The 144,179-nt window shown below is 40.8% G+C and overlaps 3 protein-coding genes across 3 annotated transcripts; 2 read left to right on the top strand and 1 right to left on the bottom strand.

Annotated features, from left to right (window-relative positions):
* Nucleotides 1–19,588: 19,588 nt before the first annotated feature.
* On the bottom strand, nucleotides 19,589–36,002 carry LOC104577438 (activated RNA polymerase II transcriptional coactivator p15). The gene is made up of 5 exons (XM_088522834.1): nucleotides 35,954–36,002; nucleotides 34,102–34,174; nucleotides 32,325–32,444; nucleotides 27,128–27,236; nucleotides 19,589–19,841 (listed from the first exon to the last, which is right to left on the bottom strand). The coding sequence occupies exons 2-5, from the start codon at nucleotides 34,171–34,173 to the stop codon at nucleotides 19,762–19,764; spliced, it is 381 nt and encodes a 126-aa protein (XP_088378960.1). The 5' UTR covers nucleotide 34,174; nucleotides 35,954–36,002; the 3' UTR covers nucleotides 19,589–19,761.
* Nucleotides 36,003–44,435: 8,433 nt separating this feature from the next.
* On the top strand, nucleotides 44,436–82,894 carry LOC104577439 (zinc finger RNA-binding protein-like). The gene is made up of 20 exons (XM_088522837.1): nucleotides 44,436–44,485; nucleotides 44,747–44,831; nucleotides 57,716–57,998; nucleotides 58,948–59,092; nucleotides 59,771–59,989; nucleotides 61,220–61,464; nucleotides 62,468–62,659; nucleotides 64,330–64,630; nucleotides 65,544–65,728; nucleotides 66,201–66,320; nucleotides 67,286–67,431; nucleotides 67,810–67,972; nucleotides 69,432–69,637; nucleotides 69,894–70,044; nucleotides 71,470–71,611; nucleotides 76,517–76,614; nucleotides 77,434–77,529; nucleotides 81,121–81,232; nucleotides 81,344–81,441; nucleotides 82,037–82,894. The coding sequence occupies exons 1-20, from the start codon at nucleotides 44,449–44,451 to the stop codon at nucleotides 82,214–82,216; spliced, it is 3,204 nt and encodes a 1,067-aa protein (XP_088378963.1). The 5' UTR covers nucleotides 44,436–44,448; the 3' UTR covers nucleotides 82,217–82,894.
* A 15,715-nt stretch (nucleotides 82,895–98,609) lies between these two features.
* Nucleotides 98,610–136,407, top strand: LOC104577440 (myotubularin-related protein 12-like). Its single transcript, XM_088522831.1, has 16 exons — nucleotides 98,610–98,681; nucleotides 104,870–104,924; nucleotides 106,136–106,275; nucleotides 108,016–108,088; nucleotides 109,660–109,790; nucleotides 111,039–111,132; nucleotides 113,586–113,709; nucleotides 114,386–114,461; nucleotides 120,797–120,903; nucleotides 123,045–123,169; nucleotides 129,668–129,746; nucleotides 131,417–131,487; nucleotides 132,561–132,733; nucleotides 133,509–133,676; nucleotides 134,535–134,696; nucleotides 135,707–136,407. Exons 1-16 carry the CDS (start codon nucleotides 98,610–98,612, stop codon nucleotides 136,283–136,285), a joined length of 2,229 nt encoding a protein of 742 aa, XP_088378957.1. The 3' UTR covers nucleotides 136,286–136,407.
* Nucleotides 136,408–144,179: the final 7,772 nt, after the last annotated feature.

Raw genomic sequence — 144,179 nt, 5'->3', positions numbered from 1 at the left:
GCTATCATTTCCCCCCCCCCCCCATCAAAAATTTAGTTTGCTCCCAAGCAGGATCAGCCTCAGCTCCTTACAACTTTCAATCACAAAGAAAGCCGAATCACAGCTGTCATTTCCATGAACTACAACAGAGCCATGATACCCAAGGTCCAGAAGAGGATCTGACTCTTCAGGGACATGTTTATGGTCAAATTATGTACTAGAATAAGCTTCCTTCTAGAGAATTGCTTTTAAACTTAAAACCAAAAACAACCAAAAATCTTGTAAAATATATTTCTCAAGAAAAACTAGTTGCAGTGTAATCAGCAAGACTGTTAGTATGTCGCATGCCTGTTAGGCCTGGCTTATCTGACTACTTCTGTTTCAAGGCCAAACTTGCAAAACATAACCAGCTGTGTCACCCTTGAAAATCCTCGATTCTTCAAGGTGTCCAAGGCAGGGTTTCACTTCCTTGTGAAACAGTGAGATTCAAGCTGGTTTATTGCTTTGATTCACAGAAGAGTGGTTGGAAACAATAAAGCTTTAGTAGAAATCTAGATTTGTTAAAATCTTTCATAAATGGCATGTCTGGCCCCAGCCATTGGATATATCTTCCAAGTCTATTTTGCAGAACCACAAAAAAGCGAATGAGGTTGAATGCTGACCTGTGGTCATTACCTCGTCCAACCCCCTGCTCAAAGGTGAGTCAACTAGAGTAGGTCACCCAGGGTTGTGTTCAGCTGTGAATATCTGAGGATGCATATCAACGTAAAAATATTGATAACATCCCCCTAAGCCTTCTCCAGTCCCAGCTTTCGCAGTTTCTAGTTGGTGCTAAAGAACTCAACTCTTCAATCATTTTTGTGGCCCTTCACTGGACTTGTTCCACTCAGTCCATGTCTCTTATATTGGGTAGCTCAGAACTGGACCCAGCACCTTAGATGCAGCCCTCACTAGGAGGGGGGAAGGATCACATCCACCATTTAATTAAACCATCTTGTCATTAATTAAACCATCTTGTCAATAGGAACAGAGCTACATAACTGACCGAACTTCCCTTGAAATATAAGTCTCTTATCCTCTTCTCATTAAGACCTTGAAAACTCAGGGTCTTCTGGACAAGGCTATTCTTTGGTGTATTATTGAATTGGAGGCGCACATCAACTATTTGCCATTTATCAGTCTAGTTTCAGATCTTGTTTTAATCCAAAGAAACTATGTTGGAATAGCAAATTACAGAACTCTGCAAAAATCCAGCACTCCAATGTGGAAGGCAGGTATGTTCACACAGTTTCCCCCAGCTCTACTCACTCTTAATTTGCAATCTTGGGCATGCAGCTCAGTCCACTTTTCCTTTGAATAAGTCTTGGTTTCATTTTCTTGATGGGATATTTTTCAGTTTGGCAATTTTAATTTTTGTACTTATGCTTTTGAAAAGTAGAATAAAAAAATAATATTGTTTGTATGTCACAATGTATGCAAGGTAATCTTCTCTCTCCAAATTGTATAAAAGCTGGAAAACATGAGACACTATGAAATCACATGGTTGAAATGGGGGGAAAAAAACTGCTTTACTACTTTCTATTTCACTGCAAAAAGATAGTTGCTTTTTTTCAGCTTAAAATTTGTTGGTGAGTAAAGGTACTTGCCCAGGTATCTTCAGCAATTACCACTAGAACATCTCACTACTTGAAACATGTGCTTGTTGATATTCAATATGTATTAAATACACATAATCCTGATTAATTTAATGGATTGCCAGTTATTCTTAAATTCCTCTCTCAGTTTAAAGAAAGGAATTATACACTTCCTCCAGAGTAGATTGTTGAAAAACAAAAAATACATCTTTTCCCGCTTCTGTTCACCTGACTTCTCTATAGTATTTTATAGAGAATCGGCTTCCTGATGCTTTATAAAACTTAACACAGTGAGAGATATTCAGCTTCCATATCAACATAATTTTACTTTCCTCAGACTCTGCCAGGGCTTTTTATAAAAAAAAAAAAAAGAAAAGAAAGGAGCAAGAAAACACTGCTTTTGTTCCTTTGTAGCTTGCATCCATCCTACAAAGCCCAAGAAAAATTGAAACTTCAGTAAACCAGTTAGCACTACCGGAATAGATTTTCTTTCAAGCCCTAGAAACAGGATCTCCCAACTACAGGTCTCCAGAAAGATGCTGGAACTAAGTCCACAGAGCTCAGAAAGAGCAGCCATAAAAAAGGGCAGCCCACCAGGGCATCCCCCTCCCTTTTGTCAATCCACATAAACCTGCCACAAAAAAAAATATATATATAGCAGGGTTTAGTTACACTAAACTTTAATTCTCCATCTACAAAATAGCATCTTCCCACACCCTGACGCAGAAAAGGTATATGCATAAGCTGAGACGTATTAAGAGGTTGCATCACAGAATGGTTGAGGTTGTAAGGGACCTCCAGAGAACATCTAGTCCAAACGCCCTGCTCAGGCAGGGACAACTAGAGTACAGTGCACAGGATTGCATCCAGACAGGGTTTTAAATATCTCTAAAGAAGGAGCCTACACAACCTCTCTGGGCAGCCTGTTCCAGGGCTCCTTCATTCTCACAGTAAAGCAGTTCTTCCTCACATGGAGATTAAACTTCGTGTGTTTTAATTTGTACCCATCATCCCTTATTCTGTTGCTGGCCACCACCAAGAAGAGTTTGGCCCCATCCTCCCTACACTCTCCCCTCAGGTACTTAGACATATTGATCAGATCCCCTCTCAATCTTCTCTTCTCCAGACTAAATAGGCCCAGCTCGCTTAGTCTTTCCTCATATGACATATGCTCCAGTCCCTTAATCATCTTTGTGGCTCTCCGCTGGACCCTCTCTAGAAGCTCAATGTCCTTCTTGTACTGGGGAGCCCAGAACTGCACCCAATACTCCAGGTGTGGCCTCACCAGAGCTGAGTAGAGGGGCAGGATCCCCTCCCTCACCCTGCTGGCAACCTCCTCCTGATGCAGGCCAGGATCCCATTGGCCTTCTTGGCCACGAGGGCACATTGCTGACTCATGGTTAGCCTGTTGTCAACCAGGACTCCCAAATCGCTCTCTGCGGAGCCACTTTCCAGCAGGTCAACCCCTAATCTGTCCTGGTGCCTGGGGTTACTCCTCCCCAGGTGCAGGACCCTGTTGCACCTTGCGAAAGAACGGACTCAGTCTGGGATGCAGAGTGAGACAACTTCATTCTCAAACCATCTCCTTTTATACTCTTTTAACACAAGTGTTGCTAAAATTAAAATCAATCAGCATCTTGCCAGCCGTGCAGTTGTGGTTATCATCTTCTCCTTGCTTTGTTCCTTATCTGCTAACAAGACATTCCACATGCGGTTGTAGTCCTCCTCCTTTTCCTGCTTTGCTCCTTGCTGATAAGACATTAGTCCTTGCGGGTCAGCCCATCAACCGTGCACTACTAAGGCATTCTTGTGATTAACTATCTACTAACAAGGCATCTATTATCTACTGACAAGGTACTATGCCTCCACAGGACCCTGCACTTGTCCTTGTTGAACCTCATGAGGTTCCTCTCTGCCCAGCTCTCCATCCTGTCTAGGTCTCTCTGAATGGCAGCACAGCCCTCGGGAGTGTCGGCCACTCTACCCAGTTTGGTGTCATCTGCAAACTTGCTGAGGGTGCACTCTGTGCCCTCGTCCAAGTCATTGATGAACAAGTTGAAGAGCACCGGGCCCAGTACTGACCCCTGCAGACACCACTGGCCACAGGCCTCCAACCAGACTCGGCCCCATTTACCACCACCCTCTGGGCTCTGCCATCCAGCCAGTCCTCAATCCACCTCACTGTCCACTCATCCAATCCACACTTCCTAAGCTTTCCTATGAGGATGTTATAGAAGACTGGGTCAAAAGCCTTGATGAAGTCAAGGTAGACGACATGAACTGCTATCCCCTCATCCATCCAGCCTGTCAATCCCATCGTAGAAGGCTATCAGGTTGGTCAAACACAACTTCCCCTTGGTGAATCCATGCTGACTACATGGTGAGGCACTTCTTTTGAATTGATGGGATTCAAAGTTCAAAGGAAGGGTTCAAAGAGGAATTTGGATGTTCAGCCCTCTCAACTTTTGAAAAATAGTTTCATTACACTATCTGTAGTGCTAAATGATTACACTTGCAGACCCTCAGGAGCAGGAGCTACATGCATCATCTGCCTTAAATAATGAGATCAATTTATCTCCATCTTTCCATCCTTCTACCTAATAGACCTATGTGCCAAATAGGTTTCAATATTAGACTGCAATTGAAAAAGATTGAAAGGTTCCAAGTTTTCCATCATTTATTTTGTCAAAGTATAACATAGTATAAATGTGTTCTTTTCGTTTGTTCAGAGCAAAGGGATATTTTTTTTTTTTGCCTTGACCTCCCAAGATAAACTTTATGGAAAATTCTGTATTTATTTTTTTAATTCTGGACTGAGACCAAGTTTCCAAGTGGCATTTCTATGTCCAAGTTATAGCCTCTGAAAAATAGCTTATAATGAGTATGCTGACACAATTTTAAGTGGATGACACGAATGGTGCCAATATAATGTAGTCAAAACATGTGGGAAATAAGTTACTTGGTTCCAGAAGGATATGAAATTCCCTGCTCAGAATAAAGTATATGTCTGGTATTTACTGGATTCTACCAAACATAACTATTTTGCAAAACATAGAATGGCTTCAGGGAATATAGAATTCAATCACAAATCAAAATCTCTTCATTTCAGATACACTTCAGATGGATTCACAAGCCACAGGGGCCAATTAATTTTCCTTCCTCCAGGAAAGGATAGAGGATCCATTCTGAGTGAATGATGGTAATAAGTAAGAGAGTTCAGCAAAACATCTCCCTAGCAAAAGTGTTTGAAAATAAATGTAAAATGTAAAATACAAAATAAAACATTTGAAATGGAATGTGTATCACGGGAACCGTAACAACCTACCAAAAAGGAAGAGGATTTAAATATCCTTTGCAAGTCAGCAGAGGTAACTTCAACATTAACATGAAGTAAAATCGTAGATCTTTATTAGTTGTTAAGCACTGATGTTAGTCAGAGAGCCTCTGTCCTGATGGATTTATGGTTGAAGACCCTGCCATTTGTTCCAGCCAATTCTTAAGTCCTCTTAAAGTTCCAACACCAAGATGGATACAGAGATCTGCCAACACAAACGCAATGACTACACTGAAGAGGCAACAAGAAAATTGCATGAGGCAGTAAGAAATGCAGAGTTAATTGCACTCTTACAGAAGTCACTTACCACAGGAAGCAAGTTGCTGTGGGAAGCAGAGAAAACGTCTTTAAGAGCAATTTGATCAGGAAGAGATGACTAGTGACCAGGATGAGAAGGGTTCTGTGCAGGAGGATGAGACAGGGGTCAACAACCTGGTGCACAGCGGAGTTGCAAAAGCCTCACAGAGCTCTGACATCTTTGGCAAGGCAGAAACAGGAAGGAATAGCCATGAAAAGCAAAAGCTGCCAACTCTGGTATTTGTCTGATCAGAAACTAAAGTTTTCTTCTCTGTAGAAACAAGCTATTCACTTATTTCTGATGATCAGTTGAAGAGCAGTGGAGAGAAGAATGAGTACACCACCTCTGCTTCAGAGCGCCCTTAAATGGAATTAGCCACTTCTCCCTTTAGAGGCAGCCCTAATTTGAACATAAAAATTATTCAGCTTTGCTCATAGGCTAAAGTGATGCAAAAGCATTTTGCCACCAGGGAGCCACTAATGAGGTGGCTATAGCCCCCTTCAACTCTGATGAATCCACACTTGAATCATAGAATGCTTAGGGTTGGAAGGGACCTCTAGAGATCATCTAGTCCAACCCCCCTGCACACGCAGGGACACCTAGAGCACGTGGCACAGGACTGCATCCAAGCGGGTTTTGGAGATCTCCAGAGAAGGAGACTCCACAACCTCTCTGGGCAGCCTGTTCCAGCGCTCTGGCGCCCACACTGTTAAGAAATTTTTCCTTAAGTTCTTGTGGAACGTTTGGTGTTTCAGTTTCCAGCCATTTCCTCTAGTTCTGTCAGTGGCCACCACTGAAAAGAGACCAGCACCGTCCTCTGCACTCCCTCCCTTGAGGTACTTATAGACACTGATTAGATCCCCTCTCAGCCTTCTCTTCACCAGGCTGAACAGGCCCAGCTCCCTCAGCCTCTCCCCATAGGGCAGATGTTCCAGGCCCCTGATCATCCTTGTAGCCCTGCGCTGGACTCTCTCCAGCAGCTCCACATCCCTCTTGTACTGTGGGGCCCAGAACTGGACACAATACTCCAGATGCGGCCTCACTAGGGCTGAGTAGAGGGGCAGGATCACCTCCCTTGACCTGCTGGAGACACTCTTCTTGACGCACCCCAGGATCCTATTGACCTTCTTGGCCACGAGGGCACACTGCTGCCTCATGGTCAACTTATCATCCACCATGACACCCAGGTCCTTCTCTGCAGAGCTGCTCTCCAGAAGGTCGGTCCCCAGCCTGTACTGGTGTCTGGGGTTATTCCTCCCCAGGTGCAGAACCTTGCACTTGGCCTTGTTGAATTGCATGAGGTTTTTCACCGCCCAGTTGTCCAGTCTGTCCAGGTCCCTCTGGATGGCAGCGCAGCCCTCTGGGGTATCGGCTACTCCTCCCAGTTTCGTGTCATCAGCGAACTTGCTGAGGGAGCACTCTGTGCCTTCATCCAGGTCATTGATGAATAAATTGAACAGGACTGGACCAAGGACTGACCCCTGGGGGACACCACTAGCTACAGGCCTCCAACTAGACTCTGCACCGCTGATCACCACCCTCTGAGCTCTGCCATCCAGACAGTTCCTAATCCACCTCACTGTCCACTCATCTATCCCACACTTCCAGAGCTTGCCCAGGAGGATGTTGTGAGGGACGGTGTCAAAAGCCTTGGTGAAGTCGAGATAGACGACATCCACTGCTCTCCCCTCGTCTATCCAGCCGGTCATTTCATCATAGAAGGCTATCACGTTAGTCAGGCAAGATTTCCCCTTGGTGAATCCATGCTGACTACTCTTGAGCACCTTCTTGTCCTCCATGTGCCTGGAGACAACGGCCAGTATGAGCCGTTCCATCACTTTTCTGGGGACGGAGGTGAGGCTGACTGGCCTGTAGTTTCCTGGGTCCTCCTTCTTGCCTTTTTTGAAGACTGGCGTGACATTGGCCTTCTTCCAGTCTTCCGGCACCTCCCCCATTCTCCAGGATCTTTCAAAGATGATGGAGAGTGGCTTAGCTATGGCATCTGCCAGCTCCCGCAGCACTCTGGGGTGCATCCCATCAGGGCCCATGGATTTGTGGGTATCGAGTTTCCTTAGGTGCTCTCTGACCCAATCTTCCTCTACCCAGGGCAAGTCTTCCTCTCCACCAGCTTCTTCTCTTGTCCCTAGGGCCTGGGGCTCTAAAGGGCTGCCCTTGGTAAACACCAAAGCAAAGAAGGCATTGAGCAACTCTGCTTTTTCTGTGTTATTTGTAACCAGGGTGCCCATCCCGTCCGCCAGCGGACCCACGTTTTCCCTGATTTTCCTTTTGCTGTTAATGTATTTGAAGAATTTTTTTTTGTTATTTTTAACGTCCCTTGCCAGATTGCCTTCCAGCCGTGCCTTAGCTTTCCTTGTCGTATCATGCACAGAGCATTTTCAAAGGTTATTAAATCTTACTTCATTTTGAGCTGTTTTAGCAGGTAACAATGCCTACCTTAGGAATGCTAAGATATGAGGAGTTATTAGGACAAATCGCCATGGCTTGCTGCTAGCAAGATGGGTTTCACCAAGAATTTCACAAACATAAGAGTCTGTATATTGTGGTAGGAGTTCCCAAGGCTTATATTAAACACAGTATTGTAAATCACGCTTTACCTATTGTTTTAGCACAATAGATCCCCACAAAACCAGCTATCAGTTTCTTACTTTTAGCCTAACCATACAATGAACCTCCCACTACTTAGTCAGAACTCAATTTCACACAAGCACATTTTAAGCAGTAATGGCCAAGGGCTCTTTCAATTGATATTTAAAATAATGCTGACATCTAGTGGGTGAGCCCAGTCACAGACATGATCATAGTTCTTGTTATTTTAAGCTATTGCAGCACATATCTATCAACATTTATTAACATTTAACAGCTACGGGCTCCAACTTGGAGTGACTCCCCATCATGCATGATTCAAACAGCAAAAATGGATGTTAGTTCTATGGAGATTACAAATTAAATAGGCTGGACAAAACCAGAGGAAAATATTGCTTTTCCCTATTGTATACATGGAAATTACCAGGTGGTAAAAGAAATTAGGAAGTAAGATGATTAAAAGCTGATGGGGTCAAGACTGCAGCCAACAGGAGCTTAAAAGAGCAAATGAAGAGTCCAGTGCTTTCCAGAAGTACCAGCAAGTACAGAATTATCAGATCTGATGAACTACAGTGAAAGCCCATCAGTCACTAAACCCAACCCAATTACTAGAGTCTCAGCCAACAGGCCTCACCTCAGGGCACAGCTGGGGGCTAGCTCTCCACTATAGCATCTCTGCTTTGTGAGGGCAGGAGGCTTCCTGTGTTGGATAAGTGATCCATACTCTAAGAGAACACATCCAGAAGAAGCAGAGGGGACTTTGGGAGACCCCAAAGATGAAGAGCCCGAAACCCAGCCAAGGCAAGAGATCTCCTTACCTGGACAAGGAGTCTTCTGTTGAGAGCCCTATAAGCTTCAAATAAACACAGCTATATATTCTAAAGACTCATCCTGGGCCCTACCTGGTGCAGAAGGACAGATGTCAGCCTTCCTCATCCTCAAAATAGGGTTATGTCATTTCCTAGCGACAAGGGACACAAGCAAGTTTTTGGGCTAGACACATTTGGTACAAATGTTCTTACGTGCTTTTTCCCCATCAAGACAGGGGCCCAAAGAGACTATTACAGCACCTTGCTGTTACCTTTCAGATTTGACTTCTGTAGAGGAAGGCTCTTCTTGATACCAAGGAGTACTGGTGATATCAGCGGGCAAGATTTCATAGCCACTGTTGATGCTGGTATCAATATCCCAAGCACACTGAAGTAATAATTACTGGCAATCAAAGAAGCTAAGTAGGTGAAATATATTTTTAAGATTAAATCACTTGCAGGGATCCAACCTGCAAAAGGTAGAATCACAGCAAGAATACCGATCATTTATGAAAAAATATTTAGCATAGAGATGGATTCACACTTCATGTAACAAACACCACCACGTATTAGTACCAGAAGAACAATTTTGATGAAAGGAACCCATCTCGTCACAGGACGAGCCACAAAAGTCCACATACAGCAACCTACTTTCACAAATTTTGCAAAGGATTTCTCATTTTATCATCTACATGCAGTAAATGCTTAAAGGTATCTGAAATAGTCAAGTGCCTAGTTAATAGAAACACTATATGGCCTGTGTAATCTGTGCTGCTTTTTGTTTCATTGCTCTGGCAGCTTTCTTGCAGGTTGCAACAAAAACAAAAATTAAGCAACTGCAAACATTGATCTATTTTAAATATCTCAAACAATTAACATTATATTGCTCAAAATCGTCAAAATGCATCAGCACTGACCAATTCATTTATCAAATGGAATTGATATGGGAACATTTTTGCTGAAGGCAATTGCTTTCCAATAACCCCATCCCATCAGTAACACAGTAAGAGGGTGTTTTCTAAGACTGTGCTTTAGCAGCTGTTTCAACTCCTGTTATTTTAAAAATAATGGCTAAAATCCCTGTCCCAAAGTGGAAGCATTGATCAAAGCTCTATGTGTCAAGTAGTAAAACTATGTAACAGATGTTTCATTTCTGAACACTGCGACTGCCTCAAAGGCTCTGTACTCTTGGCACCCAGCAGTACAGAACATACCATGTTTTCAAGCAAGCATTCAAAACTGCATTTGCCATGATAACCTAATACTCTCTCTGAAGTAACTTCAAAATGTATCCTTCTCCTAACAGTCCTTTAAAAAACATGACGGAGGTTGACCCTCTCCTCCCCAAAAAAGGACAGAAAGTATCTAAAGTTCAGAAATACCTTCAGAAAAGGGGAACTGTAGCAAACATCTAGCATTCTAACCCCATGACAGTTATCACAGGCAACACATGGAGATTCAGTTCTTCTAAGGACTTGTAGTAATCTTTCTACTTTAGAACATCCAAGAAATCCAAGTACAAAGATCGAGACAACATTTACAAATTTACAGTTGCAACATACTGCACCAATGGGCTGATTTTTTTACTTAGGTGTTATTCTCAAAAACAACCTTGCAGTCAAGAGCCACTTATTTCATAGAGAGATGTATATGGATATTTATTACTTTTTAATCATTGTTATATTTTATGTAACTATTGAAGCTTATCCAGAAAAGAAACACTCACGTATCTGAAATATCAGATACACAGTAGAAGATTTACTAACAGGTTGCCAAAGAGTTTTGAGAACAAGATTTTCAATTTTAATCTTACACATTTTCCACACAAAAGTCCACTTGAATTCTTTTGTTGTATTTCATTACACAATCCTTCTATACACCTTGCACTCAGAAGTTGCACAACAGAGATCTGTTTGGCAGACGAACAGCATTACCTAACCTTGCACCATAATCCCCATCCTACATGCTGAACAAATGGTGCTTACGGAAGCACACACAGGAAAAACATAACCCACTGAAAAATGGAATTGATAAGTTATCTAAATTACTAAAACTATAAATCTATTGAGCATGCACCACAATCTTCAAGAAGACTAAAATATACAAAATAGAGTATTTTATTTAAAAGAGAAGCTAAATAACCATTCAAGCTGGGTTTCAATGAAAGAGATGCACACACACAAAAAAAGAAGTCAGTTGTGCCTCTTCCTTCAACTAGGGACATAATCTTTACCTCCCCAAGACTCTAAAGTTACCACACAGTTTTATAGAACTCAGTTAAGGTAAAAGCTTCAAAGTGCCAAGTGTACAAGAAAAAGCTCTTTAAAAAATCATAAACTGTTATAGAAGCAATTAACCTAGCCTGTGGTTCTAAGCAATGTACACCCGCAAAATGTTTAATTTCCTTGTTTTAACTTTTTCAGAAATACGGCACAACAAAAAGGCACATCTCAAACCATGTTTGAACAAGAACCATTTAAGATTTCAACTTAGTTTGAAGCAGTTTTCACTTTTCCCTTCAAAATTAGAAAAATATTTTTCTGGAATGCATCCTGAAAAAGCTCAGCAAATACCTTAAATCATTAGCTGCACATTTCCCTCTCCTCTTCACCTTTTAACAAGATATATCAAGCTTACAATTTCAGAGTCTTGACTAACCTTTATTTAAAGTATATAAAGTATCAAGGCATAAACATTTATAGCAGGAGTGGTGAAAGAGCTGTATCATTTATCTACAAAAATTAAGTATCCCCAAACATTTTAACCACCCACATTTTCTACAGGTTACTCCAACTTGTTATGATAGAAAAATAGGCATGCTACATGCTGTGCCAGAAAAGATGCTAACTTTCTCCACAGCTATCTGAAGAGTGACTCACACAGACTAAGGACTAGCTCTCCCAGTATTCAGACAGGGCTGCAGAACATATGGTGACAAATCTCTTTTTTAAAGAGTCAGAAATCATGCAACATAGGATATATGCAAGAACAAGCACACAGTAAATGAATATTGCTTAAAGGTTTCTTTGGACACAGAAGAGGGTGAAGATGTCTTTATTTGCATTGTAATTGCAAGAGTAATCCAACCAGTTTGCATATATTTTGTCACAACACTTAAAAAATTAACATATGACTATAACTAGCCTGTGTTAAGAATTGTAATTATATATTACTACTACACTGATTCCACTTCAGGTATGTACAGGCGGTTAAGACATCCCTTATTTTGCGATAACATGACAGTAAGCAAAAATGCTTACCTGATTAAGGGACAGAAAGCAGCTTTCCATCAGAACAAATATGGGAACTGTAAAACAAAATGTTCAGTGAGGTCTCAGCTAAATAATGGCAAATAAGCCAGAGGACAGTCTGTAAAGGCATTTCACACTGAGATAGCAGTACAAGGCTTCAAGAACTATATAGAATCACCACCATGAAACTTTTGCAAAGTTCAGTTGCTGCAGAGAAGCTTTAATTTCATGACGTTACTTGTTATGGCCACTTCATTCTCAAGTTTTCTCGTAGTAGCTAAGACTATTTATATCTCCCTCAAATAATTTGCGAGATATTTTAGTGAGAACACTTAGGTCTTTTCTTAAAATTAAATCAGTTTTATTTTTTCAATAGCATGAAATTTTTCACATATTAGTCTAAAAATTTAAATTTGTAATCCATGAGACAGTGCTATTTAGATAGCTATTCTTAATACAACACAATTAGCAACAATGTACAACCTTATAATTTCTTTACATCAGCAGCTTTATCCTCATTACTTCTGCTCAAGGGAACTGATAGCCAACAGTCATCTATCAGGCATGCTTGCCAAAGAAGCATAAAATTGTTCTTATTTGTCAAGTACACGTTAAGATTGCCAAGAATATAATCTGTTAATTCTGTCTTTTTTTTCCATTTTTACAGCAAGCTATTCACTTCTAGGATTATGGTGAGACCTATTCAAAGGACAAAAATGCTTTTAAAATTTTCACTCTTCAGCCTCAGTTCTCATTCTCCATCCCATCGATGATGAAATGGATACACATTCAATTCAAAGCTAAAAGGAAGTAAAAACATATAGAATCACAGAATCGTAGAATCATAGAATCATAGAATGCTTAGGGTTGGAAGGGACGTCTAGAGATCATCTAGTCCAACCCCCCTGCACACGCAGGGACACCTAGAGCACGTGGCACAGGACTGCGCCCAAGCAGGTTTTGAAGATCTCCAGAGAAGGAGACTCCACAACCTCTCTGGGCAGCCTGTTCCGGTGCTCTGTCACCCTCACTGTTAAGAAATTTTTCCTTAAGTTCTTGTGGAACGTTTGGTGCTTCAGTTTCCGGCCATTTCCTCTAGTCCTATCAGTGGCCACCACTGAAAAGAGACCAGCACCATCCTCTGCACTCCCTCCCTTGAGGTACTTATAGACACCGATCAGGTCCCCTCTCAGCCTTCTCTTCACCAGGCTGAACAGGCCCAGCTCCCTCAGCCTCTCCCCATAGGGCAGATGTTCCAGGCCCCTGATCATCCTTGTAGCCCTGCGCTGGACTCTCTCCAGCAGCTCCACATCCCTCTCATACTGTGGAGCCCAGAACTGGACACAGTACTCCAGATGCGGCCTCACTAGGGCTGAGTAGAGGGGCAGGATCACCTCCCTCGACCTGCTGGAGACGCTCTTCTTAACGCACCCCAGGATCCCATTGGCCTTCTTGGCCACGAGGGCACACTGCTGCCTCATGGTCAACTTATCATCCACCATGACACCCAGGTCCTTCTCTGCAGAGCTGCTCTCCAGAAGGTCAGTCCCCAGCCTGTACTGGTGTCTGGGGTTATTCCTCCCCAGGTGCAGGACCTTGCACTTGGCCTTGTTGAAATGCATGAGGTTTTTCACCACCCAGTTGTCCAGTCTGTCCAGGTCCCTCTGGATGGCAGCGCAGCCCTCTGAGGTATCGACTACTCCTCCCAGTTTCGCGTCATCAGCAAACTTGCTGAGGGAGCACTCTGTGCCTTCATCCAGGTCATTGATGAATAAATTGAACAGGACTGGACCAAGGACTGACCCCTGGGGGACACCACTAGCTACAGGCCTCCAACTAGACTCTGCACCGCTGATCACCACTCTCTGGGCCCTGCCATCCAGCCAGTTCCTAATCCACCTCACTGTCCACTCATCTATCCCACACTTCCGGAGCTTGCCCAGGAGGATGTTGTGAGGGACGGTGTCAAAAGCCTTGGTGAAGTCGAGATAGACGACATCCACCGCTCTCCCCTCGTCTATCCAGCCGGTCATTTCATCATAGAAGGCTATCACGTTAGTCAGGCAAGATTTCCCCTTGGTGAATCCATGCTGACTACTCTTAAGCACCTTCTTGTCCTCCATGTGCCTGGAAACAACGGCCAGTATGAGTCATTCCATCACTTTTCTGGGGACGGAGGTGAGGCTCACTGGCCTGTAGCTGTCTGGGTCCTCCTCCTTGCCTTTTTTGAAGACTGGCGTGACATTGGCCTTCTTCCAGTCCTCCGGCACCTCCCTCGTTCTCCAGGATCTTTCAAAGATGGTGGAGAGCGGCTTAGCTATGACCTCTGCCAGCTCGCGCAGCACTCTGGGGTGCATCCCATCAGGGCCCATGGATTTGTGGGTATCGAGTTTCCTTAGGTGCTCTCTGACCCAATCTTCCTCTAACCAGGGCAGGTCTTCCTCTCCACCAGCTTCTTCTCTTGTCCCTAGGGCCTGGGGCTCTAATGGGCTGCCCTTGGTAAACACCGAAGCAAAGAAGGGATTGAGAAACTCTGCTTTTTCTGTGTTATTTGTAACCAGGGTGCCCATCCCATCCGCCAGCGGACCCACGTTTTCCCTGATCTTCCTTTTGCTGTTAATGTATTTGAAGAATTTTTTTTTGTTATTTTTAATGTCCCTTGCCAGTTTGTGTTCCAACCGTGCCTTAGCTTTCCTTGTTGCATCTTTGCATTCCCTGACTACGTTCCTGTATTTCTCCCAGGGGACCTGTCCTTTTTTCCACATTCTGTATACCACCGCCTTCTGCTTGAGCATCGCCACAAGCTCCCTGCTCATCCACGCAGGTCTCCTGCCCCCTCTGCCTGACTTCTTACACACAGGGATGCACTGTTGCTGGGCGTGGAGGAAGTGCTGCTTGAAAACTAACCAGCTCTCTTGGGCCCCCCTGCCTTCTAGAGCTCTAGCCCATGGGATTCTACCGAGGAGGTCTCTGAAGAGGCTAAAGTTGGCCCTCCTGAAGTCCATGGTTGCAAGGCTACTTACAGCTCTGCCACCTCCTCGTTGGATCCTGAACTCCACCAACTCATGGTCACTGCAGCCGAGGCTACCCCCCACCTTCACATCTCCTACAAGTCCCTCTCTATTTGTTAGCACGAGGTCCAGTAGCCCACCTCTCCTCATTGGCTCCCCCACAACCTGTGTCAAAAAGTTATCATTGACGCTCTGCAGGAACCTCCAGGACTGCTTGCGCCTGGCTGTGTTGTCCTTCCAGTTGATGTCGGGGTAGTTGAAGTCCCCCATGAGAACCAGGGCCTGTGACTGTGAGGCAATATCCAGCTGCCTATAGAAGGCCTCATCAACCTCCTCGTCTTGGTCAGGTGGCCTGTAGCAGACACCCACCACAGTGTCTCCCACATTAGCCTGCCCTCTAATCCTTACCCACAACCTCTCAACTCCCTCATCCTCCACCCCCAAGTTGAGCTCCATGCATTCCAGTTGCTCTCTCACATAAAGAGCAACTCCACCACCTCGCCTTCCCAGCCTGTCCTTCCTAAAGAGCACATAGCCTTCCATGGCAGCGCTCCAGTCGTGCGAGCTATCCCACCATGTCTCTGTGATACCAATGAGATCATGACGCTGGGACCGCACATAGATCTCTAGTTCATCCTGCTTATTCCCCATGCTTCGCGCATTGGTGTACAGGCATTTCAGGGAAGCAACAGAGGCCACAGGTTTCCCAGGAGGGGTGAAAGAGGACCCTCTGTGATCATTTCCTATCCTCACTTCCCCACTAGCATACTCCCGCTGGACGCCATCTGACCTAGGCTGTGCGGTACTGCTTGCCGTGTCTGTGTGACACTCCCCTTCCCCCTTCTTGCCTAGTTTAAAGCCCTCCTAACCAGGTTGGCCAGCCTTTTGGCAAAGAGACATGTGCCCCTCTTGCTGAGATGGGTCCCATCATTCCCCACTCAGCAAGAGGGGCACACGTCTCTTTGCCATATGGTTTACTCTGAACTGGGCAAATCTTATACTTCAGTTTAACAGTTCTGTTCGATGAGCTGTCATACAAGCCCACCAAGTTCTCACCTGCTAGTTCTGCCCAACTCATACATCTCTCCTACATCCCTCTGCTCACAATTCAGCACCATTTAAGCCTCTCGAACAATCATGAGGCCAAGGTCTTCCATTTTCTCAATAGCAGTGACTTTTCATGCTTTTTAGTGTTTGAAGTAGTGTCCTATCTGCCATTTCTGCATGTACACAATACTGGCACTCTACTATAAAGAAAAGCTTCTAGCTCTCTGGGCTACACAATCAGCCGCCCCACATCCCACCCCCAAACTTGGGAATTTGAACACAATCTTATTTAAATTACAACAATTTCAAAAAATAAACATCAACTTTTCAAGAAATAAACAACTTAAGAACAACTAAGTTTCAAAGCACAGACATTTCTATTAAAAATAACACTACGCCAACAGAAGTTTTAATTTATTTCCACGTGTTCAAAACCAGTATTACACATACATCCTTTTTATTTGAACATTAAGATAATTACAGTTGGAGGTTTCATATTTCCAGCAGCCTCTCTGCAGAAGATGCCACCAGAACAAAACATTCAACAGCCCACATGGTTAAAAACATGACGTTTGAGTTACCAAAATTACAATATTACAATTACCCTTTTTTTTTTTTTTTTTGGGGGGGGGGGGGGTAACAGATCACATTAAAAGTATGTAAATGGGGCATTTCCTTTAACAGAAATATCCGAGTACTGCATTTGTTTAATTTCAATATGGATATCTATACAGAAGAACAACATTTTGGGTGACATTTTGATTTAGCACACATATGGGACTTTGGCAGATGCCTTTTTTTTTTTTTTTTTTTTTAAATCTAAGCTCCACAGTAAGTTTAACTTATAAAGCATATTGCTAATATGCCCTGCATAAATATCAATAATCAAATTCATCTATCTTTAGCCACTTCAGTAGAAAAAGGGAAAAGTGTTTATTTTTCCTCATCTGACAGTTTTTTTTTGTTTTTTTGTTTGTTTTTTTGTTGTTTTGTTTTTAATATATGCAGTTTTCTTCTATGGATACTTCTTTACACATTCTAACCACTATTTGGTCTGCAAGAAAATCTTCATTCAGAAAATCTGAATTTTCTTTTCGAATTAGAAAACTTCAGCCATAGAAAGTACTTGTATGACAAATCACAATCAATTATTTACATCAAAACAACACTGAACGTGTTAAATTCAGTGCAAGTTGGCAGTCACTTGATGTTCAGTGAATTCCCTCATAATTCAGCATTTTAAGTTCCATTTTTAAGGCCCATTTTATGTACAATTGGGAAATTGCTTTATTTGATGACCTTTTTTTGTTGGACATTCATACAGATGTTAAGACTGGCTCAAATATCTGACATTTTATCAACATTACAGGCAGGAACGTAGCTGGCAGATGAAAAACCATCTCTAAACACACAAGCTAAGTAAAACCAAATTGCCCAAATGTTATCCAGTATCAAGAAAAACAAACGGGATGAACAGCTCCAGTAATCACCACCACTAAAACTCAGCAAGGCATTTGTCTATAAGAGGAAAAAGTAGTTAACAAATACTTATTTCTTTGCACATCTCGACCATCAGTTTTTCCACAACAGATCACTATACAAAAACTTTCACTTACTCTCCCCAAAACAATGGATTTAACTCTCCACCTTCCTGAACATAATTATATTGTACTCCGATTCACAATTGCCATCCAATGACCTACTACCACAGTAACCTAAATGAGGACAAGGTTCCCTCCATGCACTTTTTAGTAGTCATGTGAAAGTTGAGGTAAAATAAGTGAAAATTGGTGGCCAAATTACAGATTTAAATGAGCAATTTTTCATATGCACAGACAGCAAGTAAAAGGACTAAAAACTAGTCAATAGTGACCTGAAGGAACACTTGTATTCACTCATCTAAGAGGTTTTAGACTACGTATTTATTCTATTTGGTCCAGATATCCCTACAAGTCAGTCATTCCAAAACAGGTGCCCAAAATGCAACTGCCACCACAAAACATCTCCTCACCATTTTAATCACTCTCAAACAATTCCTAGGAACCTCAGATTCCCAAGTCATACAAAATTAAATTTTAACTTTATTTGAAATTTCTCAATGGGCAAGTTAAAGCAGGTAGAGATATCCAAATATAATTAAACTGTTAATTTGATCAAGTCTCCTTTCCTCACCACATAACATTTGTATTAAATGATAAACGCTGCATCACAGGAACAGTCTGTGTATGGCACTGAATAGGACTTCCATGCATGACTGCAATATATAAACAATTGTATTAAGCTATTCCAAAATGAAACAAATAGCAAATCCAGTTACTTATACAAATTTTAAAAAATACAGTAAATTTAACATCAAATGGAAAAATTACAGTAAAACCAATAGATTGTACATTCACTATATGGTCTTAAAATGTCATTTTTCATGAAGCACTTTTCTTCCTTTGATTAACTGAATTAAGTCAGAAAATGAACTCTTCTCCACATCTACTAACAAGTTACTTCACTGTAGTTATTGTCAGCTAACATTTATCTTTCACCTTTAATTTCCGCACTGGAGTCCCCTTCTCTCTCTCCAAGGAAGACTCAAACATTGTGTTTTTCCCTTCTTGATTTGTCTGACAACACCTACCAAAATTCCCTTGATTTGGGAGAGCATTTCACCTAATGCAGCTTCCACCAAAGAGAAGCTTCTCTTACCAGAGCAGTAAACTGACAGACAAGTTTGCTAGAACCATGATCCGCTACACACCAGCACTGCACCGTGAGCGCTAAATGTTCTGTACAAAAGAGAAAAAAGTTATGCACATAGAAGCCACACAGAGCAAGGAAAGATAAATGGCTTGAGCAGGGAGTAATGATAGGGCAGAAGCGTGGTAGCCAACTATTTTGGCTACAGCAATTGTTTAACCTGTGTTGTAGCTTGTTTTGAACATCTTTGTTTATGAAAACCTTAAAAAGGCAGGTTAAGTATTCTTGCCTATAGAATAGCTAACATGTTCAAGAATGAACTGAATGCAAAGCTTGGAAACGTTACCCAAATAATAGCCAAATTGGGAGCTTTTAAATTCTATTTTACTCTGAGGTATATATCTATTACTGTAAAAGTTTATCCATCACCTTCTAAGATTGCATTTTCTAAGTCAAGCAAGCTATAAAAAAAACCCTGACAGGAATGGTGTGTGGCTTGTGTTCAAGTGTTATTGTTTACCATAATACTTCATGCAAGTAATGCAAAAAAGTCTATATACTCATGAGTGTTTATATCTGAATAAATAGGGTAAATTAGCAAAGAGTATTTAAAATTATCTACAAAAATGTTTTACTGAGCATTCACTGTTTGCATTAATCCTTAAAGAAAACAGCTTCTAGAGAAATACCAAAGAGTATGAAATAAGAAAAAAAAGGAAATTGAGACATTTTAAGAATCTCCTCAGAAAAACTATTCATATCAGCAGTTAACTAAATCAAACCAAAACAAACAAATATTATAATTATCAGGTGGCCTTCTGAAGCATCTTCAAACAAAAGGCCATAAACAGCTATGCTTTACATACTATTGTTTTGTTTATTTTATACCATGAGGTGGAAGCAACATTTTCCTTTTAGTAAAATATACACAAATAGCCTCACTCAGAATACACTTTTAATGCACATAAAAAAGTATTCATCTTACAAATTGTTTTGCAATCCAAATATACAATAGCTTGGAAAACAATATTTTAGAAAACAAAAGCCAAAGTAAAAAGACTGCTTAAAACAACTAAAATAATAAATGCTTCTTTATGGCTCTATCTTTACAGTTTTCTTACTGCATCATCAATATCAGAAATCTGTTCCTTCAGTTGGTTCCATTGTTCTGGATTTAAAGAAATACCTGAAACGCATCAAAAAAAAAATACTTAGTGCAAAAAGAAAACTGAAGTTCAGGATCTTGCACACTTAATAGTAAGACTGATTTAATGTTCAAAGACCATCACAAAAATGTCACAACTATTAACCTTTCAGCTGCTTCAAGTGCAATAGCTATCTCATTAAATTACATAGCAACATAACTACCAACTTTGAACACTTCAGTTTAGCTTTGATGCTTATTTTGTGACTAAGCTTTTATGTATTTGCAAATTAGCATAATTCCAGGGAGTATCGTTTCTTTTTCTTAAATTACTGTTTTAAATAATACATGCTATAAGTAGCATCTTGGAGATAATCTATTCCACTCCCTAGAACTCACAAATCAACAAGGAAGTTCATTTTGCTTTGGTCGGTTTGTTGTTTTGTCCTGTTTTACTACAGGTCCACTCTAAGTTCTAGTGACACTCAATGTATAGGCCTGGAAGTTTAGTCAAATAGCCATCTAGAACGCTGAGAAAGGATTACAGCTACAGTGGTGTTTTAACATATTATGCTAATCTTCCTAAATAATTGCTGTTGTGCTAATCATGTAGTTAAAAGTCTTCTCCTGCCTTTTTCTTTCATAGTCTTGATGTTAAAGTATCCTGTTGTATACTGCCTTCCATTTAAAGAATGGAATCCTTAATTTATTAAAACATACCATGAGAACATACCAGCTATAACAAAGAGCACTAAGCCTTTGCAGTAAGCTTCCTTACTTAAGTCACACATGTTTTAGGATAAGTTATGTATTTTTTAGATTTAGGTGGCTAACTTCCTTTAGCTCTTTTAAATCTTACTCTAGAACTACAGAAATACATTAAAAGTATTAATTATTCCTTGACCTTGCCTTCATATTTTCTTCATATTTTTAAAGTGCATTTAAAGGTGCTAACAAATTTTTCGATGCTTATTTATTAGTTCTCCCTGAGGAAAACTCAGGTAGACAAGCAATGTTTTTCCTTCCTCTTTACACTTACATCTTATTCAAGACAGCAAATGCAATATAAATTGCATAAATGTTACTTAGAAACAGAGAGCTTTTTTTCCCCTGATACTGTTACCATTTCCAAGAAGAGTTATTGCCTTGACTGTCCAGTCATTTTAGTCACATCATAGATTCATTTCAGCTAATTTCAGCAGCAAACACCTTGCTTGTTTTCCCAGATGTACCACTTCCACAGAAGTCATGGCAGGTGAGTTTTCATGGCACAGCACCATTTACTTTATTTGTATGCTTCAAACTTAGTGGGTCTTTTAGATTGACATAAAAAATAGGTCAAGTGGTTGAAATGCCCAGTTTCCCTTTCTTCCCAAGGCACATCTGTTTTCCTCTAAAATTTAACAACAGTAAATGCTATTTCTAATTTTGTCAAAGACAACAGACGTCATCTAACTCCTAATAACTCCTTTAACTCCTAATAACACCTTCATCTATCATGCTACTGGAGCAGAGGCCTCCTTAATATATGGAAATCCCTACCAATTTCTGGGGAGGAAACCAAAGTGAAGATGTGCAAACATAAATAGAAATGAAAATAGAGAACCCCCCCCCCCCCAAATGATTGTATTCAGTTATGATTATTCCTGTCCCTGAATATATAATTGGAAGTGATATTTTAAAGGGACTGACTTTGAACCTTTCTGACGATTTGTACTGATTTGGAACAAAGAACTGTAATTAGTATCCAGACAATTTCAGTCAGAAAAGTCAAAATGCCCCCCGTGCAGATTCATGCTGCAATTAAATTGATGACCATGATGCAGTACAAGATTCTGGGGAGCATGAAGTCATTTCACAGACAATTAAAGACCTAGCAGATGCAGGAGTTTTAAACCTACTACCACAGCTTGGAATAACCCTGTCTGGCCCCTCAAAAAGAGTGATGAGTCATGGAGAATGACTGTGTATTTCAGAGAATGATGTCTACTCCCTATCCCCCAGTACCCATTCCTAAATGTACCCGTGTCGCTCAACTTGTGCCTTTTTTGAGTTGTGTTCCTCACACAGAACTTGGGGAATGACGAGAAGGAGGCTTTGGCTCTACGGATCCACCTCAAGTTTTCTGGTCGCAACCTGTATCAGCACAGAGGCCACAAATGCTGTGTACTGTCTCCAACAAAGGCTATTCACCATCAACATTGAAGACTACGGGTTTGTTGGACACTGGGGCTGATGTGACTATTACCTCTCAACATTCCTGGCCATCATCTTGGCCCATTGTGAACACTGGGATGGGTGTAGTAGGGCTGGGGGGATCCGCTCAGGAGGGCGTGTCTCTTGTACCTGTGCTGATCACCAATCCTGAAGGGCAAGCAGCAACGATCAAACCATACATAACCTCTGCACCCCTGAACTTGGGGGGAAGAGATTGTTTAGGACAATGGGGGGGGGTCAGGATTATGACGGATTTTTGACAGGGGCCACTGTGTTGCAGGGTGTTCATCAACCCACACTTGCTTTAACCTGGTTAACTGACAGGCCTGTGTGGGTGGATCAGTGGCCCCTAGCAGAGGAAAAGTTGCAAGCCCTGCAAGAATTGGTGTCAGAACAGCTTGTGACTGGGCACATTGAACCCTCTCACAGTCCTTGGAATACCCCTGTATTTGTGATTAAGAAATCTGGCAAATGGTGACTTTTACATGACCTACGACAGGTAAATGCTGCCATGGCCACCCTGGGAGCTTTACAGCCCGGCCTTCCTGCACCCTCAATGATCCCTATGGACTGGGATATTGCGGTAATAGACCTGAAGGACTGTTTCTTTACCATTCCATTAGCACCCCAGGATAGGGAAAAAATTGCTTTTACTGTATTTTACCTAGAAACCATTCTGAACCAGCCAAAAGATATCAACAATTTGCCAATGGTTTGTTGCTCAAGCTTTATCTCCTGTTCGGGAATAACTTCCAGACTGTTATTGTTACCATTACATGGATGACATTTTGCTTGCACCCAGAAAAGGGAGCAGCTGAACGATCTAGAAAAAGTAACTAGACAATCCTTACAGCATTTTGGCTTGGTTATAGCACCAAAGAAGGTGCAAAAGACTGAGCCCTGGAAATATTTAGGGCTTACAGTCACTGCCTGATGAGTGACGCCCCAACCCATCAAACTTAGTGTTAACGTTCAAATGCTTACTGATGTCCAAAAATTGATGGGGTCGCTGAATTGGATTAGACCCTCTCTTGGTCTCACAAATTCCCAGCTGCAGCCCTTATTGGAACTGCTCCAGCGTTCTGTTAATCCTTCTGAACCTAGGACTTTGAGTCCTGCAGCGGTTCAAACAATCCAGCAGGTGGAGTCGTTATTACAAACTAAATTTGTATCCCGCATTGACCCATTACAGATACTTCAGTTGTTTGTCCTCATTGATCGGACAACTCCTTTCGGTGCCTTGGTGCAATGGAACCCTGAATGGACAGATCCTTTACATATTCTGGAATGGCTGTTTTTACCTTTTCGAACTCGAAAGACTGCACCAGGATTGTTTGAACTTCTAGTAGACCTTATTATGAAGGCTCGTAAAAGACGTGTGGAACTGACAGGAAGGGATCCGTATCGCATTGTTGTCCCAATACAAACGTGGTATTTTGAATGGTGCTTAGCCAACAAGTATGAAGTTCAAGCAGCTATGGCTGATTTTCATGGGCAGATCTCTCATCATTTGCCCTCACATCCACTTATTAAGCTTTTTCAGGAAATTACGGTGGGTCAAAAGCACTTGAGCCAAATGGGGCCAGTTGATGGACTCACTGCCTTTACAGATGGATCTGGAAAGACCGGTAAAGCTGCTGTGGTATGGTACGACAACCAAGAATAGCATGACAAGGTAATCTTACAAGAAGGATCACCTCAAATAGTGGAGCTGCGAGCTATGGCCGTAGTTTTTCAAATGTTTCTCTAACCTGTGAATATTGTTACGGACTCTGCTTATGTTGCCAATCTAGTTTGCACGGCTAGACAAGACGGTTCTGTCTTTTATTGATCAACATCCATTGTTTTCGGTACTCTTAGACCTATGGTCTGCAATACAACAGAGAACCGAACCCTATTTTATACTACATATTCGCAGTCATACTGCATTACCTGGCTTCTTTACTGAGGGTAATGCTAGGGCTGATGCCCTTGTGTCTGCTGTGGCCTTGGGTCTGCTCCCTAACAAACACCAGCAGGCTTTATTACCTCATCGCTTTTTTCACCAGGGCAGCTCAGCACTGAGTCGACAATTTGGCTTGACGCAATCCACAGCACGATCTATAGTTGCTGCCTGCCCTGATTGTCAAGGACAGCAGACGCCTGTTTTCTATGGAGTTAACCCGAGAGGCCTACAAGCGTTACAATTGTGGCAAACGGATGTCACCCATATCTCTGAATTTGGATGGCTTCGGTTTGTCCATGTTTCTGTTGATACATTTTCACACACTACTTGTGCTACAGCCCAAGCAGGGGAGAAATCTTTACATGTAATTCACCATTTTCAACGTGCCTTTGCAACTCTCGGCATTCCTCAAACAGTAAAAACTGACAATGGTCCTGCCTAGGTTTCCAAAAAGGTGCAGAGTTTTCTAAATCAATGGGGTGTTCACCACATAACCAGGATTCCCCATTCCCCTACAGGCCAAGCCATTGTTGAACGTTTACATGGCACCCTGAAGCGCCTCGTGCAAAAACAAAAAGGGGGAATGCAGGGGGAGTCCCCACAGGCAAGACTAGATAAAGCTGTATATGTGCTTAACTTTCTTTCCTTCCCTAACAACTCTATCACCCATTTTTTTCGCATTTTTCCTCTTTGACTACAACAGAAAAGGTACCACAGCGGGTACCGGTGCAAGTTCGTGATCTGGTTACTGGCCAATGGTCTGGGCCACAGGAGCTCATAACTTGGGGAAGGGGATATGCTTGTGTCTCCACAGAGAGTGGACCATGATAGGTTCCAGCACGGCACGTACGACCTGCATTTCAGTCGCTGCCCTCCTCATCCTCAGAAGTTATGGAGGAGGAGATTGGCCTCCAGCCCCTCCCTGAAGAACTGGCAACAACATCTGGATAACCCTAGCCAACGTCATAAATCAAAGCACCATATGCCTGGCTACCAGTGATCCTCAAAATCCCTTTTCTACGTGTCTGGTGGGAGTTCCAGCAGAGAAACCGATTGGTGGCAGATATCCACGCGAGCCGAATACAAGGGCTTCAACTGCTGCATAATATGCTGGCAATGGATCAATGAGACCAGAGATCCAGACTCAGCGGGGGGTAAAGACTACAGTTGCTCTAACAGACGAAGTACGCAAGCTGCAAGTGGATGATGGATGGGAGTGGTTTAATACGTTGTTTGGCAACTGGGGTCTGTCTGGGTGGTTACCATCTCTAGTGAAAACAGTTTTGCTGATTTTGGTAATTATTGTAATTGTGTTATTAATGGTACCTTGCTTGATCAGTCTGCTGCAAAGTGCCCTGCAGTAAACTTAGTGCCATTTTTGTAGCACAAATACAAAAAGGGGGAATCATCAGGGATTACAGCAGGTCTGTGAAATCCCTGGCTCCCTTAGCAGAGAACGCTAACCTTGAAAAGATTAGAGTGTATCTATGAGATAGGGAGTTTACACGGAGACAGCAGAAAGTTATTAACAAGTTTAAGGAGGTTTGGCCACGGAGCAGAAACTGGCCAAACTAAGAATCATCCAATCATAACTCTGTCACTAGCTACTGTCCTTTGTAGCCCTCACCAATAAGCAGCAGCCACGACGAGGAGAGCTCGGTTTAAATAATGTACTTGGAGAACAATAAGCGCAGTTTGCATTGCATCTACCCCAGTTGCTTGTTTTTGGCTGCCACGACTGCAACACTCCTCCTTAGTTCCAAATTCTTAATTCCTCAATCTCCAATCCAAACTGATATTTTCTTTCCAAGATAAGCAGCTCACATATGTACCAACAGAACATTTAATTCACATGCTGTAACAGATTTTCATTTTATCATAAAATTCAAACCCTTCTGCCAGATAAATACCTTCATCTACATCATGTAGCTTTTGATGAGATCCTACTACTGATCTGTAGATTAGTTAGGGACAAGACATTCTTGTCAGTCAGCAAAAACTTCAAATGATCTTTAGTCACATCTACACATCACCATCACTTCACCTACCCACCAACTCTTAAGGTTGTTTCCCAGTCAAGAAACAGCATGTACTTTCGATTACCACCTCCAAACACAGCAATTTGAAGTCCTTCAAAGAGTAATTTTTTTGGGGAAACAGAATCAGAATGCTTGAGGTTGGAGGAGAGCAAATAGCAGCAACACATGCAGGACAAGAAGTTTTCCTATACAGGATCTGTAGATGCTATATATGTGATTAATTTTGAAAATACTTCAAGTTTTCTAAGCATCTACTACCTATGTTGTTCTTATTAACCTTGTTGCTGCTGAATACATCAGGCAATGTAACAACAAACCTTATACTGATTCAATATTAAATGTCTCCAAACTCCAGAACAAAGCATTCCACACTTACCTTTTTTCTGTCATGGTATATATTAAAAAAAAAAAAAATCTAAACACTAAGCTTTTCTAACATCACATTGCTTTTGTTAATATTTGCGCTACTGCAACAGTTATCATCTTCACCTTGCAAGTGACAAAAAAAATCATGAAGGCATGCCATTAAAAGTATGCAATAAAACTGTCAACTGTACAACTGCTTAAGCTGTTTTACAGACTGGTTTTACAGTACTAACCCTCAAATATGTACGCTATTTCCATCTCAACTAAAGTCTTAAAACATTTTTTTTGAAAGTTAGTCAATTAAATGTTTTAATTATTTTAATATGAAGTTGGACAGAAATTGATGAATGTCGGCATTTTAAAGAAATCATCATTTTTTTTTTACACCTTAATCTTAAGAAATTAAAGTTTAAACTTGAAGTAGGTAAGTGCTAAGTTCATTATGGGAGAGGAATGGCTATGTTTGTCTTATCCATAATCAATTTGTTTGTATCTGATGCTTCATTTTCAACAAACCATGAATTTCCCTAAACCAACATTTATTTAGAAAACAATCAGTAAGGCAGCCAACTGGAAAACAGCCTCAGGCTAATGAAACTGTTTTGCTTTTGATAAGCTGTAGGCAAGATTCATTAAAGAAAATAAAGATAGCACTCTAAAAACATACATTCAGTTATGAAGTGTAAAAAATCTGATACACTGGATTCTCCAGTTAACTGCACACAATTCTTTACTATAAAATATTACAAAGCAAAGAATACCTTTTCTGCCAGGCTTCATTTCACCTTCTTGATCCATCCAATATTCTCTAATATCAATTAAGACTTTCCCTTTAAAGTCACGAACACTGACATACCTCATTTTGCCAATCTGTTAAAACATATGTAAAGATCTATTAGGTATTTTACATAGTACAGTATTCACTTTTCCAAACAGTACTATTCTTGGACATGTGACATCGCAGGCCACAGCTTATTTTAGACACCAGAGAAACAACTAGTTCAAGAGCCTAATCCAGAGTAGTTTGCAGGCTAATAAGAAATGACAACATAAATGGATGAAGCATTTAAAAACCTGTTCAGAATTTAATATTCTTTTCTGGAAAAAATGGTTGGCATAGAACAAAAGGCATTATGTGCCTAACAAGCTAGTTTCTTATAAATAGGCACTAATTTACTGTTTTCTGGAATAAAATTTAGCCTCTATTTTTTTTTTGCCATTGGCAAGGGTAAACAGAGGGAAAGCAGTAACAGCTCTATTTCCAAATCAAAGCTTAGGCTCACTCCATATCTACAGAAATCAAATTAGATACTCACATATGAGAAGTACAATCTCTGGAGCTCCCCGATAAACACTTGTGAAAGCGAGTAATATTTGTGAAATGTTCACACACACCCCATATCCCCGTAAATACTTGTGGAAGTGAAAGAAAGACATCAACTGTCCCATGCTTGCCCATGAGTCTTCATGATATTTGTTGAGGCAGTGGATGCAAGAATATCTTGCTGCACCAGAAGTTCAAAAATATCTGGTCCTTTAAGTTTACCAGCATGTAGCATACAATGATATTGTCTTGGTTAAAACACACTTTTGAACTTCATAATTTCTGTAGCATAAGAGTTTGCCTGGACTATGGACTTTGCAAGCTCTCCCCCCACTTTTTTTTGTGCAGAGGTGGGGGGGGGGGGGAATAACTATGCAATCCATATTTAGGCTTACTAAAGCTGTTCTTAAAGTTGATATCAAATGAGTTCACACTAACTCAGTCTAATGTGAATTAAAACATGAAAATAGACATTTAAGAAAAGCTATACATTCTGTATACAGCCTCTGAAAAAAGGAATATATTCTGAAGTAACCAATTTTAATGTAGAATAGTTCTTCTGGTTTTTTTTTTTTAGGTTTCAAATGCTTTAATGTACACATATCCTCTACTTTCATACAATTTAACAGAAGGACAAACATCTTACTAGTATGAGGTCTGCCCCGAAATCATGAAAAATTCTCCAACTAAAGTCATGCAGATGTTTTAGTAGTAAACTATTATCTCACAGAATGAACAAGCATACTTTGTTTGCTTAAAGTAATATTTTTTAGATGGATCATGCTGCATTAATGCATTTTTGCTTGCTTCCAAGCATATTTTTAAATAGAAAAGGTTACCACCTCTAAGACAATATTTTGATTTATTATTTTCACAGTTCTTCAAACATAATATCCCAAAATAAGATATGTCACAGAAGCTGAGTTCTTTCAGATTTAACTACCATACCCAAATCTGTCAGCATTACTGGCAAAGAATATCCTAAGTGATCTGTATAAACAACGGTTGTAGTTTTGTAGCGTAATACTTCAGTAATTTTTGTTTCCTCCCAAAAAATGCTTCCAGTGATACACTCCTCCAGAACATTTGCTCCACAGGTCTAGAAAAGAATTCCAAATTTGTTTTGAGAAATACAACTTACATTAGCCATGCAAATATCGTCACAAACAGTTTAGGACTTGAACGTTAAGGATGAAACTACCTACCTTAACTACAGCAAGATGAGGGTTAAGAATATAAAATGTACATTTACTTAATCGGTATATTTACTAACTATAACTATTTCCATATGAAAATTCTGAAATAAAGATAAGCTTTATACCTGCTTATGTCTCACAGCTGAATGCTCACATAAATTTAGCATGTTCAGTTGCACTCTAAGCCAAACAGTTGTCATTTTAAGGCTTCAAGTTAGTTTTAATTAACATCTATGGCTAGAAGATACAACCAAAAATCTAGATTAACTATGTTGATGTTTCTTAAAGTTCAGTTGCCTCAATCTGGCACTGAATCTTTCTGAACCATTCTCTCACACAGCAGCTGACGTTCCTAGAATAACTTCACTGATGTAAGACACTTTTGCAACACCATAACAGTAGTGTTCCAAGGGTTATATTGCTTTATTTAAAACAGTGTAGCTACTGTTGTACAGTCTTCATAGCCAAGTTAACACATTCTTTATTAAATATCACAGCCCTTCAGTTTGAAGGCACACTATTCTATTGAATTAGTAGAGGATATGGCAAACATTATTTCCAGGTTTCCACTTCTTAGAATAAAACTCACTAAACTGCCTAGGTTCCTTTCACAGCTATGCAATTGACTTCCTGTGCGAGTTTAAGCAAGCATCCTCTTCACAATTCTCCCTCCTATTTCTAGTTTGCCTTGATTAAATTCTATACACTCTGTGAAAGTAGAAACAAAAAAGCATCTTATTCTTAGTTGATAAGTGTTCCTTCAAACTATGTGTTAAGTTAGTATAAACTCCTAAAATAGAAAGGCCTGTGAACAGTTGAAACAAGCATTACATCAATTTGGTTTAGCACATTAATTCTGAAACTTACGTGGTCACCAGTTCAACACTATTCATCATTTCACAGTCACTTTTCAAGTGTCACAGACCCATATGCTCATCTACTTTCAGCAACCATGACAGATATTTAGGGACATTATGTTGCAAGACTTAACTAGTTTCTCACAAGTCAAACAGCAAATGAAACCTTTTTTTTTTTTTAAAAAAAAAAAAAAAAAAAAAAAAAAAAAACATAAGGGCATCATTTTCTTCTATAAAAAAGGCAGAAAATTCAAAGGTTCAATCGTATCACCTAGCTCCTCTCTGAACAGTCATTAATGCTGTGCCCGGGCATCATTAATAAATCTTGTTCAAATCAGGCATAAATAGATGACAGGATTTGTCAAACTAACCAAAGCACATGATGCAGAGCTCAAGTTGGCTTGAAGCCATACATAGGAATCTAACACACTAATACTAAATCCTTCCACATTAGCATGAGTTATATTTGTCCAGGACCTCAAGTAATACCTAACAAATGGGAGCACGGTATATTTTCTACCCTCTTCCCCAGTTACATCTGAATCCTACTATCAAATTCCAAACTGTACTAGGCTACCTATAGCTTAAAACAAAGCCAAGATGTATGTGTGTGTGGTATCCTACACTGAATTATTTACACTTTATTCCTTTTATTTAGTTCCAGAAATAGCAATACACCATTAGTTTCAGACAAAAATAATCCTGAACACTAGATCATGAAAGGTTCTACATTAAAGGAATCTACACATTTTGAGAACAAAACCTGAAAATACAGAATATTAAGCCACTAATATTTTCTCATAATTTGCTACCTCTGTTGCACAAAGTCAGAACTGCTGACCAGCTATGAATGCTTTATATAAAGCCTAATTTCTACCAATTCACATGACATTTGTACAGTAGAGTCACTTGCATATCAGAGATCATTTTACTACCTGGAAAGGCAGAAAAAAGGAAGTTTCTAGTATTACTTAACCATAATACAAGGCTGCTGTAAATTTTTCCAGAAAAACAAATCATAACTGGAAAAATTAACACACACTGGAGCTTTCAGCATGCTCTGCTGAAGGGAAGGAGAGCATCTTCATGTCTGAATGCTACTGATCAGTTAGATATTAGCTAATACAGTATGAAAAATTGCTTAGTGCTTCACATAAGAGAATAATCAAATTAAAATACATCTGCTGTTGAGTAACTGAAGGGAAGACTAGGGAGCATCAATGGTTAAAGTCAAGATGATACTCAAAACTTTCTGTATTCATCAGTGAAAGAATTTGCCTATCAGGCTAAACAGTAGTCTATTAACTGTTCTTATCAACTTATCTTATGTCAAAGTTTGAAAGAAAATATTACAAGTGGGGGGGGGACAATCTTAACTGTTTTTAATCAATGCTGGAATTTTGAAACGTATTAGTAACATAGCACAAAGTTACATGTAATTTTTCAGAACTGTAACTGCAGTTGATTTCTTAAGTAGCCCTTTTTTCCTACAAAGTTCAAAGCATGCCCCAGCTAAATCAAAATTATTTCATCCTTCCTTTGAAAATGAATTCCAGACATTAATGCCCATTAGTGCCAAACTCTCCCTCCCAAGGAGGCACCAAGAGGGAAGTGAATACTGATAGACCAGAATCAACTTGCCTGTATTACAAAATCGGTAAAGCAGGCCATTTTCAAAGAACTTTTGCCACATTCATCTCTACAACTACAGTCCTGAACATTTATTTTGCACTACCAGTGTTACACCCATCTTATTAGGCATCTTTCACATACCCTTCCATTAACTAAAGATACTAAGAATTTAAGCTCCTTTCCTATCTCCTGCCCCTTTTGAGGCAGCAAGATGCAAACATCTATACTCAACCCACTCTCAAACATTGCCCTTAAAGTAATTGATAATTGTGTGGCATATTCTCAGTTCTCAGCACACACTGCTGCAGCCTCAGCTAGTCCCAAGAACTACAATAACCTGAATTCACAAATTTTATCATGCTACTGAAATATGCACATCCATTCCTTGTCTTTAAAAAAGGATGGCTTAAAAATTACAAGCTTCCCAGACATTCAGTGAGAGAAAAGCCTGCTTCATGGAAAAGGGAACAAGCAAAACTTAATCCAAAATACTGTCTTATAAAACAAGAGCAGAGTTGCCCTTGACCTAGTTAAACAGGAATTGAGAAGTCCATACTTCGATTTCCCGCAAGCATTTCTTGCGAGAGGCTTAATGAAAAATAGATTTGCATGCAGAGATTGTTCTGATTTAATACTTAATACATCAGTGGTAAAATGCTTAATACTTTAATACATCAGTGCTAGAGACAAAATGACTAACCAAGAAGTTACCATGAGCAAAGACGAGGCTAGATCAATTGCCACAACTCAAGATTCTTTTACTTTACTGAAACTTGACATTGCTTTTTCTCAGCATTTCATCTATGTGAGCACTGTAATCCTCTCTGGCCAAGGCTTCAAGAGACTAAACACCATGCTATCAAGCTATACCAACTGCCTCCAAAAGATTTATAAAGAATAGGATGTAACATGCTACCTCAACAAGCTCTAAAAGAACAGTCAGATTTACCTGAAACATATTCTCATCTCTGTTATTGCTTTGCTTAGAAGAAGCTGCACCTTTTGAACTTTCACCAGTCTTTTGTTTCTTTACAGGCTTTTCTGGAGCTGCTTGCTTTTTCCGCTTTGCCTTGCAGCAAGAATAAAAAACAAAACAAACACAATTCATTCTGTTAGCTGCAAATAAGTTTAAGTTAGAGGCTTACTATCATGCAATACACAGTCACCTTCTTCCACAAAGGCAGGACTCTAATACTGTACACTTATACTAGAATTTGGGGGGGGGGGGGGGGGGGGGGGGAACGACACACCACACAAATTGGCCTAATTCTGTTCCCAGTGAAGTTTGCCTGCCATATATTTTTGACTCAACTCAGGTCTTCTTAGAGTCAAAGTATTATTTTGAAAACTTTACCCATTTGCATGATATTGTCAGTTTACTTTTTTTAAAAACTAAAAAATGAGTCTGATGAAAATTTCAGTCACCTTTCAAGTACAATAAACATTACAGGACAGCTAACAACTCTTCTAGAAAAGAAAAATAGATCCTTTCTTCATTATCTCATCTATCAGAGGAGGTTCTTTGTATTACAGTCCAATCTCTGACCATAGCATGAAAAACAAAAGTGTTCTTAATGGCATAGATGGTAAATGGGGAAACCTCGAAATCTGATTATTAACAGATGTCACAAAGTTACTGTTTCTATTGCTGGTTTTCTAGTAATCATGCTGGGTTTCCTCAGAAACTAATGATAAACAGATATGAAAAATTAGTTGCCATTGCCAGAGATATATGTGGAACAGCTGCAACAAATACAGAAGGCTACCATTAAAAAAAAAAAACAAAAAAAAAACAAAAAAAAAACACAACACACACACACAGCCCATTGAAGAAGACTGTTTCACTGTGACTTTTGGGAATACATTTGCCAGAAAACCTTCACTTGATCGCTTTCTTAAATATTATGATTTGACATAAGGCATAATTTGATAGGTGCGACTAAGTCACATTTCAGCCAGTTGAGTAAAGGTACAGACTGAGCCTCTTCACGTGCCATATAAAAGACCTGATGACTGCATTACCATAGAGTTATTTCTGATAAACAGTAGGAGGTTCCTTTTTTGTATATAATGCAAAATGGCTTTTTTTGTTGTTCATGATTGGTACATCTATAAAAACACAAAGTAAATAACTATTAAAAATAATTAGGAACACTCAGTTTATTTCAAAATAGTTATCAGCAAATGCTAAAATTAATCAACTTAAAGACATTCTGGTTGGCTTGGCTTGTAAGTGAGAAACTAGCAGATGGTATTACAGTAAGCAAAAGAAATTGAAACAGAGAAAAAGAACATGTAAATAAGATAAGCAAGCAGTCTATGACAGGGCAGGTTGAGGGGGTTTTTTTGTTTGACATAGGCAAGTTATCCAGAAACCAAAAGGAGGCAACCTCAAAATTAGTCTGAATTCTTGCCACCAGGGGCAGCTTATACAGAATCCTTCTATCTCTTGCCACAAAGCAAGAATTCCAAGAAATTTAGGGGTAGATGTCACCACATGGAAAAACCTACAGTCAAAACACAAACTTAAGGGAGAGAAAAAAAAAATCACTGCACAGCAAAAAGTATCTTATCTACCATCTCCTTAATCTTAGGTCTGATAAATCATTCAGTGATAAGCACTTTGTGACATAATGTACACCTACTTCCTTTCCTCAAGCCTTTTTTTTTTGGGGGGGGGAAGGGGGCAGCTAATAGTGTAACAATGAACTGTTTATGATGTTCACCTTTTTGTCAACTTCACTATCTGAGTCACTACCAGATGAGCTTGAAGACACAAGTTCCTTTGACTTAGGCATTCTAGAGGGAAAAAAAAGTTAATATTAGAATACTATAGAATACATCCTATAATTGCTGGAAAACACTCTCGCTCAAGTCTCTTGAAAAGACTCAACTCTGCATTTTCATACAAGCATTAATACATGTTATGGATGTGATGAAAATATCCTTGTTTTAATATCTTTGCTGTTGTTCTTACAACTGCCTTAAACACCGAACTTTATTCTCTAGACTGTTTAGAAAGACTTTAAGGGCCCTAAAATAGTAGAAACCATGGGGGAAAAAGTACAGGTCAGCCCAGTACTGCTCAACTTTATTTCTCAATAAATTTGTAAGTTTATTCACTAAGTTATTGAATTCAAATTATTGAGGGCCACACTACTACCTACATCTTCTTGGATATTTTGCTTATTTGGATTTACAAGTAGCAGCTGTGTAATCATCCTACATGAAGCTAAAAGTTACTACCAATAACACAGAATTCTGAAAAAAAGCCTTACATTACAATGAACTACAGTATCGCAATTATTTTTTTCTAATGCAGCTTTAAACATTAGATACTAGAACCTATTCATTTGCTAAACAAGCAGACATTTAACTTTCCTTGAATGCATGCTGCCAGGTGCGTTTCCACATTGCTCTACTATGCAAACATGTGGTTAGACAGAGCAATTGAACATCTTGCCTACTATTGTGATAAACAAATAGCTCATTTGTTCTAAAAATAACCATCGCAGAGAAGAACAGTGCGTTGTAAAACACACTCCAGTTAGGAAAGGCTATGAAAGGAGTAAAGAGGAGCATGTTAGGAGATGAAAGTGAAAAGAAAAGGGAGTACCATGCAAAAAAAGAGCAGGTTGGCATAACAGTGCGGTACTAAAAAGGGACAGAACCTGGCATAAAAGCTTCGAGCACAATGAGAGAAGTCACAGCATAAAAAACGAAACGGGGCAGCACACACAGGCCACGCTGCAGGATAGAGACAGAGGAGAACCGGAATAGAACACAAAAATTAGCCCAGCAATGCCAAGAGATGAAGATGCGGGGCAGGAAAGAGAGTGGTACGTGGAGCATGAGCAGAGGGCAGCCCCAGGGCCCGCCTCGGGGTAGAAGAGGCAATATGGAAGACAGCGGGGGTGGAAAAGGGAAGAAGGAGAAACGGGAAGAGGCGAGAACACCTCGAGAGCAGCCGGCAAAGAAGCGGGGAAAGCGAGGGCGGAAAAAAGACAGGCAGAGGCCGAAAGAAAGGAGGAAGGCAGGCTCAGATGGGCTAGGAACACGACGTAGGCGGATCCCCGCCGCCATTTTCCTCCTTTTTCCTCTCTTCTTCTTGGTTTGCTTTGCCCCCCGGGGTGAAAGGGGCGAGATCTTAAGAGAAGAATGAGGGCCCAGACAAGGACGCCCCGGTCCTCCCGATGCAGGGCGGCGCGGGAGGGTAGCGGATCGCCGGTATGGAGGACAGAAGGCGACAAAGACTGGGCCAGGGGTCGCCTCCAGGCCGGGGGAAGACCCCGGCGCGAGGGGAACAGCGGCGGGTAAGTCCCCGCCGCCATTTTCTCCCTCCTTCGAACCCTCTTTCTTCGCGCCCCCCTCCCAACATGGCAGCTTCGCCTCGGCCGCGGCTCCTCCTCCCGCCCCGGGCCCCTCGCACGGCGGGGCAGCGCTCCCACCCGCGGCGGGCACTCGAAGGAAGAGGAGGGCAGCGGGGGCTCTGCGCCGGCGCAGGGAACAGCCCCGGGACAGGAGAGATAAGATAGCCGAGTCTGGGGTGGGGGATGCACGGAGGACTCCGGCACTCACGTCCTGCTCAGCTCGTGGCTCCTCTGCAGCACGAACAGGGCGGAAATGACGCGCCGCAGCATCACGGTCCTTGCCCTGCACCATGTGGGAGGGGCGGTGGCGGGGGAGGCGCTTAGAGGAGGCGCGGCTCTTTATTACTTGGGTACTTACTTTGGTGGGGCTATTGCTATCTCCGCCCCGTGGGGTGTAAGGGATCCCCGCGCGGGCTGATCTCGTGGGCAGAGGTTTGTTCGGGCTTGTGAGGGGGAGTGCTTAGGGGAGCCCTGGTGCCTCCCAGGAATCGTTTAAAAATAACAACAGTCACTTCCTTCACCCGACCCAAGCCGCAGCGGTTCCTCGATGTAATCGCGGCAGCAGCGCGGCGAGGGAAGTGCCGCCCGACACCTCGCCGCGCCACTCTGCAGGGGCGGCCGCAGCCGTCCGTGCCGCTCTTGAGGAAGGCACCGCTTCCCATTTTGTCAAGCGCTCCCTTCCTCTGGGCCCGCTGCAGCTCTGTGGCCCTGAGGTGGTGTCAAACTATCCAAAACCACCATATTTGAGAGAAATATATTTGTGTATGTACATAAATAATATAACCTGCGTACCGTTAACCCTGCTCTCTGAGGGTCCCGCCCTTCTCTGTAGTATGTAGGCACCAAAATATACTGTGTTTAAAGCACCCTGCCCAGGGTGTCTCCCCTGTTGCAGGTAGGAGGACATCAGTAGGCTCGTTTGGACAAGGATGTGATGGCTTTTGGCATAAAAAGGTAGTGTTAGTCCATAATCTCAATAATCACCTGCACGCTCAACCTGGTGGGTTGAAAAGCAAGCTTTTATTAGCCGGCCTGCGGCGGACCTCTTACAGTTTGCCTGAGATCCGCGTCATCTTAGGAAAAAGTTTGTGTTTTTATAGACAGCTGCAACTCCTGCATATGTTATTTGCAGTTACCAGTTCTTCACGGCTGATATCTTATCTCATGGTTGCAGCAAGAGCAGGGGAGGTTCAGCATGAGTGGCAAGCTATGTTCACAGAAGCAGATAGCGAAAAGCAAGAGCAGGGTGACTCAGCATAATTAGCAAGCTATGTTCACAGAAGCAAATAGTGAAATTAGGTACCTAGTCACCTCAACCTTATTAACTTCTTATATGGCCCCTCTTTGCACAGGGTCCTACAGCAGCTGCCTTTACAGACCCAGAGGTCAACTACGGGGTTGGAGTACCTGTGGTTTCATGCAGTGCCTTCCTGTGTTGCCTAGCTGGAGCTTGTTTCCGCAGGCGATGAGATTTAAGCATGTTAAAATATCATTCTAGCGGATGGATCTTAATGCAGAAATAACAGCGGGGCCCTTGTGTGCACCAGTGAGTCACCTAGTTGTGCTGTAAGCAAGGCAGGATGGACTGAGGGTGCTCCAGGAGCCCTTTCTGGTTTGCTTGAGTGTTCTTGTCATTGTTATGGCCGCTACAACTGCGCTTTTGCTACCAACAATGGGAGCTTTTAATAAACAAAGCCATTACAAACACAGTCATTGGAAATACTAACTGGATCAGGTCCAGTCTTGGCTTCCAGGTAAATCTGTTGCTGATAGAGATTGGCAGTGGGGTGGTGAGTGATCAGCTTCTGTAGTTCCAGGAACAGACACCTCTTAATAGCATAATTAAAATCAAAAGTTTTGGCCTTCCTAAATTCTGAAGATCGCTGCTCATCAGCCTGGGCCAGCAGGATATATATCCTCATGTTTTAAGTGGAGATGATCTCTGAAACTGAGCCTTAATGGCTGTAAGTCCTAAGCAGCATTTATGACAAGGTATTTTCTACAACCATAAAGGGAAGCAGAAGAGGTCTCTGGAAAGAGACCCCTGAGGCCCCTGTTGTCTTCACTATGAGTTCAGGCAATCTGTCCATCTTCCCACCCCCCCCCCTTTTTTTTTAATTTAGCAGCAGAAAAGCAGGAATACCAAAAATACTAACATACACAGCTGCTACCATACTCTCAATCTTTGTAAAAGATTATGTTTGTTTAAACAGAATTAGAGCATGATGAATCACATGCATGTAAATATCACTACTAAACAATTATCTAATGTGAAAACATGTAGTTGTGGAAAATGAGTGGGTGATCTTATAATATCACATACTAACACCAACAATAAAGAAAAAAAAAACAGCAAAAGATGGTCTCCATATATGAGCTATTAGGGAAAAAAAATCTCAGGCCCTGATATAGCTATTTTAAGGCCTTTACTAACTTTTATACTAAAAAAGAAATGTCTGTTGGCTCTTCATAATCCCCTTCTGCTTTGCTTTCTTATAGGTAAACACATGGTAAACAAAAAATGCTAAATTGTTAAAGGCATTACATACAATTCAACAGTTATTTTTGTATTTTTAATCACAGAATCACAGAATGCTTAAGATTGGAAGGGACCTCTAGAGATCATCTAGTCCAACCCCCTGCTCCAGCGGGGACACCTAGAGCACGTGGCACAGGGTGGCATCCAGGCGAGTTTGAAGATCTCCAGAGAAGGAGCCTCCACAGCCTCTCTGGGCAGCCTGTTCCAGGGCTCTGTCACCCTCACAGTAAAGAAGTTCTTCCTCATACAGAGGTGGAACTTCCTGTGTTTCAACTTACACCCATTACCCCTCGTCCTGTCACCGGCCACCACGGAGAAGAGCCTGGCCCCATCCTCCCTACGATCACCCCTCAGGTACTTGAACATGTTAATCAAATCTCCTCTCAGCCTTCTTTTCTCCAGACTAAGTAGGCCCAGCTCGCTTAGTCTTCCCTCATTCGACAAATGCTCCAGTCCCTTAATCATCTTTGTGGCTCTCCGCTGGACCCTCTCTAGAAGCTCAATGTCCTTCTTGTACTGGGGAGCCCAGAACTGCACCCAATACTCCAGGTGTGGCCTCACCAGAGCTGAGGAGAGGGGCAGGATCCTCTCCCTCACCCTTCTGGTAACGCTCTTCCTGATGCAGGCCAGGATCCCATTGGCCTTCTTGGCCACGAGGGCACATTGCTGACTCATGGTTAGCCTGTTGTCAACCAGGACTCCCAAATCGCTCTCTGCGGAGCCGCTTTCCAGCAGGTCAACCCCTAATCTGTCCTGGTGCCTGGGGTTATTCCTCCCCAGGTGCAGGACCCTGCACTTGTCCTTGTTGAACCTCATGAGGTTCCTCTCTGCCCAGCTCTCCATCCTGTCTAGGTCTCTCTGAATGGCAGCACAGCCCTCGGGAGTGTCGGCCACTCTACCCAGTTTGGTGTCATCTGCAAACTTGCTGAGGGTGCACTCGTCCAAGTCATTGATGAACAAGTTGAAGAGCACCGGGCCCAGTACTGACCCCTGCAGACACCACTGGCCACAGGCCTCCAACCAGACTCGGCCCCATTTACCACCACCCTCTGGGCTCTGCCATCCAGCCAGTCCTCAATCCACCTCACTGTCCACTCATCCAGTCCACACTTCCTAAGCTTTCCTATGAGGATGTTATGGGAGACTGTGTCGAAAGCTTTGCTGAAGTCAAGGTAGACAACACGGCTCTCCCATCGTCCATCCAGCCAGTCACCTCATTGTAGAAGGCTATCGGGTTCATCAGACACGACTTCCCCTTGGTGAATCCATGCCGACTACTCCTGATCACCTTCTTTTCCTTCACGTACCTAGAGATGGTCTCTAGGATGAGCTGCTCCATCACCTTTCCAGGGACGGAGGTGAGGCTGACCAGCCTGTAGTTTCCTGGCTCCTCCCTCTTGCCTTTTTTGAAGACTGGAGTGATGTTGGTTTCTTCCAGTCCTCTGGTACTCCCCTGCTCTCCATGACCTCTCGAAGATGATGGAGAGCGGCTCAGCAATGACCCCTGCCAGTTCCCTCAGCACTCTTGGGTGCATCCTATCTGGGCCCATAGATTTATGGGTGTCCAGTTTGCCTAAATAATCCCTAACCCAGTCCTCCTCGACCAGCAGAAAGTCCTCCTCTCTCTTGGTTCTCTCTCTTGTCTCCGGGCTCAGTACATGGGGACTGGCCTTAGCAGTAAAGACTGAGGCAAAGAAGGCATTTAGTAACTCTGCCTTCTCTGCATCCTCTGTCACCAAGGAACCCTCCCCAATCAGCAGCGGACTAACATTTTCCCTAGCCTTCCTCTTGACCTAAAGCCATCCATGGCCACATTCCAGTCAATTATTCAGCCTAGAAATAAGTAAAAATGACTAAAAGCAAATTTTTCTGCTAGACCTTAATGGGTTAACTTCTCCCACTTGCAGCATTTCCTCCAAAGCAAGCATCAAGTTTATTTTTACAGTCAAATTCCCAAATATCAGGTCAGCTGGAGGAAGGGAGGATTTGCTGTGACCAAGGACTTAATAGTATTATTTTTTTTTTAATTTAAAGATGAGTTTCTTTGAGAATTATTTTGGTAGTTAAGTTTAATGGCTATTTGAGCTTTTCTGTAAATTACCCTTACTATAGGTTATTTTATTTAAAAAGATGAAAAATATACTAGGAAAAGATGCTGGCTTTAGAAAAATTTGGTCTTTATTTTTTTTCCAAGGTAAATTTCTCCTGTTACCTTCTGAGTGACTAATCTATGTACCCAAGGGGTATAGTTCACTTTCTGTGCTCTTAAAATAGATTTTTGTAATGGGTTTATTCTCTGCTCAGACACTTTCCTTCAGTAGCTGCCTTAAAATGACTTAAATTCTTCTAGTTACTGCCTAATTAGCTAATTTCATATCACAAATGTCTTTGGCTAAGAAAGATGTTGATGTTTTTTCTTCAGAGAGAAATTTTAGCATGTGGATTTGAGCAGGAAGGCTGAAAAAATGGCAGCTTGTGCTTCTGATCATATAGCAATAATTAACCCTGTATTTTTTTACTCCTCTAGTAACCCTGTATTTTTTTACTCCTCTACTCCTCCTCGTGTAGCTGATGTGAAACATTTGGGGAGAGGGAGAAGGGGCAGCTCTTTTAAATACTTTCAGCATTCAGAACGACATGCTGAAAATGTAGGGGCTGGGGGAGTGGATGATGAAGGGGAAGTTGGCCTGTAATAAAGATACTAATTTTACTACAGTGTCAGGAAATAAAGTGTAAAAGATATTACTAGGATATACTTTTGTTTATGTACTGTGCCCAGTTTGTTTCCTGTGTGTGTGCGACATATTTGGAGTTTGCATTATCAGTTATATAATTTTGTGTTATACTTCAATATGGGGATGTTGTTTATTTTTATGTTGCACTTTGGTATTATAAACACTGCTAATTTCATATATGATTTAATAAATAATTTATTTTATTAAAATATATGTTGATACAATCACCATTCAACTTCCAAAACTTGTTGTTAAAAGATAACTTTTGTTTTGTTTTGATCACTTATACCGGTTAAAGAGTAATTTAAAGTATTGTTGATAGGGTAGTGAATTCCTTAGATCTGTATAGCTATCTGAAATAAGTTCCAAGTAGGAAGATGGCACTGGAGTCCTTATGCTGATATAAAAAACTCCTTGAATCTAGTGTATTTACAGAGATAATACTAAGTAGTGAATGACACTCTGAGGAAAAGATGTGCAGATTTTGTTAGCATGCTCTGTCCTTACTGCGTAGGAAAGATTTAATCTTCTGCTATATCTGCCCTGCCCTCTGGTGGTCAAAGTCCGGCTGAGAATCTAGTGCTCAAATAATCTGCAAGGTTGCCCCTAAACAATCTTACCTGCATGTGCTACAAAAAAAAACAGTCCCCTTTTGCAGTCCTGTGGTTAACAGCAGGAGACACTTATATCTTGGATGTTAAAGTAAAATAGTAAGTTTGATGGCACTGCATGTTATATGTTGATTTCTTTTAACCATACGTTGGAGATGTCCTTTCTTATGGATGAAATGAAGTTCAAAGATTTGTTTTTCTGAATGTTAGCTTGCCCTTTTTTTTTTTTTTTGTCCATAATATTTTTAGACTTATCAAACTTCAGAGAAATTGAGTAGTTTCACTATTTAATCACAAACTGGAGTTTTATCTTCTGGTGTATGTTTTCATTTTGGAAATTCTTAGCTATTCTTCTATAATTTTAACAGGGACAGAAATTGAGAGGTTTATTTTTCCTATATGATAAAAAATCTTTTGAATATTTTAGTAAATCTTTTCTTGCCTAACTCCTCCCTTCACATGCTTTGCAGTTTATCACTCCATTCGTTTTCATTCCAGGTAAGGATACAAAAAAGGTAAAGTTCAAAATGCCCTAAAGGATCCAACCTGAACTTATTACTGTTTTATTTTGTGGCAAATCTGATACACGTCATACAGAGATGCAATCTTGTTTTATAATCCGATTAGGTTTTTTAAGTATAGACTATGAACCTGATTCTGCAAGCTAGTAGTAACATTAATAGATGTTCAATAATGGTTCACCAAGAAACATCACGTTCTTACTAGGGATCTGCTGAGGGAAAACACTCCATTTACAATAATGTTTTGCCTTTTTTTTTTCCCCTCTCTCAAGAAAAAGGGAAATCTTGAATGTTTTGTCCTATCCTTCTTGATAAATGTGACTTCTTCTAAAGTGTTATGTTATAATCTCTTTAAAGTGATATATGCACTGAAGATTCAATATACAAAATTCATTGGGAACAGTAATCTATTTTTTTTTCCCTGAAATTGCAGCTGTATCAGCCTGCAAAATATATGCAGGGCTGAGATCACAAAATATAGAATGGAATATTTGAACTAGGACTCCTAGAAATGACTTGTGCTGAGAAATTACAAAATCTAAGACAGAAATCTGTATTGAGAATAAGAAAACTTTTTTTCCCCTCCCTCTTAGCTTTTAGAGCTAAAGATTGAAAGAGTACATGTTCCAAATTCACATAATCAGTTCTGAAAAAATATGCAACTGCAAGTCTACTCGCTTCCAAAGTAAAACTTTAGTGTTACAGGTTTAAAAGGTATGTAAATAGCCATGTGTGTATATATACATATAGACTTATATTTTTAATGAAATGTGCATTGAATGCTGCACATTTATCAGTATATAAGAATGTTTATAACTGAAAAAAATGAAAGTCTTCATATCAAACCAAACCTCAATTTCATCTTTTTTTTTTTTGTCCACATACATGATCCAGAGATGCAATTATAAACATTTTTAATCAAAACGATGAGGGATAAATGTCTCGCCTAGGTATCCTGAGAGCCATTGAGGATGTAGTGATACAGGTCACACACCTGTATAATGTTCTGCAAAGGATGTGTCCGCAGCCCTCCATGGAAGTGCTCTTGGGTTTAGCTTGAGGATTAGGGCTCTATTTTATCTTTCAAAGCCATATAACTGAAATGTCTTGACACAGCAATTTTTTTTTTTAATAAAAAAAGTATTTTGACCAGAAATGTGAAGCTCTTAAGGCATATTCAGTGAGTTGTCAGGGGCGTTTGGCATGTCGAGAACTTTACATTATCCGTATAGGCGAACGTGTATGTTCAAGTGAGAAATGGCTTCCCTTTTTTGCTTGCACTATAAACACAAGTTTCTGTTGACGTCTTACAGCCTGAGAAGACTGCTGGTGCTTTGGGATCTTTCATCAGACTTGTAAACAATCCCAAGTAGGGATGTTTTTGAGTAGTTGCAACTTATTCACAAAAAGTCCTTGCTGAAAAACAGAGACTTCTGAAATCACTTTTGAATTAATCCCTTTGGAATGAATCTGGAAGTGACTGTTTTATGAGTCTTGATTAGTTTAAGCGTGCACTGTAGTGCCGGTGGCATACATAAGTGAGGTGAACATATTTAAGGTCGTTACTGGGTGGAAAATCTCGCTGTCAAGAACTGAATGTCCAAAAAGGAGACAGAGGAGTCCTAAAACTTTATTCGAATAAAGGGAGAGTCCACCGGGCATATCCCTGTGGGGTCTCTCAAATTGCTGGGGGACGCAGCCCCCCTTTTATCCTAATTTCCCGACCGAGGGACGCCCTCTCCTTTTCCCCATTGGCCAAGGTACTCAGAAGTTACAGCCTTCCCGGCCCGCCTACACCGAACTCCGGCCTCCCGCCATCTGTTCTCACCTGAGCTCACCTGACTCCTGTGTCCCCCTTGCTGAAGAATGTGGGGGAATTGCCCTATTTCCCTCCTTTGTAAAGGCCCCATCTCCTTGCAGATGGCTCTTTTTGTCCCACTCGGCTCATGGCTCCACTCAGTCTCCCCTCCCTTTGTCCTGCTCTTCAGCCAAACTGTGGGGAAATCCCCTTATTGATGAATACAGAAATGGGGAAATCCCCTTATTGATGAATACAGAAACTTGAGCATTCCACTCATTACCTAAGCGCCCCCATATACATGTTTGTAAGGGTGAGAAACGTGCCGGAGCGCGGCGCATGGCGACCTGCGCCAAGCCCAGGCCCCGCCCGGGCAAACTACCCCTCCCGAGAACCTTTGCACATCCCGCGCATGCGGGGGAGAGGGGGGGGGGGGGAGGGAGGGAGAGGGAGAGGGAGTTGAGAGTTAAACCGTCGCCATCGCTCCCAGTTCGGACCCATGATTCCTATATGCCCGGTAGTTTCGTTCACCTATGGTGAGTAACGGCGCCTCGCGTCTCTGTGTGTGTGCGCGGGGGGGGGGCGCGCGGAATGGATGCGGCCCGCGGGCGGGGCGGGGGGAGCGTGTAGGGGCGGGGGTCCTGCGCGCTGTGTCTGATCTGGCGCTCGCGCTCTCTGTCTGTCCCCTTCTTCCCCTCCTTCCCTCTCCTCCGCCCCCTCCCCCCCGCCCCGCTCCTTCTGCTGGGCCTCCTGTCATGGCCCCGACCGCTGCCGCTTCTCGTTTCCCGCTGCCACAGTGCCCAGCCGGCTGGGAGAAGATGCCAAAATGGCCACCGGCAACTATTTCGGATTCACCCATAGCGGGGCTGCTGCCCAGTACAGGTAACAGCCGCGACCCTCCCCCGCCCTGTCCCACCCCGCCCCGCTGCTCCCGTGGCCCTGGCCGGGATGTGGCCTCGGGCGACGGGAGCCGCTGCCCGCGGCGTGGGGGCCCCTCTGCTTCCCGCTGCCCCAGGGAGCCTCCCCCCGCGCCTGTCCACGCCGCCCCTGGGGGGCCCTGTCCTCCCGGTACCGCCCTCCCCGGGGGGTGAGTGTGGGGATCAGCAGCAGGTCCCAAGGCCCTTAAATTAAAATGGCCACTTGCAGTCAACATCACCCTCGAGTTGCTGTCTCCTGTCCCCAGGCCCTTCTCCAGGGAGGATGGGGATCGTGCCCCAGAGCCTTCACTCCCCCCTCCAGTCAGTGCGGGAGGAAGGAGTCCTTGTTAACATAACCTAAAATGACATCTACACAAACTCTGGGAGATTGGGTGGATAGGGGGAAGCAAATTCAGGGGACTTTGTCATTCCCCTGAAATGATGTTAGAACTAGCATAGTCCTATCTAGGAAGCTAGATCACATACTGCTGAGGCACAGCGCTGCTCAAAAAGGTTCTTTACCCAGATATCTAAGACCAGGAGCAGGTCTTATGGTGGAGTTCAGGGACCCGTTACTGTGCATCTTGTAATGACGTACTGCCTTAGTCCTTGTGTGTCATAGATTGTACATCAAGGTTTAAAAATAATAAGTGCTGTAAGTAATAATAAGCGCCATACTTTCTGTGAAGGCAAATTGTTTATTTGGCAAATAATAGATATCACCAGGAAAAATTTTACAGATTTGACTTCTTTTGGAGTAGCATCTTGAAGCTCACATTTGAATGTATAGTATTGAATTCGTAATAAAGACCATCCTTAACTCCTAACTCTTGGTTTATATTAAAAACAAATAAAAAACCCCAACAGAATAAAGCAAACATGAGAGCTTATTAACAAACTAATGCCAATATATGCTGTTGTTAACTGCATAATCCAACTCGCCCAACTTAGATAATTTAAGAGAGAGAGAGTTTTATAGAGGTCTTGACTCCTGAGATTGCACTTGCATTTTTTTTTCTGGGAAATGGACTTGAAGTATATTATTTTCAGTTGCTAGCAATATGTAATAATTAAAATGGAAAATCAAACTTAGCTCAATCTTCTAGTTCTTTTTTGATGAGGTGCTGACAGGATGTTTGTTCTACTTGAGAAATACAATGAAATTTGGGATCGGATCATCCCTAGGGATAGAAGAGATTAAAACTAGCAAAGATAGTTTTCTTTATTTCTGTGAGGGCAGGTTTTGTAAGAAAAAATCTTTAGTTACAGGGATTCATATATCTGCAGCTGAGATATGGAGACTAATTTTTAAGAATTATTATTCCTTTTCACTTGCAGATGGGAAGTCTATAGACTTAAGAACCTGAGCAATTCATCTAAAGCAACAACTCATGCAAAATTCCCTTTTGAGTTGTTATATAAAAACTTTAATAGCTGTCATGCTTAAGTGGAAACCTGTTTTCATAGTTAATCTGAAATATGATCTTGAGCTATGGAAACTGTGGAAGAACTGATCAAAAGAAGTTTTTTCCTTTCCTGTCAAAAGTGCAAGATACTCTTCTGTATATAGATTAGTCAAATGATTTGTATATTCACTGGATCTCAAGTGAAGACGCATGGCAATCGTTTAAACACTCCCTTCATACGGAAGACGTCAATATTTTGAGCCAAAAATACAGGAATCGCTTGGAGCATCTCGTGCTCATGATAAAAATTTTAAGGATTGCAGTGAAAATGAATAGTGGAAAAGGGAACTTACCTTCTTAAGGCAGATTTGGGTCATCCATGTTAGCTTATTTACTATGTGCCACAGTGTATATTCTACCCCAGTGTATTTTAGAAAGAGATGGTGGAGGCAGAGGAAGATAATAAAATATTTAATAAGCCCTGTAAGATTGTTTACAGCATTCGAAGTATCACAGATTGTAGAAGAATAAAATTCTTGTTTTGTTAGAGATCAGGAACACAGGATGATCTGTCCACATCCATCCATCAGTGGATAATAGGTGGGCCTCAAATTTACAAAATTTTATTGTTTTCATGTATGTTGGCTAGAAGTCCCAATGACCTAGTTTTTATACCAAGTAGAAAAATTGGTAGATCTTTAGGTTGCAAATTTAAAGGAATTTTAGTCAGTGTTCCATTTTATATATATATATATATGTGTGTGTGTGTGTGTGTGTGGAATTCTTTTTAGGATATGGGCCTTTCTTGGACTATCTTAAAGTATGAAACTTAAATATTCAATTGACGACTTGCAGAAGAAAATAACTTCTTATCAGAAGGAAAAGAGTCTAAATAGTTTATGAGAAATTATTTCAAAGACGAGAGTCTGCCGTACCAATTAAATGAGGTTTGTGTTTTTTCCCTATTTAGTTCTGGGCTCATAGGAAACCCTGTGAGAATTTCAGTTTCTCAAACTGACAGTATTCTAGTCTGTGTTAAAAGCAGTGAAGACATCACATATTAGAAATACTGGATACATGGAAATAACATCTTAAAAATAACAGTTAAAACAACAAAAAATAACAAAGTTGTTGTTGGAATAAAAATCGCTTTACATCTTGCTGTGAATCTAGTTTAGCTGTGTCCGTTGTGGACCATTGAAATAGTCACATTTTCTTCATATGAAGAGTAAATGAAAATTTCTCCAAGGAGTATAGTCTTAACATTAAATAACAAGAAAGGGAGTAAGTATGCATAGAGAGTAAGTATGCATATTTGTTCATAAATACTATTTTTCATATAGTATGTTTGAAATCTTACTTCCATTCATATTTAATCAAAGGCAGCAAAAGAGCTAAGTGGCCTTTAAATCTATAAATAATGGATTAGAAGCATTCTTGTTCCTTTTGGTATTGCCACAGCATAGCATTTCCTGCTGCCCATTCATACAAAATTCTTTGTGGGAACTATGAAGTAATATCATGACTTTATGAGAGCAGCAGTAGATTATGCAAAATACTTATAAAGGAAACTTCCATGAGTATTTTGTTGCTTTTACAATTTGTGCTTTTTTGCTAGTGGTGGTATTAGGATGTAACGTCTTGCTTGCAACGTTAAACTCATCTGTTACTTATTGAAATAAATGTTAATCGATTTGTTTAGGATTTCCAAATAAATGTGAAATTTGGTGATGCCAGCCCACTTTAGGTAGGTAGGTACACACATACTGTAAATCACCTGAGCCACTGTGAGTCTGTATTTGATTTGAAATGAACAGCCTGATTTTGGAATATCTTTCATGTGTCAAAACAGTAGTATTCTTAATTCCATGCTGGGGAGGGCCATAGTTATCCTTTTGTTTTAATGTTGGCTGATTGGATGATGGGGGTGCTGGTGGAGAGATGAGTGCATCGAGAAAGGTTCTGGCAAGGAAGTGAGTTTCTGTTTGCCTACAAATGTGGTCACATTTAATCATCCTTGTGCTAAGGTTTTGGTTTCTTTTAAGAAGATAGTAGCTTTGAGTTTCTTCTTAGTGAGTCACTTCTAATAAGACAGATCATAGACTGGAGATTCTTGAGTAGTTAGAACAGCTTTGGTAACTTTGAATTGCAGTATGCGTGCCCTAAAATAGCATGATTGTTAACACAGCATCATGAGCCTTTGGAGCCTTTCCAGAGGAAAACTATTGTAGCTGTTCAGGTCCATAGAATGATGCCTGTGAGTTTAGTATAAGATGCAATCTTTCTCAGTCATATGAAAGTTAACTCCTGCTATTATAGCTAGTTTGGCAGCCAAGCACAGTGCAAGGTGTTACCAGATATTCAAGGCTATGGTACAAATGGGCAAAGGGAGATGTGTAGATGGATATGTTTGCCAGTGTGAAAAGGTTGGGCTTTTGTTTGTTTTGTTTTCCTGCATGTTAGTATTTCTAACTAGCTTTGCTATAGTCTTATCAAGGTCTGCCCCAATTATCTGTTCTTCACCCAAATCATGATTCCAAAAGCTTTCAACCTTTGAGATGTTAGGGGTGAAATCCACACAGGCCTAGTTGCTCAGGTTTAAAGTGTCGCTAAATATAATTCAAATTTACGCTGGTGGACAAGTGTAAGTACAAGGACAGTACTGAGAAGGAGTCAAGTCTTTTTCTGAAGTGAAGCTGTACTACTAGATTTGAACTTGTGTTAGGAAAAACAGATATTTATTCTTCTTATGATGGTGTAAAACCCCACTCTGAAATGCCTGAGGAATTAATTTATTCAGGATATTACCATTAGGATAAACCTACCCATATTATAATGTAAAAACTCCAAATGCTTTCTTTCCATGAATTTTTATGCCACTGCTATCTTGAGTTGCATTCTGTTTAAAGGGTATGTATTTTTATCAGAAGGGAATTCAGTTAATATGGGAGAGGTGCATCATACTGCTGCTCCTTTGTTCCATCTATGTCGCCTTTAATTGCCATTGTAAACATGCTGGTCTAGCTTACTTGATATACAGAAGAAGGTGCCAATAAGCTAGTGCTGTTTACACAGAGATTTTGATAGACTTATTTTCAAACCAGTGAGGCGCCAGTCTCAAATGAGATCTCAAATTAGAGAGAAGGTGAAGAGCTCTGGGTTTGTTAACATGGGCTCTGTGCCAGCATTGCAGTGAGCTAATGATAGGGAGCCAGAGAGAGATGGTGACTGGGGAGAAAAGGTACCTCTAAAATCTGTTGCTTTTGGGAGGAAATTCTGCAACCTGCTTTAAGTTTCCAACAGGCTCACATCTTTAAAGACTGAGCATTGGGGAGAAACTTTCCTGCTTGAAGTATTGAAGTCCTCTATAGTTTTATGTTTGAATGGATACTTACAGTCTTTGATACTCTGATATGTGTGAAGCTTTGTTACTTAAATGGAGCAATGTCAGGGAAAAGAGTAGCTGTGTTATTGGTACCTGGAAAAGCTAAGTTGTGGCTTACGGCAGGAAATAGAGACTGCTTTAGGAATTGAATACAATTTTCTGTGCTAGGGAAGTTTCTTCCCACTTATACAGACCTTGCCAATTTTTGCAATTTTTCTAAACAGGGAAAATTTTACATCTGCCTGAAAAACTTCTAATTGTTAGCATCTCATTTGTCTTGAGCCATTATTGTGAACATGGCTATTAACTACGTTACTAAATAAATAAAAGCTATGTTTTGGTACAGATAAGGGACAGCAATATAGACAGTGAGGTAACCAAGTAGAGAGAAGTTGATACAAAGCGTGTGTAGCACCATGTGCTTTAAACCACTCTGTTGTGATGGACAGCAAGTGTCATGGGAGGGAAATGTTGCGTAGTTTGATTGGATTTAAATCGGATAGTGAGAATAAATGTACAGATTAAAAAGCAGTAAGGATGTATTGAAAGCATAAGATTATTGATCTTTGAGATGAGTAATTGCTAGTATATATTGCCAGTATATCCAATTGCAATAAGTATTTTTTTGTTTGTAATGGAATGATACAAGGAAGCTTTGAGAAACAGGAAAGGGAAGCTTAAAATTGCTACAAGGGGCTTCCTTTTTCAGGCCAAGTGTAACTAGGCATTATCATATGTTAAATATGTGATTTATGTTATAAATATGAACTACTAAAATTTAGCAGGTTGCAAGAGATGATTGCATGTGCATGTACCTTCAGATCTCCCTTGGGTATCCCAGTGAATTGCATTATGAAAAGTATTCTATTCACAAAATTATAAAAATATAAATTGATAATTTTCAGTATAATTCTAAAAAGATATATTGTCAGTACTTACAGATTTTGGAGTTAGGTCATACTTGTTTAAATCTTCACATCCTAGCAAAAAATACTGCAAAATTATATTTCTAAATAGAGCTTTGCTATTTTGTTACTGATAGAATAGCCTATGAAACTTGAGAAATGCAGTCATCTCTAAACAAATTTATTTTCTGTAATACTAAAATGATCAAATATTCTTAGAAGTTTGATTCCAATCGGTAAGACTTGATTAGTCTTCCCCCCTAGTTAAAGATACTTGTGCATGTTACAAATTTGTGTGTGTGTTTAGCCTAAATGCCTTGCTAAGCTATCCTAAAATTCACTTTTTTTGCATCATAGAACCTGGAAGCAACATATTTTTGGAGTTGTGATTTTTGAGGAAGCTTGCAGTTTGGATAGAGACAAAATTGATTTTAATCCTGATCTTAGCTACAGATCAAAATAGTACTTTTTAAAAATATTTGCACTTTTGGCACTCTAAATGCAGCTTGAACACAAGCAGTGTTGAAGTCTTTGTGTTGGTTTTAAATAGACGTATGCTTGAGATCTTTTTTTTTTTTTTTTTTGTATGCCTTGGGTTTATGTGCGTATGAATTGCACTTTTTAAATTATATTAGTTGCTGTGGTGAAAAGCAAGGCTTATAAGGAACATTTAGATGTTGTGTTGGATGCTGTATAAATACCTCTCACATGCTATGTATCCTCATGGAATTTTGCTCATGCTGCATTTTTCTGGAAATGTATTCCTGTGGTAGTGATTGTTACATGTGCTTTATTAGGTTTTTTTAATGCATTTCCTACTCCACAAATATGCTAACTGTAAGAAATAATGTATTTTAGAGTCTCAAGTCTTCTGAAGCAATTACCTAGCTACATAGCATTATGTCAATTTTGCATTTTCTTGCTATTGTTAACTTTGAGAATTAACCTTCTTAGTGTTTTTTTTTTGTTTGTTTGCTTGTTTTTACAAAGACAGTCTCAATACTTTGTTAATAGAAAACGCCAACAGCTGGAAATGAAGGAGGAAAACAGGAGACATCTAAAATAAGTGCTCTTTATTCTCTGTAATTCTTGGGCTGATAAGTTGTTGGAAATTCGATTCTTTTTTTGGTGTTAGAATTTAAAAGTAATATACTGGATCTAATAATTATAATACAAATTTGCTTCTAAGCCCTATTTTGTGGAAAAAATGTTGCTCGTCCACAAACATTTTACATAGCTATTTGAATTGGACAAACCTGTGTATTTTAGGAAATAGGGAACAAAGACTTGCTAAGTGGACACCAATACTTCAGTAATGCTGGTGATCAGCAGCTTCTGCATTCTAGCCAACTTCTGACTTAACATTTTTTCACTTTTTGGAGTCCATCAAAAGTATTTCAAAATATAGTCATATATGTCAAAGTATATCAAAAAAACACGGTTACAGTTTCCTTGGCAAAGATCTCTGTACAGGAGAGGTTTACTTTTTAATTGCTTCTTGATTTTATTTTATTTTTTATTTTATTTTTGAAAAGGGAAGCAAAAATTTCCGTCAGAAATGTGAAATTAATTTAGTTCTTCTAATAACTAAATGGTGGACATGGGGTAATAGTGCTCACTTCCAGGCAAGGTTACCTAACACTACCTATTTTGAGAGCTTATTCTTAAGATATATTTTTTGTTGCTGTTGCTTTTTAAATGAATCTTAGCCAAATGTAAGTGTTCAGACTGGAATTCACCAGGATAAATATCTGCCTAGAATTATACTTTTTTATTTTATAGTTGTTGTTTACACTATTCTAAAACACTGCTGCTGTTCTTGCAGTGTAGAATTGGGTAGATCTTCATAGCTTCTTCATGAAAATCATGATTGTGAATGTACACAACAATATTAAATGTTGACACAGTGAAAGTAGCTGCAGTCTTCGTCCTACGTTCAGATTATAAAGTATCGGAGCAAAACACTCACATGTCCTGGGAAAGCTTTCTTTTATGTGCTCCAAGGAGTTGACTGCAGTCAGTCTTATCTAGGAGGCTTAATAGTATAGTGATATTTAATAATATGCGGCACTGCAGTACAGCAATTATGAGTAAAGAATTTATTTTCTTGCTCCTGAGCTTCCTTAGGTAGGATGTGAAAGACAAGAGCAAGCTAGGTATACACCAGGATATAAAATGATTAAACAGAGACAGTGTTACTTGAGAGGAAGAAGCAAAGATTTTGGAGAAATGGGGTTGTGCATGTTAGCAGTTTCAGAGAGGTAGGGAGAGACTGAGGAAATCAGCTAAGAGGCCAGGCTAAGGTATGCGACTAAAACACATCTTTCTAACCTGGAGCCAAACACTTGAGGGCAACATGTAGAACTGGCTGTGGCTGGCATGAAAGCACATCGAAATAGGAGTGCAAACCGGAAGATGATTATTGGAGATTGTGCTGTTCCTAGAAAATAGAAAGAAAAGTAAGTGTGATGAGGAAGCACTCTTACTGGTAAGCTTTTTAAAAAAAAGTGTAATGAAAAAAATGCATTTCAATCAAAATAACTGGCAGAGGAGTTACTACTAGAGCAATACAGCAGGAGTATAATTTGAAGCTGCAAAGTCCTTCAGCATTAATACCTCAAAAAGAGGGATGCTTTAATTTTGTTATGACAATCAAGGATTGTCAAAACTAACAAGAATTGTCATATGAAGTTGTCATGAATTGAGTGTTCAAAAACTGAGTTGACTATAAGGAAATAAATGCTGATCTAGAATTAATTTGAAATTGTAGCTTTAATGAGATAAGGAAAAAGTCTTCACAGTGAGAGTGGTCAAACACTGAAATAGAGTGTGTAGAGAGGTAAAGGAATCTCCATTCTTGGAGATGCTGAGAACCTGACTAGCCAAAACCCTGAGAAGCCTAATCTGATTTCGAAGTTGACTGTTCCTTGCGCATGGGATTAGGCGAGTTAGGCCTGTTTCAACCTAACTTACTCTTTGGTTTTAAACTGTGCCTAGTTAGTGAGGCTAGTTGGAGTGAGCAACCTTTCACATGAAGAGAACTGGAATTCCTTAAACTCTGAGGTGCTAATAAGCACATTAAAATTGTTTTCGGGGGGGAAAAAAAATGACCTGCAAAGTAAACTGATCAATTTGTCAGGTCAGTGAGTTCTTGCGTGCCTGCCGTGCTGCAGTAATTGCTCCTTGTGTGTTGTTAGTCCCTAGAATGTGCAGAGTAATTTCAACTCTTTTGCCTGCTGTGTTGAGAGATTAAGCTAAACTGAATTACTTTCTTCGCTGTGATGAAGAACATGCACATAGACTGTTAGCATAGCTGAGCTAGCATATGATTGTAAATCATTGTTACTTGATCATGTCCCAAAATCTTTTGTAGAAGAGTATTTATCAGATGTGAAAAATTGCCAGTGGAGTTCCCTAGGGCAGGGGTCCTCAAACTTTTTAAACAGGGGGCCGGTTCTCTGTCCCTCAGACACTGTTTGGGGCCAGACTATAGTTTGGAAAAAAATGAACGAATTCCTATGCACACTGCACATATTTTATTTGTAGTAGTGCACAAAAAAAAAACAGGAAAAAGAATGCAATATTTAAAATGAAGAACAATTGTAATCAACAAAAATAATATTTCAATGTGAACTATGGGCCTGCTTTTGGCTAATGAGATGGCCAATGTTAGGTTCCATATTTGTCACTGCTATTCGTAGCAAGTGATGCCAGTGTTCATCAGTTAGTCTGGATCTGATTGGAGATTTCAGATGTTTCATTCGGGAAAAAGTCTGCTTACAGACATAGGTGCTGCCAAAGATGGTTGCAATTTGGAGTGCATGGTTCCTGAGATTATGGTATGTCTCTGAGGGGAGAGATGCATAGAAATTAGTAAGGCTGCTTGATTTGAATGCATCTTTCAGCGAGTCACGAGTCTGTAGTTCGGCCAATTCCATTTGGTAAATCGGATCAACAGTTTCAATGTCAACAGAAAATGGGTTCCGGAAAACCTCTATGTCCTGCTCATGGAGACGAAGCTCTTTAAATCTAATTTGAAACTCCTTTTGCAGCATTTCTAGTACATCCATACATGTTTTGTTTGGGAATGCAACTGCTGGTTTTTCTGCAGACAGGTTTTGAGTTCTGGGGAGATGGCAGAAGTTTTCCTCCTTTACTTGGTTAATGAGCAGGTCTAATTTGACTTGAAATGCTTTCACATGTGAATACATATCACAGATGAGCTTCCCCTTTCCTTGAAGTTGGACATTGAAATTGTTGAGTAGCTCTGTTACAGCTGTCAGAAACGCAAGGTGCCATTTCCATTCTGCATCTTTGAGCTCTGGTACTTTGTTTTTAGAAAGCATAAAATCATAAACCTCTGGAAGTAAGTCATAAAATCGTTTCAAAACTCTCCCTCGACTCAGCCAACGGACTTCTGTGTGGTACAGAATATCTTCATAGGCAACATTTAGCTCAGACAGAAATTCCTGAAACTGTCTGTGGTTTAGTGCATGAGCTCTAATGAAGTTAACACAAGAAACTACAATTTTCATGACAGAGTCCAGCTTCAGTGATTTACAACACAGTGCTTGTTGGTGGATGATGCAGTGTATAGCTATCGGATGTGAATGGTTGCGTTTGTCCATCTCTTTGTTAATGCGTGCAACCGCTCCTTTCATGGACCCCACCATGCTAGGAGCACCATCAGTTGTCACACTGAATAGTTTACCCCAGTCCAGCTCCAAATCATTCACAGTTTGGCAAACTTTCTCATAGATATCCTCTCCTGTAGTTGTTCCTTTGATGCTTTTCAGTGCAGCAAGCTCCTCTGTGACTTCGAAAGAATCATTTGTCTCACGAATGAAAATTAGAAGTTGTGCAGAATCACGAACATCATTGCTTTCGTCGAGCGCCAATGAGAAATAGCAAAGTTTTTTTGAGGAGTTTTGCAACTGCAGATTCAAATTTTCCCCCATTTCTTCAATCCTTCGTGTCATTGTAGGTCCTGAAAAACTCACGGCACTAAAGAAATCCGCCTTCTCTGGACACATCTCTTTGGCAACAGAAAGAAGGCATTCTTTAACAAATTCTCCCTCTAGGAATGCTCTGCAAGGGGGCGCTATGAGCTTGGCAACTCGATAGCTTGCTCGAAGTGATGATATATTGAGCTGCTTTTGCTTCACAGAAGTATTTTGCTGAGTTGTCAATCCATGTTTCAGTCTTACTATTTTATCTTTTCTCACTTGTCCGACCAAAGCATCATATTTATCTTTATGTTGAGTTTCGTAGTGTCGACGCAAATTGTATTCCTTGAACACAGACACTGAATTCTGGCATATCAGACAAACGGCTCTTTCTTTGTACTCCGTGAAAAAATAATCAGAAATCCACTTTTCTTGGAATACCCTGCACTCGGAGTCAGTGTTTCTTTGTTTTGACATGATGGTGCGCACGCTTCCCACTGGTGCTGGCTTGCTTGTCCTGCCTGGGAGCTGGAGGGAGGGAGGGAGAGACGGGGGAGCCGCCCACCTCGCTGATGCCGCCGCCCCCCTCCTCAGCCCGGCCGCGCAGCCCGGAAAGGGTGGCCAGAAGGGACCGGGGAGGGGGAGGGGGCGGCGGCGCGGTTTGTAGCCGAGAGGCGCCCCCTGAGGGGGCAGGTCGAGGACGAGGCGCTGGTTTCAGCCCAGTCCCGGCGGGTGCTTGGGGGCTGCGGAGGCCGGCGCGCGGATTAAGTGGCAGGAAGTCATCTGCGGCTGCTTGGTTTCCCCCCCCCCCCCAACCCCCGGCGGGGGAGGGGCGGTTCTGTAAATACCGGCGGGCCGGATTGAGGACCCTGGGGGGGGGCGTATCCGGCCCGCGGGCCGTAGTTTGAGGACCCCTGCCCTAGGGATTGGTCTTGAGTCTGCCCTTAATATTTTCCTTAGTACATCATGTCATTATATTTATTGCAAAGGAAGTATTGTCAATACAGAGGTAGCTTTACAATAAGACTGCTCTGAGGAAGCTAGACTGGACAGAAAATAGTGTGTGTAGGAGGAGCAGATGCCACTTCTAATACTTCATCTTGCATGTAGTTCTTCTTGTACATGTTCAAGAAAGAAGAGTAGACAGTAGTAGAGTGGGTAGAAAGATGGTGAAAGAGCAGATAGTACTGACTGGGCAAGAAAGACAGAAGGTAGGGAGTCTGACAAAGTACTCTGGATAGAGATAAGTTGATATAGGCAAAGGTGATGAGGCACTAAGCACCAAACAAGGATAAAAACTTGTAAGTTAAATAATAAAGCTAGTGCAAAAATGTATTTAAAATAATTACATGAACATGTCCAGTTTTCACAATGACAAATTCAGATAAAAATATGAGACATACAAGTAGAAGAGTCACGAAAACATCTTTCATGAGCATCATATCTGCAGTAAAATGTTACTGTTTCTGGTGGTCATGTTGGAAAGCATATTGCACTCTTCAGGGAAGATTGCCAGGGCGGTGGTAGCAGTCGTCTTCCTTGAGTTGACTGGCTGTTTTTCTGATGCTTTGTGTTGTGGGGCAGTGAGCTCCTGCATGAATGAGGCCAATTTATGCTAGTGCAGACTTTTGTGGGGAAAACCTCTTATCAGGTTTTTTTTTTTTTTTTTTTTTTTAAGTATCTCTGCCAGAAGTTGTAAGCTAATTTTCATGGGAGTCTTTAGAATCTCATTACCTTAATAGTTTATTCAGAAACATCATGCAAGTGCATCAGGTCAGTCATGAGCTTTCACAGAAAAGTAGTGCTTTTTTTTATTATTTTTTTTTATTTGACGAGTTATGTCAGTTTTATCAAAGAACTACTGAAGCGCTTAGACTTGCTCATCATGAAAAGCCCAACGCATTAAGACTGTTGTTATTTTAAATAAAATGCTTTTGTTCCATTGCTTTAAAATAAAGATCTCACTTAAAAGAAAGCCCTTCTCCCTCTCTTAGTATATCTTTATGCACAGAAACTTCAAAACAACAGAGCCTTTTTAAATGGGGCTGGTAATAAAAGCCCTTAAAGTATATAGGTAAATAGATAGCTGTTCCAGGTACATTGTAGAACTGAGAGTGTTAATCAGATTGTGCGGTTTATATGTTTAGGCATTATCTTAGTATGTTGGATCAATCTAATTATTTGCTTGCTGTTCTTTCCCAATATAGCCAGCAGCCAGCTTCAGGGGTAGCCTATTCCCATCCAACTACAGTTGCCAGCTACACTGTCCACCAGGCCCCAGTCGCTGCGCACACTGTTACCGCGGCCTATGCGCCTGCGGCAGCTACAGTTGCCGTAGCCCGGCCTGCGCCAGTAGCTGTTGCAGCTGCTGCAACAGCTGCTGCCTATGGAGGTTACCCTACAGCACACACAGCTACAGATTATGGTTATACACAGAGGCAACAAGAAGCTCCCCCACCACCACCACCTGTCACTACACAGAATTACCAGGTGAGTGTTTAAAAAAATGATTTGTGTCATAGGAATTTTAAAGTATATCTTGTTAAAAGGGGGAGTCTTGTTAAGTAGGATGGTGTGATATTTATATTATCTTTTTTTCATGAATCACAGTTTGAGACAAATTCAGGCTACTCAGTACCTGAAACTGATAGAAAGTGTGAAGTGACGGCAACATCGTATGGCCCATATAGAGGATTATCTCCAGCAGTACTGCAGGATCTAAGGTTTAGACGTTATTACACTATGTGGTGAACTAAGACTTACCTCTGAGTGATTCTGTGAATTGCTGCTGAAAAGGGTAGAACTGTCTCCTGTATGCTAGCCCAGATGTTCAAGTGGCATGCAGAGAGCTGAGTCATGGAACTGATTCAACTGAAAACCCTATTTTAATTAAAAAATGTTCATGGGAGATGGAGCTAGTTCCTTCATCAGAGCACCGGCTGCCACAGGAATTCTAGTATCAAATAAAAGAGGGTAGAAGCTTTGTACTAGGAGAGGAAATACCCTGTCTTCCGTGGCTGAACACACTTGTGAGCTCACTACCTAAAACCTTGTATGACTATGGCCGCTACAGAAGGGAACTGTTTGTCTCTCTTATTCTCACCTGGAGCTCTGCTGACACTTTGCTTTTGTTGTGAATCTAGCATTCAGTGTTCACTGTCAGCCTTTGGATGGGTCAATTCTGAATAATGATGTAATGGAAAATTAACCACCTAAGAAAGTAGCTATCACTGGCTTGATAGGCTAAGCCAAGTTTCTTTCCTCTGCCCAGTGGTGGAGCCCGTAGAAGAGATGGAGGTGGAATCATGCAAGGCTGTGAAAAGAGAGGCAGTGGCACCTTGGGTGTCTTCCTAAATTCACTGGCTTAAGTGTAGTGTGAAATATGTTTTTTGTTGATTTTATGTATTTATTTATTATTATTATTATTATTTATTTCTAGGATTCGTATTCTTATGTTCGATCTACTGCCCCAGCTGTAGCTTATGACAGCAAACAGTACTATCAACAGCCAACAGCAACTGCTGCGGCCGTGGCCGCTGCCGCCCAGCCGCAGCCTTCAGTAGCTGAATCGTACTACCAGACAGGTGGGTGGTGAGCCTCAAACTCCTTTCATGCTGCAATCAGTATATTGCTTTTGTACCTTTAAAACTTTGTCTTTTTATATTTCATGTTATCCTGTTTTTTTTTCTCAGTTTTATCATGTAATCCCTAACTGCATATATATATATATATATATATATATATATATATATATATATATATATATATAAAACCCTAGAACTTGAACATTAGAGAGACATTTGCATGACATTTGCAATCTGTTGAGTTTTGGTGTATTATACAGTACACTCAGAACATATTTCCAGGCAAACTTGACGTTGTTCATTTGCCTGAAAAATTCTGAACTAGGTTGAAAATAGGTCTGTGGAAGGTTCAGGTGATGCTTTGGTTAGAGTTTTTAGCAAAGTTTAAATATGCAGTGTATTTTAGTAAAATGATTGATCAGGTTGTCTGATAAAATGACTGGATAGTTTAAAAAAGGGCTGGGGACCACTCTGAGGCTTACTAGTGCCAACTGTGATGTGATTAAAAAGTTAGTATGATATATAGCTGTGGGAAACAACCATAACTATAAAAAGAAAAGTCCTTGTTTGTTATGTGTTTATTTCCCAGCATGTCATTAAGTACCACTTAATATGGTTCACGCTTCCTCAGCTAAAACATACTTGTTCTTGTACATTTTTATTTTATATCTCAATTAGCTCCAAAAGCAGGATATAGCCAAGGGGCAACTCAGTATACTCAAGCCCAGCAAACACGGCAAGTGACAGCTATAAAACCTGTGACTCCAAGTCCAGCTACAACTACATTTTCTATATATCCAGTATCCTCTACTGTGCAGCCAGTAGCAGCTGCAGCTACTGTTGTTCCATCCTATACTCAAAGTGCAACATACAGTACAACAGCGGTTACTTACTCTGGTAAGATTTTTGCATATTATGTTGCTGGCATATTTGCAGTTGTTGGGGAGAGAACCTAAATGCTCAACATTGTACTGGTTTGTGCTCAATTACATCATAGTCTACTGAGAAGTACTCAGCCATTCAAATCATTACCTTAGCAGACTATTTTGGTACATCTGTGAAAGACTCTTGTGTGCGTTTTTATGTGCCTATTTTGTCACATGTGTGTGACAAAGTATCAGCATTGTGACATGCACAGTGTTTCATGACTTCTAATAAGGAACTGGAGAAGAGATGGTGGATAGAAAAGAGGACACACAAATCTAGCCTAGTGAAATTGGAAGGGATCATGCTGTCATCAAACAGCAGTTGCAAGGATGGGAAGGAGCAATCCACCTCCTCCAATAAATCTTACAAGTTTGGTTGCTTTGACCCAAAATGGGAGGAGAATGGGTTCTAAGAAAGAACTTTCCTTCAAACATCAGAAACTGAAAACCTGATTAGGGAAAGAAAAAAAAAAAAAAAGTTTAGCTTTATAGCCAGATGGTTATAAACTGGCATATTATAGCTACCTTGAACTTTTTGTTTTGTTTTCTGTTTAAAAAGGGATTTTAAGACTTCCTTGAAACAGAACCTGATCAGAGGATTAAAATAGTTGAACTGGTAGATGTAGAAAGTTTATGGGAAAAGTGGCTCAAAGGTATGACAGCCCAGTTTCCTTGATTTATTCAACTTTGATAATCGGAGGAGTGCATAGTCAAGGTGTGCTGCTGAGGTTGTAGTGAGCAAGCAGCTGCTTTGCACTAAAACAATTTAAGTCGGAGGAGTACGATATAATAGCACTATCAAGTTTTGTCTTTAATAAAAGGTTGTCTTCCCTTTTCCTAGATGAGTTTTTCATGAGTCTTCAGGACTTTTGGAACCAGATTTGGTGTGCAACTAACATCATACTTGGTCTTACCAGATGTCTTAGGAAATTTCATATATTCTATAGGGAAGCTTTGATATATCTAAATGCATAACTATATGTCCACAAAGATATGTCTAAGATCAAGTATATTCCTGATAGCATTCCTGGTATGCTCTATTATTTGTACTGTGAAACATATAGAAAAATTAAGGCTACATAAAAAGATCATGATAAATTGCTTCTATCCTGCCCCTCCCCCAACTCTATTATGCAGCATGCTTGACATTAGTGTATTATGTAATTGATACAGCGATATAACATTTATTTTGATCTTTGAGGTACCTCTTATTCTGGCTATGAAGCTGCAGTCTATTCAGCTGCATCGTCCTATTACCAGCAGCAGCAGCAGCAACAGAAACAGGCAGCAGCAGCTGCTGCTGCTGCTGCAACAGCTGCTTGGACAGGGGCCACCTTTACTAAAAAGGCACCATTCCAAAATAAGCAACTGAAACCAAAACAACCTCCCAAACCGCCCCAGATCCACTACTGTGATGTTTGTAAGATCAGCTGTGCTGGACCGCAGGTACCTGTGTTATGTAATATTCTGCTATAAATGTTAATCTCTATTTCTTGTGCTTAAAAAAAATACCTTAAGACTATTTGTTAATTTTTAAAGATATGATTTTGTCCTTTTACTAAAGAAATAGTTAAAGGAAAAGGTGTGCTGTTATAGGAACACTTACTACTACAAGACAAAAAGATGCATTCCCTTAACTCAAACAAGGAAGCTTCAGCTCTGGACTCAGTGCTTTGGACTCCAGAAATATTCTAAAGCTGGCATGTGATCTGCTCTTGATCATAATAACCTTCCTTACTATCAAGAGAATGCTTTGTTCAGAGCTATAGAGATATACACTGAGTGGGAACCCTGCAAATTTATTTGCTTTATTATTGCTTGTATTCCAGCATCTCAGTTTAATTTTGCAGTGAATACAAATGTGTAAAAAGTGGGTATCAGTTCATGCAAAGTGTTCTTAAGATTCTTTGGCCAAAACTGTTCTTTTTCTTTACCTAAAGCTGTTGTTACTTCCCACTCTTTCTGCTCTCCATGTAGCTATTCATGGTATAGGGACAAATCTCAACTTCTACATTTCCATTTCAACATAGCTTTATTTATGTGATACCTTGTTTTGAATTTATTTTTTTTTATTTTTTTTAATCTCTTTGTGATACACTTAATCACTATGGCCTTGCAGTCTAGAGAAAATTCAAAATCAGGAATAGTTCGGCACAATGCAGGAAACTATAGCTGAGATGCGGGATTGAAGAAATGATAAAACAGGAGAAACACCCACACTGTATTACATATAAGTGGAATTTTGATATAGGAGAAGAAAATTTCTTGGTCTTGCAAGTGGTCTGCATATGCCTTAGAGCATGGTATATAGAATAGATGTTCACTGTGCGAAATACTTATACAAAGCATGTGTTTTAACCTATGTTCTACATTACATGTATTCATATGATGAGAGACAGACAGCACAAAGGCAGCTTACTGTGTATGTGTTTTGTCATGTTTGAAACAGACTTATAAAGAACACTTGGAAGGCCAGAAACACAAAAAGAAAGAAGCAGCATTAAAAGCTTCCCAGAACACCAATAACAGCAGCACTTCTGCTCGTGGAACTCAGAATCAGTTGCGCTGTGAACTTTGTGATGTGTCTTGTACAGGAGCAGATGCTTATGCTGCCCATATCCGTGGAGCCAAGCATCAGAAAGTAAGTGCTTTATATATATATATATATATATATATATATGTATATATATATATTAATGCAGAGCGGAGAAAATTCACAGAAACAACATATTTGATATTATTTTGTTTGGGAATGTTCTACTTTTTGTTTTAAGCTCACATCTAAGCTCACTATTAGGAGGGCTTTCCTGGGGAAAGGGGAAAAATTTCTTGGGCACTGTAGAAGATGTATTGAGACAAGTATGAAAATTGTAGCAGGTAAACATTCTATGCTTACCTGCTACAAGTATTGGTAAGTAGCATGCAAGTAGTGTGCTTGTTCTCCCTTGAGTGAGTGCCAAGGGACACAAGAATTGCCTGATGTGCTCTGCAGTTGCGCTACCAACAAACTCTGGCCACATCTTGCTTTTGTGTTGGATGAGACTAAATTATACACCATGCCCAGTGCTCGTTCTTTTGCAAATAAGTTCAGCCATTAATTTTTGGGGTAGTGCCTAGTAATTCCATATGTGTACTATTAAACTTCTGTTTGTAAATTTGAATAGTACTTTATTATCCCAATATACATGAATATAGCTTTCTCTTCCCTTAAGGTAGTTGCTAACACCTGGTAATTTAGGTTGTCATCTCATAGAAATGAAATCACAAAGGACTCCATTATTACTGTTGTACACTTGGAAAAATCTTGTGATTTTAATTTAAAAGTTCTCTTGAAGATTTGCTTAAACTTAAATTCAGGGTGTTGCTTGAATAATAAGTCAGTATCCTAGTAGGAAACACAGAAAAGTCTAAGACTATGTATACATTTGTGTACTTATTATGACTGTGTACGTGTGTGTTACATTGAGGGCATGTTTTAGCAGATTTGTATTTTTATTTATCTCTGCTTTCGTACCTATCACAATCTATAATTTTCATTTTACATACTTCATTCTTATGGACTCTAAGTATTTCAGATTATGATTATCTGTCAGCAAAACAAAATCTTTTCTAACGAGCACATTCTGAAAAGGCTTCTGCTTATTGTTTTTAAGAATAAGCATGTATATTTTTTTCTGCTTTTTTGCTTTCTATGGAGTGGAGTATTAAAGAGCTCCTGAAACACTTGATGCCTTCACATGCCTGGGGGGGGAGAGGAGAGAGGGGAAAAAAAAAAAAAACAGAAAACATTGAGGAATCTCTTCAGTTTTGCTAGTTAACCTAAATATTCTTTCAGTATGAAAGTACTGGTACTAAAATGGAGTTCTCAAATTGAGACAGTGTTGTTGAATCTTGTGTTGTATCACTCTTGTAAACAATATAGGAACCCGAGTAGTTTAACACACTGCTTTTTGGAGTGAGAGAAAAAGACAACCAGGCAACAAAACCCTCGTACTGTAATGATTTGAGCAGAATCCTTCTTTGGGTTTTGCTGGTTTATAAGTTCACTGGTTTTCTGTTCTCATCTGCACAGCTTCTGGCATAAATATCTGAATTTCTAAAGGGAATAAGCTATCTGAAATATATGTCAAAGATTATATAAACTCTTCACATGTAACAGACAAAGTATTACATATCCACTTTTTTCTGCCTGATCTCTCTTTATAAAGAAACAATAACTGATTTGTGTGTTCCATGTCCATAGTGTTTAACAAGTAATTTTTGTAGTTGTCTTGGGGAGATGTTATTATGAATTTCTCTTTATTCTTACAGGTAGTAAAATTGCACACAAAACTTGGCAAACCCATTCCTTCAACAGAACCAAATGTAGTTACCCAGGCTACTTCCTCAACATCTACATCTGCTTCCAAACCAACTGCCTCTGCTTCAAATATAGCAACTAGCAGCACTACTGTGAACTCCTCTGTTGCATCCTCTGCAGTGAAAATTCTTACTCCCACAACAAACACACCACTTAACACGGCGTCCAACAACAAAACAACTTCAACTGCTGCTAATACACCTGTAAAGAAAATATCTACACCGAAGATAAGCTTTGTTGGCAAGTACAGAAGTCAGTCTTTATTTTGAAACCTACCTATTCTATAACCTTTTAAGATCTTAGTGCCGCAGACAAAAGATGTGTTTAGCTAACTTTATGCATGAGTGTAATTCATATGTTTAAGAGGAGCACTGATAGCTTTTGAAAATAAGAATGTGCATAGAAGCTTTGCTTCACAACTGGTATTTTCTGCCCTGTTTTTTTTTTTCCCCTGTCTGGCTTCTCTGGCAGGCTTCTCCCTGCTTCGTGAGAGTATTTCAGTTTCTTACACAGTAGCTTCTGCAGTACAACAGATTATAGTCCAGTTGGTTGCAATTTCATTTTACAGTCTGGCCTGTTAAAGCAGTCTGCTGGCAGTTGGTGACTGAGCAGGTGAATCATCCTTACAACAGTGAACTTTTAAAGTGAACATAACAGACCTCTAGGGATGGGAAGCATCCATTTCAAAACAAGCTGTTATGCTCTTGAAGGAAAACCTGTGCATTTGCAACACTGGAGATATAGGACCTTTGTCAATGCAAACATATGTCTCTGAAGTACTTTTTTGGATCCCCTTTCAAACAACAACAAAAAAATCAGTTATTCAAAAAGGAAATTATTTAAATATATTTTCTGAGTTTCCTTTCATTTCTGTCTCTCCTGAAAAAGCACAAATTGATAAAAATCACAATTGCATAAAGCAGTGATTTTCTTTCTTGCTAAAATCAAGTAGTATTAAGTGTTTAATTAAATTTGAATGTAGTCGAATGTAGTAAAATTTAAACTGTTTAAATGTGTGTTTAAATTGTACCTAGTTTTAGAAGAAAAGTAATGTTTTATCCAGAACATTAATGTTTGTACATACATAAAGTTTCCAGAGTGCATGTTATGTACAATCATATTGTCATTTAATTAAAATTAACAATTTAAAATCTTTGATTTGTAGGTGGTAATAAGCTTCAGACAACAGGAAGTAAACTGGAAGAAATGAAATCAGCTGAAACTGTTAAAGCAGCTCCTGTGCAAACGCAGGAAGCAAAGCCAGAGACAGCATCTGAACCAGTGACTCCCACAGCTCTTGCTGCCTTGCAAAGTGATGTCCAGCCAGTAGGCCATGACTATGTGGAGGAGGTATTGATATGAAAATGCATATTTATAACTAGTTTAGTGAAAAATTGTTCAGGATTATGAAATAAGGTGATGACCCTTCAAAGACACGCACATATGTGTGCTTTTTTTATATTCTGTGTGTTTCTTCTGAGTTCAGTGAGGCACATTCCTTTGGGTGGTTTGATATATGTGGATAAAGTCTGGAGTATCAGAATCTGATGTAAATTTTTCAGCATTTCTAGTTTTCTAAGCATTAGCAGTAATTTGGTATGTTCATATTATGATTTAAAGCTGTGTACTCATTGGGATGGAAGTTACCTGTTACTACGGGGGCTCTGGCAGCATTGGAAGTTCTAATTTGAAACTGTTGTCCCTTAATTATTGCATTAAGTCTTTAGGATGTTTTTTAGATGAGTAGATCAGTGTAATTTATTTGTTTGCTTTGGCTTGAAGGAAAGTAAAAGCCAAATGTGTTATAACTTTATTTTTGTAGGTACGAAATGATGAAGGAAAGGTGATCCGCTTTCACTGCAAACTTTGTGAATGCAGTTTTAATGATCCTAATGCCAAGGAGATGCATTTAAAAGGGAGGCGGCACAGACTGCAGTATAAAGTTAGTAGAAATGCTAATGCTTGTATCTGAAAAACTGCCAGATGTCAGCTGAATGTACTTTTGCATTGCATTTAAAGATTAGTCAAAAACAGTATGTTGACTAAAGAGTATGTTTAAAAAAAAATACCTACTGGCTGATTTTATTTTATTAGGAGTATAATTTTTAAATAAGTAATATTGATCTTGAAGCTAGTTTATTTTTTTTAATTAAACATTTTGAACATTGCTCTTTGCAACATTAAAACATGGTAGAGCATATGCAAGTGACAGTATGTTCTTCAATGTCTTTACCATGAATGGCAAGTAGTATGAAGTAGTGGTGCCCATTGTTTTGGGGAGAGACCACCTAGGCCCTCTGTGGGGATGTTTTCCATGTGTTGGAGGTTTTATCAGTCATGATTGGAGAGACAGCTGTACCACCATACAGTGCACATGTTGATTATTGTAAGATTGCATAGGAAGAATCTTCTGGGGTCACAGAAGATGTAGGAGCCCTGCCCAATGACAAAAAGAATAAAAGAGAGAAAATTGACAGAGAAATGCATTTGGTAACTCTTATTTCTGCCCACCTACAAGGGATCCTTGAGGAAAAGGGCATCAGGAAGTACCTTGCAATTAAAATAACAAGTTTGTTCAGGCTATGGAGTAGGTTTTCTGCTACAGAATTAACAGCTAACTGCTTAATGTTTTACGTAACATTTTATTTTAAGTTATTTTGTTCTGATATAGGTGAAGATGACTTTTATGCTATTTGTAAATATTTGTATTTGTTATTTCTTAATTCTGAAATATTTGATGCTGACTTTTTCTTTAGCTATTCCTTCAATGCAGTTTTAAAACTGTGTTTTACTCCTCTCAATTTTATTGTAAGCTAGTTGTGTTCGTTAAGCATGTCAAAAAAACATCTGTAACCTTTAGATGACATGAAGAAAACCAACATTTCATTCATTATATTTCTGAACTAGAAAAAAGTAAACCCAGACTTACAAGTAGAAGTAAAGCCCAGTATTCGAGCAAGAAAAATTCAAGAAGAGAAAATGAGGAAACAGATGCAGAAGGAAGAATACTGGCGAAGGCGAGAAGAGGAAGAACGCTGGCGGATGGAAATGAGGTAATGCTTGGTGTTTTATCACTGAGACAAAGCTGCAACCAGGTTACCTAAATCGGCTCCACTTCTGTGCATGGTTCTTTGGGATGTCTATTGCAGGAACTCTGTCTTGTTTTAAATCAAATTGTTATAATGCCTCTGATTTGGGTTGGTTGTTTGCTAGTATTCAATCCCTCTGAGGAACGTAGACTTACTAGAATTATTTTGCTATAAACACAGGCTTGCTTTTAAAATAACCATTCATTTTACTTTATGGAGTTTGCTGGTATTTGATTGTGACTAATAGAAATGAGTTAGTGAAGAACATGAAAAAAATTATCTAGAGTAGTTGGAAATACTTAACTGCCTTGTAAAGGGAACTCTTTGGTTCACGCTCTGCAGACGGTATGAAGAGGACATGTACTGGAGGAGAATGGAGGAAGAGCAGCATCACTGGGATGACCGTCGCAGAATGCCAGATGGAGGATATCCTCATGGTCCTCCAGGACCTCTAGGCCTGCTGGGTGTTAGACCAGGAATGTCTCTTCAGCCCCAAGGAGCAGCCGTGAGTTTCTTAACTTAAAATCTTTAAAAGAAGGGAGGGGGAAGCTTACTTATCAGGAGGCACAGTTAAGGAGTGTAACTTAAGGAGCATTGAATAAGTTATCTTCAGGATTTTTTAATAAAGGATTTGGAAAGATGAAAATGTGTTATGTACTAATGAAACTGTATAGATGGACTGGTCTTCCATTTTAAGTCCACCCCTATGATGGGGAATAAAGGATGAGTTGATGACAAATATTGATTCTCCTGAAATACAAGTCATTCTGTGTAATCATCTACTAGACCCTTTTAATCAATTACATATGTGTTATTTTCCTCAAGTGCAGATAACTGGATTGGAGAAGAAAAAAAAAAAAAAAAAAGGTTGCATGATTACTCTCAGAGGATGGTGGGTAGTGGCCCATGCTCTGCCTGGAGGACAGTAACAAGTGGACTGCCCCAGGAGCGAGTCTGTCCTAGGAGCTGTCCTGTTGAACATATTCTCAGTGAGCTGAGAGAGGCAGTGGAGTTTGCAGTCAACACTGAACTGGAGGGACTAGCCAATATGCTTGAGGGCAGGAAGAATATTGTTTATCCAGAGGGACCTTAGGTAAGGCCAGGGAAGGGCCAACAGGAGCCCTATGGAATTCAGCAAGGACAAATGCAGATGGCTGTGCGTGGAATGGAATAACCCCCTGCATCAGTACAGCCCAAGGCCTGGCAGACCAGGGAGCAGCTCTGCTGACAAGGACATGAGGATCTTGCTGGACAATAAGCTGATTGCTGAGCCAGCAGTGTGCCATGGCAGCAAAGGAGGCAAACAGCATCTTGAACTGTATTAACAGTAGTTGTAGGCACATGATAGTATTTAGACCTCCTCTAAAATACTGCATCCAGTTTTGGGCTCCCCAGTACAAGAAAGGCATTGCTTAAGCTGGAGTGGGTTCAGCATAGGCCACCAGGATGTCAGGAGCAGATGCCCTGTAAGGCGAGGCTGAGGGATCTGGGCTTGTTCAGCCTGCAGAAGAGATGTCTTTGAGGGAACCTGGTAGCCTTCCAAATACCATTGGGATACAAAGATGGAGTTATACTTTGTAGTGCTAGAAGGTGAGAGGGTGAGATACAGCTGGCCTAAAATGAAACAAGAACGGTTCAGACAAGATACAAGACATAATGTTTTCACTGTGATGATGAAAGCATTAGACATTGGTTGCACCAGAGAGATATTGCAGTCTGTCTTTGAAGGTTTTCAAGACTTGACTGGATATCAAGTCCTGAGCAACAGGATCTGGTTTCATAGGTGACCCTGCTTTACACAGAAGGTTGGAAAAGAGACGCTTCAGTTTGCATCAATGAATAATTATGCAGCTATTTCCCAATGAACAGAAGGATAATAGATATTTATACTGAGGGCAGGGGCATCTGAACTGTGAACTTCCAAGGACACACAGATTTCAGAATTACACTTTTTCTCCATTTAGCCTCTACGCCGGCCAGACTCCTCTGATGACCGCTATGTGATGACCAAACATGCAGCAATATATCCAACAGAGGAGGAGCTTCAAGCAGTGCAAAAAATTGTTTCTATTACTGAGCGTGCTTTGAAACTTGTTTCTGACAACATGACTGACCATGAAAAAAGCAAGAACAAAGAGGGAGATGATAAGAAAGATGGCAGTAAAGACAGGTGTGTATATACATTATTATTATTATTATTATTATTTAAGAATTTCCATCTTTTATTTCTGAACTCCTTATGTTTTTCCTTGCATCATCCTCAGTGCTTTCAGATTCTGTTCCGTTAACATTTTGATAAGGCATATGCCGCTGTGGCCTCAAGAGTAGGTGGAATACTCTGTTTTATTTCACTTTTCTATTTTCAGAATTATTATTTTTTAAATATTATTTTAAATGCAACTTTTAACTGTAAATTCATTTTGCAGAGCTTTGAAAGGAGTTTTACGGGTAGGCGTTTTGGCTAAAGGTTTGCTGCTCCGTGGAGACCGAAACGTCAACCTTGTTTTGCTGTGTGCTGAGAAGCCTTCAAAGACATTACTCAGTCGTATTGCGGAAAGTCTTCCCAAGCAACTTGCAGTAAGTAGAGTTTAGGTTTGGATTTTAGATTTTTATAAAGGTATTGTAAAAATCTGTCCAAAAGTCAAACCCATCTGCAGGATTGACTACTATGTTTCATAGTTCAGGTTCAGTAACTTGTTTTCATTTCCTGGGTGCTTCCATCAGCGTTCAGTGACCATGCTGTGTTTTGCTCTCTGTATGTTCTATGAAAAGGGATTCAGTTCCCAAGTGTATAGGTGTTTACGTTAGTGGTTTAGTATCAGTTGCCATTGAATAGAATTTATTTAATCAGGAAATAGAAATTAGCACATTGTTGTTCAGACAGTAAAGATGAGAAACCGAAGTAGCTTGTGTATTGTTGCAGCAGTATCAGGAGACTTGCTGCCTGAAGGTCACTCCTCTGTTAATGCTAGTGTCCACCCCCCCCAATTTATACATCAGCACGTTGATATTCACAATTAAGTTAACAAAGCAAGACTTGTAATATTTTTTTAATTTGGCATCTTAAAAAAAATATCTTAGACTCATTAGATTAGATTCTGTTGAATTCTGATAAACCATTTGTTATATTTCCACAAGAAATGAGAGTACAGAAGAAAGTTGTTTTCTCCATTATTTGCTGCTATACAAAGCCAAACCTTCACTGTCTTGTTACAGCATGGCAAAATGCTTGACAAAAACAGTGGTATGGTAAAAACATTAGCAGGCACAGATTAACTAGACAATAGTGTTAATTTTCCTCTTTTTCAAAGTATAAAAGCAAAATAAAATTTAAAAACTGCTTTTTGGAGAAACCACTTGTCCCTCTAGTTTGTGGAGGGGGGTGACAGAGGTGCCTACAACTTTCTCTTAAGGGTATTTGGAACTATTACATCTGCTTGTAAGAAGCAGCCCAGCATAACTACTCTGTTACACTTTCACTGTCCCCTGGTATTTACCTTGCCCTCTGCTCTCATTGGAGCTTGTCTGGCAGTCAAGGTTGGATTGCATCTAGCAATACTCTGGAATTGGAAAGAGAAGAATCACTGCAGCTCTGTGCTTTTCTTTCAAAGGCACCTGTGTTTTTTGGAGAAACATACCCAGCTTGAAATTTCAAGTGGCTCTGAGTCTTTTCTTTTATTCTGTTTTTAATTGTAATCTTAAATACTGTCAAGACTTTTTAGTTTGTGTATAAATTTCCTTTCTGGGTATTTTTTTTTCCCTTTTGCATGCTTGGTGACTGTTATGAATTTTCATTAGTGGTTTGGAAGCAGTGTGCAAATTCATATATTTTAATTACTTATACTGTTATTTCTTAAAATACAGAAGTGTCTGTTTCATGTACTTATATTGCATTTCTGTCTTTCTATTAGAAAGACTAGGTTCAAAACAGTTTTCTTTCCCATGCTGTTCCCATACTATACTTGGCCAAATGCTAACAACAATTTCTTTCTTGATATTTAGGTAATAAGTCCTGAGAAATATGATATCAAGTGTGCAGTACCAGAAGCAGCAATAATTCTAAATTCATGCGAGGAACCCAAAATGCAAGTTACTATCACACTGACGTCTCCAGTCATTCGGGAGGAGAACATGAGGGATGGAGGTTGGGAAGTTGTGAAAGATGTTGCTTCTTTGTTACCCGTTTTCATATGTTTATCCATTCTGCTTATGATGGCGTTAAGTCCTGGAAGGCAACATGCTGGCACAATTTACTTATTTGATGGAAACCTTGTTTTTCAGGAACTAGTTTCAGTATAGAACAGTTGATTAAAATAAATGCTTATGTGATGCATTTATTATTATTATTATTATTATTATTATTATTATTATTATTTTAATTCTACCTTTATGTCCAACCTCAGCTTTCTGGAAAAGGTAAAAACTTGACTATTTTTCCCCTCTTATAAAATTATGTGGAAAAGTAAATATTTTGCAGCAAGTGACTTTCTAGAGAAGTTTTGCCATAAGAGAAAGACTGAATACTTTTAGAAAACTGAATCACAGGTTTTGGGGGTTACACTGGATCACTGTTTTTCTATCACTAGCACATTCCAAATGGCAGTGCCACTTAAAGTGTGCTTGTGTAATACTACTATGGTACCGATGCTTCTGACTTTATAAAAGATTTTTTTTTCCAGCTCTCTGAGGTTGCTCTTTAATCTGGAGTAGTTTTTAGTATATTTAGGCTCCTGGACTTACAATCAGTAACAGAATAGTACCATGAGAAATTACGTTGTCATTGAGCTGAAGCAGAAGGCAGAACTTGTGAATCCATTTTCATTCCCGAAGTACACAATTTCTCTGGTGCCAGCAGTGTTGCTTTAGGGTCTGTTCTGTAACACTTTTAAAGCTCCAAAAGCTTTTAAGCCAGCAAGCATGATTGTTTGCCATACATTGGTTCTTTTTGTTTATGGGTCAGATAAAATTAAGTTTTGTTTCCTTTTTAATTCTGTATCTTCATAGTTGAAAGAGATTGTGGCAGACAAGGTTCTGGTGTTTGACTATGAACCTGCAAATAGGAAATCTGGAGCTATCACTTAACACTTCTCATATGCAGGTTGAAAAATTGTTTGTGTGCATGTATAGATGTGCTTGTTTATATACATATTTCTATAAGCCACAGACTTTTTAATTTCATCTCATCATTACATGTCCTCTAAAATACCTGAGGCTTTATAGTGCATAAGTAAAGGTTCTGTAACTGCGTATCATAGGCACGCTGTGTTATCCAAGTCGTCCTACGTAATCACAAAACAAAATTTCAAGATGCATTCTCTCATTTGAATGACTTCTGAAAAGTCTTAGTGCCCTGTACGTGATTTTTAAGCTGCATGTGTCATTCCTAGCTATAAACACTTTGTGTGTGAACTGACACACCCAACCAGTTCTGCTTTTCTTTTGACAAAAATACAAGTAAAATGGCTTGTCTCTGCTGAATCAGACTTAGCATATCACGTAAAGTCATAAGGAATACTTTAACATAATAGATTTGATTATTAAATTAGATTAACCCTTTAATGAAATTAACTTTATCCTGTTTATTTCTTTATGTACTGTGCCAAAGTGCAATATCGATTCCTGCTACAGAACTCAATTTCAATGAAGTTGTTTCTGGCATAAAATTCTGTAATATAGAGTTAAAACAAATCTTAAATGCTTACAATCAATCCCTTAATTTAAGCCTCCTAAGGGAAACAAATTGTATTTTTTGTCTGACCCACCCTTGAGTTAAAATGATACATTCTGAGTTTATTCGCTGCTGAATGCAGTACTGCCTTTGGGCAAGCAAAATCAAATTTGATTTCTCTTCAAGACACTGAGCAGTATAAAATGGATGTGCAGAAAAGTTGCTTTTGAAACTAGAGGAAAATAGATGACTGAGCTGCAAATTATTGCAGCAAAATAAGGCTTTATTATGAAGGTTACTGCTTATTTGCAGCAGAGTAACAATATGGATTTGTACTCCTTTCTTACTGCAGTTTCTAATGCTCTGTGTCTTACAATGGTTTAAAGTTTGGGGGGTTTTTAGCTCGCTTGGGGAGCTAGTTCAGGAGATAAGGAAGGCTTTACCAGAAGAATCAGTTTGAGTAAAGATGACTGAGACTTGCACGTGAGTTAGAATCATGTTTGATGTGTAATTATACCATTACATAATAAAAGACTAAAAAAAAAAAATGCAATGTAAAATAAAATTGTTAACCGCATAGCTACTGTTCCTTGCAGTATTGTGCGTTTGACAGTTTCCTGATTGGATATATTCAAAGTGCTCTAACTCCTGCTGTGGAATCCTTCCTTCAGCAAACACAACATATATATTTCTAAACACATATATGTGTGCATGTGTGTTTATTTTTTTTATCCTTAGCTAACAGCCCCGGTCCAAAGCCTTCTAGCAGAGGGACTGGATTCTTGTCAGGGGTTGCTGCCAAGACATCGGAAGGATTTTTGACCAAGGTTTTCTAAAGCTCGGTGTCACACCTGCCATGCTTTCCAAAGGGAGGGGGTTTGGATGCATAGTCCTAGCATCTGCTGTTACTTTGTGTTTTTTGGGGGGGTTTTGGGTTTTTTTTTTTTTCTCCCTTTCTGTCTTTGTCTCTCTCCTAGAATTAAGCAGTGTTCGCACTAGTTTTGAAATAGTTGACTGGGTAACATGTATTTCACATAATAAAACTTAACAAATTTGATATACCTGTTAACTTTTAATGAAGAAGTAGTGCGAACACAGCATGTCTAACTGAAGATTAACCCCTTATCTTTAGGTTAACAATAGAGTAAGTCATATAGGGTAAGAATTTGCACTTGAGTTTTGTAAATTAATTTAGCTTTTGACTTATCTTAAGAGGAATGTAGGTTAGGAGTTTGAATTTAGTTAAATAGTCCTTAAGGGGTTAATCCTGAAATGTGAAACTGAAGCAAAAATCCACAGATTAAAATTTACAGGAGTTTCATTAATTTATAGTAAATTTATTCTAGGTGCAAAAGGTGCCTTGACAAATTCCAACTTTCACAGTATTTTTAAATTTCAAGGTTTTTATATGATTTCAATTGCTAATAGCACATTTCAAATCTGTTTCCAGCACTGAGGAAGCTTGTCTCCTGTGCACTTACAATGTAACCGTTTTTTAGTAAAAATATTTTCCAAAATAAAACTTTTCAGAGGTAGAGGTCAAGTAATTGGAGTCTCAAATTATAGCAAATTATTGTGCTAAAAGATTGCACAGTCACCCATTTGCATATCAGTTTTTAGACAAATGTAAATAATTACTTAAGCTACTAGGCCCAACAAACCCATGTTTTTATTTTAAACTTCTCAATCTTACTTTGCCACTGTGTTCCTGCTGTGAGTTTTCTCTAAATGTATTCCTTGTCTCTTATATTCAAGTTGTACTTGTTTCATTGGTTATCTTACCTGGCACTGCTCTTGGCTAGGTTTGTTATTTTTTTTGAATGAAATACCACTTTAAATGTCTTCATTTGGTCTGTAAGTGCCTTGTTAGTGCAGTTTTTCTTCATTCCTTCATTTTTTCATTCATACTATTTTTAGTCCTATGCCAAGCAATAAAAATAACCTTAATTAAAAAAGAGAGCAAAAAGTCTGAATAGTAGTACTTTAGATAAAATTTAATCATTACATTGCAAAGTTACAGCAACATCTTTGTTTGTAGCTTTTTAGCTCCTCTTATATTCAAGTAGCCTACTTTTATTTATTTGATATTTGTGCATAAATAGGTGATTTCAGATCTTTTTCTCGGCAGCATCCTTAAAAGCTGCTCCTGGTTGGTAGCTTTCATGAGTCTCAATATGCCTTTAAAAACCTTGATTTTCTGGCTTATCTAAATTTGCATTTTAACTGCAGTAAACTGTATTGCTTCATCAGGCCACTCCTGTGAAGCACCATTGTGGGAGGCTTTCAGTTTGTTTCTCTGCGTAGTGCATCTCCGATGATGCTGCCAGAATACTTTGTTTTGTCACAACAGTCATTTCTATAAATATCAAAGCAAATAAATAAATAAATAAAGCTTATCACTGCATTAATGCATATAATACTTTTTTAAGTACCCGAAGATACAGTTTCTGGTTGTTTAGTGGTTCCTGTTTCGTTGATTAAACCACTTCCAAAAGGGCTTTTGGTCTCTTTCATTCAGTGGAATGTAACAATAAACTTGGTATCTTCAGCTTTTTTTTTTTCTTTTTTTTAAAGATTTTAATATGCAAAATCTAGTATATTTTCTTTCTTTCAGACTTTCTGCTTTATTTTTAAACTATTCCTTGCTTTTCTTTTTCATGCTGAATCTTAAGTAAAACAGTCCCCTTTTGCAGCTTTCTTTGCATCCTAAGTAATGTTGGACCACACAGATCATGGGTTGAGGTATTGATAAACGCAAGTTAAAGGATATGGCTCTATAAGGTGATAGAACTCTCCTACCGAAGAGCATTTAACATTCCTTTAGTCAGTCTTTAAAGCAAAATCATTTCCATTTAAAGATTAAATTGCTACAGAAATAACACCACTACTAAACATTGAGCGCTTTTAAGATTTGTTATACTTAGGACCTTGTCCTAAAAAGATAAACTAAATAACACGACTGCTCACATTTACAGCAAGCTAAGTGAATGTTTCTACTTAGTTAAAGTGGATTTTTGTGTTCCTTTTGTCTTGTGTCGTCTGTGCTGGTGCACTGTTTCCAACCATCCTTCCTTCAATATTTAATTTGAGGGGAAATGCATTTTTCCCAGTGTTAGCTTAAATAAAGAAATACCACGTATTGCATAATCTGCAATGCATTTGATAATATTCTGAGAGCTCAAGTATATCATGCTCTTATCTTGAATCTGGGTTAATGCCCTACTCTTATTTAAATGGATGTTATTGAACACTTGCATTTGTTGGTCAAGGGTCTAAGCTTTAAATGGCATGTGTGACACTGGAGCTACTTTAAGGAAGTGTCTTGCTCACCTGGTCAAACACCCATTCCTCACTGCATTTTGCCAATTCAATCCATTTTAGATGTAACCTCGGGTATGGTGAAAGACCCACCGGACGTCTTGGACAGGCAAAAATGCCTTGACGCTCTGGCTGCTCTACGCCACGCTAAGTGGTTCCAGGTTTGGAACATCATTTTACTTTCTTCTTGTAGCCTTATGAGAGATTAGCTCAGTTGCAATATAAACGTTTATCTGTGAGAAAACACTTGGTGTTGTTCATGCTAATAATGCTTCATATTTTTCTGGTCCCTAAATTTAAATGTAGAAAGTTGAGTATGGAGGAACTGCTTTATGCAGTTATTGCGGATTTGACATGATTTTTTTTTCTGGTCATTGAGAGGCAATGTTGAAAGCTTGACTCGCTTGGGGTCATCATACGTTGTATATTTGTTATATATTCCATAAGGCTGCAGAGTAACTTTGCTTTAAATAATGGAATATGCGTTTAAAGCTTTGTGTTTAGATTTAAGACTTTTTTTCCCATTTCTTTAAGTGCATTAAGTGTAGGGAATGAAAGGTGAGAAGCAACTGTTTGGTTTAGTGACTTTGCATTCTGGCAAAGGCACAATAAAGAAACCAAACAGTTTTCCTTGACCTTTCAGTCTCTATACCTACTTTTTAGACCTTTACTTTATCCTTTTTATTTCTAATATAGAAAGATATTGTATTTATTGTTACAAGCGAACACAGGTCAAAGTGTACAGGGGATCAAGAAATGTTATTCTTGTATAACCTGTGCACTTTGACTTCTACCACCTTAAATTACTAACCCGGTATAAAATACTGCTGTAAATGGCAGCTCAAGGAATAAAGTTATAGAATGATTTGTTTCCATCTTGCATCTGAGCTTCCATTGAACAGTGGTGTTTTAGTCTTTCAACAAGTCCAATTTGCTGATGGGGCTGGGATTAATTAATTTGATTTTGTATCGCTCTCAAGGCTAGAGCTAATGGTCTGCAGTCCTGTGTGATTATCATACGTATTCTTCGTGACCTCTGTCAGCGAGTTCCAACTTGGTCTGATTTTCCACGCTGGGTGAGTAATGTTCTTTTGAATGCACCTTTTTAAAACACATAATAGTACAAGTAGAGGACTGGAGAATGTTGCTGCAGGTTTCAAGTGAAGACTCATTCAAGAAGTAATGAGGGCTTTTATACAGCAAATGATCTAGAGTCCCTCTAACAATTTAATTTATTTTTCTGAGGTTTTGTCATTTGAAGTCAAATTTCTTTTTCCAAAGGTATTTTCCTTTCCTTTTGAATTCTTTGTGTATCTTTATTCTACTGTTTAACACCTTTTTCTTTCTGTAAGGGAATGTAATTATTTCTAATCACCTCCTCTGAATTGCTTGGGCTCTGCTGAAACTAAAAGAGAAAAAAAAAATGTGTGAAATATACCTAGATAGCTCTGTGATAGCAGAGGTGCTGCTTTAAAGATCAAACCTTGGGAGTTCTTGCAGTCATTAAGGTTTTCCTTTTGAAAAAAAATGTCTCAAAATTAGCATTTTACTTTGTATCACTTGGAGCTGATTTCCAAATTGTTCCCATCTACTACTTTTAATTATTGTGCCTGAGCCTTCTCAAAGCATTTCTTTTCCATTGACTATGCTTAAAAAAAAAAAAAATACTCTGTAAGAGTCAAACTCATGCTTCTAATGTTAAATGGATGTTCAGTTCAGGGGACCAGACAAAGTTAGTTTGAAATCTGTGAAATGTGTGTACTGTGGGGCTAAGGCCCTCAGCACTGACCGTTCTGTTTCACAGACCCATTCTCCTGCCCCATACTGCTTGTCAAGGCAGACTTTGCAGTTTTGGTAGGAAGAGCAGAGTGATTGAGTGAGAAATAAGTTTTACAAGTGCATTAGGCTTGCAGAGAATTTTATTGTTTCTGATAATGCCATTTATTTCTTCTGAAAAAAAAAGCAGAATAGATGCACTTTGGGTTTCTAAATATTTAATATGTGTAACATGCAATGCCAGTTTCTATGCTACATTTCCTGAAAGATGCAGTGTGCTAAAAAGAAGGGAGAAATACAGAAGTGCCCTCTTTGTTGCCTTCATGATTGGGAATTTCTGAAGCAAAGACCCCAGCATATTTGTAGAAAAGCATCCTTAAAACTGCTGCAAAATAGGATGGCCTTTCAGGTGGTAGAGGGTGTCTACAAGGTCTGAGAGAGAAATAAAAGTCCCCGTGATGTGCCTGGCTGCAGCAGGAAGAAGGACACAGGCCATTAAATTTACTCCTGTACTTTCTTAGAAGGCGTCAGATCAATCAGTGGGGATAGACTCCTTGGTGTCCCTTTATTGCTGAGCATCAATTTGTCTTTACTCTCTGCACAAGGTGGTGTGGAGAGTTACTACTTAACAACTTTCAATAGATGTTACATGTGAAAACCAAGAATAAAGCTTTAACTATTTAAAATAAAGTGTGTATGTGGAAGGTCAAGGAGGAGACTTGTTATGCTTTGGGACTTCTCTGCAGTTGCTGATAGTCTGCAAGAGACTATCACCCAGAACCTCTAGGGAACACAGAATGGCTCTTTATTGATGTATAGTGTGTGTGGACACAAATCTTCTCCGTTCCACTCCTTAACCTAGTCTGGATGTACTTTATTGACATGGCAGATGATCAATCTGTTCTGAGGCAAGCAGATGATTTGCAAGTTGCAAATCTGAGACTGACTGGACTGAAGACAGTGAATAGAACAGGATTAAATTTGGGGATACTCACTTGTAGCTGTGTTGTGTTGCAAGTCTCAGTGTGTTTCCTTACATATGAAACTTGTACTGTCATTAACTTCCACTGTACTTGTGAGTACAACTTGTCAGTACTTTTGATCAATAAGATGCAAATATTTTGGTTAGATTGGAAAATGATGAAAAATCTTAACTGCTGCTTGCTGGAGGACTGTGATTTGTTGATGTTGTATTGAGAGATGCTGTTAAAGTCAGCAATGCAGGTTTTTCTGTAGTTTACCGATAGCTTCTCTGCACAGTACCAGAGCCTGAAACAAATAGAGCAGAACTCAGACCAAGTTTCTCAATATCTTGGACTGAATATTTTTTAATTCTCTACCCTAGTCACTGAGTGAAAGCCCTCTGGAAAATAAGATGATACACGCTCAAATGCATACTGTGCAAGGCATAATATTCAAGGAGTGATATATTTTACCAGATAACCATGTGGATGAAGAAAAAGGAATGTCCTTTCCTATCCTCTCCTTACCTGCTCTAAGGCAGCCTCAGAAGGAAAGGGACATGTGAAGCACTGTGTCAGGTCTCGCTGTGCCTAAATTCTCTCCAGAGGTGCTCAATACCACTCTCCTTGCACACTTAAAAAGTAATTTAAAGGAGTTTTGTCAAGTATCTGTAAGGTATTAGGAACCATTATTCAAGGTTACAAGGTTGTTTTTTTAATTATTTTTTTATTATATTTGAAATCAAGTGTTACATGCACATAAACACCACGGCACTGTAATTGACATCTTCCAATGTAAGTTACAGACTGTAATGTGTTCGATTGGGATCCAAGAGAGAATTCTTTGAGCAAACACAAAAACAAACATTTTTTTCATACATTATTTGGCTTCATGCTTCAAAATAACTTAATGGTTTTTGCAAATATTTGATCCTGAGTGATAAAGTGGGAGTGCAGAAATGCCGTGCTTAAAAACTAAAATTTGTCAATTAAACATATCTTAAATGGAAAGAAATGGGCATCCTTAATGAAGGATTGTAATTAACACTGCCTACAGTTACTTGAATGTGTCAGAATGGGCCTGTACTCTTAGAAAATAAAAGTAAAAAGCAACATTGAAGAAATGTAAACTTTGGAGAAGAAACAAAACAAAACAGGGAGATTATTTGAAAATGAAACTTATCAAGGAGACGATATTGAAATATCCATTTAATGTTGGAGGAAAAGTTTTCTTTATTATTGCAAGTATCACTTAATGATATTTGAAAAAATAGTAAGTATTTAATAAAAATAAACAATGGGAATACTGAAAATTGATTATTTAAAGTACAATTCATCAGTGAAACATTTTCATTAATATGAAACGATAGGTAAGTTTTAGAGAACCTCTTTATCTGCAAGGTTTTCTATGTGTGTTTTAACATACAAGTATTGGTAGCGTTAGCCTGTACCTGGGGGAAAAAAAATGCAGTAAACTTGTTTTGCTGAAGTGAAGCACTGTTAATTATTTAGATGAAGCAATAAGCGATCATTAAATTTTCCATGCCTTAAGTTTCTGTATGACATGCTGTTCATTTAACTGGATGTGCTGCCTGCTGCTCTTTGTTCATGTAGCTGACATTCAGATGACCCGCCATGCTGTCTCACAGTATTGTCAACCTGCATATATAGGCTACTACTGTATAGGTTTCTACAAAACATTTTTGATAATTTGTGATGAAGAGAGGCATATCAGTAATAGTACTCAGCTCTAAATTTGTCTGTATTCACCCCTCTAAAAAATGTTCCTTTTTAATTGAAATTGTTCTGTGATCTTTGTATTCATTGTCAAATTCTTGTATCAAAAGTTTTGTATTAAACAACAGTGGCAGCTGCCTCTTGCTGTAATCAGGCTTTTAAAATAGGTGCATTTTCTTGTTGTTGGTCTAGGCTATGGAGTTACTTGTGGAAAAAGCAATCAGCAGTGCTACTGGACCCCAGAGTCCTGGGGATGCACTGAGAAGAGTTTTTGAGTGTATATCTTCAGGAATCATCCTTAAAGGCAAGTTGCCTTTGTTCACTACCTGCATATCAAGGCTTAGCTAATGTAAAATTGGTAATCTTGGTTAAAATAATAAGGTAGAGATATTACTAATTAGCTTAACTGTTGTAGGTGGTCCTGGCCTTCTGGACCCATGCGAGAAAGATCCTTACGATACACTTGCTCTAATGACAGATCAACAACGAGAGGATATTACTTCAAGTGCACAGGTAAGGAAAAGTTTAAGTAACTAAAATGGACAGCAGTTATTTTTAATAAAAAATGGGGCTGTATGGTGAACATGATTTTTCCATGTTTCAGGAGGATATAGTTCAATCTTTCATATGATCAGCCTTTAGTTAGGCAATGTCATAGAAGAGGATACATAGTTTTCTGTTTTACTATAAAATTAACATATTCTCCTGCTAAGGATGGAGCAGTGATCACTCCACACCCATCTATACTGAGCCATAAAGGTGCTCAATCTACAGTAGTGCATTATTAGTCTTAAAGTTACATTAATTACATGAGACTTAGGACATTACAGCCTTAACTGTTCGCTTGATCCATTGCCAGTGGTTACTAACACATAGTAGTCAGTGAAACAGTCAAGAGCCTTGCCTGCCCCAGTGGAAATCCAGCAGCTAAAACCCACGTACGTGGTATTTAAGCTAAGATGTCAGGAGTTTGGTGCAGAATCAGGGCCTGTATGATGGTGAATAACAAGACAGGTAAGGATAGTATTGTCTTGCACCACATATACAAAGCCATCAGAATTAATATTTCTTTCTAATAGAAATATCTTCTGTCTACATTTTTTTACAGTTTGCACTGAGACTCCTTGCATTCCGTCAAATACACAAAGTTTTAGGAATGGATCCATTACCACAGATGAATCAACGCTTCAACATCCATAACAATCGTAAAAGGAGAAGGGACAGTGATGGGATTGATGGATTTGAAGCAGAGGGAAAAAAAGACAAAAAAGATTATGATAATTTCTAAAAATGTTAGTCATCAGTGCTAAAATTGAAGGTGATAAAAGTCCATTTGTTGCCTTGCTCTTATTTCATTCATAATAATGTCTGTTTTAAAACATCCCAAACCACCTGGGAATTAGGTTTGGAAAAGAACAACCTCTCTCTCCTGTGACGTTCTAAACGTTTTAGAGGATGTGCTGTATCAGACAAATTATGGATGGAAAGGCTACAAATGGAAACTCTCTTGTCATTGGGGAAAAAAAAAGTTTGAGTTTTTTTCCCTCGTTGCGTTTTCTTTAAATGTGTTGCTAACTTTAGCAACTTTCTTTTTCTTTTGTCTTTTTTTTATTAACAGCTGCGTTATCTTCTTATCCTGACTGTATTTAATGCAGCATTTGTGTTTCTGTTCCTATGTGTATTTTGACATTTTATTTAGAAGGATTTTAGTTGCCTTTGACACTAGCTGTATAAGTTACTTTGTGTTAGATGGTATCAACTATTCCCCTCCCAATTAATATTTAATAGAACTTTTTTTTTGTAAAGTGAGACTGCAGGATTATGTTTTTTCTAAATGCAAAGGGGTTACAACATATAATTATCCTACCATTTGAGTGCTCGGAATTAAATGTTTTGCCAATCTTGTGGCATTTTTCTCCTTAGTGTGATATAACGGTGTAATTAAGACAAATTTGTGTTAATCTAATCAAATTTTCTGTTAGTTGTGCATTAGCAGTATAAAAGCTAATATATACAGTATGATCTTGCAACAGTTTTAAGGCAGCTGCATAATTGATCAAAGTTTGCATGATGTTTTTGTTTTTAATAGAAGGGCTTTTAAAACTCTTAGGTTAAATGCATAGGTCTTTGTATGATTGACTTTGTGACATTGCAAGGCCAAAAAATAACTTTCTGAATTTCTTTTCTCAAGATACAAGCAGATGTGGGCATTTCCCATTTAGACAAAGTTAGTCATTCTTTTCGGTCAACTTTGTCAATATGATGTTAATGCCTCTCAGCCCTTAAAATAAATGTCATATCAGTGCCTGTGAGGTTATTCCTTTATAATTTTTTTGGTGATTGTTTTTTCAATAATTCAAATGTTAAAAGTGAAGTATTACTGGAAAAGTGAAGGTTTATCAAAGAAAAAAAAACAGAAAATTATTTCATGTGGCCATAGTGTGTGCTTATGTTTCTTTCAAAAAGCTAAATATAGAAATGGTGTAAGTAAAGTTACATCATACTGTTGATGTATGCTCTGGTGCACAGATGTGATTTGTCATAGCACTACAGTGGAATACGCAAATAAAAACTAAAATTTATTAAATGACTAAAATTCATTATACACTGGAAGCCGTTTTACTCATTCTGTTCAGTGTGTAATATGCGTTGTTGCAAACCTATAAAAACACAGAGATTAACATAGACTAACATTCCTATAACTATTTATCAGTGGCCGTAGGAGAGTATCAGACTTTACAAGAATTGTATTTTTCTGATACGATTTATTAAAAAACAGCTTTTGTTCCAGTTTGAGGTAAAAATTTTCTTTGACCTTTTTAACAAATAAACATTGGGTGATATTTCTGTTTTGCAACACTCATTGCTAACAGCGTGAGCCTATAGAATAGAAATACAATATATTAGAAAATAGAGGAAATCTTGGAGGAGGGGGGGAAACAGTATTCTTCAAGCATCAGAATGCAGTTTTTAAAAGGAGAGAGTGTTGGTGGTTAGTAAAGAAATGGAAAGCTTTCCCTTGGCAGGAAAATGTTCTTAAATAATTTCAGCATCAGAAGTACTGTAATTAGCATGTACTTTAAAATTACTTTAAAAAAATTACACTAGTTTTTGTTGTCCAGCCTTGATGCTTAGCTTCCCTGTATGCATTCACTCATACTTTTAAAGTTTTTAAAAAAAAAAAAAAAAAAAGAGAGAGAGAGAGAGAAAATGTCTTGCTGTCATGGCCATTACTATTTATTTTGAAAGCTACAAGTGCTATTCGTGTGGCTAGTTCAACTCCATACCAAAGTTTCGTGCCTCAAGAGACAGGTATGCCTTATGAGGAAAGTGACGCTAAACTTCAGGATTAAAAAGATCAAAGGTGTGTTTTGGATTTCCTGTATTTTTGTTCTACTGGCTTCTTCTATCTCAACCAGTTTCTGGATCTTTTGAAATATTGTGTACTTAAAGTGATTCCACATTAAATATGAAGCTGTGAATTTGCAGTTTCCTTTTTTTCTTGCCCATTTTTATGGATTATTTTAACTAGGTAACTTCTAACTTCTGTAAAGTTAAGAATGGAAAAAGAAAATGTAAGAAAAAAAATGTGCAGAACTGGCTTTGACTTTACATATTGCAATGTGTGCTTAGGAGGGCAAAACTAAGACTAGGTTGCAAACAAATACTCATTTTAATATCTTGCCTTGTTAATGCCAGCATTTCACATATTGGCACTTCTTTACCTTTTTTTTTATTTAACAACATCATAATTGCTGAATCACAGAATAGTAGACCCCATAGTTGCGATCTACAGCAGAGAAATATGTGGAGAGAAAATTTTCCCCTTGGAGCTCCCCTTGGAGGAACAGTCCTTGCGAGTGGGAGCTGTTCTGTTTAGAAGCTTCTTATTCCAGCTCTGGCTTGTCTGCCTAGTTCTTAAGTGTGTCATCCCTCTATCCCTGTGATATTAATGGGCAGTGCGGTTCACGTAGGTCCCTGAATAGAGGCACTGCCAGAAGCGAATGTCTCATTATCCAGTTATAGACCTGTATGTATTATATATGAATTGCTAATCCTATAGAAACTAGAACGTGGTGGCTGCATTTGAGTTTTGTTCTGATTTTAGACCTATTTCACATGTACGAAGTAGTTTGCTAGTGCTTACAATCACTGTACCTAGTAACTTTGTGAGAGCTGGAATCAGCTTTAAATATTCCTACTACACTATGTATGTATGCATCTTTAACATCGTTGTTGCTTATTGACTATCAGTTGCTTTTAAGCAATTTACACAATGCCCAGTTCATTTCTTTATTAAACAATTATGACTTGTTTAGACAGCCCAAATGGATTTTGTTGACAAAGCACTAATAGAAGAAATTGAGGCACAATTTGTGATGTTTTTCCATTATATTGTAGGTTTACAAAATGCAGTAATAGATTAAACAAAAAGATCTATTTCCTTTTTTTTTTCTTTTTTTCTTTTTTTCTTTTTTTCTTTCCTTGGCTCACAGCTTTTAGACAGGGGAGCTTTTTAGAAGGAAGGAGGAGAAAAAAAAAAGGCTATCAAAATAAATTTATTTTGAAAAATTCTTCTATAAATGTACTTGAGATTTTTTTTTTATCTTTATCATGGTTAGATTATGGCCTTACTGCTCAAACAAGTGCCTGCTACTTTTTTAATACCCAAATGTTTTGCTTTAAATATTATCTTAAAAGTGTAGCATAATTTCAGTGCTTTCTTACAGAACCAAAGGCAGACACATTTTGGTAGGAAAATATGTTTTTGTGTGTATGTGTGTCAATAATCTCATTATTTGCATTTTCCTAGAGAAAATAAGTAGCCTTCGAGTGAATTACAACTTTGAGAGGAAAGGGAAAGGAAAGTAGAGAAAGCTGAAGAAATAAAACAAGGAAGGCTTGTCGTTGGAGATTTATGAATTGAAGCTAAATGAAAAATGGAAGAAAAGGTTTGTCAAGCTGTAAAACATGGCAAGACATGGTTGCAACATGGTTGCACAAGCAACTCCGAACTGCAAAAAGCAAAGTAGTGCAGGAAAATATTGAAGAAAGCCCCATTTCATGGGCTCATTTTATGGGTGAGAGCTATGGGCTCACAGGCAAATAACTTGGGAAGAGGAGGAGGGAGACCTTTCAGATGTAATTCTTGTGCAAGTAGATGGATGTTTTTTTTCATTCTTGCACCTATTTCTTTAGAAACCTTTTGCAGCTGGGCTGGGTGCTTCTGATGTCAAGGGCGATTTCTGGTTAGCCACATGAGGAAGCTTAGTCTGCATTTGTTGTGGTAAATCATAAGCCAGGATTGGGAGTGCTTTAACTAACATCCCTGTTCCCTGGCACCTTCTCCAGTATATCTGGAAGAGTGGACTACTTATGAGCTGCATGGATAATTCAGAGCAAATATTACTGGAACTGCCAAGAGCAGAAGAGTTTCCCAGGGAACAATGAAGCAAAGTGAGAGAAAACAGACTAAATGCCAAGGGCTTGGTCTGAAGTCCATGTGAGAAACAAGTCCGCAGCCCCTCTGCTGTTTTACGTTTTCTCCCCAAGGAACGGGAATGTCAACTTTCTCTGCAAGTGTCACTCGCATATCAGAAAAGAGTAGATTTAAAATACCTTATTTCCATGGAAAAAAAAATGCTCTGGAGTTCTGGAAGTGTGGATGAGGTCGGGAGACAAATGTTTCCAAATATCCAGCTGATATTCAGACTCCAGTGTGAACATCGGCATGAATGTTTTTTAAATTCTAGAAAGTTTGGTCAAGAAACTTTCCAAAAGCCCAAAGCCATCAAACCTCTGGAGAAAAATATTCTAGCAAATTGAAACAGTTACCATGAGGGAGAATACACGTTTTATCAGATTTCCTTTACTATTAGCTAATGTGAAGTACTCATGACCCTCTGAGTGAGGAAAGGACTGAATGTTCGAGAGAGTTGTTTACAGAAGTATGAAAGTAATGTACTGTTCGCTGCTTCAAAGATTAATTTATCTTAGTACAATAAAGGTTTACCGTGCTTAGACAAAGGTCTTTTTAGAGCCAGGGACAAAAATGGGAAGAGTTACAACCAGTCACTAGACTCATTTTGTGTTTTGCTTAAAAAACACCTAGGTTTCTTTAAGGGCAGCTTTTATACCTATTTCTTAAGTTACACTGCGCTGGAGCTGTATGGGAATTAGGGATGTCAGCAAATTCATTTAGCTGGATGGGTTCTGTCAATACACAAGGTACAGGGTTAGTTTTTCACACCTGCATTTTTCAGTAGGAAACCAAAGCCAAGTGTATATTAAGAGCCCGGTAGACAAATTAAATGTGTTTTTTCTAATAGTGCTAAATGCAATTTTCTCTGCTAAAGCAAAGAGCAAAGGGGTCAGGACACTGCTAGCAGAAGTGTCAAGTCTCTATGTATATTTTACAAAGAGCAGAGGCTACTGTCCAGGTCCAACAGTGAGTATTTCCTTGTGCTGATGCAAGATGAAGAGCCACACTCAAACCTGTCTGTCCCACAGTGTCACTTGGATGCTGCCTGCATCTCCCTGAGCTCCCTCCTCCATGGCAATGGGGTCCTCACAGACAGCAGCCTGTAAGGAACAGCTATTCAGGGAGGTGGACAGATTCTCAGCCTAATGATGGATGGTTGCAAACCTTCCCCAAGGACTTCCTTCCACCTGTACTACATTTAGGGGGACCTTGGGCAGAATTAATCTGGGCTGTCCAGCAAGGAGCTGTTGGCAGCTGTCTGCCCAGTGCAGCACCTGGCATCTGAACTGGGAGCTTAGCGTTGCTGTTTGCTTTCCTGACATTCATTTCTAGACAGAAGAGTCAGTTAAAGGCCTTTGATATCAGAAAGACTGTATACCTGTTTGTCTTCCCTTTCCTCCTTTTCTAGCTCATGCGTGTGAAGATGTGTCCCTCTGGATTGCAGCTTGAGAAAAACCAAGGGTGAGAGGTGAGCCCTGGTTTAACGACATCTCACACCCAGTCATGGTGCAGGCTCCCTCCTCATAGAGACAGGCTTGGACTCACCCTTTGGGTACCATTAAGAAGTCACCCCAGGTCCATGCAATTTGTATTCACCCCCTTTTGGAGTATGAAGAGGTTTGCCCCACATCATAGCGAAGACGTTTGTGTGTGCACATGCACATACACTTGTGCTTGCTTCCAAGAAAGCTAAGAAAAGGTGGGGAACTTCCATAGGTCCTGTGGTTTTTGTCTGAGGCCTGTGCTTCCTTGGTGATTACAGTTATAAATTACTCGCTTCCTCTTCTTCCACTTACAGCCAAGAGCAGGGGGTCTTTTAGATATTAGCTACAAGTTGTTTTCTTCCCTCAGTTTTCACATCTCTCGTAGCAGTTACTTTGTTTTCCATTCCCAAGTTCTAAACAGGCAAGTTCTCTATGACCAAAGCAAACAGTTTGTGGGAGAGCTCCCAGACCGTTTCACGTACAGAGTGAAATGCAGCTCTTCAGGCATCTTCAGGGAGGAATTGGCACATCCTGTCACAGGATAAGCTTGAATCACCGGATGGTGTAGGAGTCACGGTGGGAGGTTTCAGCCAAGGAAAACTGGGTATGTAGCCTCTTTCCCATTATCAGGGGAGATTTTTTCCAAGCTCTTGGTACGGCTGTTCCTTGGACATGAGCACAGGACTCTCCCCAAAGAAGTCAGGGTCTCTCAACAACAAAAAGTTTACTTAAAAATAGCATACACAATACATCTAGTTAATAAAGAACTGGGCACCACAGATAAAATATAAAGGGTTCATCTATGTCACCATTACACAGTCTCTGACTCTATACTCAATAACTTAGAATGGAAATAAACTCTGTTACCTTGAAGTTTACTATGACTTACTGTTGGGGCCTTAGTGCTTTTGCAAGAATATGAGGAGCTGAAGTAATGAGAACCAAGGAGCTGAGTGATGAGAACCGAGGAGCTGAAGCGATGGGAACCAAGGCCACCCGGAGAAGATAACGCCTGTTAGCAACTTTTTAATGAATTAGGCCAGCCATAGCCAGATAAGCATCCGGGAGGCCCAGCAACGGAGCATCGGGAAGAACACCAGTCAGCTGCAAGCTAGCTATGCATGGACACTAGAGCCTAACCAATGGGAATGCTGTTGCTTAGTGCGTGTCTGCATTTACAGGTGATAGAATTGTATAAAGCTACATAGTAGACAATAGTAAAGTGAATTGAACCTGCTTCACATTGAAGTGTCGTTCATTCCGTCTCGCGGGGTTGGCATCGGCATCTGGTGACCCCGACGTGATCGTGGTTAGAGTGGAGCCGAGAACGCGAGGGATCCTGCAGCCAGCGGAGAAGTAGCTGGGCGCCCGAAGAAAGGCGGATCGTGGCCACGGCTGACCTAGTGAGTCAGGACTGACCTGGTGAGTCAGGGAGCAGGATGGGAATTGCTGCATCAGCAACTAGGATGGAAATTGCTGCATCAGCAACGGAGCGTGCTACTGTAGAAAGTTTGTTAAAGCTCGCTCAAAAGACTGAGACTGTGATCTCAAAAGATGATTTAATTGACTTACTGCTGTTCTGTAAGCAGAAAAGGCTCATGGAGGAAGCCTCTCAGGTATATAAACTCGAGCCCTGGGAGCGAGTAGGAAAGGAACTGTGGGATGGTATGCAAGTAGGATCAAAGGAAGCTCGGCGACTTGGGAAAATATATCGTCCCGTGTGGCTAATGCTTGAACAATTGCACGGGGAGGCCCAAGTCGCTGCCGCTCTGCGGGAAGCAATCCGCGGAGGGAAAGGGGAGGAGACAGGACCACCGGCGGGGGCTGAGGAAAGGGCCAGAGTGGCGAGAAAGTCGGCAGAAAGTTCAGGGAAGTTGGAGAATAGAGGCAGTGAGCGTAACGCAGCCGTGGATGCTGTGAAGCAGGCGCTGTTTTTAGTGCCGTCAGAACGAAAGACCCCATCATTTACGATGGTGAAGCCGGGATTGCAGAAGTCCTACGGAAATTTGGTGAATAGGCTCGTGCAATCCCTGGAGCAAGCTACTGATGAACAGACCCTCTGCAAGCTTTCGATCTGGTGCAGAGAGAATGGGTTCAAAGCTGAGCCCCACCTAGTATTCAAACCCGATGTGAAAGCCAAAAGGAAAGTGGCCATCGGAGCCACGGCAGCCTTTGCAAGCACTTCAGGACCGGGACCACCACGCCACTGAAAACCGCTGGTGTTTGGAGATCCATCACAACCCCCTCGCCCGTGCCTGCCTCTGTGCCTGCACCTGCGGCGCCTACACCGTCTGTGCCCCTGCTTCCGCCCCCTCCCCCCACCCCCCCCCCCCCCACCCCGTCGCACCTGAAGAACGGCCTGGCTGGGTCCAGGACTTGTTAGATCGCCTTGAAAAAAGGAGAAGGGGGGCTGGGGAAGAGAAGGCGAATGAGATCAAGGAAACTTATGTTGCTGAGGGCTTGACAACAGCCAAGGGGGAGGTGCAGAGGAATTTGATCTGTCTTTAAAAGTGGGGGTTGAAGAACTGTAATGCTTTAAGTGAGGATAGAAACCGTTATTAGGGCTATTATTTCTATTTGCTATGTTCATCTCTATTATGTGTTGTATCCTTTGTATATTGATGCTGACACGAGGTATGGTTGAAAAGCTGGAAATTTGTATGATCTGTAGAGTCATAAAACTATTGTGCAAAATAGAATCCAAGACCCTGAGAAAGATGTTTGCCTGCCCAGGCTGAGAGATAAGGAGCACGGAGGCGGCTGCTCAGCCAGGCTCACAGCCGACCTCCTTCGAAAGCAGTTGAAGGTGGCCGCTCGACCGGGCTTGTAGCCAACTTAACTGCAAACATCCTCTAAATTAGTTTGAAGGTCAAACACCCGAGAGGGAGGGAGATGAGAAAGGCAGGACCCTCAGATTGACGGCTGGGACCGCTTACTGGTATGCGCACCTGCGCACCCAGGAGGGAAGGTTATGTGACTGAAGGCGGAGTTTGTCCGCCCCCTGGTCTGCCTGCTGGCACGTACTGGCCCTACGTGGCAGGATGCACCGGGCATAAACAGACAGAGCAGAGAGAAAGGAGGGGTGAGACTCCTAACACTGAGCCCCACGTTGTCTCTGCGGGGACGCCCGCCGAGTTAGGAGCCTATCGGCAACCCTCTAATCTGCCAACTCGAGAGAATGTTCAGTCTCAGTGACCTGCCGACAACCAGTGGAACTCACTAGTGGAGTGCACAGCTACGTGAGGTCGTGCCACTGGACAGAAATTGTGTTTGTGCTGTTTGTATCTGAGGTCTTTAGATCTTTATTGTGTAATATATATCAGCAGAGAGGGCTGAATAAGCACAACAAGAAAGTGCAGAATTCGAAAGCGGGAAAGCCAGGAGTAACTCAGACTACGGCGTTTCCCCCCCCGCCTCCCCCACCCACCCACCCACCACCTCACCGGTGGAGGACTGGAAGCCGTACTCTGACTTGTATCCTTGGACAGAGAGGAAACCAAATTGAAGCTATGCAAACATAAATAGAAATGGAAACAGAGAACCTTCCAAAATGATTGGGACATCTTAATAATTGATTTAAAGGGTTGTTTTTTTCACCATACCATTGCATCCTGAGGACCATGACATATTGGAACATATTTCGGTTCAGTATCAAACAAGCCAGTGTTGTGGTATTGCTAAAATGTGATAAATTGCTCCAATTGGGAACAACACAATTGGGTCAGACACTATTGGCCAGTTTACATTTCCCTAAAAATAGGCTGTGCCATAATCGCAGCATAAAATATAAATCAGTAAGTGAAGACTTTGTGCCTCGTAATGATTGCCGTACTTCCCAGGATCTGTCTTAGATGGAAGGATTTTTTTTTTTTTTTGGATTTGGTTGTGCTACTGTGCAAACGTGATTATGGTTAAGTAAGCTAGCCTATCAAGTAGAAAAATTAGCTAATGCCACCGATACTAGTATACAGTTGCTCGATTGACAATTACAAGCCACATCAACAATGACTCTTCAGAACTGGATGGCACTGGACTTGATGTTGTTATGCTAAAATGGACTTTGTGGCTACCTAAACCTCTCCAGTACCGACTGCAGCATTTATATCCCTAATGTTACACAGGACCTGGATATCCAATCAGAGAAGATGCGACAGGTGGCAAAAGACACCCATGAACTCTGAGAATCAATGAACACTAGCTGGCTGGCGAAGGTGTTTAGTTGGTTTGGATTTGGTGTCACTGGTTGGATTCAGTTTGATAGAATATGTGGTGATGTTCATTGTGATGATAATTATCCTAAGTATAGCAATATCCTGTATAAAATCTACTATAATGAAAGCTATTAACGTAAAGATGATTCAGTTCACCGCTTATACCCCTTTACAGGTGGATGACCCAATTGATGTCCCAAGTACTAAGACTCTAATTTGAGACTAAATTTCAATATACAATGGTAACTGGAGTCACGGGGTGGATACAAAGTTTGTTATACTCAATTACTTACTATTGTAACTGCAATATTTTCTGTATATATATTCTTGTAGAACTAGACTCCCTTCCTTTTCTGTAGCTTCCTCCGTCTAATGTACCAATGTGCAATCACTCGCCTACCTGCATCATGTTTAGGGCATGTAATATTAACACCTAAACAATTCCATGTGAAGCTTGAGTGACTATGGTCACGGGGTGGATAATGTGGAAGAAGTGTTTGTGGAAGAATTGTTTGAAAGCAGAAACTGGATGGGACCTTTGGACTTGATAACCTGGGGGAAAGGGTATGCTTGTGTTGTTACAGATACTGGAACCAGATGGGTGCCAGCGAAATGGGTGAGACCTTGGCTGGAAGCAAACTCGCATACATCAGATGAAGCAGGCAAGCAGCTGGTGCAAGTGTGAGCCTGCAGAACAACATGGGAGGAAGAAATGTTACTGTTATTATTAGTTGTATATTGTGGCTTTTAGGAGGTAGTGTTGCTTTTAATGCTATTATAGGAGCTGATACTGCTTTTAATGGATATGTCATGCTTCTTAGGCATATTGTTAATTATACCCAAATTAAGAGTTCTTGCCTTTGTGGGACAGCAGATATAACCCATCAGACAGGTATCCCTTATGATTATTGTTTGCTTTGAAAAAAGAGGGGGAGAAGGGTCCCTACGAATTAATCAGTAAAGCATGCTATATCTTAAATTGGCTTAACCCTCGAAATGAAATTCAGCAGAGGAAGAACATTTGGGTCACCATAGCTAATCAGACAGGCCAAAATGCCTTCTGTCTTAGCTTGCAATGTCGAGGAGACCCTTTTCGCACTTGTTTGATAGGAGTCCCTGTTTGGCAATCTCAAGAATTCAATGGGTACGTAGCTAATTTTGCTGTGCTTAATGATACCTTATTAAATACTACTATGTGCCCTTACCGATCAAGGACATTTTAGACCAGCTATCGCAAGATGTAGCTAGCGTAAATCATGCAGTATTGCAGAATAGAGCTGCAATAGATTTTCTGCTATTAGCACATGGGCATGGGTGTGAGGGTTTTGAAGGTATGTGTTGATTAAACTTATCCGATCATTCAGAGTCCATTCATAAAAAGATTGTGCTCTTGAGGGAAGGGCTGCACAAGTTAAAGGAAGAAAGTTGGGGATTGGAAGATTGGCTCAGATCATTAGGCTTAGGACCATGGGTTACAGAAATGTTGTACCACTTGTGCGTGATCGGGATGGTTATACTCGTGCTTGTGATTATGTTACCTTGCTTTTGCCAATGCTTGCAACACTTGATGCATAATATCGCTAATTCTGTTTTTGAAAAAAGAGGGGGAAATGTTGGGGCCTTAGTGCTTTTGCAAGAATATGAGGAGCTGAAGTAATGAGAACCAAGGAGCTGAGTGATGAGAACCGAGGAGCTGAAGCGATGGGAACCAAGGCCACCCGGAGAAGATAACGCCTGTTAGCAACTTTTTAATGAATTAGGCCAGCCATAGCCAGATAAGCGTCCGGGAGGCCCAGCAATGGAGCATCGGGAAGAACACCAGTCAGCTGCAAGCTAGCTATGCATGGACACTAGAGCCTAACCAATGGGAATGCTGTTGCTTAGCACGTGTCTGCATTTACAGGTGATAGAATTGTATAAAGCTACATAGTAGACAATAGTAAAGTGAATTGAACCTGCTTCACATTGAAGTGTCGTTCATTCTGTCTCGTGGAGTCGGCATCGGCAACTTACAGACTTTGAAGGAAGAAATCTGAACCAAGTTTGGAAAATAGTTCCCAAAGTATGTCTAAAAGTATCTGCAGATGAAAGTCTGAACATGAATCCAGTACTAAAAACACTGCCTTAGAGACCCTTTTTATCTGCTTCTTGCTTTTATAAAACTGTATGTATACATACATATACATATATATATGTGTGTGTGTGTGTGTGTATATGATTGCTAGTAGGAAATTATCTTAACCTGTGTAAAGCGGAGACACTCACGGGTTGTTTTTACACAGATCCATGACTTTTTCCCAAAGAAAGTCACAGTTCATTTCTCATTTCCAATTCTTTCTCTGGATGCTTTCCAGTAATTTTATTCCAACTTGGTCTTAAATCTTTTACATTTCCAGCATACTGATTTCAGCTACTTTAAGGTGATCTCCTTCTGCCTCATACATTCAGGCCTAAGTGGAGTTATTTAACTGAGCCCCAGCCATGGTGAGGGACCCAAGAGGCCAATGATTGACCCCCTGGAGCAGAAGCAGCGCATGTGTCTGCGCATTGAGTTCTGCAGGAGGGCAAAACCTTCCTATATTTTCTTTTAAATGAGGAGATAGAGAGTAGAAACATAGATGTAGTCATTTGTGTTTGCTCAACACCCAGGAACAGTTTTTAACATTTGGTTTATATATTAACCTACCCAACCTATGCCAAAACACCCACAACACGCAGTGAGCTGCACCCTGGCCCCTCCAGGCACCCCTGGGCCTCTCAAAGGCGCCAAGGTTGCAAAGTGTAAGGGCAGCACACAGGAGCAGACGCTGATGGACACCTAGACCATCGACGCACGTGTCTGTGAGCAGCTGGTCCTGGCTGGACTCAGTGCTGGCCAAGATCACACTCTTTTCTAGATCTCCTTGCTAGGACTCCTGAGGAATTACAATAAAGTAATAATTCCAGTTCAAACAATTGAATTAACAACTTTGACTTGACTCTATACCATTCAGATCCCTCCAAAGAGCGTCTCCATCTCCCAAGCACCATTTTAAACCCTGGAGGCCCCTAAGTCAGGTCACAGCTTAGCTTGGCTCACCAGCAGCACCAGGATGAGGAAAGCAGAAATGCAGAATAAAACCCACTAGTTTCCCAGAGCCAAGACAATCCTGAGGCGGAGGAATGCCAAAAGGGAAAATGGGAGACAGGACTTGTAGTTAAGAGGATCCTGGATAGAAAACTGATAGGAAAGCTGAAAATGGCTCCTTTGTGGCTGCCCTCCATCAGCTATTCCCACTAAAGCTGGGGCACAGCTGAGCATTCAGCCCAAAGAATTACTGAAGTTGATGGCATGTGAGTGTTTTAAACAAAGCAACGTCTTCTGTGGGAGGAGCTGAGTTAGTGTGTGAAATTCCCTCCTGCAGAATGCTTTAGAGGTAAACACTGATTATATTTTTAGAAAGAATGCAAAATATCAGGATTGGGTTAAAAAAAATAAGCAAGCCACTGATAAGCCATTTCACTTGGGGCAGTGAAATGCCAAATACTCTTCACTGGTCACAGATGAAGTAGAGTCTAAAATGATGAGAATGTCAAAATCAGACAAGATTCATAAATGAGAGGCTGTAGATGGCTGCAGGAGACGGCGAGGGGAAGGAGGGTGCTTACATGGGCTAACTTTCGCCTAGTAAAGCTCATTTCTCAAGGTTTCCTGAGTACCATGTGGTCTCTTGAGGCTGCTTCTGGACAAGGAGCTTCTTTGGTTACCCTGATTACATCCAAAAGGAGCCCGTTTCTCTCTGCTCTCTGGAGTGGGGCTCCGAGGAGAAAGAAGGTTACTCGGCTGACTTTGGCTTTTGCGACTACCCCTCAGAGATACCCGGGGCTTCAGAAATGCAGAAAGGGAGAGGGGAGTGTGCGGAGCTCCTCCTGGTGAGGCTGAGATCACCAAAGCCCCTGGTGCCCTGCACTTTGCTGGGGCACACGGTACCCTAGGGCTGCAGCAGCACTTTCCAGCTGCAGATGTGTTAATCTGGGAGAAATCACCTTGCCCACATCATAGCTTTGCTTCTACTCCACAAGCTTGCAAATGTGCCCCGATGAGGCTGTGATCTCATGTGGCCCTCAAATTCCCAGAAAAGTGTGAGTGGAATAAACCAGTTTGTGTATTCACCAATAAGGGGATTCCCCCACAGTCTGGCTGAAGAGCAGGACAAAGGGAGGGGGGAGACTGAGCGGAGTCATGAGTGAGTGGGACAAAAGAGCATCTGCCAAGAGGTGGGGGCCTTTACAAAGGAGGGAAATAAGAGAATTCCCCCACATTCTTCAGCAAGGGGGACACAGGAGTCAGGTGACCTCAGGTGAGAACAGATGGAGAGAGGCCGGAGTTTGGTATAGGTGGGCCAGGAAGGCTGTAACTTCTGAGTACCTTGGCCAATGGAGAAAAGGAGAGGGCGTCCCTGGGTCGGGAAATTAGGATAAAAGGGGGGCTGCGTCCTCCAGCAATTTGAGAGACCCCACAGGGATATGCCCAATGGACTCTCCCTTTATTTGAATAAAGTTTTAGGACTCCTCTGTCTCCTTTTTTTGGACGTTCAGTTCTTGACAGTGAAGATTTTCTGCACAAGTGCTTCCGAGCTCTGTCCCAGTGGCGCAATCCCGGGCAACTTGGCAGCTGGGGGAGCAAAGCGAGGGAAGGAGCACGTCCCACTCTTGCCCAAGCAGCAGGGGGCAGGCATGGGGCTCAGAGGCTGCTTGGTGGTGGCACCTCCGTGCAGTGAGATAGAGTTCCTGGATGCAGGGCCTTTTAGACAAGATGTTGAAAATTGAATTCCCATGTGCTACGTGGGAATGAGAGCTCCTTCTGCACTTCCCATCGCAGTGAGAGGGATTTGGCCAACCTTTAGAGCATCCCTTCTTCCCTGGCACACGCTGTGCCAGCAAACAGTTACTCCTGGCCTCAGCCCACTGCCAGCGCTAGGGAATGAATGCCTGGAGGTAACTTCACATGTTTAAAAAGATGTGGTTTTTTTTTTTTTTTTTTTTACTGCTATTCCCTCTCTCTGTGTATTTTGACACACTGGGAGCACCATCCCCATGTTCCTTTGCACCAAAGCCATTTCACCACCCACACGTATGCCCCGTGTGCTGAGAGCAGCTCGCGGGGCAGGGGCGATGTGGGAGATGCTGCGAGCACGGCTGCGGGGACAGCTCCAGAACGGCCGCCACTCCGTGCTGCGCGGGAATTCCTCTCTCCCTTTCCCTATTTTTGGGCAAAAGATGATTAAAACAGGAGACCGCTCGTTCTGCAAGCCTGAGGTTGAAACAAGGGAAATTCATTTATTTATGCATTATAATATTTACTTCAATTTATTTTTACAAATGCTGCCTCCTGACTCCCTTTTCCTCTTTTTCCTTCCTTTTAGTTTTCCTGTGGAGCAGGGTTTGGAGCAAAGGGTAACCAAAAGAGGAGGAGGACAGAGTAGCTGCTCATCATTCATATGTGAAATAGGCATCAATTTTCACATACCATGGCCTACTAAGATTGGTACAGTATGTCCTAATTTTGGTTAAAATATTTCCATAAAGCCAACTTTTCACACAGCTGGGCAGTGTAGTTGCCACCCATCACTCAGATCTCTGTAGCTCTGCCAGCTGCAACAGGCGACTGATAGTGTTTGTTCTGTATCTGGAGAAAGGCCAAGCCTTTAATGTAGCCACGATACCCGCAATCCGAGTGCACATTAGTGGCTCTGGTCACACACTGCCCCAAGGCGACGCTGCAACCACGTGGTGGTCGCGACACCCAGGGCACAGAGGGACAAATAGCCAACCACACAATTTGGCGAGAAGCCGCCGCACCCCGCCCCTGCAGACGGGGCCGCGCCGCTATTGGCTGCTTCTCGGCGGGAGCCCGGCGGAGCCCCGCCCCCCGCGCGGCCTGGAGGGGGGCGGGGACAGTGTGCTGAGAGACAGCGGCGCTGCCCAATGGTGGTGCTCGCCGCGGGGAGGTGGCGCCCTCGAAATGGCCGCCGGGGCGCGGCGCGGTGGTGTCAGTTATGTGCATCGGATGCCCCCCTCTCCATTCCCCCCCTCCCCCTCTCCTCCCCCCCTCCCCCCTCCCCTCCCCCTCTCCCCCCTCCCCTCCCCCCTCCCCTCCCCTCCCCCTCTCCTCCCCCCTCCCCCTCCCCTCTCCTCCCCCCTCCCCCTCCCCCTCCCCTCTCCTCCCCCCTCCCCCTCCCCTCCCCTCCCCCTCTCCTCCCCCCTCCCCCTCCCCTCTCCTCCCCCCTCCCCCTCTCCTCCCCCCTCCCCCTCTCCTCCCCCCTCTCCTCCCCCCTCTCCTCCCCCCTCCCCCTCTCCTCCCCCCTCCCCTCCCCCTCTCCTCCCCCCTCCCCTCCCCCTCTCCTCCCCCCCTCCCCTCCCCCTCCCCCTCCCCCTCTCCTTCCCCCCCCTCCCCCCCTCCCCCTCCGGGTGCGGGATCGCCGAGGAGGAGCCCTGGGAAGCGCCGCCGCGGGTAGATGGGAGATGGCTGGAGTCATGTTGGGCAGCGGCGGCAAGCCGTCCAAGCCCTCCTTCGTGTCCTACGTCAGCTCCAAGGTACGCGGCGCACAGCGGGGGGCGGGAGGGGAGCGAGCAAGCGGTGGCGCCTTCGGCCCCGCCGGGCCACGGTGCGGAGGGGGCGAGCGCGGCTCTTGGTGCGGCAGGTCCGGCTCGGCCCGCCCGGCTCCCGTCTCTGCCTCCTGGCTCCCATTTCCGCTTTGGGTTCTTGGGTGCGTGGGGTGGCCCCTTGGGAGGGCTTGTCCCTGTGGAAGCGGATTGTTCGTGCCCCGTTTTCCTTACGAATTTGTAGTAATCTGATGCAGGCTGGTGCCACTTGCTTGTTCTCTCCCCTTGGTAGCTTCTTAAGGGAAATATTTACTTTACTCTGTCAGTGGGCCCTGAGTTCCTCGCTGCGAGCACCCTAGGGAGGGATCTGCTCCCTCTTCTTTTTTCACCGAGTCCGTGGGGCACTGCTGTGGAGTTGGGTCGGCTGCACTGCGCAGTGTTCCTGTCCCTGTTCTGTGGTAGCACCTCTGTCTTCATGGGTTGCAATTTACCTTTTAAGAGCTTTCTGTAACCCTCTGCCTTGTCCTTATCAATGAAGATGTTTATAAACAGTACCTGCAAAAACTTCTTGGCTTGTGTAGACTCTGTTCAGATTGGACTGACTCCTAAGGCACATTTCTTGTCTTGGGAAATATTTGTACAAATGTGCAAAAAGGGCTGGGGACTGGATTTTGCAAAGGTAAGAACTTCACTTGTTTGTCTAAACATGCAGCTATGTTTCTTAAATGGCCTCTCAGAAAGACCCATATATTTGCTTAAATAGGGGAATGACTAACCCTGACTGACAAAAGGGTCAGTGGAAAAAGGTACAAGTCAAATATGCGCAGTAGGGTGTCAAGGTATTTTAACCCACAGTCATTATGACTAAGTTAGTTTTCAACTATGATATTGTTCGCTGCAGGAGGAACAACTGAAAGACTTTAAACTGGGAGATGAAGCTTTTAATAGCCTGATTCAAGGCTATCAAAGGACTGCAGACACTTGCTCTTAATTTACTAATATTTTTGCTACTAATATTGCTCTTACCTGTCTTCTTGATGCACCCTATTTAGGAATTTCACAAGCTGTTGTCATAGAAAGCTTTAGATACAGAGCTGACTTCTGCCATAAAATTGCAGTCTTGTTCTCAGTTTCAAAAGTTTAATAAAATTGAAGTCAGATGTGAGTGATCTCCGCTGGAGATCTGCTCCATATAATCTCATAACAGCAGGGATGATGGCAGGTTGTTGCTTTGTGGGGTTGGAGCTTTCTTTGTGTTGGGTAAGGGATGGGGGAGAGACAAAACAGGTTTGGAGAGCAGCCCTCACCTCCAGTTATTTGTCAAATGCACTTTGTGCCCTGTGCAGAACGTAGGTGAGAGTTAGGAGCACCCAACTCATGTTCTGCTTGATGTTGCTTGTCCCTGCAATCCGAAGTGCACTTTTGAGGGCAGCTTCCATAGCTCTTGTGCTTTCTCTCAAGTCTCTCATTCATTTTAGCTGAAGATTGGAGTTTTGTTCCTTGTATTTTTTGATGCAATTGCAAAAAATATTGTAATTGTCTTTAAAATGGTATGATCGTTTTGTACATTAGAAAGTTGGAAATGAAGTGTAGGATAGTGATTCAAGTTGCAAAAGTAGAGAGCTGGGCTCTGAACTGATATGGGGGAAGCAGGGAACTGGAGTTGGAGGAGATGGACAGAACAATGTAAGGAAAAGGGGAGATTAAAAGATGTAACAGACATGGAAGATGTGCTATGATTTAATGCTCCACTGAGTAATGGAGCCAAGAAAGGAAGGAAAAGAAGGATTTGGAGATTATTTTTGGTCCTGTTTTAATTAAAAAGGCAGTAAGTGTCTCTTATGGATTGTATGAAACACCAGTGTAAGTTTAGGGTTGCTTGACAAAGTATTTCAAACAATATGCTGGCATCTCATACAGTAGAAGGTCATGCCTATGCACATATTTACCATTCAGGAGCATACCTGAATATATATTTTGTAACTGTTTTTATCTTGCTCAAGAATATTTTATTCATTTGGATGCTAGTACTTTACATATATTTTGGGGTACAGTTTGATGTTTGCAGTTGATAGACAAATGTATGGTTAAGAAAACTATTTCAGCTGTTAGTCCTATAGTGAAGTAAAACTAAATAAGAAAAAGCTGAGATTCAGGGTAAGCCTTAGCATGATGTAGAGCTTTCTTGAGGAGCAATTAGTTATGAGAACTATATTACAGTGTTAAAACATCTTGTATTTTCACAGCAGTGCTATCTGCTGTCAGCCTTGAAGAATGCATATTTCAGATAGTGCTCTTGAAACCTTGGAAGTGATAGCTGTTTCTTTCATGACTTCAATTTAATAAACACCCTTCCTCAGTATGTTTACTAAAAGTATTGTTTTTCACTGTCAGAACTACCTCTAGCAGAAGTGTCTGGCTATGGGCAAATTGCAGAGTTACTCTGGGGTATAGTAGGTTTTGAACTTACAGCATCTCACTCTACTTTGCAGTAATAGCCTAAATGCACAGCCTCTCTGCTGCGGATGGTAAGCAATATCCTGCATCAATAGGCCTGTATAAATATTTAGCAGCACTGATTTGAGGAATTCTAATACCTCTGACAAGATCAGAGTAGTCTGCAGGGAAATGCAGGGGATGTTTTCTTTTTCCTTTCCTTTTATTTCTTTTTCCTTAAACAACCAATTCCATGGTTGTTTATCTCCCTGGAGTGGGATGTGAGGAATTCTTGTCTATTGTGATGAGGACAAAGGAGGAATCACTTGGGATCTCTCTCCCTGTTAAGACCCTGTTAATATATTGTAAGTGCTATTTGACCTTACTGCCTTATACTCAGTGTTGCATGTGTCCTCTTCTATGTTTCAACTCTTGGAAGAGATTCTCCAAGGCTGCCTGGAGAGAAAACGTTAACTTTATGTTTTTTTTTCAGAGGAGAGCCTAATGCAGTCCTTGGTACTGCAGGTTATGCAGTTATTACCTACCCTTGGGGACTGAATCCCTGGGGTCAGCACACCCACCGCAGAGGAGGCAACTCTCCCTCTAAAAACCATTTCCTGACCATGGTGTGTCCTCATATTGAAACAGTCTGTCCAGAGTGTGTGGCTTTTCCTCTCCTTGCTTAGAACAAGAGAGATGTCGGGCACTTTAGGGCTATCATCACTGTGGCTGGCTTGGTCTGAGATAGTGTTGCATGATAAATTAGCATGAGGTGCCATGTTTAAATGCAGCTTTGGTGTGACTTTGTGCCCTGTACGGTTAGAATTGATAATCATTGTCTGCCACTGTTCGCTAAGGCCTCCTGGAAGAAAGCATATAGTATGAGATTAGTACCTTGGTGGGAAGCTTTCTCCAAGTAAGTTGCTAGAAGCTTTAGCAAAATGGAGATCTTTGTTGTTGTTGGTCTTGAATCAGTTCAAGTATAACTCTCTTTTGAGTGCCGTCCTCTGGCCATCTGCTTGGAAATGTTGCTGCTGATAGGGTTTCCTGTGTTGTCGTATCTCGAGTAAGAAGTGCAAAGCAGTAGCTTAGGGTATCCGGAAAGGAGAAGCTACAGATGAGGAATCTAGAGAGGCTTTTGATGACTATCTTAGATAACAAGTGTCTACAAGCTTAAACTTAAAGTGGTCAAAGGATGAAGAGGGTGAAGCTTTCTGAAGTCTGAGACGATCTATTTTGGTGCTGCTGAAAGGGACTGACTTTGTCCTGCTGCTTCCATGGTTGCGTGAGCTGTTGAGCCAGTTCTGCTAACAATGGGCTATAACAAAATCCAACCCTGAGCCAGCAGAAGCAAAAAGCTTCGTTGAGACTTTATGAACTTAATTACCTCAGCATGTAGCCAGAGAAACCTGTGTGCAAACAGGTGGTAGGAGTGGATATCAAGTCTATGATTGCAATTAAACAGGTGTTCAGAAGGATCCAGCTTAGAGGCAGCAGGCTCTCAAGTTGGTCTGAAGGTCTATGTATTGTTCAATGTTGAAATACTGTAGAAAAAGTAAAGCTGAAACAGTTGGTGTCTTCTGGGTTCCCACTTAACTTGTTGCTAACACCCCATGTGCCAGTACTGTTCTTCATAGTGATCTTGGCCTTCTCTCTTAAAAGAACAGATACAAAAATATTTGTAGAACTGCAGACACTTAACGCGTTCTTCTCTCTACTTGGAAAATGAGATCAGTGAAATGAATTCTTCAGCAATGGTCGGATGTTCATTGCTTGCTGTCCCTAGTGAATTCAGTATACCTAGTGAATATGTAGGAAAACAGTCTATAAAATATTTGCAGCCTATTATGGGAATATAAACATTGACTTTAAAGTAGAATTCATGTTATCGAAGGCTTAACTATTTGAATCTAAATAGAAGTTGTATGATAAATATTTTTCAAATGGTGGAATTAGTTTTTTTTTTTTTTTTTTTTTTTCTTTCTTCTTTTCTTTAAACGCTGTTCTGTTACCCATGACTAAGATCTTTATTCTGCTATGGCAGTATTTCTGTTAAAAGCCTAACTCCTTCCAGGAAATACCAGTTTAATTTTTAATCAAAACACAAATTAAAAAGCATGGTTCTATAAACTTGTTATGGAAATCTTCATTTTAACAAATAGTAAATATGTTCAAAGAACTGCTTTTGCTTCAGCTATTTTTCTGCTCTAAAGTTGTCTGCCAGCACCAGTTGGCAGCCCTGCAGGGTAAAATGATACTTAATTTTTTTCTTACATTGATATAAGTAATATATGTACACATAGTAAGAATCTCTTGTGGTATCTCCCAAAGTAATAGGAAATAGGATACTACTTAGCTCTTTTGTAGCAGTGCTAGTATGTGCCTTGGGAGTGTCAAGTGTTATATTTGGTTGCATCGAGTAGCCACAGTAGCCAACACAAATACAAAAGCGTTAGTGAACCCAGAGCTTACGTTGGAGCAATTGCTGGCAAAGATGCAACATTGGAAAAACTTGCATGTAGTCCTCCTGAATGCATCAGTGTTCAGCTCTAACTTTGCTTTACTTTGCTTTAACTTTTTTTTTTTTTTTTCTCTTTTCCTTGAGTTTTCTGTATTAGCCGCCAGCTGTAGTTGCATATTTCTTTGGGACATCACTGCTTTCTTTTAGAGCTGTTACTTCTTTTAGTGTTGCTGTGCAGCCTTAAAACTTTGTTTGATCCTCAGTTTTGAAAGCAGCTAATCGTATGAATGGCGTGGAAAATTTATTTTCAGGCTGCCAGGGACTTTTGTTTCTCTGCGTTTAATCCACTGAAACTGCTATTGCTCGAATCTGTTTTTGATAGCTTGCCTTGATTTGCAATATCTGACTTCAGATGCTGGTCGCAAAGTAATTTCAGTTGGCTTACTGCTGTGGCCTTGGGGCAGTGCATGTTTCCTAATAAAAAACAAGTTTTCCACAAAAACTGCAATGCATGTGAAGGGGTTCTGACCCTGAGGAGGAAGTGCAGAACTGGCTGAGCCGGAAGGGTGTAGCATGTCCTCTAGTTTAGTCTTTTGGCTGGAGATTTTGCCCTAATTTAGGACCATCAGCCTAGAATAACTGATATTGAGAGCTTAATAGGTTTGTTTTGTGCAACTTGAGTTCAGAATCAAGTATATTCATGACTTTACCCCTTGACTTTGAGGTTCTGAAATCCTTTTTCCTATAGTCTTAGCATTACTGTTTAAATAACTTGCATAGTTTGGTTGGAATAACACATAATATGAGAAAATTGGAAATGATTAAATGCAAAGCTTAATGTGAAGGGTGTTTTAGAAACATGACAAGTCATCTTTGAGCTGTGTGGAAAAGCTTGAAAATGAGCTTTGGGACATGGAAATGTAACTGACTTTAAGTTGATCCATTTCCTCGTACAAAAGAAACTAAGTAGCATCTGTAAATGCTTTTATTTCTGTCTGTTCTGTATGCAAACAGGGCATTTCCTGTTTTGTGTTCAGAGCTGCATGACTGATGCTATGGGTGTTAAAACATTAACCAAATTATTTAGCTGTAGACTACTGATCCTAAGTGATTATGCTCTTGGGATAGGAAAGGAATGTACTGCAAACTGAAATAACTCTAATTCAAATATTCCCATTTGCTAGAATATGAGGAATTTAAGAAGCTGTTAATACAGGAGTGTTTTTTACAGCATGTATTGGAACAAAGTCTTTGCAAATAAGTAATGACTCTCTCTCTCTAGGAAATACATATAAAGGAACCTATAGACGAGGAAGTAAATCCACGCTTGTTACCAGGTAACTGTTCTATATTTAGAATTTTTTTTTTAAATGTAAATATGGTTAAATATATTTTCTGTTTGCTTTGGCAAACACTGAAGTGTCATCAGTGTCCTGAATAGTAACAGAGGTTTGGGAGAAAGTAATCGCACAGATTAAAAGCATTAAATGTCGTTGTCTTCATGGATTATTATAAAGACTATTCTTTTACAACTCCTTTAGAGTACAGTATCTTCAAGGAACCTCCATTTGGAGAATTGTGTATATACTTTGCCTTGCTTCTTAAAGTGTTTCTTGTGTGCTTTATTTGTTTGTTTTTATTGGAGCCCCAGACAGACCAGTAGAAAGTTGAAGTTAAGTTACTTCACTTCTACTTTGGGCCTTTCTATGCTTCCTTTGCTGTGAAGTTCTTGAAAGCTTAGAGGTCTTTAGATTGCTTTTTTTCTTCCAAATACTGTTAGTGCTCTCCAATTTTGGGAAGGATGGGCTTACTGTTACTGACATAAAATACAAGCAAAACTTAGTCACAGTAGTGTTCTCTTCTATAATTCATATAAAAGGCTGCAAGTCCAGCTGTGTGAACCTACTAAAACTTGTCTTTGAAGTAATTACTTTTTTAAACTTGAACTTATTTTTGTTTACTTTTAACATATGAGCTTCATTGAGCAGTATTTATGCAAGCATGTGTGAGGACTTTAAAGTGATCCTGGAACCTGTAGAAAGTAGTATGTCTGGTCAAAATTTTGAAAAAGTAACTGTGATAAATTTGTAATAGTCATCCAACAAATGTGTCAATGTTCAAGAGCTTGACAGTAAGAAAAATCAGACTTCCAGCTTGTTCATAGACCAGCTTCCTTCCACACAGCAGATTGTATTTTTTAGTAGGTGTTTGTAAGGCAACTCCTTTGATTTGTGACTGTATGCATTGCTCTCCTGTCACTGAGAGGAGGTGGAGGTATCAATGCTTCTGGTCATTGAAGTTCTAGCCATGTGCATTTGAACACTAGAGAGCATTTCTCAGCCCACCCTGAGTAATGGTGGTAACCTGGAAGGAAACCAAGGTGCTGATCCCAGGAGCCCCTTTAGCCCTGTTCTTCAACAGTGATGATAAGTCTTCAGGTATGCAGTGCATGAGAAGCTGTCAACAAGTTAATCTTGAGTTTAAGGGGAATGAGTCAAATGTGTTTTAATGCTGTTATGCTGCAAGCTAAGTGTTTGTTTTTGTACAGGCGAACTGCTGCTTTGTGAAGCAAGCACAGTGTACAAGTATATACAAGAAGATGGGTCAAATTGTGGCACCTATGGGAAACTCATATGCACAAACTTCAAGATTTCTTTCCTCGATGAACATTCTGCTTCAGATGACAATGTAGGAAGAAAAGTCTCCTAGTTGTGACCAAACGGGCTCTGAAGACAGTCTCTTGTTCTATAATCTTTCTCTTGCATAAGAAATACTGAAAATAAATCTATAGTAATTTTTAAAGGCTGCAGTCATGTTAATCAGTTCACATCGGCTTGATATATATAAATCCTTCCCCAAGCTCTAGGATTGTTTTGGTTAAAAAGCGCAAGCCTGTTCTGAACCTTTATAGTTAAATGTAGTTATGACTCTTGTGGACTAGTAATTATATAAGGTGCAAGTTAAAAGAGGGAATTGGTTTAAAACTTAGATGTAAAGTTTACTTAAACCTGTGCACTTCTAATCTTTATCAGCAATTATAAAAGTGTGAATGCCATGTGTGCTTCTAAGGTTGTAAAACATCTTTTACTTTGGACCCCATGTACAGAAGCTTTTGGGGATTCTGCAAGATTAAGTAGGTAACTGTTCAATGGAAATACCCTAGATAATTGTTTGCTGCGTAGCTGTATAAGTCTCTGATTTATTATGCTTAAAATAAGCTGTTGCTAACTGTAAAGACTAAAGATCCTGGCACTACTGAGACACCAAACCTTTTAAACCATCTCCCCACACACTTTTAGAGGTGATGTGAATTTAGTTCTTTGTTCTACATGCTCAAACTGAATTGTCTTAAAGAGAATGATAGTTCTCCTTTTTGGATGTGCTCAAGCATGCCTTAATCTGATTCATTTGGGATATACTATTGAAGGGCAGGCTAGTATATGAATCCCAAGAATGCAAAGTGATCTTGACAGAGAGGATGAGAAGAATACACTTTGAAGCACAGAAATAGTGATTAGAAACTTGTAAGGGTAAAGTTTCAGGGAGCTGAATATTGAAAACTGATGTTTTGGCAGCTGTATAAGTTGAGTGGACGTTTGAAGTTCCTTGGGCCAAAGCTCTAAATCCCTTCCCACGTATCACATGAGGTTTATTCTAAACCAGTGACCTTGCCCTGTTCAATCACTAACTTGAATCACTAACCCAGGTAAATCCTGGGTTGATAAGAGAGATATAGTTGACTTGACATGTTAACAAATGTTCAGGGCGAGTAATGCAGACCTAGAAATAACTCAAATAAGATTAACTTTGTTCACAGTTGTCTTCATGTAAAACTTAAATTTGATGTACTGTGCCTCAGTCTTCTGATAGTAAATCTTTACTGGTTTATAACTGACATTACTCAAATGTCCTTTTTGTTCACTGAATTAGAATAATAAACTGAAGGGAGTCTTAATCACTTCAAGTTTCCCAAAACAATAGAGTTTTGTGCATGTCATCATTTTACCCAGTGACAAATCTCACTGCTACATTGGAATATTCTGGGGATGCTTGTCTTCAGAGACTTTGTTTCCTCTCTGATTCCCACAGCAAGAAACTTATCATGAAAGGGCTTGGATTCCATCAAATTACTGTATTTCCTATTTATTGCAAGAATTCTAGTTTGAAAAGTGACCCTCAGTAGAATGATATGCTTTGAAGTTATTTGAAAAGCAAAAACTCTTAACTGCACACCTTGCAATCACAGATGAGACCTTAAAAGGCAGGCATAATTCATCTCTATTTTAATAACTGGTTTTCAGTGTTCTGATTTGCAGAACTTTTAAGAAATAAAGTTGATATTTAAATATATACTAAATACTTTATTTACTGGTAAGAAAGTGCTGCTGCTTAGTGGCATGAGACTTATGAGATTTTTTCATGTTTTAGGAGCCACAATTCAAAAATAAAATCATAGGAGAAAATGACATCACCCTGCAATGTGTAGACCAAATATATGGAGGTAGGTACTTTTTGTTTAATATGCTAGCATTAGAAAATAATTCTAGATGTAGGGTATTTTTGGTCTGTATACCTACAGTCTTTTTAGAAAACTTGTAGTTTTCACATTTGAAGCTTGGATTGGATAGTCTGGAAAAAGCAGCTTCAGTTATATAATGAAATGACAGGTAATAAATCTGTTAAAGAGCTTGGTTTCATCCTTCAAGCCTGTCATGTTAGCTTCAAAAAGTGTGTGTGGGGGAAAATGCCATGAATAACAGCAAAGTGTCTTCTACCATGTGCTTGGTTAAGAATGGTGCACAAATGTTATAGGAATAGTTGGAAACATTGATATATGAAGAATAGCTTAATTTGAGCAGTTGGACTGTACGGTGGTTCAGTTAGCAAATTCCTAAAGAAGACTTTTTTTTGTCTAAGACAGTTTTGCTTTTTGAGATTATTAATGTTTTCAAAACATCAAAGGAATTTAAAAGCAAACTTTTATTTTGCAAGTAAATAGTGAACTCGGTGTTTTGCTACAGGACTTGAAGGTCTGCCTGTATGGCCAAAAAAAAGACAAATGAGAATTGGGATAGTGGTCTGTAAGCAGGAGGGGAAAGCTTTAGTGAGAAGACAGTGTTTAAAGGAATGTTAGCATTATAAATAGTGGCATGGTGTGAAGGGGGTGGTGTGGTGAACTGTGATGTGGAGTGATAAGGGATCTTATCAGTTTATACAAATGCCTTAAGGGAGGGTGCCAAGAAGTTGGAGCCAGACTCTTTTCAGACAGTGATAACATGAGAGGCAACAAGCACAAACTGAAGCACAAGAAGGTCTGCCTTTTTTTGAGAGGAAAAAGCATCTTGACTGAGGGTGACAGAGCACTGGAGCAGGTTACCCAGAGAGGTTGTGGAGTCTCCTTCCCTGGAGATGTTCACAACCTGCCTGGACGTGATTCTGTGCAACATGCTCCAGGTGACCCTGCTTGTGCAGGGGGGTTGGACTAGGTGATCTTCAAAGGTTCCTTCCAACCTTAGTGATTCTCTGTGATCCTCTGGTGGAGACTAGTTATGAGACACTATATGGTTTCTTGTACAGCAGCCTATCTGCCAGCACTTTAAGATGTGAAATGATTCATTCTTAAACAAAGTGTTTAAAGGAAGTGCATGTAGGGTTCTCTTGAAAGTATTTTGGTGTGCTGTGTGGTGTGTTCTTGGTGGGCGGTGAGGAGGTGGGAAGGAGATGAAGTCAGTTGTATGAAGACTTTGCCTTGACCAAAACTACTAAATTGTGTTCTACTGCACAGTCAAAACTTCAGACTTACTGTGCAGTCTGAATTTGAACTGAATAGCTGATTTGCTACAAGTTCAGTTCCTACCTTGGAAGAGATAGTGTGAGTTGAGACCTTTTTGCAATGGATGGAATATGGAGTGTATAAACCCAAGAACTTGCCAGCTGGTCTGTATGGTAGGATGGTGGTTTTGACTTGAACTTGAATTAAATTCTCTTCTCAAGTTTCTGGAAAAGATAAAGTTGTCTCTGCTTGACAAGTGATGGAAAAGTTCTCTTTATTTAGACTTTTTACTTCTGCAGTTTATGATGAGAAAAAGAAACTTCTAACTGGACAACTGAGAAAATACCCAGAGAAACTAATTATCTACTGTAAAGACCTTAGAGTATTTCATTTCTGCCTCAGATACACGAAAGAAGAGGAAGTAAAAAGGGCAAGTACTCCATGTTTTCATAAGCTTGCTGGTGGGTGTTTAGCTATAGGGATGAAGGGAGGGTAAGAAGCATGCTTGGAGAGATCCCTCAGACTGGAAGTGTTTCTTGATCATTCACAAATGAAGAGGGAAAGTAAAAGGAGACTAGCTGACTGTTTTTAATGAAAAGTGTTCATTAAACATCTTTGTTTAGCAATTAAAAGATCATTCCACTGACTGTTTAGAGAGCTGATGCTTGGGAGCCCTGCATGAAATTAGCTTCCACTCAAGCAGATATCTAAATCTATTTTGTCTGTGGTATTATTTTATTAGATTTTGGCTTTAACTGCTGACATGTGAGCAAGGTTTATGTTTTTGAGAATGAGTTATTTTCACAGATTAAGCCGAGCTCCAAACTGGGAGTGGAATAGCTTTATTTAAATAACTACATGCAAAATAAGAGTTGTTCCTGAAGTTGAAAATGTGTAATGCTTCTCACTGTTTAAAGTAGGCCCACTTGGCAAACAAGGGAGAAGGGTTTCTAACAATTAGTTTTCAACTGGTGGGAATAGAACCTGAGTGTCTTGATGGCGACTGTACTCATTTGCAAGACTTTAGGTATCTTCTAGAAGGGACATGCTTCATTGTGTTAAAACTTCAGTTTTGACTTTGGGCCAAACTAAATCTTAACTAAGGGCCTTCACCAGTATGTAACAGGTGTCCAAGGTGGCACAATGCAAACATGAAAATATCTTAGTACTATAAATGTCCTCCTAACGAATACACAAGAACTTTGCTGACAGTGAGAAGCATGTTAATGTTTGAGGTATAATAAAATAAGGTAATATTTAAATAATCACAGAATGGTTGAGGTTGGAAGGGACTTCTAGAGATCATCTAGTCCAACCCCCCTGCTCCAGCAGGGACACCTAGAGCACGGGGCACTTGTGCATCTTTGAGACTTCAGATACTTGATAAAATTTTTCAAGTTTCTCTAGGATATCTGAACTCAAAGAAATTTAAGTATTAGGATGCTTCGTGTGTGTGTGTGTTCTTTTGTAGTTCATGTTTTCTGCCTAGCAGTAGTCCTGTGTAATGTGCTAATGTAGTAACACCTCTCCTATACATCACATCTTTACAGTCTTATTTTGTCAAGACTCATGAAACAGTATTATACAAACCCTGGGAGAAGTGATTAAGAAGTTAGGTTGTTTACATTGACGGTTTTATTCATCCACATTGCGGTGTTAATTGTTGGTCCTTTCTCAGATCGTCAGTGGCATAGTTCATCATAGCCAGACACCTAAGCTGCTTAAACGCTTGTTTCTCTTCTCTTATGCATCAGCTGCCCCAAACAACACAGGTAAATGTTTTTATATATACACGCTTTAGGTTGTATTTGTTGCATGTGCTTCTGTAAACAGTTTGGGATCTTTAGTATCTAAGTTTGCTGGTCTCTCCAGTGTAAAAAGTTTGTTTACCTCACTTTCACTTGTTCTGCACTGTTAGATTTGCTGTTAAAAATATCTTTATGTACTTTAACACAGATGGTGGGGGGGGGAAAGACAAGAATAGCATCATTCAATTAAACTTACTGTGAAAAAATTGAAAGTTGCTTAGCCTGTCTTCCTAATCAATGTGCTCTCGTTTTTTTTCATTTTTTTTGTGTGTGTTTTCTTGTGTTTTTTTTTTTTTTTAAATCTGTTGGTTTTTTTCCTTTATTGTTGCAGTGAATTTCCTGCTCTTAAATGATAATCGTTGCCTGCAGTTAAGAGCAAAAAGGGACATCTTTTCTGAGATGCCACAATCTGCTTCTTCCAGGCAGCTGCAAAATAAATAAATAAATGCATAGCAAGGTTCAGCAGGTGTCTGACTTCATCACAGCTGATAGTTAAATTAAAATATAGTCTTCCCACTTGATCAAAACTGGCTGAGTAACTAATTATGCCATAAAACTCAAAGTTTTTTCAGTGCTCTGTCTCCATTTTATAGTTCTGAATTCAGCTGCAGCAATAGTGATGTGTTAAATTATGGTCCTGATTCTTGGTGCAACAAGGCACTTCTGGAGGAAACTTTGATGTACCCAAGGTATTAATCATATTTCATAAGATCACCAAATTCTTGAGAAGAAAATTCTGGAGATTGTCTAGTCCAGAACTCTTGCTCAGAGTTAACTAGGACAGGTTTACCAGGGTTATGTCCAATTGGGTTTTGAATATCTCCAAGGCTGGAGACTTCACAACTTGTTTCAGTGTTTGAGTGCCCTCACAGTGGAAAAGTGAGTGGTGGTGTGTGTGTGTGTGTTTTTTGTTGTTGTTGTTGTTTTTTGTTTGTTTGTTTGTTTTTTTTCCTTCTCATTTAAATGGCATTTTCTTTGGTTATTGCCCACTTTCTTGTTTATTCACTGCATGCAACTGAGATGAGTCTGGCTCAGTTGTCTTTACTCCCTCCTATCAGTTACGCGCGTTGATTAAAATGGTCCTGAGCCTTCTTTAGGTTGAACAATCCAGGTCACACAGCCTCTCCTCATATGTCAGGTGCTCCAAGCCCTTTATTTTAATGGGCCTTTGCTGGGCTCCCTTCAGTGAGTCTGTCTGTTCAGTGAGCCCAGCCCTGTTGCAGGACCCCAAATGTGGTGTCTCCAGTGCTGAGTGGAGACAAAGAATCGCCGCCTTCAACCTGCTGGCAGTGCCTTTCCTAGTGAATTAAGAGTATGTTGGTTGCCTGTGCTTCAAGGGCTTTTGCTTGGTGCTCAGATTGCAGCTTTAGCTGTAAATCATGTTTATTTTGAAACACAAACATCAGAAAGATAGTAAGCTTTTTCCAGGCAGAAATTAAGAAAATGCAGGTGCCTACTCCCTATAGCAACATTGAAGTGTTTTGTCAAATTCCTCCATATATTAAATCTTCCATAATATATGCCTAATTCTTGTTCTTTGAGCTTTCTACAGGAAGAAAGATCAAGTAGACTTCAAAAATCGATCTTGTCTTTATAGTCTATCCTTCTAATCTTAACTTGTCCCTTACAACTCAGCAACAACATTCTGTATTTCCAGCTGTGCACTCTTCATCTACCATATATTCTCACTGTGGAAAGTTTAAATTTGCCATTGTATCTTCCATGGAAATTCTAGCTCTTTGTTTTTTCAGAATCAGCTGATACTGTAGGATACTTACTTATGATGTGTCTAAAATTATTGGCTTTATTTCATGAGTTATATGGTTTTGATATGTGTGGCTAAGTTAACCTGATTTCATAACTGTTTTTGAGCTTGTTACATGAAAATACAGGGGAAAATCTCAGTTGAGAAGACAGGCCGTACTGCTATAAACAATTTTCTGTTCTTATCAAATAGCTGAAATGTTCAGTACAGAAATCTTAGCAATGATGAAAGAATGAGCATTAAATAAAAAGGGATATCTGAATTGTAGAGACTGCTGATAAGAATGTCAATTCTATCCTTAAGTGTATAATCGGATGAGTTGGCTGCACCAGATTACAAGGCTATTTGCTGACAGTATGTGAGGTCTTAGACTAAATGTGAAGAACTGTAGAAGCTCTATAAGGCTGAGTTGGGTTAAATAAAAGTTTCTCCTACAAACACTATTAGTGCAAGCAATAGTTGTCAGAAAATGTTAGAAGAGATCAAATGAAAGCATCATGTTGTTCAGATGCATTTTATCTTGGGCTCAAGACTCTATGGGGAGGTTTGTTTAATTGCCTTTAAGAGAAATGGTTACTTTTCACTAGGAATACTTTCATGTTAGCAATTAACTAGTACTCTGCTACTAACTAACATGACTGATGTGTGACAGATGGAAGAAACCAAACTGTGATGTTTGATACTCTTGAGGACTGGTGTGATGAGCTGGAACGGACTAAAGGGAATGTGAAATATAAAGCAGTGGTCACCAATGAAGGCTACAGAGTCTCTGAAAAGTAAGCTTGCACTGGGTAATAATAAACTTTTGATACCATATTAGCATTTGTAAACATTAATATTCAGCATTTAAGATAGCTTTAGGCACCTTTGGGTCTGATTACATTTTGCTTTATAGAAAAACTTGGCTTGGGACCTCAAACCAATCATCTTCACTCCTGTGCTCAAACTGGGCTCAGTCAACACTAGATTTGACTGCCCAAGGCCCTGAGCAACCTAGTTTTGAATAACTTCAGGGATGGAGAGTGCCACCTTAAATGGTACAGGAAATATATGGGTCTAGTAGGCACACTATGGTATAGTTTATTAGCATGAATTTTTGCTAGTACTGTACTCTGGCGCAACTCCAAGTTACATGTGACTAAATGACACTTTAAGTAATTGGTTTCAGGTATATAAGCAAAAGTCCCATATTTAATTGTAACATCCAAAAGGCAGGAGAATGTTATAAGGAAAACAGTGAACAGCTCAAGATTGGGGGGAAGGAGGGAAACCTTATCCCTCTGAAAATAGAGGGTTTAAAGATGACACAAATATCTAGTGGGAAAGCCTTTTTGTAGCTATAAGAGTGAGTATATAATTAGCGTGTGTGCTAGAGCACTTGCCATAATTAATGGGAGCACAGAGACTGTTCTTTGTTCAGCTCTTAAGTAAAAGAAGCTTTTGTCATTCTAGGTTGCCTTTGTATTTTGTTGTTCCCATGTGTGTCTCTGAAGACAGTATCTTAAAGTTCCAAGGTAGAGGCATTCCTGTAAGTATATATGTATTGTTGAACTGGCTTGATCTCGAAGGGAAAGGCTCTGGAGCGGACGCTCATGCCGGAGCACCTTGCCTAGAGGAGCACAACCGCGGCAAAAGCCGCCGAACGAGAAAGTGCAGGGAGCGAGAGGCAGCCCCAGCGCCCACCCCCAAGCGGGCAGTGCTGAGCTCCGGGCCAGAGGCGGCTCTGACTCAGCGGGGGCGGAGCCAGCAGGGCAGGCGGGAATTCAAAAGCTGCCCCAGGGAGCATGGTTGTCAGCCAGAGCATGGTGCAGCAGCTAGTGCAGGCAGTCTCCTCCCGGCTCGGGAAGAGAGCTCTCCCCGCGGTCTCTTCCGTCAGTGGTAACTCAGGCATAGTAGCCATAGTCTCTACTCGGCAGAGAGCCTCCACCAGAAAGGCTGTGGTGACGCAGACTGATCCACCACAGAAACATGCAGCAGTCGAGGTCTCGGTGCGGGGAGTGTCTGAGCCTTTCCATGTTATCAGGTAGTAATAAAAATAACACCCGCCTTAAGCGTGAGCAGGTGGATGACCTGCTTAGCCTGGTAGTGGAGCTGAAGGAGGAGGTGGAAAGGTTGAGGAGTATTAGAGAGTGAGAGAAAGAAATAGACTGGTGGAGCCACACTCTGCAGTCGTCCCAGGTAGTACACCCAGAGAACCCCCTGGTTCAGTCTGATAATCTACTACCCCCTTGCCATAGAGCAGAGGGGGCAGAATTAACCGTATCAAGTCATGAACAAGAATGGGAACATACCTCTGTTCGAGATGGCAGGAGGGCCTTTTCCCAGCCCACCTCGCCCCTGCAAGTTGACCATATCCAACAGGTATGAGGCCCTGGAACTTGAGGACGAGACAGATGAGGTCAAGGACCAAGACCCATCTAGGGGGTTGTCTAGGGTGAGGCAGTCAAGTCCACACCTTAAGACTGCCCCCACTAAGGAGAAAAGGAGCACCTGGAAGAAGTGGCGTGTGATTGTCACGGGTGACTTCCTGCTGCAGGGCACGGAGGCACCAATCTGTAGACCTGACCCCTTGTCCAGAGAAATCTGTTGCCTACTGGGGGCTCAGATAAGGGATATCACGGAGAGACTGCCAGGGCTTGTCCAAGTGTCTGATTATTATCCCCTGTTAGTGTTTCATGTGGGCACTAACAATGTCATGGGGAAACTGAGTAACATCAAACAAGATTTCAGAGCCCTAGGGATGGCAGTCAAAGGTTTGGGTGCCCAGGTTCTGTTCTCCTCTATCCTGTCAATGAGGGGAATGGATATGAGGAGGAAAAGACGCATATTACAGGTTAACAACTGGCTGCGCTGCTGGTCTTGGCAACAGGGTTTTGGTTTCTATGACCATGGGACTCTGATGACCACCAGCTAGTGGGGAACAATGAGAACCACCTCAGCAAGAGGGGCACACGTCTCTGCCAAAAGGCTGGCCAACCTGGTTAGGAGGGCTTTAAACTAAGCATGAAGGGGGACAGGGAGTGTTACATGGACAGGGCAATTAGTGGCATGCAGCCAAAGCTAGAAGGTGTCCAAGAGGAGTATGGTAGTGGGAAGTGAGGATAGGATATGATTATAGAGGGTCCTCTTTGACCCTTCCTGGGAAACCTGCAGGCTCGGTTACTTCCCCGAAATGCCTGTACACCAACGCGTGAAGCATGGGGAATAAGCAGGACGAACTGGAGCTCTGTGTGCGGTCCCAGCATCATGATCTCATTGGAATCACAGAGACGTGGTGGGACAGCTCACATGACTGGAGCGCTGCCATGGAAGGCTATGTGCCCTTTAGGAAGGACAGGCTGGGAAGGCGAGGTGGTGGAGTTGCTCTTTATGTGAGAGAAAAACTGGAATGCATGGAGCTCAACCTGGGAGTGGAGGATGAGCGAGTTGGGAGGTTGTGGGTAAGGGTTAGAGGGCAGGCTAATGTGGGAGACACTGTGGTGGGTGTCTGCTACAGGCCACCTGACCAAGACGAGGAGGTTGATGAGGCCTTCTATAGGCAGCTGGATATTGCCTCACAGTCACAGGCCCTGGTTCTCATGGGGGACTTCAACTACCCCGACATCAACTGGAAGGACAACACAGCCAGGCACAAGCAGTCCTGGAGGTTCCTGCAGAGTGTCGACGATAACTTTTTGGCACAGGTTGTGGAGGAGCCGACGAGGAGAGGTGGGCTACTGGACCTCGTGCTATCAAATAGGGAGGGACTTGTAGGACATGTGAAGGTGGGGGGTAGCCTCGGCTGCAGTGACCATGAGTTGGTGGAGTTCAGGATCCAACGAGGAGGCAGGGCTGTAAGTAGCCTTGCAACAATGGACTTCAGGAGGGCCAACTTTAGCCTCTTCAGGGACCTCCTCAGAAGAATCCCATGGGCTAGAGCCCTAGAAGGAAGGGGGGGCCCAAGAGAGCTGGTTAGTTTTCAAGCAGCACTTCCTCCATGCCCAGCAACAGTGCATCCCTGTGTGTAAGAAGTCAGGCAGAGGGGGCAGGAGACCTGCGTGGATGAGCAAGGAGCTGCTGGCAATGCTCAAGCAGAAGGCGGCACTATGCAGAAAGTGGGGGAAGGAAGGCCAGGCTCCTTGGGAGGAATATAGGAATGTCGTCAGGGAATTCAGGGATGTGATGAGGAAAGCTAAGGCACAATTGGAATTAAATCTGACAAGAGATGTTAAAAATAATAAGAGCTTTTTCAAATATATCAATGGTAAAAGGAAGGTTAGGCAAAATGTGGGTCCGCTGGTGAATGGGATTGGCATCCTGGTTACGAAGAACACAGAAAAAGCAGAGTTGCTGAATGCCTTCTTTGCTTCAGTGTTTACCAAGGGCAGCCCTCTGGAATCCCAGACCCTAGAAACCAGAGAAGGTGCCTGGAGCGAGGAAGACTTGCTCTGGGTAGAGGAAGATTGGGTCAGAGAGCTCTTAGGGAAACCTGACATCTACAAATCCATGGGCCCAGATGGGATGCATCTGAGAGTGCTGCGGGAGTTGGCGGATGTTATTGCTAGGCCGCTCTCCATCTTTGAAAGGTCCTGGAGAACGGGGGAGGTGCCAGAAGACCGGAAGAAAGCCAATGTCACGCCAGTCTTCAAAAACGGCAAGGAGGAGGACCCAGGCAACTACAGGCCAGTGAGCCTCATCTCTGTCCCTGGAAAAGTCATGGAGCAGCTCATCCTGGCTGTTGTCTCCAAACATGTGGAGGACAAGGAAGTGCTCAGGAGTAGTCATCATGGATTCATCAAGGGGCAATCATGCTTTTGACACCGTCCCTCACAACATCCTCCTGGGCAAGCTCCGGAAGTGTGGGATAGATGAGTGGACAGTGAGGTGGATTAGGAACTGGCTGGATGGCAGAGCTCAGAGGGTGGTGATCAGCAGTGCAGAGTCTAGTTGGAAGCCTGTAGCTAGTGGTGTCCCCCAGGGGTCAGTCCTTGGTCCAGTCCTGTTCAATTTATTCATCAAGGACCTGGATGAAGGCACAGAGTGCTCCCTCAGCAAGTTTGCTGATGATACCAAACTGGGAGGAGTAGTCGATACCCCAGAGGGCTGCACTGCCATCCAGAGGGACCTGGACAGACTGGACAACTGGGCGGTGAAAAACCTCATGCAATTCAACAAGGTCCTGCACCTGGGAAGGAATAACCCCAGACACCAGTACAGGCTAGGGACTGACCTTCTGGAGAGCAGCTCTGCAGAGAGGGACCTGGGTGTCATGGTGGACAACAAGTTGACCATGAGGCAGCAGTGTGCCCTCGTGGCCAAGAGGGCCAATGGGATCCTTGGGTGCATTAAGAAGAGCGTCTCCAGCAGGTTGAGGGAGGTGATCCTGCCCTTCTACTCAGCCCTAGTGAGGCCGCATCTGGAGTATTATGTCCAGTTCTGAGCCCCACAGTACAAGAGGGATGTGGAGCTGCTGGAGAGAGTCCAGCGCAGGGCCACAAGGATGATCAAGGGCCTGGAACATCTGCCCTATGGGGAGAGGCTGAGGGAGCTGGGCCTGTTCAGCCTGGAGAAGAGAAGGCTGAGAGGGGATCTAATCAGTGTCTATAAGTACCTCAAGGGAAGCAGTGAGGAGGATGGGGCCGGCCTCTTTTCACTGGTGGCCACTGACAGAAGTAGAGGTAATGGCCACAAACTGAAGCACCAAAAGTTCCACAGGAACTTAAGGAAAAATTTCTTAACAGTGTGGGTGCCAGAGCGCTGGCACAGGCTGCCCAGAGAGGTTGTGGGGTCTCCTTCTCTGGAGATCTTCAAAACCCGCTTGGACGCAGTCCTGTGCCACGTGCTCTAGGTGACCCTGTGTGTGCAGGGGGGTTGGACTAGATGACCTCTGGAGGTCCTTTCCAACCTTAAGCTGATTCTAAGGAGGGTATATATTTCTAAGAAGGCAAAGCTTTACCTGATGATCTTGCTGTTACTGCATTTTAACTTCAGAATTTGTTTAACAGCTGACATGTAGCACACTCCATCTGTAGAAGACAACAGATATTGGAAGAAGAGACACAGTTTTCCTGTATTCCCATAAGGCGTGTAAAGCAAAATACAAGACTTATTGGTTTACATCCCACATTCAGTTATCAAATGCCTAATGTGCTATAGTTGCACATGCTACCAGTATTTTTTTCCATCTGTATTTTTAATGAGGACAAGTATCTGACCCCCATCGAAATGGTGCAGCATTCATATGGCTTGAAGTGCTATTTAGGTATTGAGGTGAAGGTTACGTATGTGCAGGTCTAGATGAATACCTTCAATCAGCCAGCTTGGGTGTCGCTAATAGTATGGTTGTGGTGATTGCAGCATCCTTGCAAAGCCAAGTAGCCAACTGAAAAGCTAGTTCCACCAGTCGTGACAGAAAATGGCATTATATATGTTATTCTACTTCCTATAGCAAGGCGACTTTAACTTCCAATGTAGCACTGTAGTTTAAGAACTAGTAAGACAGTATAGAAAACAGGAACAAAGAAATATCACTTCTGAGGCCTTACCCTAGTTGCTAAGTGTCTATCCAATTTGCCAGTAAAAACAATGTGCATTTCATGCTTTTAAATTAATTGGTCTATTGTGAAGATGCTCGTGTATTGTACTGCCTAATGTGGCCCTTCAGACAGTGAACTTCCAAGTAGCTTGGCTAACTTGTTCTCAAGTAGTCAACATGACAGCCTACAGTAGCTGCTAGGTAGGAGTAAAGTGTGAGTTGCTTTGTACTTCCTTTCCTCCCTTCTCCTCCTCTCTTCCCCCACATTAATTGTCTCATGTTGTTCAGAGGCCCTGTAGAAGCTTTCTAATTACGTTCAAATTTTTCTTGAAGCAAGTGTCAAAACAAGCTTGGCTGTCCTCATTCTGTTAGAAGTGGAAGTGAGGTGGCTTATAACCACTATTTCCACCCTTGATGGTGGTTGTAGGGTTTCTGCATCCTTCGGAGGTTTGCCTCTTGATTATGAGTTGGTGGAACAGATCCCCTTACTAGGTTTTTAATGCCATCTCCAAACTGTAGACTTATCATAGAAAGTAGAAGCCAGCTTAGTTTCCTTTCTGTTCTCCATGAGTAGCCTCAGATTAAACCTACTGATTCTTTTGGCAGTTATTGGAGAGAAACAAGGATGTATATAGGTGATTGAGTCCTAATTTGGCTTCTGTAATTTTCCTGATAACATGAATACTGACCTTAAGTTTCAAAGTGAGTTAAGATTCTGTGGAAACTGCAAGTGGATGATGTGACTCATGAAACCTGTGGTGAATATAAGGGAACTGAGAAGCTCAGTAGTTGCAGGTGTTCCTTGTGAAAAGCCAATCCTAAGTTAGAGTTAGTTGTGGAGTTCTTGTTTAATATCATATATTTTGTATGCCTAGATAACACTGACATATGCACAGATCATGTGGGAATGCATGATGATGTTTTTTGTGAGTTATCTTGAGGTTGAAATATAAGGAAAAAAAAACTATTATGTATGTGTAGAGAAACTGATAGGTACTACATAAAAGCTACTTAAGAGATTATTTATTTTGGCATATTTCCAGCATAATTTGACAGTAGCCATTTTGATCAATTTTTCACCTCTGAGACAAAGTAGTGTTTTGATTATAATCTGAGATCTTGTTTCTCTGTGCCTGCCTAAAGCTCTGTTTAAAGTTTGCAGCTGATAACAGTGTAATTAGGCATTTAGTTTTGGTGCAAATGTACAGGTTTGCTACTGATGGGTTCACTGGATGCATCAAAAAATCAACAGAGCATAGCATGGAGAAATCTACTGGACTCAGTTAATCTTGGCAGATGCTTTCTTTAGGCAGTCGACTAATTAGTACTTGATAAATGTCTTTCTGCAGATTTGGTGTTGGTCTTGCCGTAATGGGGCTGCTCTTCTCAAAATGTCTGCATTTCCCAAAGAACAGGATGACGCTGCTTCACAAATGCAAAAAGCCTTCTTGGATGGGTCAGTAATAGCTATTCTGTCCACAACACTTTGCTTGGTATGGACCTTGCTTCTCTTTTTCCATATATGCTTTGTCTTTATACATGCGCACATCAGGAAACAAGTTCTAGATCTAAAAGTAGTTTTTACAGTGGTATTGCTCTAAGCTCTTAGCCTAACCAGCATCACCATCTTGCAGGACTGTAACATCACTGAAGACTTATTTGGGGAAATGTCTGCTTGGTGAATCTTTACCTCCTGTGAATAGATGGAGCAATTAGAAATAAGCTAATAAAGCATTTCCAAATGCTGTAGATCTTTCCTGCAGTGCAAGCATCACTAACTGAAGGATTCAACTGTGTTTGCAAGCAAGAGAAGTCCAGGCTTTTAATTACTGAACATTAACTTGCAAGCTAAGCTTTAAGCCTTTCTGTAAGGTTAGCTGTCATCTCAGAACTAGATCTTTGTCCTCCTATGTTTTGTTCTTGTAATCTAAAATGGCTGAGACATCTACATCTAGTAGCTCGCTACTGCTGCTTTCAGGTGCAATGCCAGACAGTAGTACGTTGTTTCGGCTGAATTAGTGAGCACAGCAGAAGGCTGAAAAATGTCAAAGCTGATAAAAGGGGAAGAGCACAGTTGCCTGGCTAGCAGTTACAGCGATGACATGCTGTTGCTTTCTCTAGTTTCTCTACTTAGAGTCCTGGAGAGGCTTTTTAACCTGCAAGATAGGTTAGTTAGGATTCATATGTGCACATTACTTCACTATTAGCAATTTGTGCTTCAGAATCTGGTAAATGCACAGAGCAGCTAGATGGTAGCTTATTTAGGTATTTAAAGCTTTTTGTTTGTTTGCTTTTGAAGTTAAATATACTCGCATGGTAAAGGCTTTTAACCCTTCCTGCAGATTCTCTAACATCCTCCTTTTGAAATGAGGATGTTCACATGATTTATGTTTTATTATAATGTTATTTTTCAAATTGTGAAAGTAAGAAAAACTATCAGTAAGCTTTAACAAGATATTAACTGATATTCTGGGCCCTCCTCTTTGGTTATCTGAACTTGCTGGCCATGTTCTTCTTGTGGAGTATTAGTGGTTAACCACTAAATTGAAAAATGTACATGCAAATTGTGCATAAGGATGTGTTAACATGCTATTGTAATGGTAATCTGATCTCTTAACCACACAGCATATGAGTATTATTGACAGCTTGTTGAAAAGGTTTGTGCAGAGCTTGATCTTCTGTCATGAACTACCCATTTCAGTTTGGAACAAGTGTTATAGTTCACAAACGATTGTTTTCATTCCATTCTCAAAGAACCGATACATTCCCAAATAGCTCTAACAATCAGTATTTCTGAGCTCGACTCCTGTAATTCCTGCTTAAAACAGACTTCTGTGTTGAAACATACAGCAAATTCCTTTCTCTGTACTGGCCAAGTGCCCATGAGGCTTCACTCTTAAGTAGAATCAAGAGCAGTTTTTTCCAGATCTTAACAATAAAACATGAGCATGATTGTGAATGGTTTTACTAAGCTGACACTCATCTGGGATGATGTTTGTCTGAGTACTTAATTCAGACCAAAGGTTTATCTAGTCCAGGCTCATCTCTGCCTCTTCCTGCTCTCCCCTCTAAGGAGAGAGATGAGCAGATATGCAGTGTAGGTAAGTACAAAAGGATGTAGACTCTTTTCAGTCCATACTATTTCCTTCCTTTTATTCATGTGTTTCGTGAGCAGATCTGGCAACTAAGTGTCAGAATGCATTTCACGTGGTAAAAATGAACAAAAATTGGAAGTATATTGGAAGAGTTAGCTGTTCCTGTCAATCCCCTTTCTCTGGATTCACCTCTGGAGAGACAGTGTCTATTCAAAAAAACAGTAATATAAAGCAGTGATCTTCATAATATTAGTAAAGCTCCACAAATATGCACAAACACTGTCTCTTTTATATCACTGTAACAGTTAAGATTAACAAAACTTGTAGGCAGGCTTCTTGATATTATTTTAAAATACATGGGGAAGATGAAGTTTCCACTATGTATATTTCTTAGTCTTATAGCTATTTTCCAAATTAGGTATGTTAACTTTGTTTCCAGTGATAGTAGTTCGCACTTTTGTGTGTGAAGCAGAAAGCTTAATCTCTTGATAATTTGATTTAGAATCTATAGGACAATTAGTAATCCTCCCTATGAGCTCCTGAAAACGGAGGACCTGTCCAGCAGCCTTCCGTGTCTGCAAGAAATCCAGACTGCATACACAAGATTTAAACAGCTCTTTTTGATAGGTAAGTCTAACTTTAATGTATTACTTTAGTCTCCGAGATGCAAAACAATGCTGAGCTTTTTGGTGAATGCAGCTCTTGTCTTTATTGATGTTCTGTTTTCATTTGTAGTTAAAAACAGCCTTCTAAACATGTAACTGAAGACTGTGCTCATTACCGGTGTGTTAATGAAGTTTTGTAGTTTTCAAACTTAATATGACTTGCTAAACTGTCACAGTATCAGAAAATGACTTTTGAAGAGTTAGAGCAATTACTAGAGCTGCAGTGCAAGTTATACACGAGCTGGTTTTGAACTATCATGCGAGGTTTTTCAAACTCGCCTGGGTCATTTAAATCGAATATTCAGTGTTAAAATTGTAAGCCTTTGGGCTATGTCAAGAGTTGAGACTAACTGATAATTGATTTTTTTTTTCCTCAACTCCTTTTATGAACTAGTCGCACTTCAAAACATCTGAGGTGCGAACTTTCTTCTGTTGTCACTGACTAACTACTAACATAACTACTGTAAAAGAGTCCCCTTGAAAGGAATAAAAATGAGAGCTCTGTGCAATTGTAACCTAGGTTTTCAACTTCTGGTTTTTAACACGTTACCTATTTTGTTGTCATGAAACAGTGCTTCGGCCTTACAGAATCATAGAATGCTTAAGGTTGGAAGGGACCTCTAGAGATCATCTAGTCCAACCCCCTGCTCCAGCGGGGACACCTAGAGCATGTGGCACAGGGTGGCATCCAGGCAAGTTTGAAGATCTCCAGAGAAGGAGCCTCCACAGCCTCTCTGGGCAGCCTGTTCCAGGGCTCTGTCACCCTCACAGTAAAGAAGTTCTTCCTCATACAGAGGTGGAACTTCCTGTGTTTCAACTTACACCCATTACCCCTCGTCCTGTCACCGGCCACCACGGAGAAGAGCCTGGCCCCATCCTCCCTACGATCACCCCTCAGGTACTTGAACATGTTAATCAAATCTCCTCTCAGCCTTCTTTTCTCCAGACTAAATAGGCCCAGCTCGCTTAGTCTTCCCTCATTCGACAAATGCTCCAGTCCCTTAATCATCTTTGTGGCTCTCCGCTGGACCCTCTCTAGAAGCTCAATGTCCTTCTTGTACTGGGGAGCCCAGAACTGCACCCAATACTCCAGGTGTGGCCTCACCAGAGCTGAGGAGAGGGGCAGGATCCCCTCCCTCACCCTTCTGGTAACGCTCTTCCTGATGCAGGCCAGGATCCCATTGGCCTTCTTGGCCACGAGGGCACATTGCTGACTCATGGTTAGCCTGTTGTCAACCAGGACTCCCAAATCGCTCTCTGCGGAGCCGCTTTCCAGCAGGTCAACCCCTAATCTGTCCTGGTGCCTGGGGTTATTCCTCCCCAGGTGCAGGACCCTGCACTTGTCCTTGTTGAACCTCATGAGGTTCCTCTCTGCCCAGCTCTCCATCCTGTCTAGGTCTCTCTGAATGGCAGCACAGCCCTCGGGAGTGTCGGCCACTCTACCCAGTTTGGTGTCATCTGCAAACTTGCTGAGGGTGCACTCTGTGCCCTCGTCCAAGTCATTGATGAACAAGTTGAAGAGCACCGGGCCCAGTACTGACCCCTGCAGACACCACTGGCCACAGGCCTCCAACCAGACTCGGCCCCATTTACCACCACCCTCTGGGCTCTGCCATCCAGCCAGTCCTCAATCCACCTCACTGTCCACTCATCCAATCCACACTTCCTAAGCTTTCCTATGAGGATGTTATGGGAGACTGTGTCGAAAGCTTTGCTGAAGTCAAGGTAGACAACACGGCTCTCCCATCGTCCATCCAGCCAGTCACCTCATTGTAGAAGGCTATCGGGTTCGTCAGACACGACTTCCCCTTGGTGAATCCATGCCGACTACTCCTGATCACCTTCTTTTCCTTCACGTACCTAGAGATGGTCTCTAGGATGAGCTGCTCCATCACCTTTCCAGGGACGGAGGTGAGGCTGACCAGCCTGTAGTTTCCTGGCTCCTCCCTCCTCCCTCTTGCCTTTTTTGAAGACTGGAGTGATGTTGGTTTCTTCCAGTCCTCTGGTACTCCCCTGCTCTCCATGACCTCTCGAAGATGATGGAGAGCGGCTCAGCAATGACCCCTGCCAGTTCCCTCAGCACTCTTGGGTGCATCCTATCTGGGCCCATAGATTTATGGGTGTCCAGTTTGCCTAAATAATCCCTAACCCAGTCCTCCTCGACCAGCGGAAAGTCCTCCTCTCTCTTGGTTCTCTCTCTTGTCTCCGGGCTCAGTACATGGGGACTGACCTTAGCAGTAAAGACTGAGGCAAAGAAGGCATTTAGTAACTCTGTCTTCTCTGCATCCTCTGTCACCAAGGCACCCTCCCCAATCAGCAGCGGACTAACATTTTCCCTAGCCTTCCTCTTGTTGCTGATGTATTTTTAGAAGCCCTTCCTGTTGCCCCTGACATCTCTCGCTAACTCTAATTCCAGATGGGCCTTGGCCTTCCTCGTTGCATCCTTGCGTTCTCTGACAATGTTCCTATCTTCCCATGTGGCCTGGCCCTTCTTCCACATTATGCACGTGCTCTTTTTCTCATTAATTTTACCCAACAGCTCCTTGCCCATCCACACAGGTCTCCTGCCTGCCTTGCTCATCTTCTTTCTTATAGGAATGCACTGATCCTGAGCTTGGAGTAAGTGCTGCTTGAATAGTAGCCAACTCTCCTGGACCCCTTTCCCTTCTAGGACCCTTGCCCAGGGGATTCCTGCAAGGAGCTCCTGCAAGGTCAAAGTTAGCTCTCTCAAAGTCCAGGGTGTTGCAATCCTATTTCTTGTCCAGCTTCCTCCTCGCAGGATCGTGAATTCCATCATCTCGTGGTTGCTGCGGCCAAGACTGCCCCCAACCTTCACATTTCCCGCTAGACCATCTCTGTTTGTTAGTATCAGGTCTAGCAGCACCCCTCGCCTTGTTGGCTCATTAACCACCTGCATCAAGAAGTTATCTGCAATGTTCTGCAGGAACCTCCTGGACTGTCTGTTTCCAGTTGTGTGATTATCCCAGCAGACATCAGGGTGGTTGAAGTCCCTCATAAGGGCCAGGGCCTGGGATCATGAGGCTTCTTGCAGCTGCCTGTAGAAGGCCTCATCCACTTCCTCTCCCTGGTTAGGAGAACTATAGTAAACTCCCACGCCAGTGTCACCCCTGTTGTCCTGCCCTTTAATCCTCCCCCACAGGCTCTCGACCTGCGCTTTGTCCTCCCCTATGCTGAGCTCCATGCATTCCAGTTTCTCTCTCATGTAAAGAGCAACTCTGCCACCTCACCTTCCTGGCCTGTCCTTCCTGAAAAGCCTAAAGCCATCCATGGCCATGTTCCAGTCATGAGAACTGTCCCACCATGTCTCAGTAATTGCAATGAGGTCATGGCCCTGCAATCACACACACATCTAATTTGGCTTGTTTATTCCCCATGCTGCGTGTGTTTACATAGAGGCATTTGAGTTGGGCACTCAACGTGCCTCTCTTTCTATCCAGGGCAGCTGGAACTTGGCTATGTGGGCTTTCAGGAGGTCTCTTGTTTTCCCATCTCGCTTCTTCAGCCTTAGGGTGCCCTATACAGGCTATGGAGTAAGGTGGCTGCGAGTGGCATGGCAGGCCATCGCCTACCCCATAACCTGCTTCCCCGATGATACCCTCCTCCCCCCTTGAATCTAGTTTAAAGCTCTCTCAATGAGCCCTGCTAGCTCATGTCCCAGGGCTCTCTTCCCCCTTTGAGAAAGATGGATCCCATCACATTCCATTATGCCTGCCGCTGTGTAAGGCTTCCTGTTACCGAAGAAACCAAAGTTGTGGCGATGGCGGAGCCACGTGTTAATGGAGCATGTCCTCCTGTTTCTTTCTATATTGCTGGCGTCACTGGGAAGAATGGAAGAGAATGACCTGCGCGTCTGAGTTCCTAATTGTCTGCCCCATTTCCCTAAAGTCCCTTTTGATCGCCCTCAGGCTGTGCGTTGCCGCTTCTTCTCCTCCCACATGTAGGATCATCAATGGATGATAGTCAGTGGGTCTAACCAGGCTAGGAAGTATCTGCATGACATCCTTAACCCAAGCCCCAGGAAGGCAGCAGACCGCTCTTAGGGGAGGGTCGTGCCTATATATCGAACCCTCTGTTCCCTGAATGGAGGAATTGACCACAACTATAACCTGCCTTTTCTCCCTCATACCTGTGGTGACAATACGTGGGGTTCGTCTTTCTGATTGTGCTCCTATTTTTTGGAGGAGAGGGTAGGCAAGAATCCCTATCTACTAAGTGCCCTTCCTTCTCCAGGGCCTTGTATCTATTGGCCAGGGGTACCGGATTGGGTAAGATGAGAGGTGATTTTTTTCTTTCCACTATGAGCCTGGACTTTGATCCATCCATTAGGAGGTTGCTTTCTTCCCTCTTGTGTTAGCTGGGGGATGGAGTCTGTGGTCGATCATTGTGGTGTGCTTCTTGGTACCTGTCCCTGTTTCTCCCTCTCTGATTTACAGATACTTCTTAGCCTTTCTACCTCCTCTCGTAGCTCAGCTACCATGCTGAGCAGATCTTCCACCTGCTCGCACCTCACACAGCTGTTTTCCAGGCTGTCCAAAGGAAGTGTCAGGCTATGGCACTCCTTGCAGCCTGACACCTGGACAGCCTCATGCTTTGCCAGTCGATCAGTCTGGGTGCCCGTCTCATTCTTAGTAAGTGCTGACACGGCCCTCCAAGGAGTAATTGCCATGGTAGATGTGCTGGGGAGCTCCCTGCTGAACACCTTGCATGCGCTAACTGCTGTGCCATTCCCTGGCTGACAGGCCACGCTCTGTTCGCTGTGCTCCTGGTTACTCGCGCTCCCTTGGGTCGTCTACCCTGCTGACTCTGCTCTGCTGCGTGCTGCATCAGTGCCGCCTGGGGCTAGGGATGCCTCGCTCTCCCTGCTCTGGGGCTTGCTCTTCATTATGCAGCTTCTGGCCGCCAATTTAGCTCCTCTTGGAAGGGTCTCACGGTGTGAGCGTCCACTCCGGAGCCGTTACCTACAAGGAATCAATTTATCTCTGGAAAGAAAAAGGTCCAACTGCATATGCACAGTGACCTATCTTGGGAAGTGGATCCTTGGCAATATAAAATGGGGCAAATGTTGTGGTGCCCTGGCTTGTGGCCTACTGGCCACAGTTTGATCATGCTGGATGTGATAGAACAAATAGGTCATCAGTAAGGAATTAATTTTTTTTTTTTTTTTTTTAACTGGAAGTTGATGCTATGTATAATTTGGCCTGGTAGATGTCCTCTGAATGTGGTGATAAGCTACAGAACATGAGATTTGGGTGTAGGGAGCAATTCTAAAAATAGAATGAGAAGAGCATGAATTGGGGAGCCTGCTATGTGAAAGACCTTTTAAAGGTCAGATAAGGAATTTGAGGAAGCTAATTGGGAAAGAGTGGAGAAGGCTATATCTAATCTCACCAGAACGGATGGGAGCTTTGAAGATGCATTCTAATGCTTAAGCTCAGAGGACAACTAATTTCTATGGCCAAGGTAAAGTGAATTGGAGGGGAAAAAGCATTTTAAGGATGAACTAAATGAGGAGGGAATAAGAAGGAGGCAGAAACGTTACAGGCACAATCAAGATAGACATCTGCACTTAAGGATCATAGCTGAAAGTTGTAGAAACAAGACAGAAGCGAGTATGTGCTGGGAGTAAATACCTGAGGTGTGTATAGGGAGAGGGGCGATTACTCAAACTGTTGTTGCAATTGAATTGCCAGGTACCTTAGTCTGCCAGCCAAGGTAGCTCATGCAGGACAGGTGAACTAGTCTGGTTTTAATGGACCTCATCAGCTTATAAAAGCCTCCGAGTTTCTGAATGCTGGCTTTAGTGAAATTCACTCTCTCATTTCTATTAGTCTAGCAACTAGTAGCTAGAACTGTAGCAACTTAGAGGTGTCTCATTGGCCTCCTTGTTTCTCTTGATTCCCTTGATTCCCTTTTTGATGCCTTTTTTTTTTTCTCCTCTCTTCACAGTTGATGAAAGCTCACCTAAAACTTTTCCAGATAGTCTTACACCATATAAATATATCTAGCCCTTTTAAAATCCATTCATGTGTCTGTCTCCAGTGGCAAATCCAGTCTCTTTGGGTTGGGCTCTGTACAGAGCTATGCTTTAAAGTTGAGACAACTGGATCTCAGAGTAAGAATTCATCTCCTATGGTTAAAGTTTTCCTTTCCCATGTTGAAAAACTTCTTGGTTTGGCTACTGTGGACCTCCAGCGTACTTTCTCTAAAAAGCCAATGATGCTACAAAGTGTTTTTTTTTTTGTATTGATAAAACTACTTTGCTTCCTATTTTAGACATAAGCAGAGTGTCCACTTAAACAGTGTTTAGGATTGACTCCTTGATATTGGTTGTTTCAAAGCTCTTCATACTTGAAGACTAATACAACAGATGGCAGAAATAACAATTTAGCACTGTGTGTGTGTGTGTGTATATATATATATATATATTTTTTTTTTTTAGATAACAGTACAGACTTTTGGGTGACTGATGTGAAATGGTTTTCATTGTTGGAGAGCACGAACTGGCTGCAGATCATCAGGTTTGCTACATATAATTATCTGTCCTTGAAATTGCTAAATGAATTTATAGTGGATTTTGTAGCTATTTTCTTGAAATACAAAGGCATTCTTCACTTTCAGTAAGAAAAAAATGAGATAGACTTATGCCATTTATATCTCTTATCTCCATACCTTGAGCCTGTATTTTTACAGGCAGAATAGTGTTAAGCTTCCCACACTAAAAGATGTGAGAAGCAGTAGATCACTCTTTTTAAAGCTCTTCCAGCAAAACTTTTAAAGTTGTAGATCCTGTAATTTCACTTCTGTTCTTAGTCACCTTCTTTCCAAACTGAAGATCCTATGTGTTTCTTGCATGAAACCTATTTCATGTCTCTGACTAGCCTTGCCATTCTTCTCTGTACTCCTGTAATATCCTTTAGGACAGGATGCACGGCAGTACTCAAGATGTTAGCCCACCACAAGTTTATAAAATGACAGTTGTTCTCAGTTTTGTCCCCTTCCTCTACTGATTGTTCCTCAAGTTCTTTTTTCTTCTCTCAGCAGTCCACAGTGAGTAAGTCTTGGCATGGTATTGGCTAACTTAAGGCTTGCTTTAGTGAAATATTCAAGTTGTTCTTGTCTTCAGTGTTACTTTGTACTAGCTGAATTATCTACTAGTTTATTATGTGATCAGCTTGCTGTTGGGAAGAGCTTCTTCAGTCTTCTGCATTCAGCTCAAGTCCTTTCTCTTCTGAATAACTGTCAACAAATGCTGCCAAATTGTTATTCGGTCCTTATTCTAGAGTTTACACATGTGCTAAAAGAGAAGCTCTAGTGAAGTTTGTATGTTGAGGAAAGCAGTGACATAACTACAATTAAAAGTAAATTAAAATTAAAAGTAAATATCAGCCTGAGTTCTTGTCTTTGCTTTGTTTTGAGACTGGTCATTTCCATACTTGAATCCAGTTTCTTCTTGAATCGGCCTATTCTTGGCTCTTGCAGTCAGTAGAATTGCCTCTTCGGCTAGTCCAGAAGCTAAAACAAAGAATATGACAACTCCACACTTATGAAAAAAGCTATCAACTTCTTTGTAGTGACCCAAGCAGCAGCAAAAATCCTAGTTTGTCTGCAAACTTTTACTGAAAATACCAGTTTTATGAAGAGTTTGGAGCAGAAACCAACTGCCTTGTTACATCTAACTGCTACTCGCATGTGGTTTTGTGATCTTTAATCCTGCTCGGTCATCTTTGTGTGACCATCCTTGGAATAAATTTGTCTCTGTTTACAACATCTGAATGTTGATTCTTCACTCTGCCCCCCAAAAAAGCATTGTAAGAGAGATGCTCTATAGGAGATAATGTGCAGTAGTATTGACTTTTTCCAGGATTGAGATCTGGACATGAGCAATGGTAACAGTTTGGGTGGTGGCTGATGCTGGTCCAGAATAAAATACTGTATTATGATTGTACAGAGATGAGAACTGGAGATACAAGGTTGATTGCCAAATAAAGATAACTTTTTAAAGTTAGTTCTCAAAACCAAACATCTTCTCACTTACACAAACTGAGCATGTTTTTTGTAGTCATTTTGATAGACTAGGCAGCTTTCAATAGTATGAAGTTCCACTTTCTTTTAGGGAAAGTCAGTGAGAAAAACTTAATTGTAAAAGCTCTATTAATATGTCTGCTTATTTTTCCATATGCCACAATAGGCGATTCTTGAAAAAAGCAATTGAAGTTGCTGAATGTCTGGAAAGACAGCATTCAAATGTTCTCCTTATAGGTAAAAATTTCATGAGTATATCCTATATTTTTGTTTTAATTCTTTTTACTTGCTAAATGTAGTTTAAGCTGTCAGTTTATTTATGGTGGAGGCTGGTAAAATTCATAAGTATCAGTCCTTCAAGTAATTAAAGCCTCATATAGTTGTGGAATTGTTTTCTCCAGGTAACAGAGTATAGTCCCAGACTAAATGTGTTGTGAATGTGAAAGCTGCTGATAAATTTGTATGCGAGTTATGTTACCTCTTATGCATTTCTGTCTCCTCGAATATTTCATTAAAGGTCTTCTAGACCTTTTGCTGTACTTAAAATTTGAGGGGAAAAAAAAAGTGAGAAGAGATTTTAAATTCGTTTCTAGAGAAACGGAATAGTATGTAGTGTCTGTATTAAAATTACATGCAAGAGGATGCTCTTGTGTACATCTTGAAGAGTTTGTTCTGAATTGGGGATAGTGATCAAATAGAGATATAAAGTCAGCATTAACCCTAAACCTGTTTCCAGATTACTGATTTAGGCTCCCCACACGAATACATACTGCCATTTAAAAAATCTGGTGTGGGGAGAAGATGCTTCCCAGAAGGGTGGAGAGTGCCTGTTGCACAAGGAGACAGTTTCAATGCTGCCACATGCTCCTTACCACGTCTCTCTTGTGCATGTTTTAAGATGCTTTGTCCCAGCTGCACCTCATGGAGAGGCATGTGCAGGACGGGAAGGGTAGGAGTGCATCATTGGCCTGGTAGCATAGGGCACAAGGGGCAATATGTGCATTGGGAGAGACTAAAGGGAGCAGGAATCAAAGCTATAGCAGTAAGTGTTGGCTTTTGTGATTATTTGTATTATTATTGCTGTGTTTTGTGTAATTTTCTATTGATTATATCCTGGTAAGTGTACAAAACCTTCAGGTTTTACAAGAATAGGTATTGGAAACATTCCTCTCTGCTATAACAATTCTAAGAAATTTCAGGTACAAGTTTGTTTACTTAGCCAAAGCTAGCAATGCTTTTATTATGTCATTCCTAAAACTTTGGGACAGGGAAATAACGTGACTTTTTCTTCTCTTTCTCCTCCTCTGTAGAAGAGAGTGCTACTGATTTTTGCTGTGTTATCTCCAGTCTGGTTCAAGTAATGATGGATTCATACAGCAGAACAAAGTCAGGATTTCAGAGCCTTATTCAGAAGGAGTGGGTAACTGGAGGACATAGCTTTTTGGATCGTTGCAACCACTTGCATAAAAATGACAAAGAGGAGGTACAATTTCTTTAGTTTCATTGCATGCTCTTTAAAAGTTTGCCAAGCATGAAGAGGGGCTTGGATGTCAGTCCACAAAAATCTAATTTTCCTGAGGATCTATTTTGTTTCATGGGTTGATGTTTTGAACAATGTCACTATTTTTGTTGTTTAGAGTTCAACCATGTCTTGGTAATGAAAAAACAATAATAAGAATTCCCATTCATTCTTCAGGGGTCTTTTGAAAGACTTCTCATATCCTTTTAAATTTTATTAAACTGTAACAACTAATGCAACAAGAATGTTCAATTCACTTGTATCTAGAGTTTAGTTTTATATGATTTTGCAGAGACTGCTGCAGTCTCATGTACATTTTTTTCAGAAATAAAACAGATCGTTGTACAGAATGAATGTCGTAGCTGCAAAGTGATTGTAAAGATTTTTGATCAGAACTAATCTAGCCTGTTTTGCTAACTTCAAAAGACAACAGACTTGCTATTTTCATAGCAAGTTAGTATGTGCTAGGATGTAGGTGCTAGTATGTGCTAGTTAGTATGTGCCAGGATAGAAAATGTTCATCTTTTTGTCAATAGCTGTGTTCAACAACAATTATATATATTGCCAAGGGATAAGCTCAGTCTCTTTCAGAGTTCAGTTAAAGTTATATGCAGCAATTCTGTGTGTGTAGTTCCCTAGAACTTTGAGATTTGTATTTGGAGACACTGAATACTATTAGTACATGGCATGCACGATAGGATGCTTTCCTTGTAACCGATTCAGTATTTTCTTTCTTTAGGCTCCTGTTTTTCTGCTCTTGTTAAATTGTGTCTGGCAGTTAGTTCAACAGTATCCTCCAGCATTTGAGTTCACAGAAACTTACTTAACGGTCTTGTCGGACAGCATTTATGTACCTATTTTTAGCACTTTCTTCTTCAACTCACAGCATCAGAAAGACACTAATATGGTAAGGGTTTGTTATTTTGGGGTGCAGTGTGTTGCAGAACAGCTTAGACCAAGGAGTAAGGGATGCCTAAACTCACTAGCCATACATGGAAGTTGATGCCTTCAAGGTGAAGGCAAGTAATTTTAATGTAAGTAGTCAATTTCAGGTTTTCCCTGCCAGTATGTGATACAGGAAATCATATTATTTGCTTCATCCCGTAAAAGGGGGAAAAGTTAGGAATGTATTACCTCAGGTGTGTGGCTGTAGGCTCACATTTCTTGCATTTAGATGAAAATGACATCCTGCTGTCCTGCATTATTTTTCTTCAACGGCCTTCTGTTTTACACTCATTCTGCTTCAAAAGCAACATTTCTTGAATGTTGATTCCTATGTATCTCTAGTTTAAAAAGCTGGAAATATTGAAGTTCTCTGCAAGGCTGTACAAAGCCTAAAAAGGCAAAGATTGCTGCCTTTTAACTAGGATGTGGTGCTGGTTTTGAAATTAAAGCTGTTATGCAGTGCTGAGCAGTTTAGAGACTTGGGAGAGGCTTCTTGCCATACAACCCTTAAGCCTCCTTTCCTGTACTCTCCCTGCCCCAACACTAAAAAATCTGTGTCTGTCCATTTGCCCAATTTTTAAAATGTCTTGTTTTTCTCAATGCAACACTCCATTTTTTACAGTGTGATCTAAGTAACAGGGAATGTCATCTATATAGAAGTGAATAAGCATGAAGGCTAATTGTTGTCCAGCTGTTGCAACAGCACTTTTGATCTCTGTGCATTCAGCTCTGTGGATTCTTCTATGGAGAAATGGTTTCCTTAATTTCACCTTGACTTGGTCAGGATTCCTTTCTAGTGATGCCCTGTTTGTTTTGGCAGACTGGTGAGAGCCTCAAGACACAAAGTGGTCCTTTCAAATTTCTTACTGTGTGGGATTGGTCTGTGCAGTTTGAGCCCGAGGCCCAGGCTTTGCTGAGCAACCCTCTTTACGCAGAGAAGCCAAAACCTGATAAACGTCAACGGAAAACTACCCAATTCAAAGTAAGTTATTTGCTTGACTTTTTTAATCATAAAATCATCTTGCAGAGTTAGTCATACTTCAATTGTACTTACAGTGGAAGCATTGGCTCCAGATTTTATTTGACAGAATGTGTACATGCCTCACTCTCCCCTGGGTTTTAAGAATGCAACTTGCACCAGTCTCAAGTTAAAATCACTGGTTTAGTGTAGCATGTATGAGTGTAGTGTGTGTGTGTGTGTGTGTTTTTTTTTTTTTTTTCTTAATACTTCTGTGCAAGTGTAGTGATAATCTCCAAATGGGACTTAGAGCTAGCGCGTTGTGGCAACTCACCTGGAAGTGACTCATTTTGTTGAACCAAGTGCCTGATGGAAAGACATAGCAGGCTTAACTGGTGCCTGAAATTTATCTTGGTAAGTATAATGATATTCAGGATAGTGATGATAATGGATGGACCGTTTCAATATAGAAAAATAGCATGAATTCAGTAGCAAAAGCTTGTTTATAATTGAGAAAAAAATCCTCAAATCCAATCTCCTTGTAATAGGGGATAAATTCTGTTCTGTAAAAAGCATTCTCAGCTGAAACTGCCAGCACAATCTACAAGATTACATGTAGATCCTGTATGTGGTGGAAAGCAATGAGAAACTCTTGAATTAAGAACTTCTAAATCAAGTGCTCTTTATTTATTGTGTGGCTAACTTACATTCTTTAATGCTTTTTTTTTTTAAAAAAAAGCTCCAATGTATGCAAATCTTTTCTTTTTTCAAAGAAAATGTCTTATTCCGTGTTGGTACTTTGCTGTAGCTGCATTGCAAGGAGGGTGTCTTAAAACAGTGTGCAGTGTGAAGTGTTGGTATTAAACACTGAAGAGTAAAAGTTTTGGACCATATAGCTAAAGGTTAGTTGTGTCTAAGTGACTCTTTTGCCTGTAAGTACTCTCTCAATGCAAAGTTGCCTCCCTCTTGATGTTGTCTCAAGTTCTATCAATATTTTGGTGTATTTATTTCTTTTTCTCCCTCCCTTCCCAAAGCATCAACGGCAGCTTTCTTTGCCACTGACACAAACGAAGTCTCCTCCGAAGAGAGGATTTTTCAGGGAGGAAACGGATCATTTAATTAAAAACATTCTGGGAAAAAGAATTGGCAAGTTCATCATAAATTCTTCAGATGAACCTCATAATAGCTTCAGAGAGTTTTACGATAGCTGGCACAGTAAACCTGTTGACTATCATGGTCTTCTATTACCTTCCATCGATGGGCCAGAAATCAAAGTCTGGGCGCAACGGTATTTACGATGGATTCCTGAAGTCCAGCTTCCTCGTGGTGGTACAATAGCCACAGCTGCCAAGATTTTGAACTTGATGGAGGAAGTACAGAGCTTGCAAGTGAAAATGGATGAAGAACATAGCCAAGCTATTTCTCAAGATGTGCAGGCTCTCCCAATGCTGAGAAGTTCTGCTCGTTTGTCATCCTTGTTTCCATTTGCTTTACTTCAGAGACAGTCTATTAAACCAGCTTTACCCACTAGCACTTGGAAAGATTTGGAAGATGAAGATGACTTGGTCAAGAGGGATGATGAATTTGTTGACCTAAGTGGTCATACGTCATAAATTATATATAAATTTAAGTATGATTTATGTGCCTAAGGTCTGTGTTTTAAATGTCTCGCTATATTCTAACATATGGAGCTCAAGCATCTGCAGCTTCAGTCAGTTTGTGGGGTTTAAAAAAAAAAAAAAAAAAAAAGCTTAGTTGGGGGGGGGGCAAAAGTGGCCATGATTTAACTGAGCATATTTTGAACTTCCGTTTCACTAAGTGTTGCAAAAAGTACATTTTTTTAACCTAGGTCTAATAAAAACAAGTCTCTGATACTCTGATACAATGGCCATATGGCCACTGGGGGGGGGGGGGGGGAGTCCAACAGATTCCTCATGATTACTGCTGTATGTCTTTAGTATGCCACCTTCACATCAGAAAAGTGTGTGGTGTGGTGTTTTTTTGTTTTTTTTTTTTTAATCACCCATCTTTCCCTTGAGCAAGAAATACTAAGATGGGAAGTTGCTGTCACTAAGAGTTGTTAATACATCTGCTTTTTTCCCTTTCCCCATGTGAAATAAACAGGGAAGGTGGTAACTAAATGTAAAAATTACTCACAAATGCCCAGCTGAGAAATCAACCTGTTGTCACCATAGTTCTTTGGTCTAGTATGGTGTGAACTGAAGGCAGGTGCTTGTCAGCCTTGTGTTGACCCCTGGCCTGTGGAGCTTCCTCTCGGGTAGTATTTTCATGATAGCGGCCTCTCCTCAGCTTCTGCATGCCCTTAGCATAAGGATCAGATGCAAGGGCTTAACTACATGTTGAGTCTTACTGTGGGGCTCTTGCGCTGTACGCTCCTGCTGCTTTGGTATATCAAGTCCCCAGTGTCCCGTGTTGATTGTAGGAAGTGGCCTGAGACTCTTAATTTGTCAATACTTCTTTTTCCTCTTAACGCAGTGTGAGGTTTCATTCCAGACTCTCAGTTTATGCCCGTTGCCTTTGAGTTTTTCTGTAGCTTGCACTGAGACCCTCCACATAGAAGGAAAACAGTTTTGTAATCCTGCAGGGAAGCTGGATTTGCAGGCTATTGTTACTTGTCATGAATCGGGGGTGTATAGCTCATGAATGTGGCTTTCATGATCACTTGCATCCTGTTGCTGGATGTTACAGCAGTACCTCAGTGAATAAAAAAAGCCATAAAGAAATGCCTGTCAACTTTCTGATTTTTACATAAACACACACAGTAGATATTTTTGCTGTAAGTAGTTGCCCTTTGTAAAGTTGAGTTTTATTCTGTCAAATCTATTTTGAATGTGTAAATTCTACAGTATCCCAAGAATGGATACAAGTCACAAAATAGTTACTTGGAAAGGGTAGAAAAATGAATGTTTTCTCTGTACTCTAGAACAAATGGAAAGATCCAAGCTTGAAGACTTAGGTGATGGAGAAACTGTCATTTAAATTGGATCAGCTCAACGTGATCAGGGATATTAAACTAGGTTACTAATCAGTCACTTCATACTGAATTATAGTTAATATGTATAGCAAATAAATTATCTGCAGCACTCTAAAAATAAATGTTAATCTATTAAATGTATATGTATGAAGGGGGGGGGGGGGAGCTTAATGCAACTTGATGCCAAACTGAAGCTGCTCAACTCTTGCCTTAAGTCTTAGTAGTAAAAGGACTAGTAAAAGGACAAGTTCAGAGCATTTTATTTAAAAAACAGGCTAGTATTTAACACTTACTTCCATGATACATGTCTTAAAGCTAGCACTTGCTGGAATGGGCTGTCCTGCACTTGTCCTTCAGACTTTATTGCTATAACTCAAGTGACTCATGCTGTAATACTTGGCATGTGATCTGAGCAATGCGTTACACAGAAGAAATACCTATTATCAAGGTTTTGTGTGTTTTTTTTTTTTTAAGCGCTGCTATTGGGGAAAAATGGTAATGGATTTTTCTATACTTTTGATTAAACTGTTGTAATGTTTCTGTTATGAAGATAATGTATTTATATTAAAGGAGAGATGTTGGACATCTTATTTGTACATAAGTTATCAAAGTTTATATAGAAGAGACATATATGTGGAATTGGGAACACTTCTAATGTAGAATAAATGCCATTATTATGGGTTTTCTGCACTATGGGATTGGAAATGTACTTAATATTTTTACTCCAGGTTTCTGTTTATACCTCCAAATTTTTACATTGAATGCAAGCTAGAAGCTTTACAGGTCTTTTTTAAAAAAATCCTGTTATTTCTCTAGTGGGCGGTTTGGCGACTTTCAATACAATATTCTTTGACATATTGGTCGTGAACTAAGAATGTATGTTTAAGCTCTCTTTGCAATGCGCTGTTCTGTATCAGTGTAAACTTGATACAGGAGGATTCAAGTTCTCCAGAGGATATTTAAAGACTCTTGGTGGGAGTCTTTAGTGCAGAAGTCTGGGTTGGTTGTGCTAGTGAAGAGATGCTGTCAATGCAGGAGCAGCCAAAGTCAGTACCATGTAACAGGATAACTGTAGGAAGCTGCTCTTTCTTAAGGTGATCTAAAAGTGCCTGCTAAATGTCACTTTAGGGAGGGTTTATTAAAAGGACCTGTTTCAGTCTTGGCAATGTATCTGTCTCATTATGTGGCTCCTCCACTTGAGGGGAAGGTGTGTATTCTTACTATATTAAACTATGCAAATTCTTGAAACTATTTGCTGCACTTGAATATTTCTCAAAGCAAATGTATAGAACATGAACTCCGAGGTGGGCACAAATCATGGAGTATGAGGGGAGAAATATCCAACTTGTAGGTAAACTACAGCCTTCTATATAAAAACAGCATTCGTACAATCACACATTCAAGGACTAGATAAAGGTATGATTTTTTGAAGGGGATGTGCAAGACTGAGGCTCAGGACACAGCTGTTTCTGATGCCTGGCAGGGTAGTGCCGCAGTTGCCTCGGTGGCGAGGAAGGGCTGCGTTGCTGGAGCTGCAGGCGGGCCCGGGCTGCACTCCTACTGCCGGAGCAGTGCCCGTACTTTGACTCTTTGACTTAGATTCAGGAGAACGTTCACTCTAGCAAAAACATTGGGCTCTTGCTGTAAAGCTTGATGGAATGTGCAGGTCTGTGCTCTTTGAAGACAGCCCCAGCCACCTTGGCCTCCCAATCGCTCCCTCTCTTTAAAGCTTTTCTCTGCTTGTGTTCAGAATAAAGCTCTTATAAGCGGCAGCAAGAGACCTTCAGCTGTCTTACTGTGTGTTACTTCTCTTGTCACAAGAGATTCCCTATGTTCTAGTGTTTAGCAGGAAACTTCATGTGCAGTACTAACTGCCTGGTATCCACTTGAGCTAAGTTTTATATAAATCTGAATCTAGAAATTATGCAGAATGGACTTAATTTTCTGGGCTAGAGAAGAGGTGGATAACTAAGCTCTTTTAAATCTTAAAATTTCATCTACAGAACTGTATGATGTTCTAGGATTAACTTAGCAGTGAGAGGGAGGCAAAACCCTTAGCCCTTCACATGGTCTCGATTTCCTTACCTTGGTTCTTGACTCAAATGTTTGTATTGCTTTGGGGGCTGAGGTACTTTCAGCAAAGCCTGATGGCATGCAGTCCTCCAGTTTGTCAGTGTTTGCAGAAATGCAGAACTCCCCTCCTGGGTGAGCAGAATCATTTTAGGAAAATTTGGAAGATGATGATGGCTGCTGTTTGAGCTGGAGAAACAACTTGTGGAGGGCACCTACAAAATGAACACAGAGTAAAAATGGGGTAGTTCAGGCTGCATTAAGAAACTGTAGTGGAGATGACAAATAGTTCTAAGTCCGAAAGAGGGATGGGAACTTGTGAGGACTTTTGAGGTAGCTCTGACTTCTGAGCGCAGCAGCTCTCTCTTGTTAGGAGCCTAGAAAGGGATGAACTGATGACTGCTAACTTTTTGGCAAGTATTTCTACAGGCAACTGATGCTTGATGCTGCCATGTTTTGGACTACCATGGAGCCATGTCCTCATGTGGAAACCCTGCAGAATGGTGAATGCTGCTGCTAGATTGCAATATGTTACTTCACATCCAGTGGCTATGTTACCAACTGGTAGATTTAGTTTATCAGTTTATTTCTTGCAGCAATTTAGTAAAATGAACTAAGTATTTCCCTTTTGTGTTGCCTGGCTGCTTAAGGCAGGTAGATAACCTTTATTCAGAAAATTTATTTGTTAAATCATTTTATGAACTATGAAGACTGAATTTCCTACAGTTTTTTCCTCTTCTGGCCATATCTCAATTCCCAGCATCTCTGTCTATCTTCTGATGTTCCCTACACTTTCTCATACTGAAACACCTGTCCTCCATTTCTGCTCTGTTCTTAAGCTACTTGTTGCATTAGTACTTAATAGTTTTGTCACTGTTCCTGAACAAGCCAAACTTAGTATCCCTGCTCCTGAGGAGTGAAGTAAATAGAAGTGGCTTGGCCTGGCCATATATTCTCCAGGTGGCTTACTGGAATTTAATAACCTTTAGAGCTTGTTTCTGTCAAATACAGTCAAAATTAGCTATTGGTTTCCAGAGCTTTGGTACAGGTGGGTGGAGAGGAAACTGATTAGCTACACCATGTGGGCCATGAAGGAAATGAGGGGAAGGAAAGGAAATGAAGACACCTGTATTTGCAACTTGGGCAGGATTCAAGTTTACAGTTTTCAAGCCAAAAGCACTGTAACGGGTAGATAGGCAAATCAGGTAATTTGGAGTCAGATTGGCTGTTCTGTTTTCTCTTAATGCAACAGTTTATTTATTTATTTATTTTATTAATGGCTATTTTGTGTTCTGAAATATATTTTCGATTTTGTTTCTGTGCTGTAGGAGCCAACCATCAGGCCTGGGCACATTTGAAATTTCTTGAAAATCAACTGGTATTTTTATGATTTCTGAAAGGTAGCTTTAATCCTCAGCATTAATTCATTCACATTCTGAAGGAAAAAAGGAAATTAACAATAGCTAACACAGCTAAAATTAATGTAGAGTTTGGCTAATTATGAACATAAGTCTTAAAGTATCTCATAAATATTACCAAACCTTTAAATGTCAGAGAACCTTGTGGCTTAGCTATCTAGCTAACTTTGGAGCAAGCAGGATGGCTTTTATTTCTGTTTCTATAGGCATTCTTTTGAAGAATGTTTATTCATGAATGTGATGACAGAGAAGAACAACTTATGCAGAGATTATAAATGCTCATTGCTTCATATTTTGAGAATGATGCAGGAAAAAAGCTTAACTCTCACTATGACCCCAATTCACAAATCAAAACGGGATGCTTCCTATCAAGCTCCTTAAGTCCTCTACACAAATGAATCCAACTTATTTCCTAAAGTCCACTTCCTGCATTTTCCCAGTTTCCCCATCCAGACCTTCCACTGTGGATTCACTCTTAAGGAATCTTAAGAAATCTTTCTTGACCTGGTTTTCTAATGACTTAAAACTGGGTAAGACCAGTTTTATACCTGCTGTCCGTTCTTCTTTTCTTATTGTTCTTTCTGTTACTACCTCAGGAAAATGCAGGAATACCTATAAGCCAGATGATAGTTATCTATAGAATATCCTACACACTTAATGATTAAAATCCAGCCTTTCCAAAGTACAAGGTCCCTCAAGTTCCCCTTCCACCTGCTTTTGCTTTTTGTATCTGATCTGGTACAACAGAGGACTGCAGCAAAGGATCACATTCCTTCCCCAGGTTAATGTCATAGAGCCACCAACTAATTTTATGGAAATTTTTGCTTTTGTGGGTTAGTTTTCTATCAAGATCAACTTCTTGATCTAAATCACCCTCTGGCAGTGCAAGGGAAACAAACAGACTGTACCATTGGAAGATGTTCCTATCAATAAGCAGCCCATGGTTAAATCAGATTATGTGCTCACTCCTGAACTGCTGCACTGAAAAAGAACAAAATCCTGGGAACCACCTCAAATGTGCCTGCCAACTGAAATGTTGAATAACATGCACAACTTCAGATATATAACACTTATGAGAAAAAAAATAGAACTAGCTTTGGCTTGAGGTCACCTGTAAAGGCCTTACAAGATGATTAAAGAATAGTTGTATTGGATCTGACCTGTTTGTTATAGTAAGAAGATAAGGTCAGCAAAAACAGCTCAGGAATATATGGCCATGCTTTCCCAGTCCCGTTGTTCCTCTGGCCATAGTTTGGACGGTGAAAGTTTTGTAAATACCATCATGCTGCCTGGGCCGTGATTAGCAGTGTGCCACCTGCAAAGCAAACAATGTGGCATTTTAACTTGTCATCTGGAAGCAATCACTGCTCAGAAAGTAAATTTGTATTCCTGATACATTCCTCCTTTTCTCTTCCAGGCTTCAGCCATATACACCTAAGCTGCCTGGTTACTCATTTTATCCCTCTCCTACTCACTTTTGCTTTGCTTTAATACAGGGTGCTGGGTTTTGTCTGCGTGCAGCCTGTTACCTGTCTCAGGTGTAGGATGAGCTCTCTATTCTGATGGAGAGACCCTCATTTTCAGGGGATATTTATCCACCTAATACTTTTCTGAAGGCAGTGGGCCTTTTTGTGATTCAAATTGCAGCTGAGTAGATACCTGGCAGTGATGTTGATAAAAAAAAAAAAAAAAAAAAGGGCTAGTGACCGAAATTAAATGCATTAATAGAGAAACCATTACTTAATGTCTTTGGTATTAAGTAGAGGCCTATGAATGCAAAGCCTCTAGAGTTCTGCAGGTAATAGTGGGTGCTGGAAACAGCTGAAATGTGATTATCCAGACCCAGACTCATTTAGGCAGCAGAAAATGATGGAGCATAAACATTTCTCTATAATATCTGTGTCTTATTAAAACAGCTTTAGTGGTGCTGGCTGCTGACATGAATTTTCTTTCTAAACTTTCTAGACAACCTTCCTCCTCTTGATCTTTTTTTTTCCTTCAGCTCTCAATATTCAGTGTGCTACATGCCAAATCTACCCTCAGAAGGCAAGTCTTTCCAACTGAAATATGCACACATGGGGAAAAGCTGACTTATGTCTTCATATTTGTCAGAATAGTATTGAATATGGCTCTATGCCCCATCAAAATACTTATTTTTTTCCTTTGGAAGAGTTAGATTCAGTTAGCTAAGTAAGTCATTTCCAAGTGTGCTGGAGTTTTAAAGGCAAATTTAATCATAGGACTAGAAATGAATTCTTTAGTACACTTGAGCTTTTTTTTTTAAAAAAAAAAAAAAAAAGTGAAGAAACAACAGTTCTTGAAGGACATATAGGGAAAAGGAAACAAATAGTTGTGTCCTTTAACAAAATTTCTTTAGTTGCGTGAGTTTGCAGAAAGTTTTCAGTTGGTGGGATTTTTAGTCTGTAGTGAAATCCTTTTAGATATGGCTGAAATATCAAGGTGTAGAAAATGTATTTCATGCATTTATCTTAGTTTTTCTTAAATTCATTTAACTATTTCAGCTCTGCAGAGAAGGACCTGGGTGTCATGGTGGATGATAAGTTGACCATGACGCAGCAGGTGCCCTCGTGGCCAAGAAGGTCAATGGGATCCTGGGGTGCGTTAAGAAGAGCGTCTCCAGCAGGTCGAGGGAGGTGATCCTGCCCCTCTACTCAGCCCTAGTGAGGCCACATGTGGAGTACTGTGTCCAGTTCTGGGCTCCACCGTATAAGAGGGATGTGGAGCTGCTGGAGAGAGTCCAGCGCAGGGCTACGAGGATGATCAGGGGCCTGGAACATCTGCCCTACGAGGAGAGGCTGAGGGAGCTGGGCCTGTTCAGCCTGGAGAAGAGAAGGCTGAGAGGGCATCTGATCAGTGTCTATAAGTACCTCAAGGGAGGGAGTGCAGAGGATGGTGCTGGCCTCTTTTCACTGGTGGCCACCGACAGAGCTAGAGGAAACGGCCACAAACTGAAGCACCAAAAGTTCCACAGGAACTTAAGGAAAAATTTCTTAACAGTGAGGG

This window comes from Tinamus guttatus, unplaced genomic scaffold (assembly GCF_059628265.1).
Source record: "Tinamus guttatus ecotype Peru unplaced genomic scaffold, ASM5962826v1 Tinamus_guttatus_pri_ptg000168l, whole genome shotgun sequence".
NCBI lineage: Eukaryota > Metazoa > Chordata > Aves > Tinamiformes > Tinamidae > Tinamus > Tinamus guttatus.
Note: the sequence above shows the minus strand (reverse complement) of the source record. Positions and strands in the feature narration are given on the sequence as shown.

Excerpts from the sequence above, each read along its gene's own strand:
- LOC104577438 (XM_088522834.1), bottom strand. The coding sequence starts at position 34,173 with ATGCCTAAGTCAAAGGAACTTGTGTCTTCAAGCTCATCTGGTAGTGAC. Across the intron at positions 32,445-34,101 it reads ATAGTGAAGTTGACAAAAAG|GCAAAGCGGAAAAAGCAAGC; the intron begins GTGAACATCATA and ends TCTTGCTGCAAG. Across the intron at positions 19,842-27,127 it reads AATGAAGCCTGGCAGAAAAG|GTATTTCTTTAAATCCAGAA; the intron begins GTATTCTTTGCT and ends GATGCGTTTCAG.
- LOC104577439 (XM_088522837.1), top strand. The coding sequence starts at position 44,449 with ATGATTCCTATATGCCCGGTAGTTTCGTTCACCTATG. Across the intron at positions 44,832-57,715 it reads GGGGCTGCTGCCCAGTACAG|CCAGCAGCCAGCTTCAGGGG; the intron begins GTAACAGCCGCG and ends TTCCCAATATAG. Across the intron at positions 64,631-65,543 it reads CTTTGTTGGCAAGTACAGAA|GTGGTAATAAGCTTCAGACA; the intron begins GTCAGTCTTTAT and ends TTTGATTTGTAG.
- LOC104577440 (XM_088522831.1), top strand. The coding sequence starts at position 98,610 with ATGGCTGGAGTCATGTTGGGCAGCGGCGGCAAGCCGTCCAAGCCCTCC. Across the intron at positions 108,089-109,659 it reads TGTAGACCAAATATATGGAG|TTTATGATGAGAAAAAGAAA; the intron begins GTAGGTACTTTT and ends TTACTTCTGCAG. Across the intron at positions 111,133-113,585 it reads AGCTGCCCCAAACAACACAG|ATGGAAGAAACCAAACTGTG; the intron begins GTAAATGTTTTT and ends GATGTGTGACAG.